At 41.0% G+C, this 144,179-nt stretch overlaps 4 protein-coding genes across 5 annotated transcripts in view; 2 read left to right on the top strand and 2 right to left on the bottom strand.

Annotated features, from left to right (window-relative positions):
• Window positions 1–5,189: 5,189 nt before the first annotated feature.
• LOC133460344 (scavenger receptor cysteine-rich domain-containing group B protein) lies at window positions 5,190–22,590 on the bottom strand. Its single transcript, XM_061740965.1, has 12 exons — window positions 22,530–22,590; window positions 19,743–19,882; window positions 18,360–18,392; window positions 16,609–16,647; window positions 15,197–15,499; window positions 15,043–15,105; window positions 11,770–12,084; window positions 11,497–11,574; window positions 8,382–8,450; window positions 7,909–8,223; window positions 6,439–6,540; window positions 5,190–6,320 (listed from the first exon to the last, which is right to left on the bottom strand). The coding sequence occupies exons 2-12, from the start codon at window positions 19,876–19,878 to the stop codon at window positions 6,004–6,006; spliced, it is 1,770 nt and encodes a 589-aa protein (XP_061596949.1). The 5' UTR covers window positions 19,879–19,882; window positions 22,530–22,590; the 3' UTR covers window positions 5,190–6,003.
• A 7,543-nt stretch (window positions 22,591–30,133) lies between these two features.
• Window positions 30,134–106,565, top strand: LOC133459820 (peripheral-type benzodiazepine receptor-associated protein 1-like). Of its 2 annotated transcripts, XM_061740122.1 has the most exons (35): window positions 30,134–30,315; window positions 35,681–36,690; window positions 41,354–41,620; window positions 61,989–62,096; window positions 62,415–62,543; window positions 63,749–63,925; window positions 64,457–64,639; window positions 71,256–71,423; window positions 76,139–76,222; window positions 76,327–76,416; window positions 76,516–76,638; window positions 76,721–76,825; window positions 77,013–77,063; window positions 78,099–78,119; window positions 79,338–79,518; window positions 80,388–80,534; window positions 80,952–81,157; window positions 84,268–84,374; window positions 84,461–84,570; window positions 85,982–86,857; window positions 87,673–87,699; window positions 87,896–88,047; window positions 88,698–89,174; window positions 90,243–90,605; window positions 92,370–92,513; window positions 92,809–93,603; window positions 94,926–95,025; window positions 98,001–98,137; window positions 98,230–98,398; window positions 99,103–99,171; window positions 99,728–99,775; window positions 100,457–100,572; window positions 100,654–100,725; window positions 101,635–101,754; window positions 102,276–106,565. In XM_061740122.1, the coding sequence occupies exons 2-35, from the start codon at window positions 35,836–35,838 to the stop codon at window positions 102,609–102,611; spliced, it is 7,113 nt and encodes a 2,370-aa protein (XP_061596106.1). In that variant the 5' UTR covers window positions 30,134–30,315; window positions 35,681–35,835; the 3' UTR covers window positions 102,612–106,565. The 2 variants fall into 2 exon arrangements, with proteins under 2 accessions (XP_061596106.1, XP_061596107.1); XM_061740123.1 differs by lacking the exons at window positions 30,134–30,315; window positions 35,681–36,690; window positions 78,099–78,119 and adding exons at window positions 40,426–40,752; window positions 77,701–77,733.
• An 8,893-nt stretch (window positions 106,566–115,458) lies between these two features.
• Window positions 115,459–118,588, bottom strand: supt4h1 (SPT4 homolog, DSIF elongation factor subunit). Its single transcript, XM_061740964.1, has 5 exons — window positions 118,413–118,588; window positions 117,166–117,272; window positions 117,023–117,078; window positions 115,830–115,883; window positions 115,459–115,711 (listed from the first exon to the last, which is right to left on the bottom strand). Exons 1-5 carry the CDS (start codon window positions 118,479–118,481, stop codon window positions 115,644–115,646), a joined length of 354 nt encoding a protein of 117 aa, XP_061596948.1. The 5' UTR covers window positions 118,482–118,588; the 3' UTR covers window positions 115,459–115,643.
• Window positions 118,589–132,090: 13,502 nt separating this feature from the next.
• LOC133459825 (E3 ubiquitin-protein ligase RNF43) overlaps window positions 132,091–144,179 on the top strand; it is a 103,746-nt gene continuing 91,657 nt past the window's right edge. Inside the window, exon 1 of the mRNA XM_061740131.1 lies at window positions 132,091–133,397. Coding sequence (XP_061596115.1) covers window positions 133,194–133,397 — 204 coding nt within the window. The 5' untranslated portion in view covers window positions 132,091–133,193. The remainder of the gene's footprint in view (window positions 133,398–144,179) is intronic.

The following is a 144,179-nucleotide window of genomic DNA, read 5'->3' as shown; positions in this document are numbered from 1 at the left end:
CCTTGAAAGGTTTTATGTAATCTGTTGGGTATTGGTGAAGCAAAAAATATCATTTTTATTTTATTGCCATTTTAATACCACTGCCATCCTGGTTCACAGCCTTGTCACTTCTCGTTTGACATCTCTGCAACTTCCTCGTCTTGGCCTTACTCACAAATCCCTCCATAAACTTCAACTGTTTCAGAAGTCAGCTGCCCACATCATCACCAGGACTTCCCCCATCTATCCCATCACTCCCATCCTGCAGCAGCTCCACTGGCTTCAAGTCAAGTTCCTGTCTGACCTGCTTCATGTTGCCATTTCCTCTCCTAACCTAAGATCCTCCATCCACTTGACTGTTCCTCTGGCTGTTCCACACCATGGGAAGCAGCTGAATGAGAGTAGCTGAAAGCTCTGCTCCCTGGCTCTGAAACTCACTACCAAATACCTTTATAATCTCAGAAACATCAATTCACTTCAGCTCTTTAAAACCACACTCAAAAACCATCTGTTTAAAACTGCTTTCTGTCTTTGCCTACAGTTGCGTTGTTTAATTTTAACTTAAGGTGCTTTATAACAAAATTTGTTTTTATTATTCTATCAGTTTCTCAAGTGATGTAATTTCATGTTGCTTGTGGTGTGTCAGTCTGGGGACTCATGAGCTATTAGGTGGGTTTCCATTAGTGGGGGTTAGAGGTACAACTTAGTAGGCTGAAACTGTGAAAGGGCTGACCTCCTCCTCGACCCCTTCAACGTTTTGTCTCCGTAACAGTGATGGACCCGGTAGGATCAATGCTTTAACAAACTACCACTCCATATCACTTGGTGGCAGTAGTGCACCAATTTTGCTGTTTGCCACCACCAAAAAAAAGAAAAGAAAAAAGACAACAAAGAAGAAGGGTAAAAAATATGGTGAATGAACCAGACAAACAAGATCAACATTGAAGTAGCTGAGATGGTTACAGTAGTTTGTTGTTTGCTGTTTGCTGTTTACGTGCACTGTAATGGTCGTCATGGATGAGAAGACAATAAATGAAAACGGATGACTTGTACTGAAGGGGGACAACAAGATAATTGAATAATGTAACCGCCTGTGAACAGCATACCCAGTCAGCGGTGAGTCACCACCTGCCCCACCCCTCTCAGCAGTTTTTCTGGGTGCTCTAAGTACATCACTCAGGCCAGGAACATGTTTTAGGCTCTTGAACATTGTCGTTATGGGGCCACCCCTGGTAATGAGGACAAGTGCCTCATTTTGGGCGGAATAAAACTCCCTGTCCACATATTGTGTGATGATGAAAAGGCTAAAACCCCAAATTAGAGAGCTTTTGTTAGTTAAAACAGATCGTAGATATCTGGGCCTGGTCTCCCTGTTCTGTTCACCAGCTTGTGTTGAATGTAGATTAATCTTAGATAGAAAATTTGATTTAAAAATGTAAAATCATAATCTGACTATAGCAAATCGTTTTGGAGTAGTTTTGTAGCCTTATTCATACAATGAAGCCTCACTGAAAAGTGTTTGGTCAGAACTACTCACTTGCCTACGAGTCTTAGGGCCAATCCCAATACACCCCCTACTCACTACCACTAGCCCTCACCCACTACTACTAGCCCTCATCCACTACCACTAGCCCTCAAAATGAAGCCACAAAGGGTAGGGCCCTTGTAATCTTCCCTAGGGATTGGAACACCGCTTACTACTTAACTGCGTGGTTTACGTTCGGGTACGTAAGCGTCTGCGTAGTTACGTTTGCACATACATCACACCATATCAGGAAGCCGAGAGCTAAAAGCTGTTTAATTTCCGCTGTAGCGCTGTTAATATGCCAATTTATTAAGTTTTAATATTTTTCAGGCATAAAAGTAATCGTTAAGATCCCCAACCTGGGCTCAGTTTATCCAAATAACGGCTGTTAAGAAATTTGTTCCGAAGTTTTCTGGGATGAGAAGAGCCGCCGGTGATTTAAGGTTCCACATTAAATTGACACAGAGCCTACGGCGTAGCCTACGGGCGAGGCGACGTGCACCGTACGGCGCGCGTCGCTGCATAACCTACGCCGTAGGCTCTGCGTTGGTGTAACGCGGAACCATAAATTAGCTTCTGGCGAGATCTGAAGATACAACGCATCAATGAGCAAGTGAGTCATTATTCACTGAGTGAATATTATGAAAGCAAAATATATATTTTTCCGCTAGAAATGTAATCAAAACGCATTTTTATGGAGAAACTAGCTCAAAATATTGATTTTATTCACTAAAAATTTGAAATGTCTGCCATGTTTTTTTGTTTGATTCAGTCTGCAAATGATGGCATAAAGCATTCTGGGAAATTTCTCTAGCCCTCGGTCAGCGAGTCAGCATCTGAAATCCCTAGCTATGAAGGGCTAGTTTCATACACCCTACCCCTCGTTATGCCCACTACCCCTACATGCAAAGAGGAATTGGGACACCACTACCCTCACGGGAACGCGCAAAATTTAGGGGTAGGGCTGAAAAGTATGGTTAGGGGGTGTTTTGGGACTGGCCCTTAGTCGTTATTGTCTTATTATTTATACCACTACATATGAAGTTTTTTGTCTCTGGCACATCTATAGTTCAAAAGCAGTACATGATTTAAGTATAATTACAACTTTATATTAGTATAGTTTAGAAAGTGATTAACAGTCTTGCTCACTGTCTTGCTGAGTCATCACTGAAGATTATTAAAAACAGACACACTGAGATGTGATCTAAGGAATATTAATATCTTCCTTTTTACATGACTATAGAAGATTGCTGCCTAATGTAGGAAAAGTATAGCAACAATAATATTATTTTATTTTTAGTTGAAATAAATTACTCTATGCTGGTTTTAGTGAATAATCCAAGTGTGGCTTGTTTTCATGCACATATGAATTGCCTGTGAAAGTCACCTGCTTTTTCCAACATATCTGTGGAAGCGGTGTGGAACAGCCTTATAACAATGATATGCTGAGTCATTTTATCACAACGCATCAAACAAGCTTCCTGGCACAGACGCTGGACGTTTCCTGAAAATGATCAATCAGCTCCAACGTCAGGAAATCCATATAGCTCTAATTGGCACACTAGATTTCAAAATGTCAATTCAAAACATCAAATCTCACTTGGACAATTGCTTATTTAAAAAAAAAAAAGGGGGGGTGGGTGGTTTCATGCTTCGTTTAAGTATGAAACCACCACTTTTCCTTAATCCCTTCATCCTTCACCCCTGCAGCCTGCCTAAGCAGGAACCGCTCACCAATAAACTGAAGGCATAGGCTAAACTGGTGTACAAACGGGCATAAGGACAGACCTTCATGACATCGCGTATTACCTAGGAACAAAAAACATCCGCATTAAACATTTTAAAAAGGCACAACTAAAGCATCATTTTGTATTTTGTATTTATTAATGATCTATTTATACCTATTAATCATTCCCCGTTGCACATTTTTACATACACATTTTAGTACACACACATTTTAGAAAACTATCAAATGTTAGGACGGCCATGAATATAATATACGGATTGATACGTTGCTCATTGTACATAAATGCGGTCATTTATTCCCTAAAAACATTTGAAGAGACCTGGACAACCTCAGTTATACCTAAAACCCCGCCAGGAGTGTGTCCAAATGTGCACACTGGCAGAACAGACAAAGAGCTTTTATGCTCTTGATGAGTCGAGTGTGAGACAGCTTTGAGCCACCATGCTCTCAGCAGGAACGGGCTCCACATTTTTTAAGTCTGCGAGTGTGGAGATTAGGATGTGGCCGCTGTACCGAATGAGTCATTCAGGTCTGAGGCTGTCTGTGACGTCGAGGCTGGATCAGAACCACCCTGTGACTGGTTATCATACTTACAACAGAAGTGCTCTATGTCGTGATTTCCTCACTAAAGCGACACCTTCTTACTCTTTTCATAACATCGTCCTAACCATTTTATACACATATTGTAAGGATTTGCAGCAGAACCCAGCAAGGGTACTAAGGGTATCTTCTCCACCAGCTAAACGAGCCAGTTTATTCATGATACTTTTGGGGGGATTTCAGGGCCATATGCATTTAGACTGGCTCCACCCCCCTCTGGTCCCAGCTGCTGCAGCTTTAAAGGGAGTCGGTGATCAGTAGGGTGAATGCAGCTGGTCCAGCGTCTGCTCATGTCCCCTGCATCGCCGTCACACAGCTGCCCCTATACTGCAAGCACAATGTAATATTGATATTATGTTAATGTTGGTAATATATTGGCTGTTTTCCCAAAGACAGCTGGCGTTGGCTCCGTCAGATCCACGTGAACCGGAATAGGAGGAAGTGGGTATATAGATGATGGCTGGTTAGATAGTAAAATACCACTTTTATCACCTTTGTCAGATCCATTAAACAATAGAGAAAGTCTTAAAACTAAACCTACACCCCTGCAATATGTATAACATTTCACTTTAAAGACGAGGACTGAAAATACCACTAAAGTAAATATATTTAAGAAAGAGTGTGCCAAGTCTTATACATGTTCCCTGTTACTGCTCCGTTGTATGCTACTTCTAAGATAGTGTAACCTAACCAGATTCAGTTTCTATTGTTTTTTGTTGTTTTAAAAAAAATGGATGAAATAGTGATTAATATTTAATTGTGAATGAAACTGCTGATCATTTTCAGTGAGTTACTGTAAACCGGCTGCCCCTGTACACCCACAGTCAGTGAATGTGCAGAGTAGGATCTGCCCTGGGTCCACTCAGTGTGGACAAATCCATAAAGCGCTACTCATATACAGCACATACAGCTGTTTTTCCTCCCAGTACAGGTATCAAACCACCAACCTTTCTCCCAAGTTAAAGATGTGCCAGTTTTTTAGAATTTAGAAGCTCCAAAAAAACAAAATTTGTTAGCATTAATTATCCGTAAGAAACTAAACAAAGCTGCATAGCGACGCTCCCATTTAGCCTGTGTGATTTTAGGAAGATCAACTAAAATGTACAGTATGCTCACAATGATGTGGACGACATGTGTGGGTTATTATGGTTTATATTATGTACAAATTACTATATCATAATATATATAAGTATATAAAAATGCTTAATTAGCAACTAAAGATATCAAATCAGTAGCTGTACAGTATGTAAATATTTACACCTGAGATGCAGTAAAATAAAAGCTAAAAAAAAAAAAGGTACATTTGAAAGAAATAACGTGATGCGTAAAAATACCTGGACGTGCACGTTAAATAAACAGTTACATTTCTTTCGGGATTAATAAAGTATCTATCTATCTATCTATCTATCTATCTATCTATCTATCTATCTAGTGTTGGATAAAACTGCTATATAAAAAGTCTAAAAAATACAATTAAAAAGTCTAAAGTTTATGAGAATAACAAATACAGATTCACTGCTTCTGTTTTTGCCACAAAAATATATACCAAAAAATAAGAACATTTATTTTGTTGCATATAAATGATTATTTGTTACATTTATTTATGGGGGTTTAAGAAAACAAAGATCACATAATATAGTTCATGTATTCACAAGACAAACTGTAATACGTTATTTGTTTCCTCGCCCAGGGTTTATATGGTTCCATTTTTCCCATTTATATTTCTATTTTCCTATGAAACAATTGTAATTTTGAAGTGTCAATTCCCCTTTCAAGATAGATTTACTATTTTGAAATAGATCATTGATGGACTTCCTTAAGTAAAATCCTTTCTTAATCATGGAAATATAAAATATACAGTAAATACTCAAACAATGGAAGACACTCACACAATTAAAAGCTTTTCTTTTCTTTGCTTGTCAATAAAAATGTGCACATTTTATCTTATGTCATATACTTATAAAGTGCTTTATAGGCATAGATAGCTATAGTATGTTTCAAATGTTGTCCCATTAGTTATTTTGCATGCTGTTTATGGTGGGGTACTCCTTCAGCAGCGGGAGAACTGTTATTTACACCATGTATACAAGTCCTGGCTTGGTGCAGCCACATCCTAACCCATGGTGGAGATAGGAGTGTGGTGCTGCTGCAATCACGACAGCGAGCAGGTGACACCGGCATCCTCAGAGTGATCGCAGTTGTGCGACTTCCAGGTTATATGGGAGCAATCCTTCAGGGAGGCCTCAGCACCGTTGCATTTGAGATTATCCAGCAGGATAGTTCCCGTCCCGGGTCCGAAGTAGGCTTCTCCCCGAGCCGTTGTGGCTTCCCCGCATCCCGCCTGGCGACATACGACCTGAGCATCAGGGAGGTCCCAGGCATCATCGCAGACCGTGCCCCATTCAGAGTTTATGTACATCTCAACTCGGCCCTCGCACTGGTGCTGCCCACCTACCAGTCTCAACATGCCTGCAAAAGAAGGAAAACAAAGATTACTGAAGACTCTGAGCCGCAGCTGCTTTTTAGACCCAGTCTGAAAGGTAAACTACTTGGGTGGTTACACAAAGCTACTAAGCTGCAGATGTACCTTCAGACAGCTGCCTGGTGGTGGTGGTGGTAGTGGCTGGTATTTTTTCTGTTACTCTGAAATCACGTCCATTGTGGATGAAAGAGAACTGGGGGTCAAAAGCTATGGGAGTCAGAGGAAAGCAGAGAAAACAGTGTGATACTCTTACGCTCTGGGCATACACAGGAAATATTAGGTCACAAAAGCATTAGCGCGGCGTGCTCCTCTAATTACTGGACAGATCAATATAGGAAGCCCATTTGTCTCGGGTTTTTATCAGGTGAAAATACAAAGACACGCTCAGATTAAACATGTAAAAAGTGTGTTTTGTAATGATAGTCGTGTAAATTGTGCCTCTTTTGCCTGGTGTCACAATTGAGCCAACAGAATTACCGTAAACAACAGATTTAAGAGCTGATTTGGAAAAACAAAAGAGTAACTGTTCTTCCGCTGATCTGAAAACAAAGGATTTACTGTATGTTAAAGGGAGTCTTTTTCTTACTTCTGATTTAGCCTTAGAGGAGAGCAGTTTGTCCTGCAGGCATTCGGTGACGCTGATGTGCCTTGACTCATCTACTTTATTATTTTATGCTCCCTGGGCTGTCTCCTCCTCAGAGATGTATAGTCATGGATTGCAACAGGACAGCTCAGCAGGGTGGGTGCAGACAGCTGGGAAGTATGAGCTCTGTGATAAGATAGATGTTCCCAGGCGCAATCAGACCCGGTAATTCTAAGAGCACTCTGAGGGAGCTCCCCGAAAGAAAGCACGCCGTCGGGGGTCAGCTCTTTCTGGCTGCAATCGTAGCACAAACAGAGACGCTGACGTGACATAATGGCCGGTCGCTGGGTTCTTACATCAGCGACCGGCCGGCTTTTCACACATTTTTTTTTCTCTTTTTTGTAGCCTGGCCAGTCACTCTAAATCATTTCCTCTGCAGTACCGTGAACTAGTGTGGCTCCTCTGAATTTGACTTTGGTTTCCAGGGGACAGTACCAACAGATGCAGAAGAAATAGTGTCTCTGGATTTATTTTACATGCGACCAATTGGTAGGGGACAACAATGCAGAAGACTAAGCACTCTTAGTAGCTCGTTCATTCCTGGATGAGTCATTGCATGAACCCTGTTGGGTTCGGTCCTGTGTGTTCTGTACCAGCGGAAATGGCTGGAAATGAAAGAGGAATAAGACCCACATCACAAGAGGGAGTTTTTACTAAGTGAATGGTACCTCCCTATATAAGGTGGACTTGTCAGGACCAGTGACTGCACTGTTACATTGCTTTAGCCTGTTCATCCTCCTCTAAAGTAGGAACTAAAGTAGACCCTTTAAAAGCAGCTCTATACACTACAATCTGTCATGGTTCTTGTGTGATGAGGATGCAATGAAAGCCTTTCAGAGTTCCTGCTATCAGGAGGTCTCAGGTTGAGAAAGTTAAAGTGTATGTGCATGTCTCCCTTGTGTAATCTGATGAACTGTCCAGTGCAACCTTACGTGCACAGATAACTCCAGCGTCCTCATGGTGGCCACAGTTGTGCTGAGCCCAGCCCAGGTGGAAGCACTGAGACAGAGCAGCTTCAGAGCCGCCACACTGCACATTGTCCAGCAGGATGGGACCAGAACCGTATCCGAAGTAGGCCTGGGTCTTGAACGCTATAGCCCGGCCACAGCCGAGCTGCTTACACACCACTTCGGCATTGGGCATGTCCCAGTCGTCGTCACACACAGTCCCCCAGTCATTTCTGTAGAACACCTCAACGCGACCCTGGCAGCTGCTGTTACCGTTCATCACGCGGACGGCCGGTTTGCCTGCACACGTAAATTAACACACAGCTGCATCTCTGGAATCTTTTCAATAAAAATGTATTTTTCAAATCAGACACGTACAGAAAAGGAACAAACAATCGCTGGACTGTTCAGCCTTGATTTTGTTCTTCTCAGGCGGAAATCAGTGCAGTATTAGTTACCTTTTGTCTGGGCGATTGTGGTAACGGTTGTTGTCGTTGGCGACTCTGTGACCAGAATTTGTTCTGTTGCTGTAAGAAAGATGAAAAGTGCATGTTTCAAGATAAACGTTATCGACCCATAAGAAGGAAATGTGTCTTAGACTTTTCACTCAAACTGAAACAAAAAAAGGCAAGAAGAACACTACAAGAGCAACACAACAACACATCTAGCCATCTGGTATTGTCGGTTATAACATCTGCAACACATGTCTTAAGACAGTAATAGATAAGTAATTTAAAAAGTTAAGAAAAATAAAAACATTAGTGTCCTTGAAAAAGTTCCTAAAGTCCTAAGACATTCTGTAGCCAGTGTCTACTTAGGATTTATCTTGTAGATTTAATGGATCACAACAGTAGAATAAAATGAGTGTTTTGTGGAATGGATTTTATTTGGTTTTGGGGGGTTTTTTTGTAAGAAAGGTTGGTTCCTAACTGAGTGAAATCACCCAAAAGAATTTAAGTGTGAATCAAATCTCGGCAAAGGAATTAATTAAAATTAAAGCTGCAAGCAGCGATGAACGGGCCCTCGCACTCACAGCCACCGCCCCCCATAAGCATATCAGAAAAGACACCACCCACGACTTCCTATGTCAAACCATTCAAAAGTTATAGCAGAAAAAAGGGACAACCAATCAGAAGAAGGGGAGGGGCTAATTCAGGCCAATGAAGGTCAAGGACTCCATACATAATCTGATGACACCACCCACGACTCTCTATGTCAAACCATTCCAAAGTTATAGCAGAAAATCGGGACAACCAATCAGAAGAAGGGGCGGGGCTAATTAAGGCCAACGAAGCTTAAGAACTCAGTACAAAGTCCCATGACACCACCCTCGACTTCCTATGTCAAACCATTCAAAAGTGATAGCCGAAAAAAGGGACAACCAATCAAAAGAAGGGGCGGGGCTTATTCAGGCCAATGAAGGTCAAGGACTCCATAAAGAATCTGATGAGACCACCCACGACTCTCTATGTCAAACCATTCCAAAGTTATAGCAGAAAATCGGGACAACCAATCAGAAGAAGGGGCGGGGCTAATTAAGGCCAACGAAGCTTAAGGACTCATTACAGAGTCCCATGACACCACCCACAACTTCCTATGTCAAACCATTCAAAAGTTATGGCAGATAAAAGTATTCTAGGGGGCGCTGTTGAGCCGTTAGGCCACGCCCATTAATGCAAACCATGAAATATCAAATTTATCGCCAGGCCTGGCTTCCATGCAAAATTTGGTGACTTTTGGAGAACTATCAAATATGGACCAATCACATGAAGGGGGGGCGCGCCTTTTGGCGTCTAGCGTCGCCACGGTAACACTTTTGAAAGAGAAAAGTAATGCGTGTAGTTGCAGGATGGAGACGCACATTTTGATGTATAACACACCTGGGTGCATGTTACGGTTCGGGCTGAATTAACTGCCGAAGGAATGGCATAAATTTCGCCAAAATGACACAATTTATTCAAAATGGCCGACATCCTGTTCAGTTTCAGCCATGGCTCAAAGAGACTTTTCTTTAAGTTGCGCCATGATACAGGTGTGTGGCGATTTTCGTGCATGTACGTCAAACCGTATTGTGGGGCTTGAGGCACAAAGTTTTCCGGGGGGCGCTGTTGAGCCATTTTGCCACGCCCATTAATGCAAACCATGATATATCAAATTTATCGCCAGGCCTGGCTTGCATGCCAAATTTGGTGCCTTTTGGGGAACTATCAAATATGGACCAATCAGATGAAGGGGGGGGTCCGCTTGTTGGCGTCTAGCGTCGCCACGGTAACACTTTTGAAAGAGAAAAGTAATGCGTGTAGTCGCAGGATGGAGACGCACATTTTGATGTATAACACATCTGGGTTCACGATACGGTTCGAGCTGAATTAACTTTCGAAGGAATGGCATAAATTTCGCCAAAATTACGCAATTAATTCAGAATGTTCATAATGGCTGACTTCCTGTTCGGTTTCGGCCATGGCGCCAAGAGACTTTTCTTTTAGTTGCGACATGATACAGGAGTGTGCCAACTTTCGTTCATGTACGTCAAACCGTATTATGGGGCTTGAGGCGCAAAGTTTTTTCTGTCTGAACCAACCAGATGAAGGGTGAGTGCGCTTTTTGGCGTCTAGCGTCGCCACGGTAACGCTTTTGAAAGAGAAAAGTAATGCGGGTGGTCGCAGGAGGGAGACGCACATTTTGATGTATAACGCACCTGGGTGCACGTTACGGTTCGGGCTGAATTAACTTTCGAAGGAATGGCATAAATTTCGCCAAAATGACGTGACTAATTCAAAATGGCCGACTTCCTGTTCGGTTTCGGGCATGACGCCAAGAGACTTTTCTTTAAGTTGTCCCATGATACAGGTGTGTACCGATTTTCGTGCATGTACGTCAAACCGTATCGTGGGGCTTGAGGCACAAAGTTTTCAAGGGGGCGCTGTTGAGCCATTTTGCCACGCCCATTAATGCAAACCATTAAATATCAAATTTTTCGCCCAGGCCTGGCTTGCGTGCAAAATTTGGTGACTTTTTGGGGACGTTTAGGGGGGCAAAAAGGCCCTCCTTTCGTCAGAAGAAATAAAGAAAAAAAAAAAATCCTACAGATACAATAGGGCCTTCGCACTGCAAGTGCTCGGGCCCTAATAACTGGTTTGAAAGAAGAAAAAAAGACCCCATCAACAACTTTGCACACTTGCAACATTCAACGCATTAACAAGTTATTTACAACTATTTCACAATTGTGAATAATTTGTCTCTTCTCTATCTGCTATTTAAAATTGAATCAAATAAGAATTAGATAAAAAAATTGGAGTCTTCTCTAAACTTCTTGTAAATAGTCCTTTTATCAACAGCCTTCATTAACAGGCTGATCATTTCTATAAAGGTGGAGAATTATAGCTTATAAAAAGACACATGAAGGCTTCTTTTTTTATGTATTTTTTAGTCTACCACACCCTGTGGCCGGGGTGGTCTGTTGAATACTTTCCTGGCCATGTTTTATGACCCGTTTAAAGTCAGGAGGGGAAATGGCTCCCCCTGTAGGTCATCTGTCAAAAGCACACATGAGATTCTAGAAACGTTTTTCACCTTTGGTGTCCATTGTTTCCCAGAATCTGAATGCTGAATGCTGAATTTCTGTCACTTCAGATGGTACAGTAGTGGATCCTAAAGAAGACATAAAAAATAAAAATAAAAGCATAATACATATGAGAACAACATTTTTTATTATCTATGTATATAAAAATGTAAAGTTTGGAGTTTAGCTTACCTAACAGCAACTCCACTGATCATCACACTTTATATTTCCACAACCACTACCATTAATCCGCAGCATTACTGATGTCAGTGAGAGCAGCGTACCTGTGCAGGTGACTCCAGCATCCTCGTGGTGGCCGCAGTTGTGCTTCCCCCAGCCCAGGCTTTTGCATTTCCCCAGCTCCTGCTCAGTGCCGCGGCAGTTGACGTTGTCCAAGAGAATCAGGCCGGTACCGTAGCCAAAATAGGAGTTGGTGTGTGCAGAGAGAGCGCCGCCACAGCCTATCTGCTGGCACACCACCATGGCATTGTTGAGGACCCAGTCATCATCGCACACCGTCCCCCAGCTTCCCTGGTAGTAGACCTCCACCCGGCCCTGGCAGGCGCTCTTCCCGTTCGCCAAGCGGATGGTGCCGTCTCCTAAACCGCGAAGGAGAGAAGGGGGATTTCTTGAAGACATCTCTGTACACTTAACATATTTTTAAGCAGTTACGTCTCATTAATATGAGTCGGGTGAGCTCAGACAATGACTGCTGTGATTCACGGTCGAGGGCTCGAAGAGACCGATACACAGAAAGAAGAAAGGGGCCGTTATGATACATGGCGAGGGCCTGGGAAAGAAAAAAGAGAAAAGTGGAAGTTCACTAAGCTCAGATGTTGTCACTTTCCTCTTCAGCCCGTACAAAAACACGGAGACAATAGACGGTCTCATGTGTCCACCAGGTGAGAGAGTCGTGAGTCTGGAAAATCTGCCTGGCAGCCACCGGGGGATTAGCTCGGTACATCAGTTTGTTGGTACCTTATTAAGCTTAGATCCAGCTCTGGATTCTCATGATCCTCTTGGAAATCAGAAAAGAAAAAAAAAAGCAACAGGGCAAACAGAACAAAAGAAAAAAACAGGGAACAAAGAGGATGGTTTGGAATTGCAGAGGCTTGTGGGGTGTGTGGTGCAGTTTCTATGAAGGTGTCAAAATGATATTGTACACTGAGCAGACAAGCCTTTGAAGTCATTTCAAAACTGAACTATATCTCCTGCATTTATACTTCTATATGAAGGAAATCTGAGGATTTTGTGAGGATCTGTGCATTCGGGAGCCCAACACAATGACAAAACAAGTCATTTGTCATGATCTAATGAGACCTGCCTCCATCTGGCACGCCACCTGCCTCCTGTGTTGGTGTGTTTCTCCTGTTTATCCTTGATCACTGCCCTGGCGAGTGCACCCTCTGTACTCTGAGCTGTAAGAAAGACATGTTTTGACTTTCTTTCAAAAGTTGGCGTGGTTTCCTAAGGTCTTCAGGAGGTGTCTGTGTCGCTACATGATCAAAACACTCAAAAAGCGCCGGCTTCCTCAACGTCTACTGAAAGCGGGCCAGTTTTACTGGGGAGAGGTGAGCGACTGAACGTTACACTCTCCCACTGCCCAAGTGCATCATGGGTGGAGATAAAGATGGGCGAGCTGGATGATTCTGCTCCGATTTGGGGTCTGTGACCAAATCTAAGTATAGGCGTGGTCTGCAGAGGTGGACAGAGTACTCGAGCCCAGTACTTGAGTAAGAGTACAAATACTACTGGTCAAAATTTACTCCGTTACAAGTAAAAGTAGCGCAGTCAAAATATTACTCGAGTAAGAGTAGAAAAGTACTTGCGTTTAAAGGTACTTAAGTATCCAAAAGTAAATGCTTTTAAATTTACTTTAAGTAAAAGTAGGAGTAAGAGTAAGAGTAAATTTCTTATTTTCCACATCAGTAAATTACTATTTTTTTTCTAAATTAATTAAAGGATCTTTTAACTCTTGTTTCTGAGAATTCGATGTTGAGTTGTTGAAAGCAGAGAGGTAGTTCTGCTTCGGCAGACACAATAAACATTTGAAAATAAATGTCTGTGGTTTTTCTGTGCCCTCGTTTTTTACTCGGTCGAACTCAAACATTGAGTTAAGATACGGCCAAGGATTTTGTGAAAGTCCCTGCTCCGAGTCCGGCTCATTATCAGACTCAGACGACTCAGCGGATTGTCTTTCTTCTCCTGACGCAGGCGTAGCCATTGTTGCGGCTCTGTCTTGACTTGTTGCGGCTCTGTCTTGACAAACGCAGGCTACTTTGGCGGTATCGTTTTGAGGAGGCTTGACGTATTTCCGCTTTACGTACATCCCAGTGGAGAGCGTGCACTGTGATAGGTCTCCTCCTTTGACAAAAACAGCTTGTGTCCAATAGGATTTTAGGGAAGAAGAAAAAAGAGCAGACCTGAAAGTAACAAGTACTTTTCAGCCTTCCTAGAAATTTACTCGAGTAAAAGTAAAAATATTTGTCTTGGAAATGTATTCAAGTAAGAGTAATAAGTACCAAAGAAATCTAATACTCAAGTAAAGTACAAATCCTCTGGATATGTACTTAAGTACAGTACTCAAGTAAATTTACTCCGTTACTGTCCACCACTGGTGGTCTGTTTCTCAAGGATATTTAAACTTGTATGTTTAATTACATGTGGGTTTTAGAACTGTGTGACACAAATGATTAAGGGACTGTTCATTGTTTGATAGTTTCACACCACGCACATGTGTGAATTTAATGACGTGACTACTGGGATTAAAGTTCACCTGGCGAAAATGTAATGATGAAAAAAATCGATCTTTAGAGATACTAATCGATTTTTAGGAATACTGTAAATATGAGAATCGATTGAGAATCGTAAAATTTATTTTTTTCAACATAGGCCTAACTGTGGAGGAAAAGCTTAACTGCTCCTTTAAAACTATTTGAACCTCACCTGGAGCATTTCTGAACTGTAGACAATTTCTTTGAGAGGTTCAAATGGAGGTGGTTTTCTTCCTTCATAAGTAGTAAAAATTGTCCCCACAAACTTTTGTTGAGGTTGTGAGTTTGAGCCTCACCTGGAGAAATTAGTATCAATTGCAGCAAAGTGTTTTACTGTGTAGAAGAATATGTGTCCAGGGATCTGAAATATTTCCATTCTTTGGAGGATAGTGTGATTACTGGAAGGCAGGTGCTGTACGGTGAACCTCCTGTCATCAAATAGTGGAGGCGGTGGTGAAGTATTGGTGAGAGGAAACCCACACAACAATGCAACCAACATTCGTTTCTGATATACAAATGGGCTGAAAAATGGGAGCCATCAGCACATTTACATCTTTTGTTGCCATGTCTATGTGGGTTTATCATGACTAGACAAACCCCAGCACATTTCTCAAGGGTTTATGAGTTATCGTTACATAAATTGAGTAGGAGCTTTAAATGAACAGGAAACATCTTTAGTGGGGCAACATGAGGACATCAGAATTATTGTGCTCCTGGGTTTCTGCTTTTGTTTAAGCTTAGTAGAGAAACTCTGCGATTACGACAAAAGCAGGGGGCACTTACGTAAGCCAGAGTTGACCTGAGATGGTGTGGTGCGTTCCTCTCTGGGCCCTTCCAAAGTTAGATCTAACAACCAAATGATAAAACAGGCATCAATTTCAGTCACTTTGTTTGTTTTTAAAATCATATTTGTGCTTTAAAAGTTTAAAAGTGTTACCTTTGCAGGTAACACCCACGTCCTCGTAGTGGTAACAGTTGTGGATGCCCCAGCCCAGGCTGTGGCACTGGCTGAGGTCCGCTTCGCTGCCTCTGCAGTCCACGTTGTCCAGCATGATGAGCCCCGCTCCCTGCCCGAACTGGGAGCTGCTGCCCACTGCCACGGCCACGCCGCATCCCAGCTGGCGGCATACCACGTTGGCATCCACCATGTCCCAGTCGTCGTCACACACTGTGCCCCATGAGTCATTGTAGTGCACCTCCACCCTGCCCTCACATCTGTCACGGCCGTTCACCAGTCGTACTTTGGAGGGGAAAACAAACTCTGTCAGCGTTTCTATCCGTCTATTGGCAGAGTTGAAACACAAATGTGTTCTCTTTCTTTTTCTGTGGCGTGAACAAGCTGCTTGCTTAAAGGTTTGCCACTTTAATGGACCACATGACCTGTAAATGCTCAGTGATGAGGGGAGAATACATTTGAGAAACATTTTTTTGTTTAGGGAAAACATGTAGACCAGGGGTCGGCAACCCAAAATGTTGAAAGAGCCATATTGGACCAAAAACACAAAAAACGAATATGTCTGGAGCCGTAAAAAATGAAAGGTCTTGTATCAGCCTTAGAATGAAGACAAATGGTGAAAGGAGAAATGTCGAAAAAAAGTCAAAATGTGGAGAAAAAAGTCAAAATTTAGAGAAAAAAGTCAAAATGTTGAGATTAATGTTGAAGTACAATCTCGAGAAAAAAGTGGAAATGTCGAGAAAAAAGTTGAAATGTTGAGAAAAAAGTCAAAATGTCGAGATTAAAAAGGAAAGGAAAAAGGAAGAAAAAAAAGTGGAAAAAAGGAAAGAAAAAAGAAAAAAGAAAAAAAACAAGAAAAGAAAAAAAAGGAAAAAAAGAGAAAAAAGAGAAAAAAAGAGAAAATAAAGACAATGAAAGAGAAAAAAGGAAGAAAAAAAGAAGAAAAAAGGAAAAAAAGAAGAAAAAAGCAAAAAAAAACAAGAAAAGAAAGAAAAAAAGGAAAAAAAGAGAAAAAAGAGAAAAGAAGGAGAAAGAAAGAGAAAAAAGGAAGAAAAAAAAGAAGCAAAAAAAAAGAAAAAAAGGAAAAAAAGGTGAAACATTTTTGAAAAAGCTCCAGGAGCCACTAGGGCGGCGCTAAAGAGCCGCATGCTGTCTAATGTAAAGACAGAAAATGGGAATAAAAAGAAAATCTTTCTTAAACTCTTCTAATCTTACATACACATGTCTCCTTGAGATGAATGCACAAAGGTGGGACGTTACATGGCAAACAGGATAATCAAAGAAATGGAGAGCAAGTTACTGGGATAGATGTTCATGTGTGGCCAGGATATGCATGTTTTTAACTGGACTTTAGAAAGCTAAAACAAGGAATCTGGATGTAATCTCACACCTACCTTGGTATTGCGTCCTCACTGGGCTTTGCATGCCATTGGCTGAAACCATGGGGAGGAGGGAACATGGGAGAGAGAAGGGAGAGAGTATGATCAAACTATTTGATGACAGGAGGTTCTTGGCCTTCCATAGTTACTGTACTCAGTATCTACTATATCTATTTTCCTGTAACATTAGACTCAGACTGAAATCACAACAGGAGGTCTGTTCAGAGTGCACCCGCTGCAGCAGAAGTACATTAGCCTGATGCTCTAATTGGGTTTTAAAGCCATGTTAGTGATATGGAATGAGGGGCGGAAGTGCCCAGCTATAATCTCCTCTAGCGCCGCCGTGAGGCTGACATTTGTGGTGAAACGTGTGAACAGTTACCGTGGTAGCAAGATTTATGAATTTCAGCACACAGGACTGGAAATGAAATATAGCTATGCTCTTTTTCTCTCTGAGCAAAGTGAAGCCAGTGAGAGTTGTGAAGTCTAAATGCTTTCTTATGGGCAATCAGGGTGCCATTCCTCAGCTGCAAAAGAGGTCGGATTGCCAAATCAAAAACTCAAAAATAAAACAAAATTTTGGTTTTTTTGTAGTTTTTTTGACCGAGTAGTCTTTTCATTAAAACCTCAGGAAAGGAAATATCAGGGTTTATTTTTTCAGAGGGCCTCATAGGTCTCAAAGCAAAGGATTTAGTTGCAAACTAAAGTGAAGACTTGGCCAATGTGAGTCTTTTGTGCTCAAATACAACAGTTAACGTTATATTTAGTGGCAGGTGGTGGGATAGTTCACTATGTTCAGTGGTTATTTACTTTCATTCATGTAATCATAGACTCAACTTCTCACTTAATTAAATACAAAAAAACAAAATCCTAATGAATTTATAGTCTCAATCAATAGTTTAGAGTCTTCTCGGTGTAATTTAACAGCTTGAAAGCACTTTAGTGACACAAATCTCAATCACTTCCACCACCTTAAATCCGCGAGCTGAAGAACGGCTAGTGGGTTACGTCTCCGAGGATAATTTTACATGCAGTCTGTGGTGTATATGTTCATGTTCCTCAAATATACTTGATGAATTATACATCAACACATGTCCTTTGGTTCCACCGTCAAAATAAATGACTTCATCAACCTCTGACCATGCTTTGTGTTGACTTATTAGCCAACACAGGCTATTTAGCCAATAAGGATAGTTAGCATACTGTATACAGTATGTTAGCATGGCCACTTTCTTAACTTACTAAAGACTTCTGAAACAGAGAATGCAAGCAGCTGTTAGTATGTCTTTTCTAACAGTTACACAGTAATAGCATACTTACTGATGGAAAGTTTTGAGGTGTAGCTTCAATCTTATTTATTTATTTATTTAAGGCAAATGGGACAAATGCATTGAAAAGTGTTTCATTGGAGCAGCTTCACAGATTATGTTTTATTTTATGGGATACACTGAGGATTCTTGTGTGCAACGTGTCCACAGACTTGGGAAAAGGAGGATGTTTTAATGCCTGAAGTCTAATATCTCAAATTACAGCAATGCACACTTTAGTGGCCTTTTTTATATCTGTTGCATCCAAAGTAGGTCAGTTCAAAGGCTCTTCCTCTTTGTTTGTGATGCTGAAACACTAAAACGCTAGAGGGGATCTAAATATATCCATTTACCATTTCACCAGCAGATTACACTTTTTCATTATACTTTATCCCAGTTGGAGAAGGAGTTGTTATTTAAGGACAAAAGAAAACTGACATGAACTTGAATGTTACTTACTGGATACAGCCCGTTTGTTTATTTTCATGTCTCCTGAAATAAGAAAAAAATGAGTAAGAATCACAATTCGGCATTTGTTGAGGATGAAAGCAAAGCTGCTGTCAGCACATTTACATAAAGTGCTTTATATGCATGTGCTGATCCAAAGAGTGGGATTGATCCGGGCTCCCCTCAGAACCACTGCAGGGCTTTTTAGCCGGCAACGAGGGCGAAACACAGGGCAGATGGTAACCTCGGACACAAAGCCCCCATCTACAGGGACTTCACCCGCGGGTACGTCTGGTTCTGACACATTATTAGTACACAGACACAATAAATCGTCTCACATTTCACATTCCAGTTCAGTTTCTGTCTCTTTATTGCTGGGGCAGATTTTTGTTGTTTTTTTTTTTCAACACAATCTTAAAATAAATGATGTCACTAATAGTGTTAAACTTACTGTATATATACAGTATATATATAATGTTAAACCCCCATTTTTAAGAGCAACTGTTGATCAAACTTATTTTTATACTTAGTAGTTTTAAAACAAAGAAATCACAGTTCATTTAATTTTATTGGATTAGATAACACACCTTTATAAGCACAATAATCAGTTTCAATTTTCACTACAAAACATTCTTGACAGAAATAATATTTTTATTTATATATATATATATATATATATATATATATATATATATATATATATATATATATATATATATATATATATATATATATATATATATATATATATATATATAATGTATATTATAGCACAACAAATACTATTTAGAAATTGTTCTTTTCATTTTTAAAACATGTAATGACAACTTACATCCTCATGAATTCCAAATGAAGATTTTGATACAAATGAGAGGATGTTTTTACAGTTTTTTTTATGCTGATTCATCCCCAGGTACTCAACAAGGTTCGAAGATAGGGTCTTAAATATATACATATATACATTATATATATATATATATATATATATATATATATATATATATATATATATATATATATATATATATATATATATATATATATATATATATATATATATACATATATATATAATGTATATTATAGCACAACAAATACTATTTAGAAATTGTTCTTTTAATTTTTAAAACATGTAATGACAACTTACATCCTCATGAATTCCAAATGAAGATTTTGATACAAATGAGAGGATGTTTTTACAGTTTTTTTTTTTTTTACAGTTTAAGTTTGTTTACTCTAAATATCTGCTGTCTCATCACTAAAGAACTGCAAGCGTTTCTAATGAATAAAAATACACCCTTTCCTGACATGTAATATAATGTCCGCATACATTGAAGTAGCTTGACTTGAATGTCACCCCCCCACACACACACGCACACACACGCTCACACTCACCGAGTCGCAACAGCAGGCCCACGGCCACCAGGAGGAGGGAACCCAGCAGGGACACCAGGAGCCAGACAGCCGGGTTCCAGCACCTGCACTCGCTCTCCACCACACGCTGGCCTCGCATGGCTGCCTGACTGGCCATCCGCCTGCAGCACACACATTCACACTCTTATCACTCTTGCCAAACTCCTACAAAAGGCTGCAGTGTAGGAAACACTTTTTCACTAATAAAAAGCAACCGATTTTTCTTTTTTTCCTTTTTTGTCCTGGGTCAGAGTAGCCTAATTATGGTATTGGATTGTTTTCTCGAAACTGAGCCTGCAGCTGTTGCTAATGCGCTGTAGTAGGGTATCGATGGTGGTTTGAGGTCAGGCCTTTGCTTGCAGAGATCACATGATGCCCATCCCTCCCAAACAGACATTAGAAAGCAGTAAAGAAGTGCTTATAGCAAGCAATGTTTTCAGTCTTTTCCAAAACATAACTACTCTTCTCAGCCAACCAACGACGGCACAAGCATAAAATGGCTCCCGTACGCAGACCTGGCGGCGGGATGAGGTCTGCCGCCCTGATCGATGGAGGAACAGAGACAAGTTTGTGAACATCAGCAGCAGCTGGGGACGGCTCGTGTAACAGGCAGAAAGCAGCACTCGTGTCATCGTTTTCACGGGGACTTTCCTTCAGACGGAGATTATCGGGATTCATTGACGATCACTCAGTAATCACAGGCAGATAGTTACTTGGACGGTCATGAAATTCCCCACATTCTTGATAGGGTGATGACAGGGTGCAGTCTGAAGATGCATTTGGAAAAGGGACATTTTAACATGTCCATGAAGTGAAAAGTAGAATTATCTAAAATGTTCTAGGAACGTTTTTATTGCTTATTTAGCTTACATTTGTTAATTTATTGAACTGCAAGTGTCTCTTTGATCATCAATTTCCATTGAACTAACATGAATCTATGTGCAAGGTCATTTTTATTTACAGTTTGTGTTTGAAGTGTTGAATTATATTTCAACAGAGGAAAACCTAGACATTTTGAAATTCCTCCCAAGGGTTCTTGTTAGAGGTATGTTTTCATTAAGGAAATGCAGCATGCGGCCTGTACTGGAGTTATTATTATCTTTGCTCATGCAGAATTCCCCCTGACCTTACACAGGAATGTGTATGAGGGGATGATGAGGGGAGAATTTGATATTGGCCCCTCGAGATAGTGGACATTCCGGGCTCAGGGGGCACAAAAAGATGTTTCTGCTTTCCGTGGTCCCCATCGTCAGGCATAAACGCTGCTTCCTGCAATCTGTCACTAGAAACCTCCAAAACGCTTAGGCACCTGATGACACTGCAGGGGCGCCTCTCAGCTCCTTGGAGAGGAGGCAAAAGGGAGAGGGTGGGGATGAGGAAGGGGATGTTTAAGAGCGTGGCCCGCTACTGTATACGTACAGATATGTTCAGCATGTGAAGGATATCTGAACATACAACCTTTGTGAGGCCAGCAGTCACAATATCTGCCCGCAGCTACAGTAACAGCTGTGCTCAGTTACTTCTCCACTTGTATTGTCTCAAAAGGTGAAGTCCACAGAGAAGTGCTTGTACCTCCAATTGGGAATTTGGGATTTTAACACCAGCGCAGTCCCCTAGAACCACGGCTGCCTCATTTGCACCCTGTACCAACAAACCACTCGAAACTCCAGGACAAATAGCTCAGTTATGAGGGAGGAAAAATAATCTAGTCCCCAATGTTATGTTTTTCAATACTCCATTCATAGTTGGATGTAGAGCAGATCCGCTGGGGAATAATGTTGCCTTTTGTGTCGGCCCTGCTTCCCCTCCCTTCTCACTTCCCTGTGCTGAGAAATAGCTGAAAGATCTCGGCCCCACAAAAATACCCTTAATGTCTGAGATAAATCAGGGAATAACACTGCCAGCGCCTTCAAAGGAGAAAACTCTGTGTCATTTGAACAGGAAAATAATGCATTTGTCAACATGTAATACAAGTGAATCCCTAATGTCACCGCTTTGATTTTTTTCTTCTTTTACAATAGAATATAAAAGAATAAAGACATCTTGGAAGTCCTGATCAGTACTCAAGACAATTTGAAGCAGTTCTATAAAGTTTTCGACCAGGGCTGATCTGAATTGTTTACAACAAAAGTGTAGACTACGAACATTTCAAACATGTCTAACTTTGCAAATGCACACTCACAAATACGCATGAACGTGCAACATGTAAAGAAATCCCTTCAGTTGCAGATGAATGGTACATTTATAGAGTTCATCATCCACTGAGTTAGTATGAAACCAAATGTTTTTGTGGTAAAAATGGTTATAATATTTAAATGGAGCATTGAAACAACGAAAAAATAAAGATTGTTTTACAAAAAAAAAACAACTTAGAAAATAATACATACCTGTTGCAAAAGTATTTAAGTCGACCCGCAGAAATAATTATAAAAAATGAATAAATAAAAATAAAATAGGTTTCCTTTCCTCAAAAAAATGTCATCAAAGCTTAAATCTCTGGCAATTTAATTCCACAAGTCACACAGAAAATGTAGCAGCTATGTGGAGAAATGGAGCCAGAAAACTCACAGTATCCAGCGCTACGTGTGTTAGGTCTTTCATCTCCTTAACCCAGCTTGACTATAAGTACCTGGCTGCAGTGACAGAGATTACGTAAAACAATAAATACCAGCGCATTGTATGATAATATTCTGACGCCATGTACCTGTCTAATGTTTAAAGGAAGCAGGAGGAGCGAGAGAGAAAACAAGAAAGACAATGAAAGCTAACCCTTTACTGGTACCCCTGCATCTCCAGTTTCAGGTGGTGCTCTCAGAAGGTGCGGTCCTGCTCATCTCTGCACAAACCTGCAGGGAGAGACAAGGCTGTGGCTTAAATTCTGTGTGCGTGTGTTTGTGTGTGTGTGTGTGTGTGTGTGTGTGTGTGTGTGTGTGTGTGTGTGTGTGTGTGTGTGTGTGTGTGTGTGTGTGTGTGTGTGTGTGTGTGTGTGTGTGTGTGTGTGTCTGTGTGTGTGTGAGAGAGTGTTTTTACACAGGACTGTCGCATATAGAGATGCTCCAGTTGAAAACTGTGAAAATATGAGCCAAAATCTGCAAAATCTTTTAGATGAAGCCTAAATGGCACCAGGTTTGCAAATTATAATTTTTATTTAGGTTTTAAATCCTACAAATTTAACCTTTTATTAACCTTTCAACTGAATTACCAGAAAAAGCCCTGGGTCTCTCTGACTGTTGCTGCAGACTCATGATAATTGGCAAATCTTACCTGAGCTGCAGAGAAATGTGTGCAACGTTCAGGGACATGGTCAGGATTTCAGGTTTTTAAAGGACCGCTTCAGAGCGCCTTTTCTGCAGTGTCACCCAAATCAGTGACAGCGGCAGGGATTCTTTCACTGCCGAGCAGCACTGGACTTGTAAAAACATAAGCTTGAACAATAAGCTTCTAACAATATCCTCAAAAACATCCTTTGTATTCAGTATGTTATCCACTGTGAAGTACAAGTCCACTGTAGATAGGGGTATTTTTATAGTTGGAAGCTAAGTAGCAACTTTGGAAATGATGGTATTCATAGTTGTACACAGCATCTAGTTTAAGCTACTAAATGTAAACCAATCGTTTACATACTAACTAGTATGTTTAAGTTATATGGATTGATTGGAAAAAAAAGCTGTAAATATAAGTATTGTTAATAATTGATATTTGACGAAACTAACGATTATTAAATAAAGTGCGACAACTGAGAAATAGTTCCGAAAAGATTCAAAAAGATCCCTCGAATCAAGTTTTAAACATAAAGCTGGAAAAAAAAGGAAGAAACAAAACATTTTGGTAAAAGACATTTCCAACAGACTCAACAATGACAAGTAGTTAAAAAATGCTCAAAATTATATAGCTTCACGTGCAAGTTTTATCTTTACCTGAGGCAAAGGCCCCTTCTTGCAATTGCCCCTCGGGGATAAATAGTTTTTCTGAATCTGAATTGAAAAGAGGTTTGCGACCCAGATTTGGGACCCGACCCACCAGTTGAGAATGAATGACAATTAATGGCCACACTTTCCGGTCGGAGTATTCCCAAGAAATAAATAAAAGTCATCAAGATAAAAGTGAATGGATATATGCATATATGCATGAAGTCCAATTCATTGTGTATGTGTGTCATCTTAAATTACTTGACCCCAATTTAATCCCCTCTTAAAGTTACAAAACAAATTTGGGACTTTTGCAGAGAACTGGCATCTCTTAGCGCCCCAGTTTATCCAGAGTCACATAACGTGGCAACAGCAGTAATAAAAAGGATAGTTTAGGTCTTTAGGGACGGCACTCATCATCTGTTCAATGAGAAGAAAAAGAAGCATCTTGAGCCTTGACGGGAAGACGGCGGCACAAAAACACGTGACGGGAAAGGACTCAGTGTTGATGCCCACAAGGTGCTGGAAATTAGTAATCATCAAGGAAGTTGAACATTTTTATCTAGGCTAAAGCCTTTTTTCTTATCACATTGTGTCTGGTGTCGGTGACGAGTCTTGTGTATTTCCAGTTAAGATATACAATGATGGGGAGATGATCAGGCTGATTATGACTGTGACTTTATGTAAACTGTGTCCACTTTTTATTGTTATCGATGGGGTTTTTTGTGGTTTCAGCCATGTAGACTTTTGAGGAAACGCGGAAACAAGTCAAGTCAAGTCAACTTTATTGTCAATTCTGACATTTGCAACACAATAGAGGATCAAAATTGTCCTCCTCAAAGGCCTTACGGTGCATCAGCTAAACAAAAAAAGACACAATGTGCAAATCTTACAGAATAAGAATATAAATATAAAGAAAAAAAAATATTTTTAAAGAAATACGGTATGTTCTGTATGTACAGTATAAGACAACATGGTGAGGGGAGGTAGAGAGTTCAGTTTCCTTACGGCATGGTGGATGAGGCTATCCCTCACTCTGCTGGTCCTGGCCCGCAGACCACAGAAAAGAATATTCAGAGATCAGCTACCTAGTTATATCGTTGTGTGTAGTTTTCAGAGGTTTAGGTTATAATGCCAGATCCCACTTATAAAGGGAGTTGGGTTGGTTTCGATGTTGACACATATACCTGGGTATGACATCCCAACACCTTTCTTGAGGACTGTTATTTGAAGTGGGTCATGAAGACAGCTCGTGCTCTGTGTCCCTCAGGTGGTGAAAACGATAACCAACGCAGACACAGTCCTGCACAAAAAACGATTTACAGTACACTTAATTCCACTATTTTGTGTAATTCCTCGTCTCCTGAATAAGCTTTAAATTAAATAACTCCTTATAAAGACATGTAGGGTCCATAACATTTTTGATTAATGCTTTTTTCTCTCTTTTTTTGAAGATTGTAGTAACAAAGGCTGTTGATATATTACATAACCTTGATGATATTATATTTACCACCAGCAGTAGGGGAATGCCAGCTAATCCTTTGGAGTCCTACATCCCACACAGCTCATGCAACATAGCATCCATACCTGACACGATGGTTCACAATAAAAAATAAGCAAATTCAGATGTTTTGGAAATAAAATACTGTAATCTGGTCATCAATCTGAGTAAAACTATTCAGAAAGATTCACTTGAGCTGTTGCTTCATTGCAAATTTAGATTCAAGGGTGACATGCAAATATAATGTGACAGAAAGGAACTGAGACACAGTGGCTCAGATTAGAAGAAGGAAATATTTAGCCCTGTTATGAGCTCTGGTGCATCTACAGAGGGACATACACAAACAATTCAGGACATATAAATAAGTGTACTTTCTATGTTGATTTATTTATTTTAATGGAGATATATATTTTTTGTTCTAAACCCTTAAAGTGACGACCAAATCAAAAATTGTGTCATAACATAATCGTGTGACTTGGTCTGGGTCTGCCGTGGGCCTTCTCCTGGTTGGACATTCCTGAAACCCCTCCCGAGACGGGCGTCCAGACGAGTCCTCAACACCTGTCACAAACCACCTCAGTTGGCTCTTCTCGACGTGGAGGAGCACGACTCTACTCCGAGTCCCTCCCAGATGTCTTAAATTCTCTCTAAGGGAGTGTCCAGACCCCCTACAGAGGAAACTAATTTAAGTCGCTTCTAACCGCGATCTTATTCTTTCAGTCACTAACCACCATAGATATAGGAACATATATCAACCGGTTGTATTGTGTTCATGATGTCTTCAGATTGATAGCTTTGTGGTTTTCTTTTGTTCAGACAAGGATCCGAGTTCTTACCTTCAAACCTTTTCTGACAGTGTCTGCAGAACTGTCAGAAAGGTTTGAAGGTAAGAACTCGGATCCTTGTCTGAACAAAAGAAAACCACAAAGCTATATATCAACCGGTGTCTTCATCACAACAGACTAGAACAGTCCTCATTACCCCAGATGCCCCCCTGATCCAGCTGTTGATCTCCCGATCCATTCTCCCTTCACTTGCTAACAAGACCATGAGATATATAAACACCACCTAGAGAAGACATTCCATCCTTTTAGGACCGGTCCTCCGCCCCTTGTCTGCTCCTACAGATTCTGTCTACAAAAGTTAAAAACTGATGGAGTCATACATTTGTTGCTTTACATACAGTAATTGTAGCCTACATGATGTGGTATAAATATTCACCCCGTACAGATGTGATGGTTGTGAAACCAAGCTTTGGAGACCAAAACGTTTTTTGAACAAGGCTGTAAAGATGTTTTTTTATTTGTTTGTTTTTTTGTTTCACATCAAAGTTGGACGTTTGAGGATCAGTGGAGACTAACTTGATTTTGGAGACAGGCTCTAGTGGCCGGTGGAGGAACTTCAGTTTTTCTTACTTCTGTAATGCTTCAAACAAGAAGTTGGAATGCTGGAGCTTAGTTGACACTGATTTTAAGAGGGACACACCCAAGATGAGGGAAGTAGCCCCGACGGGATTTATTAACTCGACCACGTGAAACCAGCTGCTTTGAAGAAAGACTTAATAATAATAATAATAATAATAATAATAATAATAATAATAATAATAATAATAATAATAATAATCATAATAATCATAATAATCATAATAATAATAATAATAGCAATGGCAATAATAGCAATAATAATAATGAAACTATATTTATATAGCACTTTTCAAAGTTGCAAAGTTCTTAACATACCAGCAGAAAATTAAATCTAGTTAACCAACTTGAAACAACAGCAAAAACAATACGATACAAAGAAATTCTAGGGGCCAAATTCTCTTCAAAGAAATTATTGTCTATGGCACTCCTGCCAACAAAGTTAAAAACTGCAAACACAAAGAGAGACAAGTTGCAAGATTTGCAAAGCTCCTGGGATCTGTGGGTTATATGGGCATGTACAGCTGAGTGTCACCAGCAAAGAAAACAACAATTTACATTTTCATCCTGAATAAACTGGCCCAGGGGCAGCATCTAAGTAGAAAACAGGACCAAATACTGAGCCTGGTGGGACGCCTCAACTGAACTGAGCAACCAGGAAGGGCAAATTATTTAGAGTGACTGAAAAAGTTCTGTTAGAGCGATATAAATGTAATTAACTGAAAGCAGATTTTTTTTAAATTCCAACCCAGAACTCCAAACGATGGAGATGGATGTTATGGTCAACAGTATCTAAGGCAGGACATAATCCGACATTCACCTTTATCTGCACTCATGTCATTTGCCACTGCTGTCTCAAAACAGATTGAAAGCTGCTGAAAATATTGTCATCCTTCATAAATGTCTGCATGCTTAAAGCTGAAAGATCCACAGGCCATGGACAAGTAAAATCTTTAAGATAATAGGACTGACTTGATGCTCTAGAACCCATCCCTTTGGCATTTAGACCACAAACATCTCATGAGGATGTTTGGAAATTGTGTCAACTTTTGGGGGGGTTACATTTTAAATTCTTTGTGGGGGAAAATTAAATTATAAACAAATAAACAGAGGCTGTCGTCCTCATGCAGGCACTTCAGGTTCATCTCCAAACTTGCAGTTCTTTGCTCCATGTTTTCCCCCTCTCCCTACCCCAGATTTCCTGTCAGACTACTTTCAATAAAAGTCACTGAAATCTTGTGGATGGAGGTGTGCACGTAGGCAGAGACTTCTTGAGGCAACATGATAGAAATAATGTTCACCTGTAAGAAGAAAACTCCAGCAGCTGCAGCTGCAGGAGCCTCCTGCAATAGACCAAACAGTCCAAGTTTCTGCTTGTTCCCAGGAGTCCGTCACACGTGAGTAGAAAGAGATGGGAATGAGAGAGGGAGCGGCCCAAGGACACCAAGATAACACCGACTGGAATGCTGAGAAACCCCTTTTTCTCTGTCTCTGTATCTTGTAATTGTCACAATAAAAAGCAAGTCATTATAGATGCTCTCAACTGCAGCACTTCCATTACTGATTATTAAAAAAGGACGAATGCACCAAAAACAACAAAACAGAGTTATGTTATTCAGATACAAATCCCACCAAGGGGTTAGACAGTCTGTGATGGATTTTGGCAACATGATCTTGAAAAGGTATGTACATACCTTTGAGGATTTATATACTTCAATATGCTTCCCTTTGCCAAATAATAAACTCTCAGTGAGAAGTTTATCAAGGACCCAGGGATGATATTAAACAACACATTCCTCTTGATTCAGTCCTCCTGGTGGTTGGCAGCATCTGAGCAGATAGTTTCAGCTCTGATTTCAAAACATTTAACATAATTTGATATATCCGCTTTCACCAACATCTATAAAAGGTTTTAAATAAGCCGAATGTCAATTAATCAAATTCATGTTTCATGTGTATAAGTTCTCCTGGCATGGTATAATTCACGCTCCTTAGAGTTGTCGTAAAATCAAGCGATTGAGGCTGAAACATTTTTTTTTAGCCAGGCTGTAAACATGTTTATTTCTGCTCTAAACTTTGACATTTTGTACATCAGTGTCCATGGAGATGCACTTGCTTTTGCAGCCAGCCTCTATCAGTCAGTCAAGGAACTGCAGTGTTTTTAGATCTGCACGAGCCTCAGTCCGGGAGTTAGACGGTTGGTGCTTGGTTCAACCCACCGCTGGGGGTTTTCTCTGTGCAGTGAGAGTGCTCCCCCTGTGCCTGGTGTGTGTTTGCTCCTGGTGCTCAGGTGTCCTCACACACTCTTAAGACACAATGCATGTTGGGTCAGCTTGTCATTTTAAACTGACCATAGGGAGGGGGATGCATGGTGGTCTGTTCAAATAAGATGAAGATGAATGGATGGATGTCACCAGCCCCTTCCTGTTGGTTTCCCTCTCTTTAGACAGACTCAATTGACTGAAAGAAAGCTGTTGAACAAATACTCTCCCTTCATTAATATGCAAAGAGTGAGATAATAAAAACATTGACAAGAACTGGGATATTGAAAACAAGTGCAAAAGAAGATGTCAGTTATAAATCCAATTCATAAGAATGATATTGAGTGATATTGAGTGACAAGAGTGATATTGAAATTAGTCATAGTTGATGTAGTATTGAGAATACAAAAAGTCAGATAAATCTTACCAAACTTTTATCGGAACATTGTTTAAAAAAAAAAAAAAAAAAAAAAAAAAAAAAAAGAAGAAGAATAGCTTTACTTGTAAAAAAAAAACAAAACTTTTATTAATATATTATTGCCTCGATAGTGATTTATTGGGGGAAATGATCCTTTAGAACTCTGGAGGAACATTTTGCAATAAATACATTTTTCTAGGTAAATCAAGAATGGTCCAATGCAATAATGTTACGCGCAACCGGTGGCAGTGCAGGTCAGGACTCCATTGACATCCTGCAGCCACTAGTGGTCATCCGCGGCCCATCACTTGACTGGAGCGTGGCTTGTAGGTTGAAAAGCCATGAATTATGGTCCCGCGTTAAATCGACGCAAAGCCTACGCCGTACCCTACGGCGTAGGGTACGGCGTAGCCTCTGCGTTGGTGGAACGCGGTACCATAAATCAGCCTAAAGCCGTACCGTTGCGTTCAAGGACTCTCGGTAGCGTTGTATTTATGTTGAACGTGAACTATCCAAACTACTACCTGTTGGCTACAGAAGACCCGCCTGGAAGTAAAACGTTTTCTTTGTGAGAAGTGAATTATACAGAAAATTATAAATAACTGTATGGATCTGTCTAACAATCTATCATCTATCACGTAAACCAAATGCAGCTGTCTCTATCACCATCTCATGTAGGCTACTCGTTTATGATTCTTTCCTTGAACAATAATGCCATTAAAATACAACCTCAATTACTTAAAAGGCATTTTTAATTATGGTTATTTAAGTGACCGTGGCGATATGAGATGTTAGGGATTAAGGATGTCCCAGGCGTCCCTGAAGGCAGCGCCGCTCCTGCCCGCAGCAGCAGGATAACGCTGGACGGAGGCTGTAAACAAACAGTCAGGCGTTTATAAAAACCTTACAGCAACCTTACCAGTCCGAGTGGAGGTGTACAATCTAGTCTGGTCTCAACCAAAGCGCCGTGGTTGAAAGAAGATACTCCCAGATTTAAAAAAAAGAAAATAAAAAAGTTAAATATAACTGTAGAATCGCAAAGAAAGGTGAGTTTCATTAATAAGACACATAAGCTACTAGTTGTGACTTAAACAAGCTCCATCATATTTGCACTGTTCATATAATTTAATAGCGTAACATGTTAGTGTGTTTGACAGCGTGCGTGTGTGTTAAAGCGGAGTTAAGCTAATTAATTAGCTTGTGTTAGCCCATCCATGTAACATGAGCCTGTTGAATAAACTAGTTTATTCATGTAAATGTTACACCAGTTTAACCATGTTTACCCATGTGTGAGGTCACACTAGTTCACCCATGTTTAGGTTACACTAGTTTACACTAGTTCACCCATGTGGTAGGTTACACTAGTTTACACTAGTTTACCCATGTGTGAGGTTACACTAGTTCACCCATGTGTGAGGTTACACTAGTTTACCCATGTGTGAGGTTACACTAGTTTACCCATGTGTGAGGTTACACTAGTTTACCCATGTGTGAGGTTACACTAGTTTACCCATGTGTAGGTTACACTAGTTTACCCATGTAAATATTACACTAGTTTACCCATGTTTACCCATGTGGTAGGTTACACTAGTTTACTCATGTAAATATTACACTAGTTTACTCATGTAAATATTACACTAGTTTACCCATGTTTACCCATGTGGTAGGTTACACTAGTTTACACTAGTTTACCCATGTGTGAGGTTACACTAGTTTACTCATGTAAATATTACACTAGTTTACCCATGTGTGTAGGTTACACTAGTTTACCCATGTGTAGGTTACACTAGTTTACTCATGTGTGAGGTTACACTAGTTTACCCATGTGTGAGGTTACACTAGTTTACTCATGTGTAGGTTACACTAGTTTACTCATGTGTAGGTTACACTAGTTTACACTAGTTTACCCATGTGTAGGTTACACTAGTTTACCCATGTGTGAGGTTACACTAGTTTACCCATGTGTAGGTTACACTAGTTTACCCATGTGTAGGTTACACTAGTTTACACTAGTTTACCCATGTGTAGGTTACACTAGTTTACTCATGTGTAGGTTACACTAGTTTACTCATGTGTAGGTTACACTAGTTTACCCATGTTTACCCATGTGGTAGGTTACACTAGTTTACCCATGTGTAGGTTACACTAGTTTACCCATGTGTAGGTTACACTAGTTTACTCATGTGTAGGTTACACTAGTTTACACTAGTTTACCCATGTGTAGGTTACACTAGTTTACTCATGTGTAGGTTACACTAGTTTACCCATGTGTAGGTTACACTAGTTTACCCATGTGTGAGGTTACACTAGTTTACCCATGTGTGAGGTTACACTAGTTTACCCATGTGTAGGTTACACTAGTTTACCCATGTGTAGGTTACACTAGTTTACCCATGTGTAGGTTACACTAGTTTACACTAGTTTACCCATGTGTAGGTTACACTAGTTTACTCATGTGTGAGGTTAAACTAGTTTACCCATGTGTGAGGTTACACTAGTTTACTCATGTGTAGGTTACACTAGTTTACACTAGTTTACCCATGTGTAGGTTACACTAGTTTACTCATGTGTAGGTTACACTAGTTTACTCATGTGTAGGTTACACTAGTTTACTCATGTGTAGGTTACACTAGTTTACACTAGTTTACTCATGTGTAGGTTACACTAGTTTACCCATGTGTGAGGTTACACTAGTTTACTCATGTGTAGGTTACACTAGTTTACACTAGTTTACTCATGTGTAGGTTACACTAGTTTACACTAGTTTACTCATGTGTAGGTTACACTAGTTTACTCATGTGTAGGTTACACTAGTTTACACTAGTTTACCCATGTGTAGGTTACACTAGTTTACTCATGTGTAGGTTACACTAGTTTACCCATGTGTAGGTTACACTAGTTTACACTAGTTTACCCTGTGTAGGTTACACTAGTTTACTCGTGTGTGAGGTTACACTAATTTACATTAGTTTACCCATGTGTAGGTTATGCTAGTTTACCCATGTGTAGGTTACACTAGTTTACCCATGTGGTAGTTTACACTAGTTTACTCATGTAAATATTACACTAGTTTACTCATGTGTGAGGTTAAACTAGTTTACTCATGTAAATGTTACACTAGTTTACTCATGTGTAGGTTACACTAGTTTACTCATGCAAATGTTACACTAGTTTACTCATGTCTGAGGTTAACCTAGTTTACCCATGTGTGAGGTTAAACTAGTTTACTGGTGTGTGAAGTGTGATGTCGATGTGTTAATGTGAAGTGGAAATTCAGCAGAACACTTGTTGCTTCTTCACGTGAATGTTCGACTTTTTCTCTAAAGATAATCCTGTTTTAAGATGACCTCATACTAATGCATGGAGGACCACAGCTGCCATGATTAAGAATTAAAAGATAAACAAATGCCTGCAGAAATGCTTGTGAAGCGTTTTCCATCATGTTTGTGCAAAGATGAGTGGTTCATAAAATGAGCTCAGCTCTAAAAAGGCTACAGAACAGAGCCAGCATTATTTATCAGTTTGTTGAATTTTTGGCTGTGATGCTGCTCCCCCAGCAGATGACTGCAGAGTGAGATTGCACTCTTCTCAATAGACTTATAGAAGATGTACAACATCTTGCTGCAGTCACTGAAGGACATAAGCTTCCTCAAGACAGCATCAATGTGCCTTGCAGTCTGGTCTGTTGTTTAGGTGAAACATAAATCCATATTTTGTTCACAATGGAAACATGCTTTTATTTCAATTTTTCAATGGCACTGCAGTCTCTCTGTTCCTTGACAGTGATTTCCAGAAGTTTTCTTGAGCCCATGCAGTGTTTTCCATGACAGTCATCTCTGTTTTTAATGCGGTGCTGCCTGAGCGCCTAAAGGTCACAGTTATTCAAAGTTAATATTCAGTAGTGTCCTGTGCACACAGGGATTTATTCAGACCCTCTGATCTTTTGATGATATTATTTAGATGATAACATAATTAAATTATTTACAGTTTTTATTCTGAAATGTTTAAAAATGTGTAGATGCAGATTTTTGCAGAGCGGATAAAGTGGTGCCTTTTTAAATATGCTCCCTTTTATAGCAAATCGTGTTATGTATCTTTGGCCGTATAGCCAATTAAGCTCCAACATATTTCTGCCATTTTTCTTAATTTTTACTTTTCCAGCCCTTTGTGGCCCCTTTTTCAACTTCTGGAGACTTTTTTTCAACATTTTTCGACTTCTGCTGGCATTTAAATTCAAAACTCAATTTCAGTATTTTTTTATTTTTTTTATTTTTTATGATCAGTAGTGAATAAAATATGGATTCAGGAAATTTGCAAATCATTGGGTTCTGTTGTTATTTACATTTAAAACGGTGGCCATTTCTGGGTATTGGAATGGTATTTCTACATTTATTTAAATCTTTATTTATTCATGCATTTATTCATTCATGCATTTCATCCTCTGCATGGAAACTTGTATGTCTAAATTGGGAATGGTCACTCGAGGAGGTATACGAGGAAGCAAGTTAGATGAATAGGTTAGTGAGACTTGTGATGTTAAAAATCAGGATTTCCACCAAAGTTTAGGTGGCTTTCTTTCCACCTGGCTGGATGACCACGGTGAAAGATTGACCTGGTACAGAACAAGTTACAATCAAAATTAAATCGGGTTGTTGGAGTACGTATGCTTCAGATGATAGCTCCACATCAAATAGCAAATATTTCTTAAGCAAAATGTATGATAGAGTCACATCAGCTATGTACCGGTCTCTTTGGGTCATGTCTTTGCTCTTTTCTTTAACTCTTACCTGGGTTTGTTTGAGTGTGCTATTGCTGCAGCGAACAGATATCCCAGAACAGAGTAGGCTTTCCTCATCATTAACATGGGGGCATTTTGAAGTGCGTCAACATGTTAATTTATTTTTGGGATGGACTTTAAAAAAATAACTGAAAATATCTTTAATATGGTACAGACAACTTTAAATTTGATGCCAATAATGGTATAACCAGAGCCAAAAAATCTGAAGTCTTTGTTTAAATCAGTCAGATTGACTGTAATGTGGAAAGTGTCAGAATAAAGAAGGCATTAAGAGCTGACAGGTGAAATAAATAGACTAACTTATGATTTAACTCAAGCTACGATGATTGACAGCACCCCTATATCTAGCTTGATTTGCTAAATCATTTATAAAGGATTTCTTTGTACTCCTCCACATTATTATTTACTCCTCTTGGCTAGAGTAAATGACATGCAAATGATCCATTATTAATTTATCTTTGGTGGAAGTTGAGCGAAATGACACGTCTCTTTTTATAGGAACACTAAGCTTAAGGCAACAAGGCGGAGGCTGACAAATTCAGTTGATGATTTTATGTCCTGATAAGAGTTATCAGTAATAGTTTGTTTAGCTGGCTCTTTGCAAGAAAAAGGCTGGTTATGTTGATTTAGCTTCTCGGTATATTCCCGTGGGAGGACCAGACAGGAGCAGCAGGAGCAGCAGCTTCAGATGAAATGTACATAAAACAAGCTGGATATAGCAACAGTGGGCTTATATGATGATATAACGGCTCTGGCAAATCTGTTTCAGGACGCTGGTTTAAGCTACACATACAAATTTTCAGAACTGAATGCATAACTACATACAGAAAATAAATGTATAAATAATTGTATTTAATGCCTAACAGATATGGACATAAATGCCAAGATATTGATTTAAAATATTTTTATTACATTTAATTTGTGTTTCTGCATATTAGAAGTGGACTGATCTGATCTAATATTTTATTATTGGCCGTTGATACTGAAGATATTAACGTGTGCGTGCGTGCGTGCGTGTGTGTGTGTGTGTGTGTGTAATGTCAATCGTGTTAATATTTATTTTCCCCAGTTGTTGCACATTCACTTGAGATATTCAGTTTCAAACATTACAGCTGGATTTATCCTGTTTGGATCTTCTTTCTCTTTTTGAGTCCGTTGCAATCTCAGAAGTCGTTCTGCACCCGAGCAATCCTGTTTGGATAAAACTTTGTTTTCAACTTATTTGAAATTTTGGAGTTTTCATGCTTTTATTACAAACATTAAGTTTGAAAACCTTCTATTATTTATGTTTTTATTTATGTATTCATGATTTTGTCAGCTGTGGTCCTCCATACTCACTAAACCACGGTTTTAATGAAACAAATGAAAAAGTATCACATCTGAACATTTGAGTGTTTTTTGTTTCTCTACTTGGGGGAAAAAAAAATCAATCCTTATTTAATTTGTGTATTCACTTTGCCTGCTGTTCTTAATCTTTTTTCTAAATCATCTCTCTAGAAGAGCAGATCTTACATGATGACTTGTGCTTTTACATGCTAGAAACATTTCATTTCTTCAAACTGAATTAATCTCTAACATTTTTCCATTTCTCTCACATCCTCCGCTGTCCCTAGTGGTCCATTGTATACCTGCATGCTGCATGTCCGCTAATCCCCCCCAATCATCACCCAACTGTGCCTCCTCTCCGTTTTGATGCATGGCCTTTCTTTAAAAACGAATGCTAGTTGCCCCCCCCCCCTCTTGCATGTTGTGCTGTAAATGAGGCACCATGACAGAATACAGGGATAACCCTCTGGCCCTGTTATCCAAGAGGTCCTGCCAGGATCAAACAGACTACGGGCGAGAGCTGCTGAGTCTACATGCTGATTTGGAAGCAGAGAGGAACCAAACTCTGTGGGCCTATGAGCAACTCTGCGTGGAGCTAAGGCGCCTACGAGAAGAAGCAGAGTGGGAACATCAGAGGGCTGTGGCGGAGCTGGCAGCCAGGCGAGGAACCTTAAAGGACAGAAACAAACGCAGATTACTTCTTGATAAACGGGTGAATATTAAAGACAGCGGACGATACAAGCAGGTTCTGCCCACAGGGGGAAAAGCTCTTAGTTTCTGCAGTGAGCAAACACAACTACTGGCGCTGTATGAGAAGATAATTGGTGAGAAGGGAACTCACAAACATGATTTTGAGTTGGACAAAGCCATCTTCCTCTGCCACCTCCTAGAGGTCTATGGAGGACTGTTGCAGGGAACTCGGAGAGCAAGATCCACCAGCTGCATGACCAAAAACCTGTTGAGGAAGCAAGCTCAAAAACCCAGCAGTGATCTCTGTCAGACATCTCCTCCCTTAACCTGCTCTAGACAGCCACTGCAGAGATCCCACAGTGTCTTCCTGTCACCCAAAAGGAGGCCCAAGCTAGATCAGTGGACGTCGCCTTTAGACTGGGACTTGCCAGCCGCTGCACCATGGACGGCCCGAGCAGTTGGAGACACCTATCAAAGCAGTTCTGTGCAAATCTGTCCCCCTCACAACGGTCCACATGCAGGTCGGGAGAATCATCTGTCCTGCTGGGCTGAGCCCTCTGGATCAGGCGAGTCGACGGCCTCCAGATGTTTGGAAAGACACATGGAGGTGAGCAGCTTCTCATTTCCTCATAAACCTCTTCACTGGTTTTTAATTTAGAAATCTAATGTGTCTAGTTGACAGTTTTTTACTGTTCAGTGCTTATATTTTGCATTTGTGAAACACGTTTTATGAATCAATACAAAATAATGCATATATTTTAATAATTTTACTTTTTATTAAATTTTTACTTTACTGAGGGAAAATCATCTGGCCGAATCAAGAACACATAAAGTTTCACCCTCTAAAGTTAACTTAACCAGGAATGTGAGAGACATGGATTCACTGTTGGTCCTGTATGATGTCATTTGTGATGATGACAACTGTTAGATGAGGCTTCTTCCCTATCTCTCTGGTCTGAAAGCCCTGACCTGCACTTGAACCATACATATCCCTCCATGGCATAAATACATGTAAGTGATGTTTAGGTTTTCACACAAGCAGTCATTGTTGCAAAACTGTAAATACTGCTGAGAGCCTGTATGCGACAGTAACTAAGTTGGGGTGACCGATCAATTACCGGTTCACATTAACTCCAATTCATTCATAGGGTTGAAAATAATACATAAAAAATATAGACACAAAAAATTGTTAACCAAGCGTTTTACAATCACATTACTATAGTAATCGAAGCAAACCTGCCAATTAGAAAATGTTTAAAAGAAAGAAACTGCACTTTTAGATTTTGTTTTGAAAATGTTTCATCTTTCACTGGAACGGCTCATTTCTGAATGAATGCTGGGACATTAGAGTTCAAATGGCACCAAAATTAGTATTTACTAACCTTAACCCTTTTTTTTTTTTAAAGCCCTAATTTTTAAATGCTACAGCATGCAAACACTTATTTAAAAGAAGTTTCTGGAAAACTTAAATTTGTCCAAATTTCTAAAATAAATTAGAAACATAACATGAAAAACAATTTAAATTTAAAATAAATACATTTGGAAAACATCCAAATACTAGTTCTTTCCATTTTTGTTACATTAGTATTGAAGTGGAATTTAAACATCCACAGAGCTGAAGGAAAAATAAACGTATACCCGGTACCTTAATTACATCAACCAAAGCTGATTGGAACCAGCAGTTTGAATACCTGGAGTCCAGCTAATGAAATGATTGAATATTTGCTTTAAAGCTACTTTGATTGCTAAAAGAGTGTTTTTCTTCTTCCTAAAGAGGCAGAACAAGTTTGATCATCTTAAATAGATGCTGTGACCTAAAGAGAGATGTTCACACCCCACATCCTAAAATGTGTGAACTGAAACAGATCTATAAAGAGATGATCCAAAGTCCTCCTGAACATTGTGCACATTTGTATTTGTCTAGCAATTAATTTAGAAAAGCAGTTGATTTGAAAGAGTAAGTATGTTTTTTCTTGCCATGGTAATTGACCAGGCTTGTCTAAATAGTTTGACACAGCTGCAGTGTTGTAATTTGTAAAGTACACGTCTGTTGTCATGGGAATATCCCAGGATGTGTGCAGGAAGTGTCTTGAAGGGTGGTTGTGTTTATGCCTCTCGTTGGAGTGGCAGAAGTAGGTCAGCGTGCTTCCATCTCTTAAATTTTGGATTGAATTTGGACAGAGGGAACTTAATAATTAATCAAAGCTTGAACGGTGTATAAATATGCTGCTTTCATGTGGTTTTCTCAGTGATACCGCAGCATCGTTCCTGGTTTCTGGCTTTACTGGGACCTCACATGTTAAAGGTCTTTAAATGTTCATGAGACTTCAAACAACAATCAAGTGGCTCATTTTATTTCCTCTTAAACTGCAGCATTGAATTTTATTTTGATAGCGGGTTAAAGGTCCCCTTAGTATAAACGGTGGTGTTATTTCTGCACATCAATTTTTCAAACCTGTGATCCCCTCTTACATTTCTACACTTGGATAATGTTTCATTTTTATGGAGATACTGTTTTGTTATAAGAGGAACAAAATAGCTCATATATCATATCTCTAAACCTACAACTATGCAGACCTGTGTCTGCATTTGTAAACTGTATTTCAGCTGACAGCTAGTGAATACTCGTGGCTTAACTTGTTAGTCAGAGGGAAGCTTGTTTCCTCCCTCATGTGGGATGTCTCTGTCAAACTCGTTTGTGTGAAGGGATGCTGATAAAACTGAGCCGTGATGGACCTGACTGCAGCTGGTTTCGGTGTGCCTGTTGTTTGATCTGCGCTGGGAAATGCTGACTAGATCAGTTTCTTTGTGTGAGCTCAGAGAAATATATATATATTTTTTATTTTGCCACATCTGAGCAGTCTGAAACATGGCAGATATATTTGCTGATCCAAGTGGACATGTGTGCAGCAGTTATCTCACATTATTTGCACTTTGACGGTTGTTTGTGCTACCAGCAGCACTTGTACCAATCAGGTATCAGAGGATAGAAAAAGAGCATGAGGCACAGAGACAGTGTTTACAGCAGGGTTGTTTTTAAGCTTCAGGGTACTAGATCCATGTTCATGTGAGCAATCTGTAATAAATAATGAATTAGTCTGCAGCTGGGAAAAGCAGTGTTGGGCAAAATAAAACAAAAGGCTTGTGTGTTGGGGAGGGTCATACATGAACTTAAGCCTGTTTCTTTCTTCTAAAACAAAATCTAACCAGGGTTTTCTAATCTTTTCTCGGCCACTATTGTCAACCGCACCGCTGACATAAAATTCAAGATTAGAAAATACTTTTCAAGAACATGTTGACCTGATGTAGAAGAGTAAAATAAAAATTGCCAAATCACAAACAATTCTGCTGATGTGTCTTTTTTTTTTTTTCTAAATAATAAGATGAGCATTCTGCTAACAATCTCTGCTGCTGTAAGTCACGGCCTCACCCCCAGGTGAGACTAAATTTGTCGAAAGTAGTAGTATTAAAACTAAAAAAAGTTTTTCTCTCCATCCTTTAGGATTGGAGGATAAGTGTCCAGACCATGGACTACTAACGTTTGCTGGCAAATGCAGTGTTGAGACCAACTATGTAAAAGAGTCTTATTTATGATCGTTTAGCCCTAAATGAAAGCCCTGCTTCTTTCTCACAATAATAACAAGAAAAAAAGAAAGAAGGTAAAGCATGTCATTAACTGCTTTTACTGTTTTATTATGTTTTGCTGTATCTATTGTAAAAAGATTGGACGCTACAGTAAGTTAGGATTTATTATCCTTAACACAGATTTAATTATGGTCCCTTTATTCTTTCCAAAAACTCTGCAGAATGTAATGATTAAGTAATTATTTAACTAGATGTCATTACCTGTATCTGAATTAATGTTTATTTTGGTCTGTATGGACACCGCTGTTCAAAGGGAGATATTCAAAGGTGAAATACCTGGAAGGACCTCTAAAAGTAAACAAGTAGACCAGATATCAACTTAATTTGTAAATTGAAAACAAATTTCAGCATCAATTATGTCTTTTCCAGGAGTAAACCTACTACTTTGCATATATTTAGTCCTAATATCTTCTGCCTGAGGTGAAATTACTCAAATATGAGTTTGATCATTGTGAGCATATGCAGTAAAATAATAGAAATGGTCAGGATGAGGTACACTTGTTCTTTTGCCTGCCTGCTGCAGCCTCCCTGTGTTGCAGTGTCTACTGCCTCTTGAACAATCAGTAGGCAGCCAACATCATTCCAGCGTCATCTCCATGGAAACGGGCTCTAGCCACTATAATGATTGGGTCCCGTCTCAAAGCCTGCCTTTTTGTGATAGGATGAGGAAAGCAGTACTCCCTGCCCCCTCCTCCCAGAGACACTCACCGTCTTACACACACGTATTTTTCTCATCGTCCTCGTTGTTCACCTTTATGGGGCTGCAAGCAAGATTGGATTAAGCAGCACTGTCAGGTCTTGCTGTATCTGGATGAAATGCTTTTTTACGAAGCCTCATCAGTGATGAGACACCCGCAGATGAGCAGTCATCATGCCACCCACATCTCAGCCTCGCTAGGAGAATGGAGACTGGAGAGGAGACCTGTTAGTTAGATAGACCGTTCTGTTATTTTTCTCCATCATACATCTCTTCTTGTTTGCATTTTCATTTGGGCCTACTTCAGCTGTTTCAACGCCACGTAGGGTAAGATATGGACCTTTGTGTCTTCCTTCTTCCGTTTATGACAAAGGAACCCTGGTGACCGAGTGACAGGGAGAGAAGGAGCTTGTTTTGGTTGGAGAAGGACTCTGATTGCCACACTATGATGAATACTAATACCATTATGCAGAAGAACGCTCTGGCGTGATGACATTCATTCAGCTGCCTTCATGATCCAAGGCTGAAAATATGCACCATCCCCATGGAACTGATTGTCCTCATTTTTGAGAAACGTCACTGCGCAGAGAGTGGAGATTCCTTACAGTTCCTCCTCCATCTCTAACTCGTAGCTGTTTTTATTTCTATACCTTCTACACATCTCTGAGACAAATTGTAACTGACAGCCATGGTGATAACAGTCCCTGGCTGTGTTTTAGACACTTCCCCTTAGCTGTGAAAAAAGCAGTGCTGCCGATGAGCTGCTGGAGAAACGGAGGACAGAGACATCCTCACTGGATTGTTGTTATCCTGCAGCAGTTGATCTGTGTCATCCTTGTCCAGCAAATGCCAGCAAGTTATGGACACTCTTGGCTGAAAGCCTCATTTGGTCACATATGTCCTCTCTGCTCTGTGTGACTTTCGACAGAGAGTGATGTATGACCTGTGCACTCGGCCTGAGCAGCCCGAATCTGCGCCAGCACACACAGAGATGGAGAACCGCAACAAGGTGGAAGCTCCTGAGCAACAGCAGCAGGAGCTCAGGGGTTCGGTGCAGGATGACAGAAAGCAACAAGGGCTCTTGGAGAAGGATGTCCCGACCACTGCTAATTTCACTGCTACGTCATTGTTAGGAAAGAGGCACCACTCACTTTACGCCAACCTCAGTTCTTTTGAAGTGGAAGGTATTCGAAAGGTAAGAGTTGAACCTTAGTTGTGTCTCTTTGGTATTGATCCTGATGACTTGACTGCATGGAAATGTTTGGGCCCCCTGAGCTCTTACTTATAGGCAGAAACCAGGGCAGTGGTATTATTTATATATATATATATATATATATATATATATATATATATATATATATATATATATATGTATATATATATATATATATATATATGTATATATGTGTGTGTGTATATGTGTGTGTATGTGTTGAAAACAAAACAAGATAAACATGTTTCTGTAGCTGCATGTTCATTCAGAGGACAAATTAGTTTTGTACCGTTGAGAATTTAATGTAATTGATGGATGCTTATGAGAAATACTACTAAATGTTTACATCCTGGACTGATCACCGCACGAAGACAGCTGAAATAATCATCTCTTTTATTTTGGTTATCTCACAGTTAAGGCTGAACAGCTAATTGAACTGAAATTGAAATCGCAGTTGAAATATTATGATTAGTAAATTGTAAAGGCTACAATTATACTTAATGCAACATGTCTGGCGAAGGCTTAAAGTGTAGCTGCTCACCATAGCAGCTACAGTCACGCCCACCAATGAGAAGTGCTGTTTTCATTGCGTAATAGTCTCAACCGGCCAATCAAAAATGGCCTAGGTCCAGACATGTGGAAGTATAACATTTACATATGATCTTCAGAGAAGTGGGTGCTGTTCAACGTGGGTGCTGTTCAACGCAAAAGCGCAGATTAAACGTCCCAAAGGAAATAGCAACGGTACTTTAGGTGTGATCAGGAAGGTGTACAGCAGAGAAGGGAGCTGTGCAAAGAGCAATCCGATCCAGCTGCCGCCACAAGAGCCAGAACCATGATCATTACCAGTGTTTAAAGATGTGGAGTTTTATCGTAGGACAACCAAACCATACCTGTGTCAGACCAGGCTGAAGACTTTCAGTTGAAGGATCTCTGGCTACAAAACACCATCCTTTCCTGTTTACACCCCCCCCAGGGCTGTAAAGCTTCAGCATGTGTGAAAGTTCATGCAGAGTGGACAGTTGAATTGAGTTTGATGGTCTGAGATTAAATCACAGTTGCAGTAGTAGATATATTTCCCAAATCCCTTTCAGTTATGTAACAAATGTCTGTTTGTTTATTTGTTTGTTTATTTGGAAAGGGATTTCAAGGAATTATTCAGTATTTGTGAACCTTCCACAAAACAGCAGTCCTTTCTTGTCGTCTGGTGCTTTGAATGTGTTTTTGCTGTGGCAGGATTTCCCCATCTACACATGATGGTAATCCGAGTGCAATATTGCATGCTGTGTTCCCCACCCCCACCTTTTTATTACCCAATCAACAAGATCACAGTTTAGCAACCCCTTCCTATTAAGCTGTCAACACACAACCTGGGAGAAGATCTGTGACCACAGCTGCTGAGTACGTGCATTAAATGTTGCATCACAAAATAATTATCGGGCCATTTCACAGTGGGGCTCAGGCCTTGTATTTGTCCGCAGGAGGCCGTCCCTCCAAGGTTCCTCTTTATGATTGGCACTGAATTGTCCTTTGTGTGTTTATCACCTGTTTTGTTCATAATTGATGAGTGTGTCAGTTGTTTGGGCTAATTTGACTGTATGCAGGATTATTAAATGGCTTGGATGTTAGAAAAAGAACAGTTATTGCATATTAGATAGTGACTGGTTTTCTGTTCATGGTTGGCTACAATCATGTAAAATACTGTCAACTCAACTCGAATGTTTTTTATGTTTGAAGAAACAATGGCAAATGATCTGCTACTTGCTAGTTCAGTATGAAGAAGTAAGTAAAAATATCTCAGATGAATAACGTATTTACTAAACAAAACTGAGCTAAACTGCAGCAGGCATCTGAACTACACCCATACAGCTTCCATAGGCATTAACAGCCAGAGTCTGCTGATTAAGGACACGCCAAGCCATAAACCGATCATCTGAAACTGCGAGCACCTGTATAAATGCAGACGTTCAAGCGTTTTGGAAGTAGAAAAATGCAAAGAAGAAAAACATCAGCCATGATTTTGGAGAAGCAGTTGTCCATCCTTCTACTATGGCAAAGAAACTGTTCATAACAGTTGACGATCTTCCTGGCTGCAGATCCACAACGTTCCATTTTAAGATCAGATTGTGAAGCTGATGAACTCTCACATTTCACAGTCCTCAGGTAGATGTTCATGACAGTACAATAAGTAAAATTGGTGACATTTCAAAGACCGCCAGGAAGAACATCTCCTCTTTAAGAAAAACGTCTTAGATGCATAAAGTTTCGATGTCCTTTGGACAGACAGAACTAAAGGAGAAGAGTGACCAAAACCAAACGCAGCATATGAGCACACGCGTCTCACAGTCAAGCACAGTGGTGGACGGAAATGATCGGGACTCATTTTGAAGCTGCAGGACCTGGGCACCTTACAATCACCGAGACAGCCTTCACAAACAAGAAGCCGCATATCTGGCAGCTGAAGCTTGAACATAATCACACACCAGATCTCAGACACATCAGTGAAAAATCAAGGTGTTGCAGTGATCCAGTTATAGTCCAACTGGGATGAAATCCTGTGGTTGAACTTTGAGAAATTACATAAAGAAATTCCTGCAGATCTCAATGAAATCACAGCAACAATGTCAAGAAAACTGGGCCAGAGTATATCCACATTGACATGAGAGACGAATATAAAACAAAACAATTAATTCAAGTTATTGATGCTAAAAATTGATTCTAAACGCTACTGAATCACTGGGCTGTACTTAATGTTTCCAGGCTTGGCTTCTGCATGTTGGCTTAGTTTTTGTTTAATACATAACACAGTCTATATTTAATTCTAGCAGCTGTTAAAATTAATATTTAACAACAGTTTCCCTGGAGTGAAGTCTTTTCTGATGTTATATTTGACTGTACAGTTTGAGACATGCTGAAAGTGTTGTTTGAAATGTCAGTGCAGAAGGGCACTTTGATCTCATTTAATCTGGTCAGTGAGGGCATTTCCGAGGGCCATGTTAGGTAACTGAAATGTAAGAGTATGTCAGTTTGTTGAAAGCTGTTGCTGTGGGGTCAGCAAGTATAGCATCTCTCGTGTCAACTTGTCTTTTTTTCCCTGCCGTGGGTAAAACAGCATCACTGATGCTCAGCAAAAAGTCTCAAGAGCTGTGTCACACTTTCCTAAGCCACGATGTAACTAATTCAGCTGGGTGAGAGACTCTAAAATGTCAGCTTGTCTAGTTCCTAAATCATTTTCATACTTGGACTAACCAACATGAATCACAGTGAGTTACGGCTGTTGTAAAATGATGGATGGCGCGTGTGGATTTAGCCCGGCCTCTCCATGTACTGGTAAATTTATGCGACAATCGGGGAAAAGGCAGCGTCCGGAGAAAATCGACTCAACACTGGAGGGGGGCAGGATGTGTTCGTGCTGGTGGCCCTGCAGGGTGGGGCTGCTCTGGCAGGACAGGCTGGCTGTCTTCAGCCACCTTTTCTTTATTATTCTTTCATTTCTTATCGGCAGATTTTCCCATTCAGGGTTATGTCACTCATTTATTCATTATTAATGATTACAGTTTGTACAAAACTCAAACAATCATAGCTGAAATTGTCTGGTGCAGAAGTATTGATTGGTTGTCCTTCATAGCGACCCACTTTTTATCATGGTACCAGTTTGTAACTACATGAACAGGATTGGATGTCTGACACTCTGAAACCAGTCCTGCTGGTCGTCACTGGCTCAAATTCACCAAAACCCTGCCAGATATGAATCATTCATGCCATTTATGGCCACTTTAGAGAACTGACTTTGATAAACTACAATTCAATTTTATTTCTATAGCGAGTTAGACCCAAAACATGTCCCCCGAGCGACATAAACAATGGCAGGTAAAAACTCCCCTGGTGGGAGAAAAACCTTAAGCCAAACAATGGCAAGGAAAAGAAACCTTGAGCAGGACCTGGACCATAAAGGGGGACCCTCCTGCTGTAGGCCAGCCGGGTAGAGCAGGAAAAGAGAGATCAGACAGAGAATGGAGAACAGAGAAAGGAGAGACTCAGACACAATGGCTAATTGGTTCACTACAGGGATGACTATATAAACAGACGTAGACAGCAGACACCGAGGCGGTCGCAGGGCGGGACTGAGGGTCAGAATGTCAACAGGCATCTACCAGACATCCACACAGACAGGTGGAAGCAAGCAGTGGGAGGGTCAGAGGGTGGGACTGGAGGTCAGCATGCAGCTCCTGAAGCTCTGGCATGCAAACATGCACATAAAGGAAAACGACGGGGCAAACCAGCACAACAAACTACAAGAACAATGGAGAACCATGATGGTGATGAGATACTTATAAGTACTTTGAGAAAGGAAACTGAGAAAGGAAAGAGAAGGAGGGGTGATGGCCACAGCTCAGTGAATCATGTTGGAGTCCCCCTGCAGCGTAAGCCTATAGCAGCATACCGGTATCTATGACAGAACTATGTTTGAGACAAACTATTTCAGTCTTGTCCTATAGCTGCAGCTGTGACTACTGGCCTGAAGCCAATCCCTATTTTAGTCCCTTAAATGGCATCAACTATGTTAGAAAGGTAAAATATTTCAAATATTTCATTTGTAATCGTATGATGTGTGCTGATATTTGAGGTTTTTCCCAGTTTAAGAGTAAAGGCAACATTGGCTATAACGTGTACAGATTATCAACCCCCTTGAGACAATTGTGGTATTGAAACATAAACAATTAAACATTAAAAACTAATTATAGCTGTTTTATCATACAACAATGAGAAAAAGAAGCATAGTTCACACTAGAGACTGTCATCATAGACTGGTGAAGGGGTTGCTCATTTATTTATTTTAACATTTATGTCTGTGTACGATCTACATGTGTTATTTGTTTTGCTGCATTGTCTGGTAATATGTGTATGTTTCATTGGCCAGCCATGCTATGTCTTGTAAATAATTGATAGGGGACCGTGAGGGTAATCTCTAGAGTGCCAGTCCCTCGTCGTTCCCCAGCTGAGACATCAGTCTGTCTGGCTGCCGTCTGGCTGAATGAGGCTCAGTCTTTGTGAAACAGAGGTCAGATGTTGCTCTGCTGTCACTGTCACTTACAGCGTAAACCCCCAGGACCGCGTATCTTACTCACACCATATCCTGTGAGGGGATTTACAAAATATAATATTGATCCATAAGATTTTATTCCACATATCGCTACACCAGAAAACAATGAACTGGAGCCGCTATTTTAATATATACGTCGTGCAGGCTGGAATATCCACATTTACATTTGGTTTACATTTTGGTTTCAGCCAGCAAACAGGTTTTCATTCGGTACCGTTTTGTAGTTGTAACCCCTCCTGCTGCTCCACATTTGAATCATAATTGTGGCAACACATATTAATATTATTATTATTACTATTATTATTATTATTATTATTATTACTATTTTGTGTATCCTCATGATACTTTCATTTGTTCTTTTTGTATATTCTATTGTGTTAAAAGGTGGGCAAGATAAGCTTTATGCTTCAAGCCCAGACCTTTTCGGTCAAAACAATCACAATGTTTACCAGGGAAAAACCTGTGTTATCTTGTTTGTTGATTTTTATGTCTGTTATTGACCGAAATAAATATTAACTAACTATTTATACTGACAATGTAAGACGTGCTTGGTTCTTTTATCTTGGGATTATTATTATTAAATACCCTAATTTATTATATCATGAAATAAATAAAAAGCTCTTTTGTGCTGAACAGCAGATATTTGAGCGTGTGAGAATGAGAGCCATTCAGATCTGCGGGGTGCAAACGAGGTGCAGTTACCTCACAGAACCAGCTGAGATCAGCCAACCTTTCTATCTTCATCACTGCTTCACATTCGTGCCAAGAAGTTGATGTTAAAACTCTTTGCCTGAGTCTTTGCGTTGCTTTTAAAGATAGGAGTAGGAATCCTACCCAGTTTCTGACTCAGACACATTCAGTGAATCTCTCCTCACTATATGCTATCTGCTGCCCAGTGCTCCCCTGGTTCTGCATGTCTTATTAAAGTTTTATTTTAAAATATCAACAGAAGTGATGCCATCCAGACATTGCTTATCCTACCTTTTTAACAGTAAATTTCAATCAGTTGTTAGACTTTTCACTTATCGTAGGAGGCATGCAAGCTTTTAATGCCCCACCAGTACCGGTACCTGTACTGTCTAGGAGATTCTATCTCTTTCTGTGTTTTTGGAGGTTGTTTTGTTTTCTTCAAGGTCAGAAGTTGAACATTTTTAGTTCCCATTTATCATTGGATGCAGCATCAGCTTTGCTGTGACAGAAGGCACCAAAATAAATTGTAAGCATGAGTAAACATTGCTTGTATAAGCAGAAGTCTCTAATGTAAGCTTCCAAAGGGTATCGGTGAAGTGTGCAGGTTATTGAGCCTGTATGTCCTCTCACATGGCATGATGCTGTTCAAAGGTTTTTACTTGTGAATCGTGTTCAGATTTAGGTTTCTGTTACGACTAATCTGAAGAGGAACACTCCATATGGGAGGTGGGGGGGCCCTCACTGGTTACTACTGACAGATCTGTTGTATCTGTAATAGTGTTTTTAATATCTTTTCATGGGTTTTATAGTCCGTTTCTCCTTTATCTCCAGAAGTTTGGGTTTGAATGCCAGGTGATGCTCTTTTTAGTTCCCTCAGACTCTTCAGAGCAGGTATTGATTGGCCAGAATGAAGGCCAGAACAATGGCGTGCAAGCCTTCCAACCTCACCCACTTGAAGGTAGCTGCAAATGCTTTCTCCTTTGTTTAGTTTTGTTAGGAGAGAAGAAAGAGGGGGGGAAAAAAGTCTTAACCATAGTATTGATCACTGCGATTGGAAATGAAGGCTTTGATGTAAAAAAAGGGGCGAGTAATTTTGAGCAATATATTCTTAGGCAGAAAAAAAAAACAGTGTATATATATATATATATATAAACATCTCATCAAAATATCCAACTGTCTTGTCAATCTCCAGAGAGATTGTTCAAGCAAAAAAGCCTCTCAGTCAAAATACGTTATAGTACGCGACACCGGGGGCCCCTGACTTTGCTTTTTCCAACATTCAACAGCCTTTACGTATATTTGACCTCTTTTGGAGCGCCCTCCTGCCTGTGACACGTCCATTTAATTTTGCCCTGCTCCCAGACGGCTGCCATGATTAAGCCGATGATTACCTGCATCCACCCTCACAACTGGAAGTGCCTTTTCCCCGGAGCATGAAAGGGAAGCTCATTTCGTTGGTCCATTGGTTGTCAGGAAAGGTCATTTTAGTCTTTCATTACTGGAGCTCCTTTAACAGATGTGCATTTTTGAGCCTTTGACCCGAAAGGTTTTTGTGTGGGGGGCGGTATTTACGTTTAGACACTCCTGCGTTGTTGTGCGTCTTGACCTCCACCTGTCATGTTTTAGACTGTGCTTACGTGTGTAAAATGTTATAGTGATCTTGTACCAGAACCTTCAAGGACCTGCTATTTTACTACCTCACAGAGATTTTCCAAGTTGTCGCCTTTTATTTAACTTCTTTTGATAGTTGCTTCTATAAAAGATGCCGCTGTCCCTAATTTAATGTTCTGAAGAACAGTGTTCTGTCAACACTTTGTGTGAAGGCCTTTTCAATCCATATTTTATAACCCCACCAACAGAAAGAGCAACGAGGATAGTTCAGTGTTGTCATTGTTTGCGGCTGACAGGTGATGTGGGTCTGGAGATTATCTCATTGTTGTAGGATGTGTTCTCCAAATATTAGTTTGGTTCTGCTGGAAATCCCCGCAGGATTCTGATCTTTGTCAGTAAATGCTTGGCAAAGAGAGACGGGCTGTGGAAAGCTGACGTGATGACAGTGACGGAGTAGGAGGGAGGATTTTTTATTTTTTTTCCCCCTCTTGTTCTTTAAAGCAACTTCAGGAATAATGACAAGTCCCTTTGGGATTGGTTAGACTGATTTTCCATTCCCATTTATGGACTTCCCTATCTGGCTGAGTGCTCTGCTGCTCATGGGGTCAAACCAGTCTGTAGCTGAACCATGTACTCTTTCTTTTTCTTTTTTGTCATCTGCTAAATGCTTACCAACAAAGACCATTGAACCTCAGTCGTGCATACCTTTTTTTTTTTTTTTTTTTTTTTTTTTTTTGGTGAAATGCGTGGATAAATGTCTCTTTGATTATACCATGTTGAGTAAGATTAAACTAACACAGATTGCAAAGTTTGTGTTTTTGAGCCTCTTTTCTAGAGGCACTTTTCAGTGATGCACTGATTGATTAGAGGAAGCTGATTTTCAGCTTTTTCTTCTTTTGTTTTTCCCTTGGTGTCTTAGTCTTATGCACATTATTATTTCTCCTTTCTAAAGGGGGTAGGGGTGTGGGCCGGGGTCTGCGTGGATATGATCAGAGAGGGTGAGAGGGCTGAGCTTTCTGATTTATTTATTTTTGTAATGGAGTTGACATTTCTAAAAAAAGAAACTTGGCCACACTTGATATGGAAATTGCTCTCTGCTCAGTGCATCTCTACCCTTTTCCCCAAAGTCACGACAAATATGGTTTCAAATTAGAAAAGTAGAGTGAAACCATTTCTTCAAATCTCCAAACATGAAGTTGCCACCGGTGTGAATGCTGGGGCTCGTGGGGTTGCTCTGCATTTGCAGTTTTCTTTGACAAGATGAAGGGGTATTTCCTTCTGAAGCTCTCTGCCTGTTGAGAGCTAGAATCAAATCCTCTTCACTTCATTGTGTCTCCCCTCGATCCGATTTCTGCTGACACTGCACCCAATGAAATACCGGTAATTAGGCGACCCTTCCTTCTGGTCCTCTTTTGCGTTTCTAAAAGGCCAGACGTTCTCTGCATGTCTGACACTTTATTAAGCTCCTGAAGGCTCTAGAGATTGTGACATTTTCCATTGTCGACTTTGAGCCATATGAGCAGCCAGGCCTATGTGGATTTTGATTACTTTGTTGCGCTTTAATGGTTTTGAAAGAAAAAGATAATCTAAAGAGCGCCCAAAGCCAGAACAGGAATAAGACTAACACCCATCGTGAACTGAGGGATGTTAAAACATGACCATACTCTGTTTTTTTTCTAACACGTGTAAACCCACAGCTGGCATTATGGGTGAATTAGCCCATTATTTTAGGAGAATTCAACTGGACTTGTTCTTGCATCAGGATTTAGATTCCAAGTCTGAACTAGAACCTTTACATCACGTGCAAAATTTCTGCAGAAAAACAAGCATCTTGTGCTCTCCATCAATGAGATGAAAAACATTGAGTTTGCATGATGGAAAAAGGGTCTGACTTGAGCTGGCTCTTTGTTCTCGTCGTATGAGAAACCCGCTAATCTGTCACTGTCAGGTGCCCCAGGAGGCGAGTTGTGATAAATACAGGAGAGGATTTTAGTGGACACTTAAGAGGGTTTCCTCATGACTTGTATATGAGTATCTGGAGGAAGCTGCCGTTGAAAACAAACCACGAACCGCTTTGTGGTTCTTTTTTTTTTTCTTTTTTTTTTTTCCAATAATGACAGCCATCCTTCACACCCAGATTGTCCTCCTACTTGAAGGTCAGTGATTTGATCAGCAGCTCTGCCACATGCCGAAACGTCCTTGGGCATGACACTGAACCCCCACATTCCCCCCTGATGTGTTAATTGTAGTGCGACTGCAGACAGAAAGTCCTTTTATACACCATATAGAGTGCATATTTATCATAAATAGTGCCGTATGAGTATTTATGCGAGTAGGTGAATAAGAGGAACCCTGTAAAACACTTTCTGGAACCTAATGAGAGAATCACTGCTTTGTTAAGCTCACTAATGGTTTTCCTTACCAGAGCAATGATTTGCATTGATGATGTAATTATAATAGATTAGGTTTTGCAAATACGATCGGTGTGTTATAATAAATCTTAGAAAGGTATCTTATACAGATATTCATTCTCTTTCCAGGCAATCATTCATATCTGCAGGTAAGTAAAACTCTGTACAGGGCTCATTGCTCCAGTCAAGGCAAATCTCCATATTTAACAGACTGTCTTCCTCATGCCACTGAATGAAACTCGGCAACAAATGTTTAAAAGTACAGGAGCCAAACGCACAAGACTGGGGGGCGGAACTCGGCAACAATTAAGTCCTTTGTGTTGAACTCAAAATGCTGCAAAGCAGGATAATCAAAGAGCAAAACCAAACTGGTAGACAACACAGGAAGTAACTGACCAACGTCAAAACAATGGAGTTGAGAGACGGACAGAAACACAACGGACTAGCAGGGGAAGGAGGAAAGACTGCACGACATAAAGACACACACACACACGAAGGCAAACTGGAGGGATGATCAGGACAGACCAAAGACCAAAATGAAAGACTTAACCCAGGATAGCCCAAAATATAAACAACAAAAAACCCTGAAACAGCAGGAGAGAAATGAAACGGAACAGAGGTTATAGATAAAAGAGCGCAGGAAAGTCAGAACGCAACTACATATCTCAAAGAAACTTTATTTTTAAAAAGATCTGTTGCAGCAGCAGCTGTGATGTAATTATTGCGTTAGATGTGACTGCATGATTACTATACAGTCTCTAAGGACTCCTGTGATGTTTTACAACAGTCACAGATTAGTCTTATACCTATTTTTAATCTTTCATTTTTAACTGCTTCTTTAGCTACGTCCAACAAAGAAATGCATTTGGAAATACACAAGTGCCTTTTTTCCTGTCTTTGTCTTTGTCTGCTTGTCGGCCTCCTCAGAGGCTTGTGGAGGGGGATTTCTCTCGTCTGCTAAAAACGCTGATGCTGGCGCTTCTGTGAAACCAGACATTTCCATACGCCTTACAAAAGCTCGCCAAACCCCAGACAAAAGAGCAATCTGGAAGTGTGTCCTTATGAATATGTAGGGATAAATCTCTTAAATTTTAATAGTCTGTTTCAGTTTTTGTTGCTTGGGTCATTAAGTCCCTCCAGAGTCTCATCTTTTCTGAGATGATCTCTTTATTGGTTTTAATTTCAGTGGAAACATTTTCTGCATTTTATTTTCTGCATTTTAGTGTTCAATATATTTACCAAAGAGGAGGAAAAAAACTTACTGAAAAGTTAAATTTAAAAGCAAATTTTTTATAGGACAAAGGAGATGACATTGAAAGCAGGGGAAGGGGGGGGTAAAGCAGAAGCATGTGGGAGTTATTTTAGTGCAAAGGCAATGTTCGCGGGACAATACTGCTAAACAAAGCCCATTAAAATGAAATGGGGAAGAAAATCCCTGTGATCTCAGTTTCATGTGCTCAGGCCCCTGCATTATTTTTTGCATTTAATATTTATTATTTTACTCTCATTAGATCTGAAGCAGATCTGCTGAAGTAACCCTCTATCTGATGAAACATACATATATATAGGCCTTATAACATTTTTAATAAACTTTACAACTATGCTGAGAGTTGGAAATGTGCATGAAATAAAATCCCTCAACATGAGAGGCATTCCAGGAAATCCCAAAGCCATTATTATCGTGGACTTTTGAGGCATATAAAGCAGCACATGATCCATATAATCAGAAGGCAATTTACATTACTCCCATTACGACGCTCCAAACTGCTCCTGGTGGTCAGACAAGCAGCATGTGTGGAATTTTGCTGGAAATTACTATGTTGGAAATGGATCACTGTGAGGAAAACAGCAAAACTTTCTATTTATAAACAACTTTTATACCTAGGATGTTGTTTTTGTGACAGATGGGTACGGTAAAGTAGTTTCCTCTCACAAGGTCAGTAACGTATGTTGTCATGGGTCCACCAGCTGTGCTGTCTGCTTGTGACGGCCGTGTTTTGCAGGCTTTGTCCTTGGACTTCTTTAATAACACTGCTTTAATGCCACAGTCACTGGCTCAACACTCATTTGGGTTTTCTTTTTCTTCCTGCTGCTCATTGAACCGACTGCAGTCGAGCCACTACATCTACTTGGCCCAATTAGTTGCTGCTAAATTTGGAGCAGCAATATCACGACCGTTGCAGTGATAGTCTGGGAACTGTCTAGGGAGGGGCTGTGTTGCAACAAAAGCTATTAAGGTTTTTTCAAAGGTTGTGCACTTTTTCACTAGGTGGTTACAGTTACCAGAAAGAAAAAAAAGTCCAGTCTGTATCTGTTAAGGTGACGGTGTAACCTGTCGAGCCTCCACCTCTTGCATGATTGAGTATTGATTCAGGGCGCGTACATGGAGAGGGGAGCAAGAGAGTGGTCGGGGGCTGAAAAGCTGTGCTGCACACGTCTTGTACAGAAAAAAAAATGTGTGTGTGTGTGTGTGTGTGTGTGTGTGTGTGTGTGTGTTATAGATAGGCTTCATCCTCCTCTGAGAAATGTCTTCATGTTATACAGGTTTTTCTAAGAGCGCAGTACTTTATTTCTAGCATCAGTCATTATAGGCGTAATGCTTAAACCCCTTACTCTTATCAGCTGGAGTTGCTAAGTAACTCTCAGAACAAAACATTTTTGATAATCATGTCTGATATGTGCTTTAATTCTTCATTTTAGGTGATTGCTTTTGTGAAATTAAGACAATTTATCTAAACTATATGATGCAATTAAATTAGAGATAATAAATGCATATTCAAAGTGTTAAGAGTCACTTATCTGGCAGTGTTTGTCAGAATTCAGGCTACTCAGTAGGATGATCCAGTGAAGCACACATGGTCTGAGTGTGTTTTTATTCTCAAGACTCCCTCCAGCACTTGCTTTTATTCAGTTATGGCAGACAAATTCAAACAGAGCGGAGAGAGATGGCTCCTGTGGGCTTGTCTATCCTGCCCAGGGCTCCGGCTCTCCTGACAGACGTTTGAGGAGACCCCTGCCCTCCTGCCACTGAGCTGCATCTGCCTTGCTTTACTGAGCCAGGTCCATGTGAAAACAGCACTGCTGCGAGAGAGAACTGGCTGAATGTTAATATGTCCGCTGCCCACGGGTAGACCCCACCACCTGCAGCCCTTTTCTGTAGCAGCGAATGAAGGAAGAGCCGCAGGAAGCCAGCATTACCTCATGCTTAGGAAAAGCCTCCGGTGTATCTTGTATGATTCTCAGGGAATAACTAATCGACATGGACGGACTCCAAGATCATTAGAATCACAATGGAGGCTGAGTTCAGTCTGGCTGGCCTTGCTCTGAGGTGAGTGACGGTACTTTAGCATCGTCTTGCTGGGAGGAAGCGGGGAGAGCATGGTAACCAGCTGAATCCTCCCAGCTGATGGCAAAATGCATCTCAAGGACACACAGGTTAATCTGTGAGCTAAACGAGTCCTCTCCAAACTTTTGAACAATGTTTACTGTACATGACTCAGTTTTCAACATACCAGGCTAAAATAGAGGCTTTTATGGTTTACCTAATTCCATTCTCCCCCGGCGATTTGGGCTGTGGTAGTTTATCCTCAGGGTAATTGTAGCTTTTCTGAGTTACTTCAGAGAAATTGGCTGGTTTCTTTTTTTTTTTTTTTTTGATGGTAGTGTTGCAGTCAGGCATGATACACTATGACATCATCAGCGTAGAAACAACAATTTTTAGATCCCTATTTATATTCAATTTTCAAAGAGAAGAGTCACAGGTTGGTTTAAAAAAAAAAAACTGACCTGGATTGAAGTAGTTCACTTCAAAATTAAGTTTAGTGATCTTTTAACAACGTAATTTAGTAATTCATCTATTTAATTAAATTGATAAGATTGTATGATTAAAAATTGGTCCATATCAGTTTTTAAATATTGCGAGCTTCAGACACTTGATGGATGAAGCTGCTGCCACAGTGAGATGGGTGGAGGTCCTTGCAACACCTTTTTTAAAGGAGAGGTTTATGGGAGATGTTATCCCTTTTTCTTTGAACACAGTTCTCGAGGTCTTAATAAAATGTCTTCGGTCAATGTGACACATAAACAGTTCCAAATGCAAAAACTGTCTCTCTTCATAGCAACTTATGTCCACATACTCCACCTCACTCTGCCTTAACCTTTCATTGGATGCACCTCTTTTGAAATTGATGATGCATTAGGAGCTACATCCATTTTACTAAACCTATAGCATTAGAGAAGTGGTAAGAGGTGCAGTTCTTCAACTGGCCACAAAGAGCTGGCTTTAAAAGCCGGTCAATCTCTACTCAACCCCATGTAGAAATGTCCATCTTTAGAGCATTTACAACCTGGTACAAGAAAGCATTTTTGGCCTCCATAGTTAAATTTCACATCCATGGATACTGTACAGGGGTTGATGTATTCTATTTTTTTCAATACCTATTCTTGTTTGTTCATCCCCTTTCCCCAAGTCTGGATTACTTACTCTGGTCATTGTCAGCTCCTGCCAGAATGACATCAGCCAAAGCTGAAAAATGGGCTTTGAATCCATTTTAAGAAAACCAGGGTTTCCATACACTATATACGCTATATACACTACCCACCTACGAGGTTCAGGACATGCAGTATGATGTGAACGGGGGGAATATAAATGACGAAACTGGATAAATCTACACTAATATGGCTTCATGATATCACAGGGGTTCACAGTGTCAAATACTGTATTTAGCATTATCATTGAGCGCACTGCATTATAAGGCGCAGAGATACCAGCAACAAATAACCTTTTTTTTTTTTACCCATATATATATATATATATATATATGAGGGGGATAAGAGCAGAGGGAGGGGGGATCTGCTGCAAATCTGAAACAAGAGAAACACAAGAAAACACAACGGGCACACAAAACTTTGAAATCTGCAAGAGAGAAAAACAAACAGAGACAGGCAGAGACAAAAACAGAAAGTATTCTAGGTCTCTAAAACTAAATCAGGACTAGGCTTCTGCAATTATCTGTCCCCGAAACTGTAGGGTGAGCATGTGGCGTTGGGGTTGGGTGAGCAATTTGACAGATTTTTGACTGCAGTGTAGCACATAAAATTGGTTTGAGGTCAGTAGGCACAACTGAATTCATACATAGGGCGCACCTGATTATAGGGCCGATTGGGGAGAAAATTTGAGGATTTTAAGTGCAAAATAAGTTTATGTTCTCATTTGACATGTTTAGGCATCTCTAAACAAAGTGAAAGGGTTATGTTTTACTGGGAGTTTTTGAGTTGGTCTTTTTAGACACTCAAATATATGCTCTCATACACAGAAAATAAATGTTCTACATAATTCCTACATTCTTCATAAGTAGGTCAATAAATGTAAGATGTTCTTCAAGCTTAATGAGTTTTTCACAATTAAAAATCCCTTAAAGATTGAGAGTTCAAGAGATGTGAGAAGACTGACCGTAATGTGAAAAATCTGACTTTATTTTATAAACGGCCCCTGAGCATTATGCTTTATTTTCCACCTCTAGCATTCTGGGTAATGCCTGCCCTAATAACTCTGGGTTTGAATCAAATGTTAATGAATTTTCATGACATTTTAATCTGAATGCTACATTACAAGATGTATCAGCCCAGCAACAGTTTGAAATTGTCACTGAAAATACATGTGGGATAAACGCTCTGTGGGGTTGTTCAGGGCCACAACTGCTAGGGGGGGGGGGGGGGGGCAGTCACATGATCAAAATGATCCCAAACTGGGGTTCAGTTCAATTTATTTAATGCACAAAAAAACTACTTAGAACCTTTTCCTTGTGAAAGCTTATTAGAATAATATATATTTTTATTTCCAGATAAAGTAAGAGATTTTCTGATAATTCATTTGTCATTCAGTTATAAGCAGTGTGTCTGAGTTGGTGTTTGTGCTTGGAGTGTTTTTGAGGCCACAAACAAAGTCTTGTTTTAGGGCCACCAAAATCCTAAGACCGGCCATGAAGCACGTACCATGAAGTGCTGCTACCGGCACCACCGGCTTTCTCCATGTGCTCCAGTATTCATCTAACAAAGAGATAAAAAGAGGCCGTCACCCTGCGGGGTAAACACATTTTCCAGCGTGTTTGGCTCTCTGCTGACAACTTGACTGCAGTTATTTCCTTCCTGTGCATGTGGTCCTGAGCAGAAAGTTCAGTGAATGGATGGATCACAAGCGCCACTTGTTTGTTTTGTAGCATTAAAAGTAGCAAATGTTTTTCTCCAAGGCATTAGTTTCTGGAGCACCAACAACATGTAAACAAATGTATTTTTTCTTTTTTCCTTTTTTTAGATGTTTTGTGTCATCTAACATCGTGTTTTCAGATTTTATAAAAGCACAGGAAAATGACAGCTGAAGAAAGACGAAAAGGACTGTTCTACCTTGGGAACTGGACGTACCGTATACAAAGTAACTTAAAACTGAGGACAGTAAGCAGTAAAAATTATGCTGGAATCAGTGATCTGAAAATACTCTTGAGAGAAAACTGCATTGAACAGTTTTCCTGTGAATTATTCTAATGATTAGGTTTATTAGGTAGTGTAAATAAAACAAGGTCATTAAATCACTGTATCAGCAGCTAATTTAGTATTTAAATTCGGTTTTAATTCACATCTGCTTATAGGAACTGCAGTGTAATTACATTTATAATTAATGTGGCCATTCACTGTTAAAATTCCTCAACACATTAGGGGTTGAAATGTTACTTTCCTCCCTGTATAGTGTGTAAAGTATCTGCATGCTCTCAGTGAGCAAATTGTGTCTCAGTCATTTGTCTGATCACATGTTCAGATATATGGTGCTGCTTCAGTAAAACTGTATTTTTATAAGATTATTATTGTTTCCATTGTTTTGTGGGTTGTTTTTTTATTGCCTGGAGACAGAATTAATTTAGTGTCTTTTTTATTTTCTTTGAGAATTAACTTTCCGCTTAGCTACAGCTACTTCTGCTGTCACTGCAGCTATTTAATTCATACTGTCAACCACTCCCTCGTCGCCTCAGGGCTCATTGGAGAACCGCTGATACCGAAGCAGTCTCTTTATCTCCATTTGATTTAAAAACCTTCCTGAGCTTTCATCTTTGTGGCTGCTTAACAGCTATTACATTCCTGATTAACGATGGTCTTCTGAATGCACTGCTCCTCTCCTCAGCTCTCTCTTCACATAGAGATACGTACAAGATAACACGCTCAATTGTGCGATACCTAATACTATAAATGTATTTATAAATTGTATGTATTTATTATTACAACTGTCAACAGCAGTCATTCAATATAGACAGACTTTCAGACATCTCAGGATATTGCTTGGGTGCCTTTTTTCCATTTTCTTATTTAATTATTAATAACCAATCATCTGCTGTTCCAGCCAGCAGCTCAGAGGTGGAGCTTTTGCTAGACAGAATTAGGACTGTGACAGATTCCCAGTTTAATATAGTATGATGCTCGGAGAGTGTGCTTATCAATAATGTATCAGTGATGTAGAAATAAAGCGGTGTAAAGGTTTATCTATTCATACATGCACGTATAAACCAAAACCGACCTGAGCTGGTTTTTTGGGTCAGTTGACTCGATGTTGAAATAAAAATTGCAGTTAAATGGTGTTCTTGTCCAATAGAAGTATAGGGGCAGGGACGTCATATGACTAGTAGGAATAGTACTGTCACTTATCCAGAAGATGCTGTTTTTTTAAACTCAGATGTGGAACCAGTCTCCTGCAGAGGCTGAGCTTTACTCCGATCTGGGACAGAGAGGTGGCATTGTTGGTAGCTTTGTGTGCTGGACTTTTCCCTGCTCAACGTCCCTGCACCTGTGAGTTTGGGAACAGACTCTGTTGTATGTACTTCATTTTCCGAATGTCAGTTCGGTGTCCAACAAGTAATGCAAACAATTCATTGACTATCAATTAATAGTCAATAAAAAGTTGCTTGATTAAATGCAATTTTCAGTTAACCGCCCTTTCCACTAGTGGTGGTGCCAGCCGAGAGGCTTAACCGCAACACAAGATTCTCGCACCAACTCCAGCAGGAGCAGCCCAGCCTACTGACATGACTGATGAAGGTCAAAACGAAGTGTAGAGTGGGACAGTTTCAAACTAATTAATGACAAAGAAGCTAAATGTTCATTATGTGGTGGAACAGATCAAAAAGTTTGCTAATGCCGCTTTTGCACTAGTATCACCTTAGCTCGGTTCTACTCGTTTTGCGCTTTTGCATTAGGGCTGAGACGGGTAGAGCCGCTCCAAGCCGATACCTTTTTCTGTAACCATTTCAGTGAGGTTCTATAGCGGGCTGAGCCGGGACTATTTCTGAGGTCACAGCCCTCCGCGCCACTGATTGGTCGGGGGGCGGGGCCGTCAGACGTTTGAATCAGGAAGCGGGAGTCAGCGCGAGGCGACTCGCTGCGATTTTATTATACAGCAAAAACGTCTGTTTGGTGATCCAACTCTGAGGTGCAGATGTTCATAAACCTGGTGGCTGTCGAGAAAAAATTAAAAAAGCGATGTAGACGGACTGTTTTTTTCTCAGCCGCTCGCGGCTCCAGCTGATTTCTCATCTGCGCCGACACAAACAAAGGTGCTGCGCAATTGAGTACTCACAGCCGCTTCACCCCACCCCCCCCCACTTCTCCCCTGGCAGTGCGAAAACACACGTGTGGAGCCGTGTAAAGCCGCGCCGAGCCGAGTCGGGCCAAGTAAGTCCTAGTGCAAAAGCGGCATAAGTCATGACCGAAATTGCATCCAGCACGGCAGATAAAGCAAGTGCATTATTTTCAAAACCTTCGATCACTGTGGGGAAGGCGATTAGTGGTGTTTCTATTATCCCTAGATTTGCCCAAAACTTAAATATTTCCTGTAATGGAAACGCCTCTAATTTGAAAAAAACGCCAAATATCTCGAAAAAACCTATTTATGCTCTCTGGAGGTGGTTTTTCAGACGTGACGATAATCCAGCTTTATTGCAAATGTGTGTAATGCAGGGGTTTTCAACCCTGGTCCTCAAGCTCTACTGTCCCTGCACCTGCTTCTAATTAATGATCGTGATCAGCTGGTCATCCAGGTCTGCACAAGTCTGTTAGTGACACAGCCGCTTGTGTCATAGTCTGCTGAAGCAGGGAAACAGCATCATTTGATGTGATGTAGTTTCTCAATCTAAACTCATCAAAATCTAGTTTTGACCTGTTTTTGGCCACATCAGTACAATGTAGTTGTGCTATAACACTGCTTAATCATCATGCATTACTGCGTTACATGCTTTGCCTCTGAATAGTCATTTAAGATCATCACCCGCTGCCTCCATCCTCTGTTAACGTTTCGCTTTTTTTGGTGAAAAAGTGTCATGGAAACACGACTTCTGCAATGATAGGAAGCAGAGGGCGTTACTGAGAGGATATGGTGTGTAGCTTTCTATTCAGAATTTCTTTGGTTAAGTTGCTAATGTTTCAAATAAGACAGATGAGCTAGTCCACGTTTACCTACATATTTTATTTAATTCCTATAAAGAATTGATCTTGTTATACTTCATGAATGCCATAGTCTGTACTGTCCCTAATGCTACGGTAAGTCATTCTTTAAGGACTACATACATTTTTAATTCAGTATATAAACTATATTTATCTTTTATTCTTTTAGGCCCTATTGAAACAGGGACATTTAATGAAAAACCGCTGCATATCACTTAATTGTTAATTGATCGACAAGGTCAATCAGCATCTCTATACCCAACCTTCTTGAAGCCCAGGTCCCGCCTTCGGACTCTAATCTTTGGATCAGAGATTCTCGTGCTCATGTTGGCTGTGATTGGTTTCCAGCTTAACCTAATTGGAGTTTTGCCATCAGACTGCCGTTACAAATACCATATTTGGTCATAAAATGAAATGGATGATGATCCAATATTGGTCTATGGACAGAAATCTCCCACAATATGACTTTGAGTCAGTTTGATTGAGGAGCTACTGATAGCAATGAGATGATGTCATATGTTGATTGAACACAATCACCTCCATTCATATCAAATCCCATTAAGCAACTAATATATCATGTCTGGCAGCCTGTGTAGCAGTGTGGAGCATCCCAGCACAGGGTGCACATGTAGATCAACAACAAACAAAATTTGCCAAAGTCAAGATAACTATTTTAATACATGAATCCTTTTATTTCTGTTTCCTTTCTGTCTTTTTTCCCCCATGATGCAGCATGACAGATGAGGTTTTTTCTTCCTCTTGTGCTGACTAGGTTTTTAGAGGCACTTAACTGAATGATTGAGTCTTATGAAGAGTTTATTCACGGCGCTGTCATCATTGTCACCATTAGACAGCTCCGTGTAAACACTGGCTGACAGCAGTTAATCATCTCTGTAATCCTGTATTTGAACATGAATATGCAGTTCTGCGAAAATGAAAGTCAGTCAGTCTTGCTGAAAACAAGGAGGCGTTATGTGATCTTTATTAAAAAATAAATAAAAACAAACAGGCCATCGATGGAAGGCTGACCATTCTCGCTGTCTTTGTTTTTCAGAATGGAACAGATTATGGATTTTTGGTGCGTCAGAACTCTGAACTTTTGCGAGCCCTTGATGAGCTGGAGAAGACTTGTGCCACGCTGAAGGAGGAGAATGGCCTGCTGGTAAGACTAAAAATAACTGAGTACCAGTGATGGAGGGCTTTGTTGAAAGTAGGCCGGGTGCACAGATACTTAACTCAAAGATGCTACAGCCATCTTTATTTCTGTTCTCAGTTTATAAAATAATAAACATGTTCCCCTTTTCTCATGTATCATCGTAATGTCAAGTGGTTGCCAAGTAGATGATTTCAAATTAGCGAGCTAGTAACTGAATCCTCTCCTGGCCACTAATAAGCTCCAATGTGTGTCCATGGAGCGTATTAATGTGTGTTAATATTTGCGGCAGACACGGCCTGCTGTTGACATTTGTGTTGTGTTTAGCGGAAGAGCAGCGCTCCAGAGACTGAGGAGAAGGTCAGGCGGTTGAGGAGGAAGAACACCGAGCTGGCCGTTCTCGCTAAGAGGCTGGAGGAGAGGGCTCGGAAGCTGCAGGAGGCCAACCTCAGAGTGGTACACCACACAAATACATATCACGCATCCTTTCATGACACACAGCTCCAAAAGTGTCTTTCCACTTCATTATGTTTGATAATGAGTTGAGAATGAAACTGCAGAATGAGATGCTTGTTGAAAAATAGCATCAGTCTTCAGAGTAATTAAATGCATAACTCTAAAGTAAATAGTCAGACTATAAATCAATAACATTTGCTAGGTGAAGTCCTCATTAGTTTAATTAATTTATGTATTTTTATTAGCAGTTTTTGTACACACCATTATTCAGTAGGTTGAAGGACCGCTTTAAGCTACGTTAACTTGAAGTAGTGGTGGCTTTTTTGTTTTTTCTTTAAATGACATCAGTCTCTCAAATCACTGTGGAAGGAAATTTGGCCAGTTCTTCTTGACAAAGAGCCTCGCCTGTTGCACGAGCCAGACTTAAACTGTCAGATCCAAACTTTGGATCGCGGTCATGCAGTCAGTACAGATGGTACTTTGACTGTTCCTACTTCTGAATAGAAACTTACTTACTCAGATAATCAGTTATGGCCTGAGTTTGTCAGATGGCAGGATCCTAACCCTAAGAATAGAGCATTTAATATGCCTTTTGTTCAGCAGAAATATTATAGCAGGGGTATTTTAAGAGAAACGGCTAAATTGTTTTTTTTTCTTTTTTTAAAAGCAGGATATGGGGATGTTGTTTTTCTAAGCTGTTTCATTAGAGAGCAAAAGTAGCTGCTAGATTCTTTAAGCAAATATGTTATAAGATGTAAGCAATAAATGGAAATGAAAAGTGGGTCAAATGGGTTTTAGATCAGGCAGTTGTTGTAACACCTCACGTCAAACAGAAAAAAACAACAGAATATGCCCTCTTGAATACCTGAATATTTGCCAAAACATCTAGATGTAGTTGCTACAGTCTCAGCATAGCTACATCAATAAACAGCCTGCATTTGATTAAAACCACTGTCCTCATTCTGATGGTATCAGTGAGGAGCAGCTCTGCTTTAAGATGCTTAAAGTAACGGTAAAGTCTTGCAGACATCAAAGAGACTTTCCTCAAGTATCACACATGGAAAACTTTAAGATCATCCTCTGGAATGGAAGCCTTATATAATAATCTGTGAACTGTTAATGCCTGCAGATTCCTTTGATATAAGAGTTATGATTTATTGAAGACTTCTGAAGCCCTTTCTGGTGGTAAATCTGTTTCTTTCAAGGTGAATTCCCCATCGCTGATGAGACCCGGTTCCTTGGACCAGTACAAAAGAGCCTTTGCCCGCCAGCGAGCGCGTGATCTCGCCCAGCATGCTGATGTGCTGCTGTCGAAGGACAAGGAGATTGCTGCTCTGCAGCGGGAGTGCAGGGACCTGGAGGCACGGCTTGGCACCACTAAGGTATTAAATAAATAAAACAATAAGTTAAAGTGAGTTCACTCAGCTTAGATTGACTTGGAAAAGGCCAATTCTAAGTTTTTAACCCCGTGCTCCATCTAAACCCCTTCAACTTCCTGCCACAGTCATAATGCAACAAGCTCGCTCTCTGCTGGACAGCGTGGGTACTGCTCATCCCACCTCCTACTTAGCCCGTATTACAACGGCTGCGTCACTGCTGATGTCTAGAAAGATGACAGTGCAGGAATAGGCCACCCTTCTCCGTGCCTGCTTTCAAGTCACTCAACAGCTGATTTTCCTGAATGTGAACATCTGTTGGATTCAGTAATAAAGTGGTTTAATAGGAGTCGTGTACATGGACGTAGTGAGAACGTGGCTGATGGATCTCATATTGGATATTTCAAACAAAAATACCAAATCACATGACTTTAAAGTTTTTATTTTGGAGGTATAGGTCCAAGTTTGAATAAATGACACTGAAATAGAAATGCAGTGGTGAATTGCTGACGTTGCTTCCATGTGTTTGCCGTGCAGGGCTCTCCCGTTGAGTCTGGCACAGTGAAGTTTGAGAACCTGCTCAGGGAGTCTCAGAAGGAGGTGCTACGGCTCCAGAGGCAGCTGTCAGTCACTTCATCCAGACAGCAGCACAACCAAAGCCCTGACCACGCTGGTACAGAGGAGTGCAGGGAAAATGCCAAAGAAAAAGGCCAAGAGAAGGTAAAGCCATTCTTGTCCTTGAAGAACAGAAATGTTTCTCTTGATCACCTTTAATGAAGCCACATGAGCTGTAAATATGCAACCTGCTCCTTCTGTTGGATCATGTAGTAAGACATAGGTTTTGGGGAAAAACAAAATGTCTAGATTTTCTCTGCAAACGTATCTGCAGGGGTTTAGTGTTGGAGTCTTGTACATGTTAAAATCCAGCTTAGCAGTGATGTAACATGAGGGACGCCAGCTGAACTCGGCCAAATTTAACAATAAAGATATGGATCTATGCTGGAGTTTTAGCAGCAGAGAACTTAAACTTAAATGCACACAAACATCATATATTTACGGTAAAAACACGTTGAACTGATTAATTAGTGGTGTGAAGAGAACCAGTAGAGATCTGAGTCGGTGTGAGTCGCTGACACCAGCTGATGATTTCTAGCACAGAACTATGAGTTTAACGAAACAAGAACCGACGTTTTAATACGGCAGCGTTTGATTAAATAAATAGCTGAACTTGAAAAGTCATTACAGCACTTGTCTCTGTTGAGCTGCATCAGGTTGATCTCTTCACCTCGTATGCCGGTGTCCTGGCAGACTAATACTGACGCTTGAGCTAATGTGGCTGCACTGAGTGAAGTCTCATCAGCTATCACACGACTTTCTACCGTCTATCCGGATCTGCCAAAACAGAAACTTCAGGCTTCACAGCCCTCTCTAAAAATGACGTTTGGTGTTACCAAAGTGTCAGTAAAGCTCCGTCTCTTCACCTGGATGAGATACTCCAGAGAAACGGTAGCTCCGTTAGGTCAGGAAAACTACTGCCTACGTGTCCCAAAAGGTACGTAATGAGCACCATGTATCATGAGCACAGTGTTAAAGCAGATGCACTCCTCTCTGCCTTGGAAAAATGATGAGTTTCTGGATTTCTGCACTTGCATCTCAGAAAATAAATTTGACAGTAAGATCAGTGACTGTTAAAAAAAAAAAGAAAAAAAAAGAAGCAAATTTCCAATAAATATTTTGTATACACACTCTGTGTGTCACACAGCCTGCAAATTCAACCTTAATCAGGCAAACCAACTCATGTCCCTACACATACATTAGGGACGTAATGTACGTTTGCTGCTAGTTTGTTGTGAAACCTACTGTATGTTTATATTGGCATTGGCGCCCGTTTGCTTTATATAATACCTCGCCGTTGGATTCAGTTCTAATCTGCCAGAAGCCATAATGAAGCGATTCCCTGTGTTTAACTTGGGGCTGATCAAAGCTACCAAAGTCATACACTCTGATCCTCTCTGCAGTTAATGCTGATCTTCTCTGCGGTCAGTGATTTCATACACCGCGTGTCTCTCTCTCTCTCTGATGCATGTTTCAAATATAAAACATACATTCATCATCTATGAAACGGGTTGCATAATGCGCTGTTGCTCCTGTTTGTAATTGTAAAATATGATGGATTCAAAGCAGTGGACCTCTGCAATCAGGGGAAATGTAATTTCCTGGTTTCCTTTTGAGAGATGGATTTTAAAGGTGCAGCTTCTGTGTAATAATATCAGTTTACATAACGTTAAAGACATACGTCTTATCGATGGGGATGGTTTTTTTTATACATTTCTCCCCTCAGACCATGAAGTGAGGTAAATTTTCTCCCCATGAAGCTCAAATGAGAATGCCGATCATGGTAATCTCTCATCTGTGGGACTCACACGCGCACACCCGAGTGGCACACGCACACCCAGAAAGGGGCCATGTTGTGTGAACTCTAATCCCCTCTAACAACAGAATGGTACAGTCCAGTAATCCGCTCTCTGTTGCTGTAGCAGCGGTGAGAGGGTTTTGGATGGTAGGTAAGACTACAGCAGCACTAAAGACTTTTCTATCTCGCCCTGCTCTGGATAACTAGCAGGCCAAGGAAAACCTTGACGTTGCCACAGACCACACAGACGGGGTAGGTCACCCTGCAAGTTTTGTTGTTCTTGTGTGTAGTTGTCAGCTGTCCGTCATGTTCTCCATGGTTAACCTCATCCGTGTCCGTCTGGTGTGAAACTGATACGGTGCAAGACTCAAAACTGGAGAACGAGTCAGTGTCATGACGAATCAGGAGTGTCGGAGGACACGCTCAAGGCAGTGGCAGTTGCATTTGTGTTTGATATTAAAATCATCATCTTTTTCTTTAGGATTATTTGTGGGTTACATGCAAAAGCATCTTAGTGTTGCAGCGTGCAGGTAAAGGGATTGTCCTCAGTCTAATAGCTGCTGTCTTTTAATATTCATTTCTGTAAATCCTGTGTAAATCCCACGCTTGTGTATGACGGACTGCTACTTTCTTATAAATCAGAAAGACAGGGCAGCATGAGGCCTAGTCAAGGGCAGCCAGTCAAAAACCCGGTTTTGTAACTGTCATATTTTACAGCATCCAGATGTAGAATTTAGATGGACCAAATTAGTGACAATAGAGCGTTTGATTGGTGGACATCGATATGCACCGCATTAAAAAGAAAATCAACGGCCAGGCCAATCCATTAAGGTGCTTTTAAAAGAAGTGATCCAGTTACCCGTTTCAGTAGTCTGCAGGGATTACACCAATGTGCTTATGGCATTCAGGGCCTGCTGAATGGGATCTGACCCTGCTTTAGTACGCATGGGCCGTGGTGTACTAGATCCTTGAGTAGACACGGACCACGTCAGTGTGAAAATGGGACCTCAGCATGTAGGGAGAAGTTAGTCCAGACCCCAGACACTGGTGGTGTCGCCTGCTGCACTCTCAACATGGAAACAGACCATAAGCATGGCTGATTATTTACTGATTGGACATTAACTTCACTTTCCTCTGTTATTTTCTGACCCCATCCCTCACTCCCAGGCAGGTCATGGAAACGTAAAAGTGCCTCACAATCTGAGATTCAGGGATTCTTTGAAGCTTTTTAAATACGAGCTGGTGATTGTTAGCATCTTAAAAAGATGCTGAATTGAGCTTTTTCAAGATTCTTTATTGTCATTGTTCATATTTCATAACAATGAAATTACAGGTGCCTCATCGCAGGTGCTGATCCTTGTATAAAGTGCAAGATAAGTAAAGAAAAAAAAATAGATTAATATAGAGTGCAAGATAAGATAAAAAAAGTATTTAATGCCCAGAAGATTTCCGTGTGATAACCAAACAAAAATACTTTCAAATACCAAGGTCCAAATAACTAAAATACCAAAGGTCTTGTTGAATTCTGTGTTTTAGGCAAAGTCAGTAATGCTCAAACCTGCAGGTAATCATGAAAGTGCAGTATATATTAGAAACTGCAGAACATTACCATTTATTGACTGATTATGTTCTCACACGTTGAATTACCATAAGCCTCTTGGATTTTGTCCCTAGAGTCTTCATTTACACGAGGAATAGTGTCGACATGATCAGCTAACGATGCTGATGATGTTTGATAGGATGCTGGATGTACGACACTCTACTTTGACCAGCTAAGACTGAAACAGTGGAACCTGTAAATATCACATTTACACCGAGATCTCTTCTGTCACAAGTTTTTTTTTGTTTTTTTTTTTCCTCCTCCTGTGATCACTCACGTGGACCACAGCAGAGCAAACTGTGTTTTTATGCTGCTCACTCTTATTCAGGGGTGTTGTTATTCATTTGTCATAAATTAAAACAGTCCGGTGAAAACTCTTACATGTGTGTAAAACGGGATGGAAACATCACTTTCAATCACTTGCAATGTCAGATGGGTTTTTGTTAAGTTTGAGTTACGTGAAGCTGTTTCTAACCATCTTTAGATGGGACTATTTACTTGCTCAGAAGTTACAAGGCTTGATATTAAACACTATCGACTCATAATTCAAATATACCACAAAGCTAACACGATAGATGCACTGTATCAATACAGTGAACAGCATCTGTGGTGCTGGATTAATGGATATTGATTGGAACCACTTATGGATGTATTAAATATGCCCTAGAAAGCAAACCCATCCAACAGTCAACAAAACACTCAGTGAGGTTTCATGCACATCTAAATCAAGCTATTGGCAACAATCTAGTTAAGGATTAAACTGGAGTTTCCGAGAAATCCAAGTATACCTGCGCGAGAAGACGATCGATTATCGAGTGAGGTGCGTTGGACTCCACGATGCTAGGTGGCGCCACACACACTTTTGCGTTGGCGTTCTTCCGGTTAGTTCTTTGCTGTTCGTCTTATTCTTCTCCTACTGTGTTGATATTGTGGCTTTCGTGGTGTCGTCACTTCAGGAAGGGGGAGTCCCGGGGCAGACGCTAGCTCGGCTAAGTGTGGGAGGTGTATACATGCTGGAATAACTCGAATTAGGAGCATTATCTGGAACTAAAAGCTCGATCTCAAGAGCTTCAGTTCGGTTCGACTACAGCCCGGCTAAGGTGTACACATTTTAAACATTTGATATCGGTCGGATTTCTGCATCCATTATCTGATTTCTGCATCCAAACATTAAAACTCCCCGACTACAAAATCTTTACTTTTTTTCAAGATTTTTCCTCCTAAAAGAGCGGCGATGTTCATGCAAATATATGTACACTTATGAGCACGATGTTGAGATGTGCTGCTCACTTCCCAATTCAGCCTCATTTCTTCAATCAGGTTCATCAAAGATGAACTTGGTTTGTTTAAGATATTTTTAATAATTGAAACCTTACATCCCAAGTAAGACTCAAATCCAAGTCTTCTGAAATGAGTTCAAGATGGCCTTGTGCACCCGAACAGCTCCTGGTCCTGACTGACTGATTGTTTTAGCCAATTTAATACCAAATATTCGGAATAGTGGACCAATAACACAAAGCAGAAAGAAATTTCAGAACTTGATTTCGCTTCTAAATTCATGAGAAGTGTGAAATTGAAAACTAAAACTGGACATTTAAAGAAAAATGTAATTCTAACCACATCCAAACCAAATCTATAAGTATTCCCTTTTAGGTCTAAGTATTTAAGGATAATATGTTGGCACATAAACCTTTAAAATGATTAGTTATAGGTTAAGCTTTGGCCCACTGCTCGCAGTCGGCGTCTCTTTTCCTCAAAACATTGTATAAATGAGGCATTATGTAATATTCCTGCCTCATGTCAGAATTATATCACATGTTGCCTGAATCCTGATTATAACTGCTTTGAACTCATCCTTTTGAGCTTTTATATTCTCTTCAGTGAGCAGTTGCTTTTTTGAAGGCATTTGAGCTGCATGAAAGAAGTGTACGAGGTGCTGATGATGAAATATTTATCAAGTGTGTTGCATGGAAATATCATCTTGTGAAAGAAAAGCAAAGCAAGCAGAATTATTTATGTTGCCAAGTAGCATATTTATTGACTAGCTCAGGTGTGCTTATTACAAAGGAGACGACAAAACGTGCTGCTGATGTGCCTCCCACCTCAGTCACAGCCGCCGGTAGCAGCAAGATCCACACACTCGCAGGACGCCAGCCCACTCCGTGTGTACGTGTGAAGTGCTACAAGCTAATTAAGAATCACTTTAGGATTGACTGGTTTAACTATGAGCAAATACAAAGATGGGAGTTTTGCCAGGTCGCAGGGATCACCTGGCATGCCTGGACCTGTGTTGTGTCGGGATCTGCAATGATCTCTAAAAGGACTCTCCAGCACAAAAATCTGCAGCGCACCCGTTAAAAGCTCTCATTCCAACGCAATGTTCTTGACCAGGAGCCAATGGAATTACTGTAGTGCCTCCTGCTAGCTTTTCGTCACCACCTCTAATACCATCTGGTCTTGTATCCAAAAGATAAACCGGAGACAGCCTTGCTTAACTTCAGAGAAGTCACTCTATCAGTGCTGGACACTCAGTGTGTTTTCAGCCCCACAAACCTTCCTAAGCCTGTTTAACGCGTGAAAAGACGACGCAATTCGTCGGTTCCTATGAATTCATATACTTTTTATATTGCCTTTTGCAGTGTTGGTACTTTGAAATTACTATTTTGCTATTTTGTGACAATCGCCCAGAGAAAAAAACGTCATTAAGCTGAAGAAACCGTGCCTGATGCCTGGAAAACGCATGCCTGTGTAAAACAAAAGGGTGTAAATGATAGATCCGCCCTCCTGCACGTGGCAAAGCACCTTTGATCCTGTTATTGGGTCATGGCCTTGGCTGCACTAGCACAGTTTTACCAGGAGTATTAGTAGGTTTGCTCTAAAATTAGATAGTGATTCCCGATTCTTAACCCTTAAGTAATATCAGCCTGTCCCCCATGTCATGTCAGGTTGCAGAATCATTGAGTTCATGAAGATGAATGTGTACCAATTATTGGCTGATATAAATGACCTGCGACACATCCAAGTCACAAAGCCCACCCTAGTAAGAGAGCCGTCTCCCTGCCAGTGTGTCCCAGTCCTGTCGGAGGCTAAAGGGATTCCCCCTGGATTATTCTTTGATTGTAGTTGGGCTACTCAGAGGACACTCGCTCTTAATCCCTCTCTCCGATAGTGGGGTTCAGTGTTGACGAATACTGTATCACATTTATACATCTGCGCTCTTGCAGGATCAGAACAGGTTTTGGAAATGCCTTTTTTAATTTGAACCTTCCAATATTACTTGTGTAAACTTAAACTGGCTGAATGTTTCCTCCTGCCCCCGTTAGGTTGTAGGAGAGACCCCGTGTGTGGCATTAGATGAAGCTCCATCCAGGTGTGAGAAGACTCCTTCAGAGGAGGAGGAGTCGTGGCTGCGAGTGACTCCCCCGCCGGGCCTTAGCCCGACCTCCTCCCACCAGGAGGAACCCACACAAGAGCAGCGCATACAGTTTCTGGTGAGAGCATGCAGGATCCTGTCATTTACAGACACGTTTATTGTTTATATTCATGTTTTTATCAGGAGTTAAAATCATATTATCAAGTGCAGCTTTCATAAGGACAGAATAATTCATTCGAGAATTTTTTTGTTTGTTTTTTTGTTTTTTTAGGGGGGGGTGGGGGATGAGGGATGGCATCCGCTGCTAGTCTGAAATGAGAAAAACACAGGGAAACGCACAACGGGCACACAAGCCTTTAAAATCTGTAATAGAGAAAACAAACAAACAGACACGAGAACAGGCAGAGACACAGACAGCAACCATTACAGGTCTCTGAGACTGAATCAAGACTAGGCTACTGCGATTATCTGCAGGATCCTGTCATTTAGAGAAACGTTTATTGTTTATTTATATATATGTTTTTATCGGTAGTTAAATCATATTATCAAATGCAGCTTTCATAAGGACAGAAGAACTCATTCGAGAAGTTTAATTAGAACCGCAACGAGACCAGGACTCTGTTTGGCAGATCTACCCTAGCAAATTTGTGTTTCCAAAAGCAGCCCTGGTGGGGTCATGGGGTGAAGGGATGTAGACTTCCTAAGCCCTCAGGGCTGAGCTCACGGCACTAAACAATTCCAATAAGTCAAGTATTCACAGCATTTTATTTCAGCCTTTCTGTCTCAATCCTCTTCGGTTTAAATGCCGATCACTAAATCAAACTATTTGTATAAGACTTTTCATACAACCTTATTGGATCAAAAATACATGTATGTAACAAAAACCTCCTACCCCCCCACTACCAATATCTTGCATCACACACACCTGGACCCTAACACCTTAACGTTCAATTGGAAACAAAAAGAAATGAGGGGAAATGTATCTTACCTGATACTGTAAGGAGCAGTAGCTCTCTCAGAGTCTTTAAAGCCAACTTGAAAAATCTGTTAAAAGTTGCTCAGCTATGTAACCATTAATTTGGGCTCTCTTCTGGGTGTGTGTATGTGGGATAAGGGATGGGTGGGTGGGGGGCGTGTCAGGGTGGGGGGATTGCACGCAGATGTGTGCAGCCATGTTGTTTTAAATTGTGTTTTAAATATCCGTGTATTTCTCTTGTTATTGTATTACTTGTTACTGTATTTTCTTATTGTGACCTGCTAAGGGACTGCAGATGTAAATTAGCTTAAAGCTATAATCTGGTACAGTGCATCAGATGGCAACATTTATGTTATAACTGTACACTGTCCCTTTTTAAATAAAATTGAATTTATTCAGTGAAGAAATACTGGAGATTGAAAAGTAAAAATAGATAAAGGGTAAATAAATGACTGACAATAACAAAAATAACAAAGCAAGGAAACACTGCAGTCATAGTAGAACTGAAATAATAAATAGACGAATAACAAACTTTCATTATTTTAATGTAAAAACTCGAATGCTGAATTAAAATCTGTAAAAATCAGTGGGAAAAAAAGTGAATCTCAGCAAAACAACCTAGAAAAACACCCAAACCCTGGACCGATGTCTAATATTTACAGGTGAATATTTACTGCTAACTCAAGAACGTCCTTATTAACTGTATGTTTGACCACAGCTTCTTTCATTTTAAATAACAAATAGAAAACATCTTAGACTGCAGTGAAAATGCAATAATAATAATAAATAATAATAATATTTTTCCCTGCCTGTGCATTTGGTCAAAATGCTCTTTTTAAAGAAAGTGATGATCCCCTCAAATATTTAGCCAAGCTCCTCGTCTCTAACATGTTCAACATTATAAAATGTATGTAAATTAGAGCAATTTCTTGTTTGTATCAGAGGGTGATAATTCAGAGGTTTGCCAAAGGTGACGAGGCATCTATATACACTCAGCAGGAATAAAATACTGCGCGTATTGTGCCAAACAGCAGGGATCTAGCTTTGCAATCCACTTTGCATTTGATGTGGAGCTAAAGCTTGACCATCAGTACAGTAAGTGAACTGACTACCACTGCGGGGTAAACTCCCATCAGATTTGTTATGTAATGCTGGGATGATCTTGTCCCTCGGATTCAGAAAAGTAGCACATCCGCCTCCCTGATTCTACACCTATCTTTCCTGCCTTCAATCCACCATATTCTCCAAGTTCATTGCTGAATTTCTTTGTCAGGATGAAAATTGAAAATTGCATCAACAAATAAAAAAATAAATAAAAAAAAACTCCAAGTATAGAGAGCTGTGATTAGAAGTTAAAGCCACGATAAGCTGCATACAGTGTACATTTTTTAAACTACCCACACATTATTAGTGACTGATTCATGTCCCTTAAGAACATTTGCACACATTTAAATTGAATTTACTGGATTTATTTAGCAATAATTCATGACAAAATGTAACCTGAAGACACTTTACATAGTGAGTAATGCTCAGGCCAGTCCGTTTATTTATTTATTTATTTATTTATTTATTTATATATATTCCAGTTTAATATCGTTAATATAATTACATTTCTAACAAGTAGTCTGACTCAGGGAAGCGATGGATTTCATCAGGAAGTTAACTGTATTTGAAGCTGTGTGCGCCTTTTAAAGGCCATGTTTAACAAAGAAACATGATCGTTATTCGATGTGTTGGAAGGACATTTAATAAATATCATAAAGCATGTCTGAGGAAGGTGAGATCCAAAACAGATTTCTAGATCAATTATAAATGTGTTATATGCAGGCTGAAGCGCAGTAGCTGAGTTAACGCTAAACTCTTGCAGCAATTGTGTGTTTTTTTTTGGGAGGTGGGGTCTTTTGTATTTTTGATTCTCTATCGTGACTGAACTCTTAGTCCATCTTGAAGTCATCATGCATCAAGCCAGAGGTTGCCTGTTGAAACTTTGCAAATGTTTGCACTGTTGGACCCTTTCAGCATTGATAAAATGCTGATGGCTCTGTCAGTGAGATGGATCACTGGGGTTGTTTCTTCAGCATAATGAAGAAATTATCCTATTTGGGAGGGGGGGGGGGGGGTCAGTCTTTGGTGTCTTTAGTCCTCAGTGTCTTGTTTTTCAAAGATCAATGCCACATATTAGACCAGGGGTGTCAAACTCATTTTACTTGGCGGGCCGGATTTGACCAATTTTTTTCTCGTGGGCCGCACGCTTGAAATAACAAAAAACGGTGCGGAAAATTTTTTTTTCTAGTTCTTTTTTTTTTTACTATTGTTATCTAATCCAATATCAGTTTAGTTAATTTTAAAGGAAATATGCACTTTGTTTACACTCTAATTATGTAAAATATATTTCTTCAGGATCTTTTCTTGAAATTTCTCGTTTTTTTTCAAATTATGTAAGATACTTTTAATATCATTTTACAAAGATAAACAGAAACAAGTATGTTTTTTTATATTTCGCGTTTTTATAGGAAATTTAATTAAAAGCAAAATCTTTCTTATTACATCCGAGAGTGTTTCTTTGTGATTTAAAGATTTTTCCAGTACAATTAAGTGTATTTATTTGTAAAAATTGGCGCGGATATTTACGCCAATGTGCCGAAAAAGTCAGCACTTTTTTTTAACTGTTTTACTTTGTCACTATCCTCGTATTCAAAACTGAAATTCTCTGAATAAATATCTTCTATCATCTTTTTTAGCAGTGATATTTTTCCTGCGAAAATATATAATAGTCGTCAGTTAATAAAAATAAACGACCGTCTACAAAGAAATAAAAATCGCCAAATGCATTCTAGAAAACTAAAAAAATTTCAAAAACTGCTCTATTTGTGGAATAACGATGGATTTGTAGAAGAAATATATTATCGGATATGCTGCGATTCATGGCAATTATTTATGCCTTCCTTTTTAATAAATTAACATTTCGTTTTTTTGCGTTGGAAACTTCTTGTGGGCCGCATGGAAATCTCTCTCGGGCCGCATGCGGCCCACGGGCCGCACATTTGACACCCCTGTATTAGACTCTTCATTTTGTCAGACCATTGTACCTGAAACATGAGGGTGCTGTTTGTCCCTCCCCAGATCTGGGCCCAGACACACTTTAGTTTTTACTCTGACATTCACCTTCAGCTGCGGGGATTTATGTACACCGATGTGTCTTTTACAAGGATGGAAGCATCTGGAAAACTTTACAACCTCATGTCATGTCATCAACACACTGATGAATTGAAAATAGGAAGAAAAAAATGGGATCACAGTGACTGAGCGGTTTAGGTAGAAATGGTATCTGAAATGTTTTTTTGACAATGTTTGGTAGCTTCTCAGTCATCATGTGACTACGCAAGAGGATGTCCTCATTTCCATGCTCGTTATTGTGCCATTCAAAGCTGCGACTGGTACACAATCCACCAAATCAGACCACAGATTGCAGTTTAATTATCTTTATTGTCTTGCTGTGTCATCACTGGTGAGAGTGCAGTATCTCTTCCAGTCGGCTGCTGGTGGTCTGCAATTAGCCAATCTGCAGCTTTCCTCCACACAGCCAGTGTGGTAATGCTTTATTCAGGTCCTGTGGTCATGCTGAAATAAGCTGATTTTTCCTATGCTGCTCCTGCATGTAAGCTGCATTTAGAATAATTAGAGGATGCTAAGCTTTGTAATACCGCAGAGCTGTTGTGACTGAGGTCAAATATGGGGGCTAAAGTCAGCGTGTTTTCTTTTTTTTTTTTGCAAAGTATGCATGATTTGAGAGTTCTGTCTAAAAAAAAAAAAAAACTAGACTTCCAAAATAATCTTTGTCATCACTGTCCGTCCAGGAACGTGAGCTGAGCAAGAAGAGAAAAGAATGTGAAAATCTCGAGCATGAAGTAAAGAAGCGACAGAAGAGATGTCTGGATTTAGTAAGCCATCATCAGCCTGCTCCACTATTTCCTTATCTTGTGCTCTTTGACAACCCGCTTCTGTTGATGGGGAATCTAAAGACTGGCTTGTGTTTATTTAACAGGAGAGCCAGCTTGAGGATGAGCGAGGCAAAAATGAGCAACTAAAGGAGGAGGCAGATCTCCTCAGGAGGAAGGCTCAGCTGCTCGACCAGGTCAGTGTCTCCTGCTTCGTCCTGGGCTCGTTCTCAGAGAGATCCAGCAGATTTAAACCAGATGGATTCAGTCTGGTTAACCCACCACTGTTTTCTCAGACTCGGGCTGACAATGAGGAGCTGAGGGAAGATCTCTCTGAAGTGACCGCTCAACGCAATTCAGTTCTCGAGGAGAACCAGAGACTCCGTGCCAAACTGGAGAACCTAGAGCAGGTCCTACAGGTACAGCAGGAAGCAAATATTTATCTTTTTATGTTCTGTTTAAATCACTTTTTTCTGATATTCTGTTTTCTTTCTGCTTCAGCATATGCGAGAGGTCGCCGAGCGAAGGCAGCAGCTGGAATTGGAGCATGAGCAGGCACTGGCTATCCTTAAGTTCAAACAGGATGAAATCAAGCGGTTACAGCGGGTAAGAAACATCCACCAGTGCTCGTGGTTGGAAGCATTTTCCTCTCTAAAAGTATGATCTCATTAAGTTGCTTTCAATGTCATACGAGCAAGTGTAGTGCTTCGTCCAGCAGGAGGCAACCTTTGGGCGTTTGTGTCGGCAGACAATCAACAATAAAGTGACTTTTTAATGTCTCTTTAATCATTAGGCTCAGTTATTCGCCAAGAGGGAACATGAAGGAGTGGTTCAGATGCTGGAGGTGAGTTTTGTAAAAACCCCGGTGACTCCTCCACAAAGCAGTAAAGCAAATAAATGTTTTTCATTGCATGAAGCATTTTATTGTGAGGGGCTCACAAGAATGTAACCACTGCTTTACTACTGTGGGATGGTGAATATATGGTAGATCTCCCTAACACCTATCAAAACGTATGGACATAATACGTTTTATTATTAAAAAAATACATTATGTTACACAGATTTAATTTCTTTACTGGCCCAAGAGGCTTTCTATTCTTACCTCAACACCTGGCAGAGAAGCTGTTGGAGAAAAAGAGTGTTTTTGAAGCCCTGTTATGTCTGGGGACGCATGAACAGATGGCTTGTCTACTGCTCTGTGACGTTCATGCTTGGTCTCAGTGCGACTACAGCACCCTTTGAATTCAAAATGAATCCAGACAGCCCGTGGCAGGTGGAATCACCATCTGCCTGACTGGCTCCTGAATCTGAATGATTATCCAAAAAAAAAAGTTTTTAATGATAATAATCATGGCAGTTCAGTGTCTGAAAAAAACTACAAAACTGTCATCATCCACACTTCATGACTGTTTTCTCTCATTTTACATGGTGTCTTCTTTGATGAGAGTGTGTTGCTTAAAGGAGTGTGTATCCTATTTTAGGAATTGGTTCAGCTTGTGTTGCGGAGGGAGCTGGTAGAGTATAGTTGCTCCTGTTTTGAAATGTCTCTTGGCTTTTCTTCTTGCTTTCCATCTGCCTTTTTAAACACGAAGCATCACAGGAGAAGGTCTCTTCCCCTCCTGAGAGCTGAGCTTCCCTGCCAGGCCAACACACAGCCTTCCTCGGCCTGTTTACAACATGCTTTGGAAATATTTGCAGGACTGTTTGTGTCGATTTAAAAGGCTGCTGTTGCCCGCCGAGGGCCAAGAGACGTTCTACTGATTCTGTCTTCAGACTGTTAACGTTTCTACTTTATTACTATCATTTGTCTTCATTTCCCGAGCATGTGTGTATGTTTGTAAATCTTTGTCCTTTTTGCTGTCTTTTTTTTGCTAACCAGAGTACACTGGACTGCATGCAGGTACTTGTTGAGCTTTAAGGCCAAATGACTTGACTTCCAGCCACCAAACCCGCCCTCGTTCATGTAGATAGACGCGCCAAACCCCAGCTGCTTTGATTGAATCCCTCTCAGTCATACACAGATTTGTGTAGGAGTACGAGTCCTTCAGTATTAATAATACATCGTTTCAGGTTACCACAGTGTGTGTTAATCAGGCCATTCACCTGAGGCAGGTAGCACATATGTGGTGTATTTAACCCCCCGCCACATTTAGCATGTTTCCTGATCTTGTTTCATGTTTGCAAGTCAGCACAGAGTCAGATGGCTGCTTTCAATATTTTTCATTTGAGGTTTCTGATTGAATTCAGTTAATGTTTTTGATAACGACCGAGCGTACGCTCGGCTTCACATAGGTGGCAGCTTGACAGGAAATGTTGCTCAGACAGTTTCAAGCCGAGGCTTTTGTCAGACCAGCCTGCCAGGAAACTCCCACCACAGCCGGAAGTGAAATCAGTCACACATAGAAACTGAGCAGATCTGCGACAAACCTCTGCAAAGTTCTGGCAAATAACCGTGCCGTTATGGCGCGGTGGCTTTGCTAAAGACAAAAGTAGCTCGGAGCTTCTCAGAAGCTGTGAAAGTTATCTGACAGATAGTTTCCTATCAAAGCAGAAAACTGTCCTCCCGCCTCTTATTCACCTCTCCTTTTCTTTCCAGCCACCTCTAATTGTCCCTCGTGTTTGCAGTTTATAACAAATGACCCGACCTTACCCTGTCATACTTTATTTCATCGTGCATCAGTGTGTGCTTGCTGTGTTGTCTTTTTAATTTTTCCATCCACCAAAACAGTATTTTTGTTGCTTTTTAAGAGAAAGAGTAAGCTTAAATGTGTTAAAAACAGAAAACATTTTCCAACACCAAATATTTTTGACAGGTTGATTTTGACTTTTCCCCTGTCAGATCCTTCACGGCTCATTTAAAGCTGATTTAAAACTCATACGCATTTGCATTTGATTTAACTCAAGTAAAGGTTGAGTTTTGATCTTTAGTGTGTACAAAAGAAATGTAAATTAAATCACCACATCATAGAACCACCACTGACATTTCCCTTTCATCACAAATTGATGAGATCCGATCTCACGCTATTGAAAGCCGGACTTCTCCCAACATCTGTTCTGCATTAAGGTTTTTCCTAATGTTTTCTGAATGTTTTCCATGTTCGCTGCCCCTCGCGTGTAGTCAAAGGTGCGTGAGCTGGAGGAGAAATGCCGCAGCCAGAGCGAACAGTTCGGCTTGCTTTCCCAAGAGTTGGAGAAGTTTCGCCTACAGGCCTCGAAGGTGGACCTGTCCAGCTCCAGCCTCCTCAACAACCCCAGCCTCTCCGTTCTGACCAACGGCGTGGGCCTGACCACCGAGCGAGGTGAGCTGCTGAGCTCTTTTACTGCAAGAAAGTATGGATCGAGGATTTTAAATGTATCTCTTTCTTTTCTGTGTGCTATTTGAATTGACCTGCATGATAGTAGCGTATTCGCTGAAATAGAAGTATACATTTTTCAAATACAAATGGTGCCAACTATCATTTAACAGCTTACCTGGCAACATTTTCTCTCTTTTTTTCTTTTAAAGGTGCCTTATTAAAGATAATCTGCACTGTTAATCGTGACAGACCGCATTTAGTTTTCATATTCTGTAAACTTTGACTGTTTGATACCGTAAACAATATTATTCATTCAATCTGATTTTGCCAAAGCAGTATGCAATAAATACCCAGATGGTGCTACTTCCAGAAAAATCCAGCATTTAACTGACGAGTCTTTCTTACTGTGGACGATGGTTGCTGCAGTCATGTGGCCAGCTTCTGTTTCTGCAGCAGCAGCATCACTTATGGTGACGACTGCTGTAGTATGTACTGAAGCAGTACATACTAGATACTCTGTTATATTTGCGGCTGCAGTGCATGGATTTGAAAAAGACCAGCCTAATGTTCTTGGAGTTGATCCCTGGCACAAAAAGCCCACTTCAGGATTGAATCCTGTTAAAAACACTCAAATCCACTTTTTAATTTTATACATAATTTCAAATTTTAGTTCAGAATTTTATTTATTGACTCTGCAGTTATCTTTTAAAGCGTAGGAAGAGTCTTTTTTGCATATCAATAATATGAACTCCACATAATCTTTTTGCGTTTCTGTGTTTTTAGTAACAGTTTCTGCATTTTCAATGAATCGTAGCTACAACTGTGTTAGATGTAACAACAGTCCAGATCTTTCAGCTCTGTCTATCCTACAGCTGTACCCAACCTCTTCCTCCGACACTCTTCGTGTGTTTTAGACTGCACTGGTGGCACATGGGACATGGTGTCTCTGGGTGAAATAGCATTCTGGAGTCTCGAGGGAGGTGACACCCTCCCCTGCCCTGAGGGTAACGATTCATTCGGTACGCTCTCCGTTACTCATAACGCCCGTTGAACACCGTCACTAAAGCACGGCATGTTCTGACCCGTCATCCCACCCGTACCGCCATCGTTACAGTCCCACACCGAGATGGAGCATGACTGTGATTCCCATGATCACGCGAGGGGCAGTGCCCATGGGATGACGTGTTAAGTGTCTGTGGAGTGTGGAACCAGATAAGCCCCTTAACAGTACGGGTGTGACACAAGTTGGTGTGACCTCCGGCATGAGACAGATGGAGACGGGATTCTTCTTCCCCCCCTCCACTGTTTTAATCATCCATGTTCAACCTCGCACCTCCTGCATGTCAACCAGCTCGCAGGTCTTGGACAGCCAGGTTAAACGGCTCCGTCGTTCACCCAGGACACAGATAGATTATTCCCTTCCCCTCTCTCCTCAGATGTGGCCAGTGCACTCCGTATGGGCTCCACCCCCCACGCTGCTGGGCTGTCCAGGGCAGAGCGCTCGCCGGTCACCAAGCATCGGGAGCTGCCCACCATCAGCGTCAGCAAGTCAGCGTCTTCCTCCATCAAGTCAGAGACCACACAGCTCACCCCCAAGTCTGACACCCACCTCAGTCCACACAAGTCCAGCCCAACACACGAGGTACTTTCTTCTTTATTTTCCTCCTCGGGAACAAAGATTGTCCCTTTTGGTATAGCTCAGACTAACTTCAAACTGGTGGCATATGTGAGTTTAAGTACAGTGTATAAACAATGTTTCCTTATGTGCAGGTAACTCCTTTGTGTTAAGATTAATCGATTGAACTGTTAATACTCGGTGACGTGCAGCTTGATTTTGGCTCATGCCAAAATCTGTGACATTTTACATAATCCAATTTGTTGGCATGATTTTTTTTTTAATTATTATTATTTTTGGGAGACAGTATATTAACACTAATTTCGACGGTGGCAGCCTTTTTCATTTTAAACTGTATGGCAACTCAAACAATCCAAAAGGTACAATCGCATATTTTTAATCAGTAATTTGATATCAAAAAAACTAAATTGATCTTGAAGCCCTTCTCCAGCTGTAATAACATTTGCTATTATTAACATCTAAGTTAGTGAAGTGAAGCTCTAGTTATAGTCTAAACATGCTCCACTCATCTTTAACTGTTCAACCGCTATTGTTCCGGACGCCGCGCTGCACTTCTTCCTTCACTGTTTTCACACCAATAACCACATCCCTTATCAAGGTCGCCAGTCAACATCCCCATTGTCTGTCTGGTTTTAACAAATCAAAAACATCTCATGCAGAATGTAGTGTATAAATCAAACATGTACTTCAGATAAATATTTAAGATCTATTGTTTGGACTTTTCTATTTCCACATCTTTAAAGAGTCTTGACTTGCATCACAAAAAGGTTGGAGCTCTTTTCCCCCTGTCACTGCTCCCCCCTCAGTTCATCAACGCTCATATTTAGTGAGATAATCCACTCTGGACGGTGGATTACGAAGGTTATACTGTAGTAGTTGCAGGTGATTATCTTTAAAAAGGTTTTCCCAGGGCGCAATAAATACACCACCTCTCCTACGGTGTTGTTTTGTTTACAGTGTTTAAATGGAAACTCTGCATCATGTATCAATCACAATAGTAAATCATGCGCAGATATTTTAATTCTATTGGGGGGGGCTTTAAAGCATAATACTTTTAAAAAAAATTTTCTCTGTTATTTTCGTGCCATTATTTCTTCTATGAATTAAATAAAAAATAAATGGGCATTACTATCCTGCCTCCACAGAAGTGGTAGAACTGGTACTGAACTGTAATGAAATCGACTCTCCAGTTTCTCCTCTTCCTTCTTCTTGATATTGCTGTCATTTGGGATTTCCCCGTAAATCACCACCGCTCTCTTCTGGAGTTCGTCGACCACCACTATGTCCGGTTGGTTAGCCATCACCAATTTATCAGTCTGGATCTGTGGAGGCTTCTCCCACCTTGACTTTGGGACGTCCCACCCATATTCGGTGCAGATGTTTCTGTACACTATAACCGCCACCTGGTTCATGTATTTGTTCCCTGCCAGCATCTTGCATTCCGCTATTATGTGCTGAATTGTTTCTGCAGCTGGGGTCTTGTTTGGTGTGGTAGACCCTGGCCTCTGTCGCTCTTGTGCTCAAGGCCGGTTCTTGTGCTGCCATGATTAGTGCCACTGTGCCTTCAGTCCAACCTTTTCCTGATGTCAGCCACTTCTTCAATCTCCCACTGGTATGTGACGTGCATGGACCTCCACATCTACTTCTGCACTGGATTTCTGGTGAGACCAGTGTGCACTTAGCAGCTTATCTTCAGTACATGTTGATGTACTCCTGGATCTTAGTGGTTTCATTATGGATGGTGGTGGTGCCAGTGGTTTTTCTCTGCAGACAAATGACACTGAAATAAGATATACGTTGTTGTTCATCTGATGGTGTATTTACCTTAAACTAAGACACACCACAAAAAAATACAAAGGGTCTTACTTTTGCAGATGACTGTAATAGAAGGAACAGTATTTATGAACAGTAATTTCTGGTGTAATTCTACATTCAGAATACTTTTACTTCTTTGGAGCTCTCAGATGGATTTTTTTCAATGAAGAAATGATTGCAGTCACTTACAGCTAAACAATTATTTTCCTTTAGAGGTATTTTGTTCAACAGGGGCTACTAAGATTTTACTCTACTAAATGGATATATGCATAGGCGGCGGGTGACTGAAATATTTGGTGAAGCTAAATACAGGGAGGAATCCTCGAAAATTTTGAGGTTTTTTTCACCCAAAACAGTTGCGTAACAATGATTTGAGCATAATTTGACCAATATAATAGCAGGATTACCGGCAGTGCAGTCTCCTCCTCCTCCCGGGTCATCGCTGCTCATATGGCCGGTTGCACCATCAGGTGAGCCGGTGTTAGACACTGGGGGGGTCGCTGACGCGGTGGCTGCAGCCAGGGCAGCGGTGCATTCGCTCTCCTCACACTCACTGTCACATTGGCAGCAGCTTCGGCAATGTTTTGTGTCTGTTTCTATTTTGGTTTAAAAAATGACCGTATATCCATCTTGATCTTGACTTGGAGCTTTTTGTTGTGTTTTGAAAGGAGCGCTGCTGGCTGTGCATTTGTAATTGGCGGACAAAAATGCGGATGTTTACAAACAACATTTGCGGTTCTGATCACCTGAGCGGTCCGCAGACCAGGGGGGTGTGACTGGCCACTTTTCATTTTTTTTAACCAAAGCCTTGCTGAATTATCACAGCATTGTCACTAGGGAGCTGAAGCAACAACACACATTCAATATTGCAGCTTTTTATTAATGTTGCGCACATATTATATCATTTTTGCAAAATACCTGGCATTGTATTTGGGGAGGCTTAGCCTTCCTTAGCCTTCATTATCCGCCACCCATGGATATATGAGTAAAACCAGATAAAAAAACTATTGAAACAGCCTTTCTGGAACTGTTTTAGCACAATTGCAACTCTCATAAGAGTTTGCTGCTTGTTGGACTTGTATTGTACAGTGAGCAGGTGAGGCTGAGCGGCTCATGACGCAGCACGGTTTCATTCAAGTAATTGAATGCAGATGTGTTGTTGGTATTTCTAATCGCTGTTTCCTGATATAACTTGTTGGAAGAGTCGTTTTTGATTCTCTGTTTTCTGTTCTTAACCTTCCTTTGAACAATACTGTGAGTTAGAGGTCAGTTCAGCAATGCGTTGCTTCTGCCGTCCTCAGGTGGACACTGCCAGTGAGGTGGAGGAGTTGGACATCGACGTGGCTCCGGCCCCTTACACAACCAGCAGGGGAGCAGCCAAGCTTCAGGTTTTTATTGCCAGATACAGGTACGTGTTAAACTTCTGCTGTAGTTGAGAGCAGCAGGTTGTTGATGTGGGAACAAACTGATCTATTAACGTTTCTATCCCAACAGCTATAATCCTTATGACGGGCCCAATGACAACCCTGAAGTGGAGCTGCCGCTCACCGCTGGCGAATACATCTATGTATATGGAGACATGGATGATGACGGTTTCTATGAAGGCAAATACGGCAGCGAATTTTAATTTACCGTATTTTCCGCACCATAAGGTGCATCGTATTATAAGTGGCCTATTTTAAAACCATCTATAGTGTAGTATAGTCTATAGTGGCTGGGGTTGAGTTACGTATCTACCTGATGGAGCTGCGCTGCACGAAATTCTACAAAATACTACAGCAAATGCAAATGCAAAAAAAAAAAAACAAGAAGAAAAGTACCATTAGTCAAACTTTATTAACAAAATAAAAACCAGCTTTTCATAAAACTCTGAATCCCTCGAAATCTTCTTCTGTGTCGGAATGGAACAGCTGGGCGAGTGCGGCATCCAATGGTCCCGGCTCCGTCTCGTCACAGTCGCCATGATGCGAGTCACACTGACTACAGTACCCAAAATCCCCCTGACTTGGGGCTGTTCGATTTTGCCCAAAAATAAAATCTCGATTTTTTTCTCTCAAAATCCGATTTTCGATTACGATTATTTTGTGAATTGACAAAAGGCAAAGAAATGATTTCAAATATGCTGTTTTTTTATTGAACATTTGCCCTGTTGGGCTTTAAGTGCAAACTTTGCTCTTATTAAACCAAAAATGAATGAATAAAGTGCAAAACTCTGTAAAATAAGTTGAAAAAAAGTTTTAAAAAATATAATAAAATATAAAGTTTTATCTCTGGAAAAAAAAAAATCAGCAAATTAGCACTTGCAAACATACAGTAAGTTATATTTCCAATTAAATAAAACAAGACATTTTCTAATTAAACTAAACTGGGTCTTTGCATGCTAAATAATAATGCAACCCATGAAGGAGGTAGAGGTGTGTAATGTCAGTCATTACATTTGCTATTCACATTTGCAAGTTTTTTGCAAGGAACACGAGCCGGTCTACCGCATCTGGCTTGAGGGATGCCCGGTGGCATGTTACAACGCCCCCTCCTACACTAAAGAGCCTCTCAGATGGGGCACTTGTCGCAGGTATTGAGAGGTATTTCCATCAATCATTAATATGGTATCAATCATTAATATGTGTGCAGACAAGGTAAAAAAAAATAAAAATTTAAAAAAAATTAAAAAAAAGTGAAAAATTGATTTTACGATTTTCACGTTTTAACATCGTTCTAATTACATAATCGCGCTTACGATTTAAAATCGATTAATCGAACAGCCCTACCCTGACTACAGTAACAGAAATTACCGTAATGATCGTATATAAGGCACTCTGCCAGTTTTTGAGATTAGTTTTTTTAGGTGCGCCTTATTCAATTCAATTTTATTTATATAGCGTCTAATTCAACAAAAGTTGTCTCTAGGCGCTTTCCAGAGACCCAGAACAACACTTATAGTGCGGAGAATACGGTATTGTGTCTGAAGCTTTATGTCATTATGGGATTTTCATTGTTTTGCTGGGCTCCTCTCAGGTGAGCTGATGGATGGACGGAGAGGGCTGGTCCCCTCTAACTTCGTGGAACGTGTATTGGACGATGACGTCATGAGCACTCTTCCTCCAGAGACGGGGGACGTGTCCCATAACTCCCTGCTAGACAGCAGCCTGCACAGTGCCAGCCACCAGCATCACCTCCACACGGGCCCCAGCGCCCCAGAAAGGACAGAGGCCTCGGCTGCCTCTGACCCCGCCTCAGCCCCACCAGACGCAGCATCGGCCCCGTCTGTCCCACCCCCCCTCACCAATGGCCTGGACTTGGATTTGGAGGAGGTGGGAGTGGACATTGTGCCTTACCCACGTAGACTCACCCTCATCAAGCAGCTCGCCAAGAGCATCATCATTGGCTGGGACCCTCCGTTGGTGCCGGCAGGGTGGGGCAACGTGTGGAGCTATAATGTGTATGTGGACCAGGAGCTGCGGCTCAACGTGCCCTTCGGCGCCCAGACCAAAGCGGTGCTGGAGCGGCTGGACGTGAACCTCAAAGCCTACAGGGTGTCGGTGCAAAGCCTGACGGAGAAGGGCATGTCCGACCAGCTCCGCTGCAGCATGCTGGTCGGCCGGGATGTCTGTGTGGCGCCCACGCAGCTGCGCGTGGAGAGGGTTACCGCCACCTCTGCCAACTTGACCTGGCTGCCCAGCAACAGTAACTATGTGCACATTGTGTCCTTGAACGATGAGGAGTGTGAGCTGGTGAAGGCTGGCTGCTACTCGCTGTGCCTCAATAACCTCCTGCCCAGCCTGCAGTACACAGCCAAAGTGGAAGGACGGCCACACCGCACCCCGTGGGAGTTGCCTCCGGAGAGACGTGAACACAGGAGCGCCACCATCCCCTTCGGCACGCTGATGGCAGGTCAGGATTTACAATTTTATCCATCAGTTCTTCTCAGAGATGCCGTTTAAATCAGTTACACACATTATTTTTTTCCAATTCAACATTTAATCCTGTCAATTAAGAATAAGTTAACATCATCCACATCAAGTATTTAGACACCTTTCTGAGTTTTCCATACCAATTATTGATTCCAATGTGAAGTTCCATGATTATACATCAGTGAGAATGTAGAGGTTAGATGTGCATTTAACTAAAACAACCAAAATCTGTCTGAGCCTGCATCATTGATCAAACGGATCAGAGAACCTGTTCAGACGGTCAGTAAGCTTTCGGTGGATATTATCACCAACGATTCTCTTCAAATGTTCAGCTCCTCATATATGACATCACCGAACTGTGTGGCAGCTCCTCTTTGAATTCCAGCTGTTTCAGTCCAAACCCAGTATCTGGTATTCAGCAGTGGTGATGCTCTGCTCATCCTGTCGTTCATCCGGAGACGCACGTTTAAGAGCTTCTCTGGGCTTTTTTTAAATAATGAGAGAACAAAATGAAATGAAATGAATTAATGAAATTGTCAGACATGCATGCTAATCAGATACTGCAACTGATGATGTCATTTAGACTTGGCTGGTCTGTACGTTAACACTGTTTTTATGCCCATAAGCTCTGCAGTAGAGTACAGGTGAAGAGGCGGCTGAATCCTGAGCTTAATTTGATGTCAGTTTGTAACATCAAGTCTAAAATAGTTTGTCGTAATATAACGTAAAGATTGTAAAATGTGATTTAAGATTAGTTTCTGTAAATAATCATCCAATCATTCAAATTTTCTTAAGTTCCATGCCCGCAGTCTGGAGATTCAGGTATATGTTTTTAACTCTCTTAATGATTCTTTAGATTAGTAGCTACTAACTCTTTATCTGTAGACCCCTGAGCCTAGTTTGATCATTATTTCTGTATTATAAATGTGAGTAAATAACCAATCATGTGTTGGTATAGAGCTGTGTGTCTGTGCGTTGGATGTCCCTGACTGTGCTGTGATGCCTCTACCTGCTGCAGGCCCCCCCGACGCTCCTCTGGACGTCCAGCTGGAGCAGGGCCCCTCACCAGGGATCGCTCTCATCAGCTGGTTGCCGGTCACCATAGATGCTGCCGGGACCTCCAACGGAGTCCGTGTTACTGGATACACTATTTATGTTGACAAGAAAAAGGCATGGATGTTTTGTTTTCATTTATATTTGTTTCAAATATTTTTATTGAACAAATAATTTTCACTTGTAACATTTTTAGACATATAATCATTTTTTGCTGTTTTTTTTTTACACAAAAAAAAGAATAGATAGCAGTAGATGAAATAAAAATAATCGTAAAAAAAAATAAATAAATAAAACACTCACAAAAAAAAGTAAGGAAAGCACAGTTGGGCTCGATTGTGTGTAAAGGAAAAAGAAAATCTACAAATCTCTGAACCGAGCTGTGAGAGTAACTCCTGAGGAAACAAAAAACGAAAAATTAAATGGAAAACAAAAAAAAACAAAAGCCAGGCACACAAAATACCCATCCATTCTCCCTCCCATATCCACCCACAGACTGCACAGGTCAATTTCCTTTAAGAAAAGAGATTAAAGGATGCCAAATCTTTTCAAACTCTGGTAGTTTGTCATTAACAGTGTATCTTATTTTTTCCAGGTGGAGTGTATCTGTCGGTTCAGTAATCCATAACTTCAATGGTTTTCATTTATATTTGTAAAATGTTTTCTGAAATGACGTAAACAGTAAATAAGTTGGCTTTAGCCCGTGCTCATTTGACGATGTTTCTGCTGTTATGGCTGTTTGATATGAGTATTTCTTGCTGTTCCAGGTGCTGGAGGTCTCTTCCCCCACAGCAGGCAGTGCCCTGATGGGCCCCTCCCAGATCCAGTCCCTCCAGGCAGCTCAGGAGCTCACCGTACGCACCATGTCCGCCCACGGGGAGTCCTGTGACTCCCTGCCAGTAAAGGTGCCCTCCAAGCTGGCTTTCATCATGGCAGGCCCAGCCGTCCCTGCCCCTCTTGTGCCACCCATGTCCTGCCCACCGGTCCCTTCGAGTCACTTGTCCCCACCACTATCCTATGGAAACGCTGCTGCCAAAGTCTCTGTGCTGTCCAGCACTTTGCCACCAGACACATATGTCCCCAGCCTTCCAGTGGAAGCTGCTGCCAACCCTCCTCATGCTCTCCACTCAGATCATCTGTCATCTGCCTCATACGTGATGGCGTGGGCCAACCCCTGTGCTGCCGCTGCCTTGGCTGCATGTGAGGCCTCCTTACCACCAACGGCCTCCACCGTTAACACCGCGGTAATCCTCACTCTTCCACCCTCATGTTGCTTCTCGTAGAATCAGAAAGTTTCTAAGTGTGCACTGAGGCTCCTCAAGAGGAGGACGCATGAGATGAACGTTACATGTGTTTGCTGATGTAACTGTGAGAAAGAAGACAACAAAAGTTGGACACGCTGCATGGGAGTATGTAAAAACAAGCAGCAGGAACACTCATCCTTAGTTACAACTCAGACAGATCTGACAACACAGATAGGACACGAAGATTTTTACTTTCGCTGTGACTTGTTTTTTCCACACTTTTTTTTCAGGTTGAATATTTAACTATAAATTCACTAAGAAAGCATAAAAGGAGGAAAGAAATATGCACTCATAACTCATGACATCAGCAATCTCTTGACTAACTTGAGTTAGTCAGTTGTCTCAGTTGTTTCTACATACATTTTAATTATTATTATTATCATATACAGCACTTTGGTCAGTAATATCTCAGTTTTGAATGTTCTGTATAAATGCATTTTACTTATTTACTTACTATTCATGAGTACAGTGGACAAAGCAACTGCTAATAAGTGTGATGGACTAGTGACCTGTCCAGGTGAACCCCTGCCTTCCACCTGTAATGAGCCGGGATAGACTCCAGCAGACCCCCATGACCCTTTATAGGATTAATTATAGGATGCAGAAACTTTTTGCACGCTATATTTGTATTTGTTCCAACTTGTTGTTTAACTTGTCTTCTTTTATATTTTTAGCCAGGGGACTGCCAATGGAAACTAGCCCTGTAGCTAAAATTGGGTGCATTTGCATTTTTAATTCTAAATGTATATGAATGTACACTGTCCCTTCCCAAATAAACTGAATTGAATTGAATTAAGTGGGTATAGAAAATGAATTAATATTAGGTCACTCTGCATTATGCCAACTGTTTGTTTGGCAAAATGCAGACAGATATATCCTAAATAACTGACTACATGTCAGCATGACTGGGTAAAGCTGGCGGGGTCAGGCTGCATGCTGAAATCCTGTGCTCTGAAACATAAGTGAACCTCATTGCATTTATATCTTTCTCATCTATCTCATCTTTAGGTGAACATGATCTCTCCCATCAACGCAGCTCCTCAGCCCGCTACAGCTGCAGCAGCTGCACAAGTGCCAGTGGTAGAGCAGCGCAGAGACACTGACAGCCCCGGATCCATACGCCCCTTCCCGTCTGTCACAGAGTTCATCGAGGACCCCAGTGCCAAGCTCGGGACCCCCGAGCGCATCCCTTCCCCTCCTAAAGCCCCGCTCACAGACCTCCTAAACCCTCAGAGCACCCACGTCCACAGACCTCCCAGCTCTTCACCGCTGGAGTCGGAGGTGGAGGAGGAGCTGGAGAATACTCGCCTGGTGTCCATCGAGGAGTTCTTAAGACCGGACCAAGAGCCAGCTTACCGAGGCCAGCAGCAGGTCAGCCATGATTTACTGATGTTCCCACATGATCGATGAATCGTAACCACAGAAGTGAAGGTCCCGTTGCAGCTAACGCTCCAGAAGTACAGGTTATATGTTAAGAAGATTTGCTTTACTCTTAATGTTGCTGATGCTTCAATTATTAACCTCAGCTTTTTAATCTTGGTCAGATTCAGCCATAGATTTGCTCTGGACTTTATACGATTGTTACATCTGTCAGATTTGAAGAGAGGGAATGAAAAAAAGAAAGGACACAAGGAAATTATCTCCAAAAGGAGCTTTTATGCAGTTACAATGTTATCATTTAAGACATTAATTTACTCTTACTTTATTTACTATTTAAAAATAATCCCTGTCTGTGAGCATGTCAGTGAACTTGGCTGCGCTTTAACACTTTACCACCCTCAACAAGATCTCAGGTTAACCCTCAGCTGAGATCCAGCGCAGATATAGCAACAGGCTGACGTAACTGACCCACAGGTAAACTGTCTGGAAACTGGAAATAACATCACATCGTCAGCATTAACCCTGCAGATTTATATGTTTCTGTGAAATTAATGTCACTTCCACCAAAATAGAACATTTATCAAATGTAATAAAAAAATAAAACTTTTTATTCTATTGAAAAAAGTGCTTGAAGTGGAGCTGACATGATGATTTCATCTCAGCCATCTGATCAAGCAGTTAAGTGGCTTGTGCTTCAATTAGCATCATTAACATATTGTAAATAAATATAAAACACTATAATTATAAAGTATACTATCAAAAACATTCTAGGATGTGAAATGTCAATTTTATATTTTGTCTTACTTATTTATTTATTTTTTTTTCTTCTTTATGTATTGTTTGTTTTCACTGAGTAAAAGATAATGTCTCATATTTTTTTGCTGATCAAAAGAAAAAAGGGTAGGCACTATAAGCTACGGCTTCAGCCTACACCTTTTCGGCAAAAGAAATGTTGATTTTTTTTTTTTTTCTCTTCCTTTTCATCTTGTTCTGTACAAGCCGAAATAAAGATTAATTCATTCATTCATTCATTCAACATGCACTGACATATTTAGGGACACTTTAAGTTACTATGACTGATTAGACATAAAAGGATGTTCCTCAGTAAGCTCCTGAAATCTCTTGCATGATATTTTGATTTAACAAAGAGTTACAAGCACAGACACGACTATAATTACTAGATAGAATTAGCATGACTAAAGGGTGAGAGGCTTCACATTTGTATGTACGCATGCCTGTTGACACAAAGTCATGATCCTGGTGGATAAACAATGTCTATGTATTTTTCAGGTGGTCTTTTATCTAGCGCAACCTCCACTTGCATCCTCTAGAGTTTTATATATATATATAATGTGTGTGTGTATGTATCTGTATACGTGTCATTTTGTTAAAGAAATGATAAACAAATGATATTCCTCATAATTATAAATAAGAACTACGACGTATTCTCATAAAGATAAGTGATGAGTAAAACCTGCAGTGCTACCTGCAATCCTACCGCCAGTGCATGTTTTTTTTCTTTTATCGCTTACATAACCCTGCTGAAACTGCAGCCAGAAATCACAAATGCTGTCTTTTTCCAAGATAAATTGTACCATGATACTCTAATGTCAGTCTAATCTTTTACTTCCACTATATTGCGGATGTACTTATTGCTTTTTTAGAACATATTCATTTTTCCTGTAACTAAATCTTAAATGTAAGAATTCACATCAAGCGTGCTGATGTGCTGATATGCTGCTGTCTGTGTTTCAGAGTTATGGCAGGGGCCCCGTGGAGCATCCCAGTGACTACAATGCAGACAACAGCCGCTCAGACCTGTCTGACATCCTGGAGGAAGAGGAGGAGGAGATGTACTCTGACCACCTTGGGGAAACACACACCAGGGGATACAACAGGGTAAAAAATACAAGATGCATTCTGACTTATGTACTTGATATGTGTCTGTGTTTGCAGCTTCTTCTTTTCAAAGATCATATGCATGTTTTAGTGGAGATATTTTGAAGCTTTGTTTCTTCTGTTGTGTTCTTGATTGTGTTTGTAATTCTTTGTTGTTTGTTTCTACCTTTCTTTTCTCTTTGCATGACCGGATTGCCTTCTGTTTTGCCTGCACATGCTTTGTTTTGTACAATGAAATACTTCACCTCACCTTTATCGATCCACATTTGGTTGTTTTGAACTGGGGCGCTTGCAGTCACGCAGGTTGGAAACACCCGACAGTGATGAGGATGTTCTTGAGAGGATCCTTAAGTTGCCTCCTCAGGTGCAGCACAACAAGCAGCTGTTCAGCATCGCCGAGGTGACGGAGGACGAGGACAGCAGTCAGGAAGAGGCTTTGGCCCACCGCAGCAGGCCTCGGCAAGGGCCCGGCCACTGCTACCCCAGAGACTCTGAGCGGCTCCATCATTCCTCCCAGCATCACCCGCATCATAGCAACCCACACTCCCACCATCACCACTACAACAGATCCGTAACCAAAGAGACCTCGCTCAGACACGAACCCTCGCAGGTCAAACCCAAGGCCCAACATAGAGTGCACTATGCCGACACTGTGGACACCGTGAGTTATCCTGAAGATGAAAATGCAAGTTTATATGAAGGCCCCAGCAGCAGACGGGTCTCAGCCCGCTGTCCTCCCAGACCGACCCCCAACAGCAAAGAAAAAGGGCTGCTCAGAGGGCTAGGGGACCGCCTTAGGAGGGAGGCCATGCTCAGGAGTCAAATGGCTGTCGCTGCCATGTCGAACCCCCAGCATGGCCCCACTCCCCCAAGATCCTACCCAATCAGCAAAACAGTACGGACTGTGAAGTCGCCCGTCGGTCATGGGATGGAGATTGACGTGGAGTACGGTACAGACATGGAGGAGCCCGGGGACTACAGCTCCGGGGAGGTGGTGATGGAGCAGATGAGCTCTGAGTGGTGGGTGGAAGGGGCTCCGGTGGAGCACGGCAGGCCTCCTCATCGCCGAGCGCTGAAAGCTGAGCCAACGGTAAACATCACTGCAGGCTCGCTGCAATGGGTGTGTTTCCCCAGCCCCCCCTCCTCTCCCCTGTAGCTGTGCGGTTTTACCCCTCTGAGTCCTTTAATGGCTAGTACATGACTCCATCATCATCACTGCAGTGGACAGACAGAGGTCGGCTCACTTTGCAAAAGTTGCACATTTCTCCCCCTTCTGCTGTTTTCAATCCTCTGTCTCACTCAGGAACGCTTCATGCCTTTTTTGAAGAAACGGCACCTTATTTTACGTCATATGCAGAACAATCGAAAAGTGGGAGATTTAGAAATAGAATAGAAAGCCTTTATTATCATTATACTTCTACAATGAAATTAGGCAGCAGCTCCGTCAAAGTGCAAAACAAATGCAAACTGTAAACAACAAAAATGAACAAAAAAAGTAAACATAAATATATATATATATACACTATAAGAAAAGAGTGAATGGGAGAATAAAAAAATGTACATGAATGGGTGGAGGAATATTGCACTTGGATGGGTGGAACAATATTGCACTGAAAGGATGGAAGAGTATTGCACATAGATAGGTAAGGAATATTGGGACATTATGGACAGGAAATGGAAATATTGCACAGTGTGAGGTAGCTTATGAGTTCAGAAAGTTCACAGCTTTGGGGAAGAAGCTGTCCCTGAGCACAGACTTGAGATTAAGGGCCAATTCCAGATATAATTGAATTTTGATTCCTGAAGCTTCATGGAATTGATTCTTTCAAAAATAAAGATTTCATGAATAATATTAAACAATTCACCTTAAAGCACAGGGTGTGATTTTAGCCGTGGCTGCACTTAATATGTAAATGTCGAATCCCAACAAAATATTCTTTCCAGTAACAGTATATATTTAGGTTATATATGGTTTCCGGTTGAGCATGTTCCCCGTAATGTACAATATTTAAATGAGGGCGTGCCCGGCGTACACGATAGTGTGGTTCCCGGGGTCCCCTGGGAACCAGAATTTCCCCAACAACTGAGTCCAAATGACGGTAATAAATATCTACGTAGGTTCTTCCAACCAAACACTCTCCATGAAGCGAGTGGATGCCTTTTGATGCATTTGCTAATAACTGCAGCAGTCTGAAATGCCTGTAGGAGGAGTGGAAGCCCTGGGGGGGATTTATATTTAAAACGTTTTGATCTTTTCTGCGGTGGGCTTCAAAGCGATTCAAACAGTGGCATCATTTAATTTAAAGAAGAAAGGAAAAGAGCGAATGCATTTACTGTTTTCCCCTCCTCCTGGGTAGTGACTGTGTTTCAGTGTTGAACATTTTCTGAAGTGTTTATCTCTGTTCTGAACAGGAGCCCGGCCAGATCCCTCCTGCTGTGGCGGGGCCGTCGTGGGGGGGCCAGGCAGAGCCTCCCTGTAAACCTGCCAGCTCTCAGGCCAGGCAGCTAAAAGGTCAGACACTTTTTCCTCTCTCGTCTTCTTCTCACCTCTCTCGTCTTCTTCTCACCCCTCTGTGTCCGTTGCGATCTCTTACTGAACTATAAGCTGCAGTGGAGCTGCGAGAGGAGACACTGACACACTTCTGGTTTCATTTGGCAAGCCTCCCCCTCTCACACCAAGGCAGTCAGATTAGCACGTTGTGCACCGAGGGGGGGGTTGAGGGAGGAGGAGGTGCTGTAGCTGCTGTAGAGAAGTAGGAGAGAGCCTGCTAAGCTGAGAACCGGCTTAACCTAAAGTGGCTTGTCATGGTAGGAGGAAGTGACAGACATTAAAATAGTAACCTCGATTAGCCAACAAAGAAACACCATTACCCACGTATATGAACCCCTTCCTTTTGTCTCTCTCTCTGCACATTTCCGTCAGTCTTCCTTTTTTTGTCTTCATGCTAAACACTGCAGATAACCTTGACCTATTAGTTATTTATAGAGAACTACGAGCTGAAAAGCATAAATGTGCACGTGCACAGATAGAGGATTGCAGCAGAGAGAGTTTCTGTCCTATCTGCTAAAAAAGGGTGAGGATGTGAAAGTACAAGTCGTCTACCCGTGACTCTTGTCACAGATGGGCTGATTCTCCCTAATGAGATAGAGAATCCTTCTCTTGAGGTCAGCTGAAAGCCTCACTACAGCTCTTCAAAGTTATCTCCGGCGGTCTTCAGTCTTCAGCGGTGGCGCCTGCAGGCACAGATGTCATGCTTGATCTCTGTTACGCTGTACAAAGTGCTGCAGACGGAAGCTGCTTTGCTTGATCTGCAGCGTATATTACATTAATGCATGTTTTTTGTTTTTTTGTTTTTTTATCATGTTGTGTTGCGGTCATGTTATATAAATGTCCTCCGGTTTAGTGTCGGGTGTTGGTCAAACACGGTTTCCTTTGTTGCTCTGCTGCAGATCATGGAAGGGTGCTTGTTTGTCAAATGGCTCACACAGCTTAGGATCAGTGGTTTAGCTTGATACTTCTTTTAAGGACAGGTGTTGTGTGATCACTGCTCGTAGCAGCGCTACAGCAACAGATCGATGGGGGGCCAAGCAGGCCAAGCCTGGCCTCTCTGACCGTGCTGTTGTAATGTTAAAGGTGGAGAAGGTGGTTACTGGTTGCACGCCAAACAAAAAGTCATTTTCTTTTTTTATTCCTACCTCCATTTTCATTGTTTGAGTAAGGCCACGTTTACACGTAGCTGGGTATTTACAAAAACGGATATTTTCCCCTCTACGTTTTCAAAAATATCCTCATTTACACGGACCAGCATGAAAACGCTGTTAACGTCATGCCAGCCAATCAGAATCCTGGAAAAAACATCAACAAATGACACGTGTAACTTCCAGTTAAGGCTGATTTATGGTTCCGCGTTACACCAACACCAAAGCCTACGATGTAGCCTCTGCGTCGATTTAACGCGGGACCATAATTCAGGCTTTACTTCCAAGACGGAACGAGTCTTTCGTTTGGAGTGACAGAGAAGTGGAGTTACTTTTAAGTGTGACTTTAGAATATAAAACAGGTAAAATACAAGAAAATACAGGTCGCACACATGACGCTGGTGAGTTTCTGGTGCATAATGTGACGTTCTGAAGCTTAAATCTCCGTTTTCCTCTGTTTAGACGCAAACATGAAAACTGAGTTTTTGAAAATCTCCACTTTGGCCGGAGTTTTCAGAAATGATCGTTTTTGGGGGCTTTGAGCTGCGTTTTCGTGTAAACGAACGGCCAAAATGCATGAAAACGTTTTTGCTTTGTGTAAACGGGGCCTAAATCCAACATCAAGTGTCTAATTAAACACATCAGCAAAAGACCAGAATGCAAATCGACCCAGAAAACTGGCCCTAGTGACCACATGCTTCAGCTACCAACACTAGTCTGTTTTTGTTTTGAAGCTCCAGAGAAAAACTCAGCAGGAACAACTTGCTGTTGGTGTTTCACCGTCATATGCCAATGAAAAACATCTTTCAAGTTATCTAGTCTCAACTCATACTCAGTCTTCCTCAGTTTCCTTGGCGACCGAGTATGCAGAACCAACTATAGGCAGATTTCCATTAGCAGAGTAGTTTGGCTTCTGTCGTTGGCTTGCTTCTCCATTACTGGAAACTACGCTGAAACAAGAATCTTTGGGCTCTTCTATGGAGCCAAACCCAGTCCATGCCTTGGGTTAGGTACTCCAGAGCAGCTCTGAAGAACTGCATGATGGGAGTTGGTGTTGAATCAGTGCAGATTGGGTTTGCTGTCGGCAGCAGATGTCGTCATTATGCTGATGTCCACTTTGACTTGGAGTTGTCTCTTCTGACATCATCACAAGCGCTCGTCTGCAGCACCAGTCACACTGAGAGTGCACGAGAGGAGTGCACGAGAGGAGTGCGCGAGAGGAGTGCGCGAGAGGAGTGCGCGAGAGGAGTGCGCGAGAGGAGTGCGCGAGAGGAGTGCGCGAGAGGAGTGCGCGAGAGGAGTGCGCGAGTGGAGTGCGCGAGAGGAGTGCGCGTGAAACAAGCAGGGTCCGGTTGATTGGCAGAGATGGAGTCCGAGGAAAATCCTTTACACTAAAGTAAATGAAAGAGTAAAAAGTAGAATAATTGGCATACTTTTTCTTAAAGTGCCCTTGTCTCCACAGATGATGGAAGGCTTTCATATTGATCCCAGAACACTTGTTTGATTATTGATTATTGGTATGTAAAAATAATTATAACCAGGAAACCATGGAAAGTTATTCTTTAAATGATCATCTTTGCCACCTTGAAGGAAAATGCATGAAAAGTGTACATTTTAGTCACTAAAACTTATTAGGATTTTTCATATTTGAAAAGCAAAATGGCAAATGTTGAGAGTTATTGTCTCTGGGCCTTTTGGATCATCCTTTATTCGTCAGTTCTCACCACAGCGCTGCTTGTTGCTACGGGGAGCAAATGTAGTATTTTTGTTGTGCGTTTGTGTCTACAGGTGAATCAGCAAAGACGAAAGCAGACAGTGATGTTCGCATCTTTGTGGCGCTCTTCCCGTATGATCCTGCCACCATGTCTCCCAATCCCGACGCTGCCGAGGAGGAGCTTCCCTTCAGCGAAGGACAAATCATTAAAGTGCGTGTTGAGCCTCAGGTGTTCCACATCCGAAAATCCAGCTTATTTCAGACTCTACTTCAGTGGCCAGGAATTCACACTCCTCTTTCCAGGTTTACGGAGATAAAGACACGGACGGGTTCTACCGAGGGGAGTCCAGCGGTCGTCTGGGATACGTGCCGTGCAACATGGTGTCGGAGATCCAGGTGGAGGATGAGGAGACGCGGCAGCAGCTACTGCTGCAGGGTTTCCTGTCCACAGCGGCTTCCATCGAGAAGATTGGTATGTGACCTCAAAGTGGACACGTCTTTGTGGGTTGTGATGTCATCACTGCAGAACGGTTGCGTTGTACTGTGTAAGTCGCGATGCTTAACCCATTAAGTCTCCGCTTTTCATGCTTAAGTGGTAAGTGAAACCATCAGCCCAATCAGTTTCAAGATAATTGTTTTAAATTCTATTAACTATTTTCTTTGGGCAATTTTTCTTGCAATTGTTTTATATTTAATTGGAGGAAATACTTTAAAATAAAAGTAAACCTTCTTCTCGTAGTGAGAAAAGTAAGAATATGAGCTACTCGCCTGTTGTGACTGCAGGAGGTAAAAACAAGAGTTCAGATTGTTGAACTTTACTCAAGTGCAGCCAAAAAGTGTAAATATGGCGCCACTTTGTGTGTTAATATGGTTTCCTTTTAAAATATAATTTAGACCTCGTTTTTGAGGTGAATGGTTGCAGGACAGCTGGTAAAATCAAGCTAACTTGTTGCTTCCTGCTGTTACCCAGCCCCGATGCTTTAACCTTTTCACTTCCACTTGCCGTCACTGCTCCTGTCTGCTGCTCACTGGTTGTCATTTTTTTAAATTGCTCTTCACTGGCTTTTCATTGTGGACTCTTGTCTGGTCTGCTTCTCTCAGAAGTTTCACCTGTGTTTCTTTCTGGTGTCATTTCCTGTATTATTATTATTTTTTGGTCTCTAAAACTCCATTAAGGCACTCGCACACATGCACAGCTTCCACGTCGCCCTGTTCCACCGCCGAAACCGAGACGATCCAAGAAAGGTGTGTCATGCTGCAGATTGCAGCTTCCCACCTCTCCTTTCTTCTCTTCTCTGGTTTGCTTGTATTTTCTTTTTTTCCTTTCAGCTAATTAAGTAATCAGATCACACAGCTTCCCAGCATTGTGGGCAAACATCATCATTATTAGTAGGTCTTGTGTAGTAGTTTCATTCTCTATATTTGAGTCCATGTTTCACACTTTCTGTCATAGGTTTGATCTTTCCACGAGTTAACCTTTTCAGGCTGTTGCTTTGACAGTTGCAGCCGTGCAACAGCTTAGCAAATATTAAAAGCCACGTACATGACTCAGTTCTGTCATTGCAAACTAATTGTAACACATTGCACACATAGCAGAAGGGTGTTGCAGGATATTCAGTCGATAAAGTCACACACAGTTCAAATTAATTACACAATCACCCAAAGTCATCTGTCCTCTCTGATCTCCACCTGTGACTGTGTGTGCTTCCAGTGTCGTGACTCTGACTTGAGACAGGGTATTTCTTGTGTCTGTCTGTAGTGATGCTTATGCTTTTCCCCCTCTCCGCCTCGTCTCTTTCAGTGGAGTCTGCAGCGCTCCAGGAGGAGAGCGTAGACTCCCCAGGTCCAGGTTTGTAACTAGCCCTTTGAATCAGTCTGCATGATGAGATGATCGTTTTGCACTGGAGGACAGCACGTGTTCACCTGTAGTTTTCTGCTCTTTATTCATCACCTTTCTGCACCTTTTTTGTGTTTGCATTGTATTCTCTCAGTTCACAACGCACAGACTTCCCTTCATCCATCTTTTCTAGGGAATGCTTGATTAAAGTTGAGATTCTGAACATTTTATTTTTGTAAAATCCTCTCAAAAGAAAGCATGTTTAAAGAAATAAGCATCTTTTGTTGGTTTGAAACAAATATAAAGAGGGAAAAACAAACTGAATGTTAAGCGGTCCATCTCTTTATCTCCTCTTTTCATTTCACAGTTCAAGTGGCTTCATTCGGTCGTTTGATCATTTCTGCTTGTTTCCATATTTGCTCACAGCTTTGAAGAGAGTTGCTCTGACTTTGCAGCGGCAGCACAGCTCAGGCTGCCGTGACTCCTTTCATGGAAATGAAAATGTAAAAAGTGTCGCTGCTAACTAGCTGTTGTTCCAGTCAGATTGGTGACATGTGTGACTGCAGCGGTGGGACTTCCTCAGTTCAGCATGACGCTGAGCGAGTCCACCACCTCACATGCTCAGAGCTGTTCGCACATGACTTTGAGTTTATCTCTGATTTATTGGTGGACACCCCTCTGGCTGACCCACAGATCCCGGCCACCCTTCCGCCCCTGCAGCTGCGGGGAAACCGGCCTCCGGGGCTCGTAAGATGATCGCCATCTTTGATTATGATCCACGAGAGAGCTCCCCCAACACAGACATAGAGGTCGGTCTCACACACGTTTCTCTCTCCATGGCGTGACCTTTCTGCCACATTTAACCCTTTTTCTGCTGTGACTCTGCTCAGGCTGAGCTGACGTTCAGCGCGGGAGACATCATACATGTGTTTGGTGACATGGACGAAGACGGTTTCTACTACGTAAGTGTCAGCGGGGTTCTGGACTGGTGGACTGTTTTTGGGACAAATAAGTGAATAAATAAAGTGAATTAAAGCAGCCATGTTGGCAGTATCTCAGAGAGCTTTGTGTTTCTGAACAGGAAATGATGCAATATTTCTTCCCCACCTCCAGTAACAACATTTAAAGTGTTTTTATGGCCCTAGAGGTGTGATGACAATATACATGATCCTTTATTAAAGAACACCATCTTCTTTCGTCTTTATATTTTGTGTTTGTCCATATTATACAGCAGCAAAATAAAATATATGAACCCCTGGAAATGAACCGATTTTCTACATTAGTTTATAGTTCATAGTCATAAAATGTGATATCTTCATCTAAGACTTAAGTCACATTAGGAGACAAACGACGAGCTTCACCTTGACAACACACGCAGTTGTAATTTATTGTTTTGTTTATCAAACACACCTCTTAAACGTTCATCCCAGACAGATTTGTAGAAAGTCTGGTGTGAAGTTCTCTCTCGTCTCTCTGTTTTGGGCTCTGACTGAACAATAATGTTTTATCAGCTCCAGCGGCGGTGTCAAACCTTTATCTGTTACGCGTGGGTTCTCCTTCACCTCACTGAGTGTTCTCCTTTGGGCCTTTGGAGTAATCGTGGCTGGACGTCGAGTACCAAACGGACTCCTTAGTTGTGATTGAGATGAAGATCTGAGCACAGATTATTTCTTTCCAAGGGTTCACATACTTTTTCTTGCCATTGTAACTGTAACAAGACAGCATTGTGACGGATATGCACTTGTGAGCAACTGAATATGTGCGCATAACAGTTATACAGCAATATGATCCAGGGTGTTGAGACGGCGACTCGCTGTAACAAATGTGCAGCTGGACTGCATTTCACCAGACTAAAGCCTGATGTCTTTCAGGGAGATCTGAACGGACACAGAGGCCTCGTGCCCTCCAACTTCCTGCAGGCCTTTCCTGATGACGCCCCGGCAGAACCGGTCTGTGCTCCGCCTGCACCAGAACCCAGGAAAGAGTCCCAGGTAGCATATTCAGCCCTCGCGTGTGTCCGTAAACGTCCTGACCTGCTTGCGTTGCAGCACGCAGGAACCAAAGACATCAAGACGTCGATTCGACTTTCTTTTATTTTCTCCATCATTTATAAGTACACTTTGGTTTTTTTTTCTGGTGTGTTTAATTGTTTCCTGTCACGTTTCTTCTGTCCCGCTGTGTCCTGCATGGCCTTTTTCAGAAGCAAAAACGATCTGTACACTTTGAGACTTGATCGTAAGTGTTTTTGGATGATCACCACTAGTGAACCCTGTTCCCCTGCTCTTTATAACCCCCCCATCTCCCTTGGCTGTACTTATAATCCCACTCCGCTCCTCTCCGTAGGGTCTTGTGCTGCTCGTGGTTTTAGTTTGTTGAACCACAGGTGTAGTGTTTCCTTCTACATGCATTCTTACCTCCTACAGTAAAGCTCTTCACATGTAGTTAAACATAATACCTGCAGTAAATGTGTCGGGTGGCTCGGGTCCGTTCTAAGATTCTTCTCCTCCTCCAGGACACTTGGACGTCCTCCACAGAGCCTCAAGGTTTTGGCCCCTCATCAGTAGAAGCAGCTTCGCACCCCCGGACTGAACCTCGTAACTCTGACAGGACGGAGCACACGGTCCTGAAACCTCCGCCGGAGCCCAAGACGAGCCCGACGTCAGACCTGACCCCCCCACCAGGTCCAACACCAGGTCCGGCTGCAGAAATCTGCTGCGCTCCTCCGGCCCCCCCTCCCTCAGACAACCCGGCACCCCCAGAGTGCTCCGTGCAAGCGAAGAAGAAGAAAGGCTTTTTCTCCAAAGGCAAGAGACTCTTCAAAAAACTGGGATCCAGTAAGAAGGACTGAGACGGGATGTCTGACTCAGAAACTCTCGTCACTCTCGTTAGAAGCACTTTTTCTGTCTGCACTCACATTGATGGTCATCAGATCTGATACCTGCCGCTTTATACATCATCGATTATACTATTGCCTTATAGTACTGCTAGACAAACTGTTACGTATGGAACAGCAACGCTCGCGTTTCACAAGAGCATGTAGAAGTGCATGTCAAAATTAACAGAAATCTACTCCGATTGCTTTCTAATCATTAACTGAACAGACGCTTGAAACATACAGTAATAATCTTCTGACGTATTGGGTTTATTTAGAAGATTCAGTGCAGAACAGACATGATCCCAAACAAGAACCAGCTCAGTAAATATTAGCTTTAGTGCTCCTGCACTGGTGCCACCTTATTTATTTAAAGCAAACAAGCAGAAGCAGCAGGCGAGATGTTCCTCTGTCACTTTTAACAATGCACTGTCCATCCTGGGTGGACGTCTGGAACTAGCCTGCTCCCCACGTCGGTTCCCGCCTTCAGGAGTACTTGTTCGGTTTGTTGTACAGAATGTTATTTATTTGTCTGTTTGTTTGCTTTATGGCGTGAAGGCATCAGGTGAAGATGTTAGTCATGTGACGACGACGTAGACGGCGACGTACAGACCGCATAAATCACTAGTTCGAGGTCATCGGTCGTAACTGATGAAGTTCGGTTAAGTGTGTGTGTGTGTGTGTGCGTCTGCGTGTGCGTGTGCGTGTGTGTGTGAGAGCTTGTTTTACTGATTTTTTGTGACGTCTGGGACCAACAGCGACTGTTGGGTCCAGTAGATTTATGGGGGCTAAAATCGGAACCTCGCAAATTTGTGTTTTGAATTTTTTGTTTTAGCATTACAATTAGAATTATCTAAAAACTACAAAGGGAAGCAGAGAATGTACTACATGAATGAACGTGTGTGTGTGTGTGTGTGTGTGTGTGTGTGTGTGTGTGTGTGTGTGTGTGTGTGTGTGTGTGGTCGGTCCACAGTCAAGACTGATATCAGATGCCTTTCTCAGACATCAACACGTGAACTCTTGATGGCCTAAATGGTGTGAGTGAGAGAACTGGTTTTTGTGCAGAAATGAGGTGCGTCTCATCAGAGGCTCAATGGGCTGCACCGTTAGCTAGCAAAGACACATCTGAAGATCATCACTATCAGTGTTTAATTATCCTCTTTTGTTGTTTTTTTGTTTGTTTCACTAAAACACTATCAAAGTAATTCCTAAATGTTTGCATCAAACAAACACAATATTCAGTATTTGATGCTTTGCTGAATTGATTAAAGTGTTATCACAGTATTGCAACAAAGTTTGACTTGGTTCAGCGGGTCAAAGATGGACAAAAGTCAGACGCTCCACTCCACTGAGACCTGATGTTTACTGCAAATAGACATATAAAAGTGTCAGTGTTCCCGGGATGCTTCCACCGGATATTCAGAACCTTGTCACTGATGTGAAAATGTAAAGAAAAAGTGTGTTTGTTTTCTCTTCTAAAGATTTTGTACCCCCTAGTTTCAATAATTAAGTGGCTTAATGTATGTAAATGGGAAATACAATACAAAGTCTTCCTTTTTTGATGATATTTCTTTGCATTTTGATAAATTGGCACCATTCAAATGTATTACTGACTATTGAGTGGCTGCACAGCTGTCCCCAGATGTCTGAAATTGCCCCACACTCACTATATACTGCCCTGCGAAGTGAATATGTAGCATGAATTGTTATGACCTGTGTAGTGCACTTGATGAATCCCAGAGTGGAGGATGAAAAGTAGTGGACGACCGAAGGTCGCCACATTAGCCAGCGGCAGTCTGTTACGTTTCATCTGAGGGACAACAGTGACGTTAACAGCAGAAAAATAATCCACGTTGTGTCTGGAAGTTTATTCTGCACTTAGACACACTGACTAGTGCACTTTGTAGTGAGCAGGGGGCGATTTTGTGTTACTAAATCAAATGTAATATTCTTTGGCAAGCACACTGTTCATTATAACACGGCTGTCGATTGTATTGTACATTTTATTTGCGGTGCACATGGACGTCCTCAGCGTTGTGCACAAAGACTGTAAGAGCACTGGCGCTCGCTCGTCTTTCACCTCGTCCTGTGAGCTCGGCTCGTGTCTCGCATCGCACTTTGAGCACTTGTAGAGAAGTCAAAGGACTCGTTGCACCTCCTGCTAAGGCGTTCGGCTGAGTCGCCACAACGTTTATATGATTTGATGATTAGATTTAAAGATGAGCAGCTCTGTCGACGTGGTGATCCTGTTTGGCGTGAATGTGGCGTGTTTGATTTTCAGGCCAGGAACGTAACTTCCTGGAACTCCAGTTTTCAGTCGTTGCACTAGTGGTTGGTGGCGCTGCTGTACTGTGATAGACTCTGCAATAAGTCATTTATATACCCTGTCTTTGTTTGCCTCCTCGTTAGGATTGTACTGAAGTTCATCTTGCAGTGTAGAAACATCGGGGCGGACGTGATCGACGGTCTTGCAAACGTGCACGTTTGTTATGAGGCTCTCTGTCCACTAACTCTGCAGCGTGGCTTCTTAAATGCTTCATAGTTTTGTGTTGCAGTTAATTTTAGCTCTACATCATTCAGTTTCTTAGCCTAATAGCACAGAAGTGGTAGTTTAGTGGTTTGTGAGAGGTTTACTGAAATGAAAATGTGGTAAAAGTGGACCAGATGTGCAGATCAGGCCTTAGCATCCAGTTGTTTTAGTCACTCGTGACACATTCAGCGCGCGGTCACTCGTTTTCATAAGATTTATCTCTGTTAAGTGTGATCCAGGGCTGTTGGGTAACTTCTCAGGTTTTCACTCATAGTTGTTGACTCCAGCTGTCAAGAAGCAGCAGAATATGCCAAACTGTTAGGTGCTTCTGCTCGTTACCGTGGCAACGAGGGACAGTTTTCCAGCAGCTTGGGGGATATTCAGCAGACTAGTCTCGGCGTTTCTTAGCTTTTTTATTTATTTATTTTTCTTTTCAGTTATCTTTTCTCCTTTTTTTTCTTTAATGGAAATGGACGTTCACGTTGGAGGCTTTATTTTATTTTAATGTCTTTAACGTCATGAATGTTTTTCCTCGTCAGCGATACATAAAGGGAGCGCGATAATGCCAAGAACAAAAGGGAAGGTGGGTCGTCTGAGACACTTTAGATGTGAAGTAGCCGGGATAGAGGCAAGACGGAGGCAGTACTGTACGTTCTCTTTTATTTATGCTCTTCTTTTTATTTAATTTCTCAAGAAAGTTGCTGAAATGTACAGCGAATATTTGTAATGACTTTGTATTTTGACGGCCTTTAATGCACAAGTAGTTCTCTCGCCGCCGCGTAGCGACTCCGGAGGCTCCTCTGTGGAGCCACTCGCACCTCGGACCGTGTAGATAGCATCTTAGCTCAGCTGATCATATTTAGCCTTACATAAAGACCTCGTTTAGTCTTAACACGTTGTTTACAGGATGTTTACCGACTGCATGCATGCCAGTCTTATACCCATGTTCAGCCTTATTTATCTCGCTGTCGCGTTTCATGGTTTGTTTGTTTTTTCTCGGTGGACTTGTCTACAATGTTTTAAGTTGTAGATCGTCGATGCAGTGAAGAGGAAGCTGTAGAAGCTCTGTATATACTGTAACGAACAGTGTCGGGACTTGTGGTATATTTTCATACTTTTATTTTTCTGTGTTTCCTTATCTGCATTCATTGTTTGAAACCAGTGTAAAATTGACCTTTTTATATAATGTATGAATGTTTTTATTACCCTTTTTGGAAGCTCATCTGTATATATTTTTGTTAATATTGTTTTTTTTTTCAGATTTTATTGTTTGTTCTTTTTGCATGTTCAAGCAGTGTCGATGGAGGACTATTACCTAAAGACGGGGTTCGCAAGAGGACTCCTTGACTTGAATTTGTGACGGTTTCTCTCAATGATGACCTTTTTACAGGAATAAAGTATGTATATTTTCACAAAAAGTTGTTATGCACGTGTTGTTCCAGGAAGGCATCGGACAAAACGAGAGTTTTTCATTGGATCTTTTATTATACACATCATGCACGCGTCGTACATCATCCGCCGCCTGCTTTCTCTCAGGAGCAGATGAAGATTATAAAACAAGGAAAGAGGAGTGAGCCCTTCTCACCGCCGCACTCAGCCCATGTGAACCGGCTTTGCGACACTCTGGGTGGCGTGCGGCCGTGTGAGACGAAGCTGCTTCCTCTTTTGTGACTTCCTGCGCGGGCCGTTGCTCTCCCTGAAGCCAACAGTACACTCATCCATAAAGTAGGAAACACTACACCGTGGCGAGGAGTTTAGTAGTGCTTTCTACTTTATGGATGACTGCACTGTACATCCACTGTTCGTCTTCTGTCCGTCCGTCCGTCCGTCTTCTGGGGTCCACTTCCCTCTTCTTCTGCACCTGCAGCTTGCAAGGGCTCATCACCAGCCCCCCCCCAACCCTTCCCCCATTGCCACAAACTCTACACTTCCTGCTTTGTCTTGAAACGTTTGCTCAAACTCGAATTTGACAAGTTTGTTCAAATGCAAGGGAAGCCTGGAAATATAGTTTCACAAAGGTAAAAAGTAAATCAGCCGAAGGACCCCCACCCTCCTCCCGCCCACGTCTGTGCTCTTTAACGCAGCTTTTGAGGCAAATATCAGAAGCAAACTGCCGGAGGAAGCGCTATCTTGAGGAAGCCATTTTGCCAGGCGTGAGTAAGCTTTTCTGTCCAAGCTGCTCAAGTAAAGTTTGTAAAACTTCGGTTTACAGATCAGAAACTACATCGAATGCAAAAACCCAGATTACATTTAAACATTAAAGCATCCAACATTAAAGAAAAAAAATAATAATCAGAAATGAACTTCGACACTTGACAAAAGGAAATACAGAAGTAATGAAATGAAAATGGTCTCTTACTCGTTTTTAAATCTTACAACAGATAATTGTAGAAATAAATAGATAAGTGTCGATTATACGTTACCTCGATCCTCTTTTTCTCCCCCCCCATCCTCTGTGCTCCAAGTGACAGTGCTCCTCCAGCTCCGCCGGTGTCTTCTGTCAGTCTAAAGACTGGTTGAAGAAGAAGTCGTCGCCGCCTTTTGAACCTTCCTCGGCCACGTGATGCAACCACAGGAAGAGGTTTTAACAGTCACAGCTGCTCGCCGCTCTTCCGTCCCCTACTTACCTTTTACAAATGTCTTTTTTTTTTTTTTTTTTTTTTCTTAATCAGGCGGCGAAGAAGACGTGATGACACAAAACTAAAAGCACTAGATTGGCTCACATTTAGTTTTAATCATATTCAAATTCTTAAGAGTTTCTCCGCACGTGTTCACTTTCCTTTTCTTCTACTTTGGAAACACCATGATGTAATTTATTCATTTCGATCACGAAACATCTTGCTGCTGCAATGTTAACGTTTTGTAATGAGCTTTAAAATGAAGTGGAAAGGCGTTGCGACACACGTGGAGTTCATCTGCAGCTGCCAGCAGGTGGACGGGGCTTATTCACAGTGGGGTCACACTTTGGTGTCACATATTTAGTTAAAAAGTAGGGTGAAGATGTTTGTTCAGAATGGTGCACAGATGAGATGCAAGACAGCAGCGAGGTGCAGTTGGTGTTTGGTGGAGCATTTCCTGTGAGAAGATGCCAGCGCTGATAATTTAACACCCCTCCACGAGAGCAGCACTATCACGGCTCCGACAGCCGGATGAGTGACACACAAAGGCCGCCGTTAACGTGCAGCTTTTTCCACATTTCATCTACATTTTTACCTGGAAAGGAGAGTTTTTGTGGCTGTGATTAGCCGTGATTGCTCGTCTTGATCACTTGAAGATGACCACAGGTTTATTAGAGTTGTGTTAAGAGGCCACATGCTCTTTATGATGCATGTCCAGGGACATTTTCACCACCGTGACTCTACTGACACGCTCTGGGATGGCTTCTTAAAAGTGAAAGGCCACAGGTTTCAATTCCCTCATATGTAAATGTCCAACTGTAACTGTTTTTTCATTATGCACACACACACACGTGGGGGTCTGTGCCAAACCATGCATGCGGCTCATGAGAGCGGAGTAATCTGCTAAAATGTTTACCGGCACTTTTCTTTTCCTTTCCTTCCCTCTGACTTTTTTCAGTTCTTGCCAACTCTTTCATATCTGCGTTACAGTTCCTGCTCCGACATTTCTCATCACCAGCAACAAATGTGAATAAATGCACAGAGAAATGCCCTGCAAGTCATAGTTATTGCAACATAAAATATATTGCCTGCATTTCAACATGGGACTTGTGCAGGTGATGTCATTTTAAATGTTCTCAACAGTTAAGTTCATCAACGGGCTTCCAGGCAAAAGGTGGAGCCCCTCCGAAATGTCCATCCTTGTTTCGGCACATTAAATAATTTTTGGACTTCTGGGTGGCATGGAAAAGCAATAAAGTTTAAAGCAGGAACTGTTTCCTGGACGTCTCACATTGGTTTCTGAGAGACTGCAAATCAAGAAGGGAGCTTACTGTAAATATTCCATCTTGTATTTTGTAACATGTTAAGTAACCGTAGATGTCCAGAAACATCCGACAGTTACCTGTTTTTACAGGAGCAGCACTTTAGCAGCTTTTTCCCGCTGGGCTTCAGATTTCCGCCTCACCGAGACGCACGCAGACGAGCTGCTGACACGCTTAGGTAGTCTGACTTCACTTGAGCTGACAGAAATGAAGAGAGAAAATGCTTTTGAGGTCGAGGGATTTGGGGGGAAAACCTTTTTCCACTAGTCCTCAGTTTTCCACAACGTCATATAAACGTCAGATAAAACTAATAAAATCTGACTGATAGAAGCACACGAGATGCACCAACGTCTGACTGGTTCTGGGTCTGTTAGTTTGTTTAACCAGAGTAACTGAAGTCGTGACCCGTTTAACCCACCGACCTCCCGAGTCCATCCCTGCATTCTGCAAACCCCCTCCCCTCTGGAGTTCACCGGGGCGCCAGCCTCCATCAGCTCAGAAGCTGCCGTCCTCCATCAGGTAGATGTGCCGCTGGGGAAGTGTACGAGGAGTAACCCATCGGCCTTCCCGAGCCCACGCTGGCTCTCCTGATAGACCTTATCTGTGCCGTCAGCCATTCAGCCATTTCCCCCTCCCTGGTTCCCCGCACACACGGCCAGAGCCGGGTGTCGGCACCACCGGGTCACCTTCCTCCCTCACGGACACCTAACTAGTGGGTCGAAGATGTTTAGGAACCGTTTAACTTCTGCTGCTACTAGAATGATGTGCACTCAAGAAAACATAAAAGGGCTCCTCACACACACACACACACACACACACACACACACACACACACACCATGATCAGGATCCGTGTATGGATTGATGGGTGATTAAAAGCCGACTGAATAGTGAACCGGGTCTGTGAAGGCTGCCATCACTTTAAAGGAAATGAAAGACTCGAATATGACGAGCAGCTCTCGCTTCTCCCTCAGCTTTCAGTCTGCCAGAGAGAGGAAGTTTTGACAGCCTCATGAAACGCCAGTTCAGACTCCGTAGTCTCAGTAGTCCCCGTGTAAAACACATCATCTCACTTCCCTTTCTCCTCGCTATCCCTAACAGACGGAGCACATCTCCAAACTGAGCTGGAGAAGCCTCCACTTCGGGGGGGGGGGTTTCTTGCTCCGGCAGAGGTCACAGAGCAGCCCGAGCCCTGCAAACCTGGAGGCAACACCTCGTTCTCTGATCTAATACTTTCCATTTAGCTCAACGACTCTTTATATCCAAATAAGGGCAAAAGCCATGGATGCACCGAAGAGGCGTGCTTGTGTGTGTGCGTGCGTGTGTGTGTGTGTGTGTGTGTGTGTGTGTGCGTGTGAGAGAAAGCAAAGGGTGTGCTACTGCGGCGTTTAACGTGCGGAGGGCGGAGTTGAAAGCCTTCCTGACAACGCCTGTGGTCGTATAAGCTGACTTCTCGGTTTTTCTCAGTTTTGTTTTTAGCTTGCAGCTCTCGTGAAATGACTTCACCCACACGTCGCCTAAAGAAGTGGGAGCTTCGGCTTTCACTTGAGGGGGAGCACACTTAGAAAAAGGCCCAGTTTGATCGTGGAACAGGAGAAAAGAGGGATTAAAGGCCAACAGTCACTTCCCCCCCTGAACTCATCAGCACATGCGCTCTTTTCAGCTCAAACCCACATGGAGGTGTACAAACCGAGACGTGTGGTTTATTTCTCATCTGGGTGACAAGTGTCCTGAAGAAAGAGGCTCAAAAAGTCTCTCTTCCGCTCACAATGGAAAAAAGAAATATTCATTCATGTCGGCATTTGAATAATAGTGACATTTCGTTTGTATAATGTTCAATTTAAATTGTAGAAGAAAAGAAAAGGAAAATAAGACAAAAAAGGCTCCAAGTAGTGAAATTGAACAAATGTTTTCTGAGCTTGACTCTAAAATTCCAGCTTCATGTTCATTTCACCACTTGGTTTCAGTTAAAAGAAGCTGTCAGTACTTGAATGAGTATTAGACATTACACATAAGTCCACCGTGTTCATTTTTTCTTTTCATGTGGCAGCTAAAAAGAAGATAAGAAAACAAGGTGGGCATCACTGAAGTTTAACATTTAAGCAGGAAGTGAAAAGGTGAAGGTCTCCGAGTCGGGGGAGCAGATAAAACACGCAAGTTACAAAAAAAAAACCACGTTAAAAACACGCTCAACGTTAATAAAATATTTAGTAATTGAGCGAAGTGTCAGCAGCCAGGCCGACACAGAGGATGCAGATCAATGGATCCAGCTCAGTTTTTGACCTCTGACCTAAATGTAGCAGCCAAAGGAGGAAAAAAGAAATCTAATTTACCAGAAACTGCTTCTTGATAGTCATTCATTAACCCTGTACTTTTTACTTCAGTATTTCTGGTTTCATCTGTGCTCCCCTGGCGACTTGTGACTTTACGATAATCTATATTTGGCAGGCAAATGTTCTACCGTTAATGTAATAACAGCCATTTAGATCAACCAAGTCTCAAAGCTTATTTTAATGTCACTGCTGTTGATCTTTGCTGTTTTGGACAGTTTTGACATAAAATATTTAAACTGAAATACTTGTTTCTGGTCCTCATTACATTTGACGGACACTGATGTAGTAGTTTTAAAGCTGTGGACATTGAGATTCTGTCTGGTGTTCCACAAGGCTCAATCTTCTTCCCACTGCACTTTAATCTAAACACTGCACTGATCAATACTGTCATAAAAGAATTGCAGCATACTTTTACCCATTTGCAGATGATACACCTTTCTATATTCATAACTTCTTTGATGTTATCAGGGTCATGGGGGTCTGCTGGAGCACATCCCAGCTGAAACTTGGCATCACTGTCTCTGAAATACAAAGAATAAGTCAGAGCCCTTGAAATGATCACAAAACCTTCATTTTGAAAGTCACATTGCCAAGGGTGAGGAGTTTGGTCTGCAGAGTAGAGTAACTGCTTCTCTGCTGCTAACTAGCCATTTAGTCAGGATTCCTCCTGAAAGTCCCTCTCAGGAGGTTCAACGGACCAGAGGCTGACCCAGAACACCCAGGAGAGGTTATATTTCTTTACAGGTCTGGGAATGGAGGGACAGTCTCCACGGCAGCATTACCCACCGTTGGTGCAGTACCCCACGCCTCCTCAGTTCACTCTAAATGCACCATACACTTGAACCATACACTTGAAAAAGTAATTTATTTGTTTGTTATTCCCCCAAGGTCTATGCTTAATCCATTTTCTGTATTTCATTGGAAGAGGAGATAATCCAACCAATCAGCAGGACTGCTCCAGCCAATGAAAACGCAAGCAGCCAGGATTAAACATCTACAGATACAACCGTGGTATGAAAATCCTTTTCAGTTGAGAATCAGGACTCTCCAACCACCAGAGGAAGTATTTCTCGTCGTTCCCACACGTGAGCCTAATTGAGCTGACGAAAATCCTTTCTCACTGTCAAACACACACTTTAGACGTTCCCAGGCCTCCGGTCAGCCACCGTGTGTCTGCAGCTGAACTTACAACCTGTTTTATCTACAGTTTGTTGTGCGTGTGGTTGTTGTGGTTTTAACTCATCTCAAATATCCCAAACCCGTGACGTTGAATAACATAAGATAAACCAAACTGCCAATTAGATTTTGCTGCCAATGTTTCTATACATTCATTGACTAAGATGCCGAATGCAGGCCTTATGTTGGTATTTTTCTGCAGTCGTGTAAATACCTCTCTAAAGGAACAGCAGGTGTAGGCAGCTCTCATTTCTCGTGAGTTGCATTTTGACGGATAAAGCAGGTTTCATTTTATCTGCTTGTTTCTGTGAAAATTATCCCTGAGAACAGATGGAGGAACCTTTTTACCACATAATCTATATTCACAGTTTGTAACACAGATGTAACTTCCTTACTAAAATAAAAGTGTTTCGTCAATTTAGGTCATTCAGTGTCATCCTCACATACCTAAAAGAAACATTGTGGCCTTTCCAGAAGAGAAAGATGAGAAACTCGGCTGGATAAAAGAAATTTTTACCTGATATCACAAGACCAATGCATCTTTTTTGTTCTACTTTGTGTTTGTCACTAAACTATAAACCTGCTACATGTGAAATCATGTTTCTTTATTTTATTTTCTCGACACCAGTGCCTAGTCAGTTGGGAGTGGTTTCTGAAACCGTGTCTTTGAAAGACCACGTTAGAGGTGTGGAAACATGAAGACAGCAGTAACTGTAGCTCTGCGTGCTCCGTTGTAGTTTTAAAACATTCTAAGCGAGTGACCTTCATCTTTCCAGAAAATATGAAATCAGACAAAGCATGAACCCTCCGGCATGAACCGTGTTATCCTCTTGAACACCATTTGATACACACAACAGGTTATGACTCTGAGGAGACGACGAGAGCTAATAAACCTGAGATCATAATCTGTCCGGCCTTTTGTGTAGTGAAACAGTAACTGCAGGTGACAGGTGCATAAATACTTTTACTGATGGAAGGACACATGCAGCGCAGGATCACGTTTCTGGAAGAGCTGAATCCTGTACCCCCTCCCTGTCTGCAGCCTCTGCTGCTGCATGAGGGCCTGGAGCTCAGTTAAAAGCGCCACCTTGTGGTCCATTTGAATAAAAACTGTCGTTTGGTGACCGGACAAGGCCTGTATTTTCTCCTCAGGGTCAACAGCATTTCCCAGCATGCATTCTTGCACAGCTACAACCCTTAAGAGGTTCCTTTTGGTGTGTTTTTAAATGTTCTCACATCACTACACATAATCTTGCTAATTCTGAAAAAAGTGAATAAGTGACTTCTGAAACTGAGAAATATATGAATATATATATATCTGTCTATCTGACTATCTCTCTCTCTCTCTCTCTCTCTCTCTCTCTCTCTCTCTATCTATCTATCTATCTATCTATCTATCTATCTATGTATGTGTTTGTATGTATGTATGTATGATCCAATAATGAAGAGCAATACTCTGAATTATGATTAAATAGATTGTAAATTCATCCTTGGCAACAACAACCTTCATCAAGGTTTTAGGACATTATTTGTATATGCGGACAAGTTTAAAACATTTAACCTGGGTTGAAGTCTGGATATGGACTTGGGCATTTAAAAACCTTGATCCTTTCTGTTTTCTGATGTAGATTTGCTGCTGCGCATCTTTTTACAAGAGCCTCTCTCCTGACAGGTTTTTCAAGCAAACCATACCTTTTCAGTTGTTTTTGTCTTTTTTAATAACTTTGCTGTCCTGGACTTCAACATTGAGCATGCCCAGTCAGCTCTCTTTGAGCAATGCCATGTGATCGTGGGATAAATTTGTGACAATATCCTCTCATGGCAAGATTAACCGCCGTCCTATAAATTTCCACTTGTGAACAATGTCTAGCTGTTAAATATTGAAATTTAAATAGTTTTGAAATGGTTTTATGACAATTTCCAGATTGATGGACAAGTTGCTCCTTTAACACCATTGTTTCTCTTCCCTGTTTTAATGTTGACAAGCCCTAGATTGCCCGGTAAACTGCTTTTGTGGAGGTCTGCATGTCCCCTGATGATAAATTCCTCAATTCCCCCTTGTGAAAGCAGAAAGGGGGTCACGTAGTATTGCCCACTTTTTTCTTCACTTAATTTTTTTTTTATAAACAGATTGCAAAGAAAAAAAATTGCATGCTGTTCATTTGAAGTTGTATTTATCTAATACAAAGATCCACAACAATCAGGTGGTTAATGTTTTTGCACACAAAAAAAATCATAATTAAAAGAGGAGGCAATAACTTAGGTATGACTAGGTAAGAGCTCAGAGGCTATTTTAAAATACTTTTTGTCCAAGGGAAATTAATTAATTCAAAGCGGATAAGTCAACAGAACTGTGACTTTAACCTGAAAGAAAGAAGTGTGTTGCAGTGTAGATGAAAAGCCTCACCACTTAATATTTAAGGGGATGGATATCAGGGGTAAAACAGCAAGACACCAAGTATCAGTAGAGAACAGTTTTGCATGCGAAGGTCACAGAAGTGAAATCCACATCTTTTCAACCCCTCCCACAGTTACCAGTGAGCAGAGCTGCATCATGTAGAGCTCTGTTGGCTGTGACGTTACTCGCTCAGCAGTGCTGAATGCTGTGTCATCCTGCAGACTGTCTCCCTTTGCTGCAGAGAAGTGAGCTATTTTTAGGTCCGTTTTCTGGGAAGCAGTCATCGTTAGCAGAGGGACAGATTCTTCACTGTCCGCAGACTTTTTACTGTCCACACACTATCAAAAATATTGGTGTAAGACGATGGAGGGCAGAGCTCCTCTGTGGTACCTGTTCCCGCCCTGACGTCAATAAATCTGCACCAAAACAGACACAATGACTAAAATGTATGAAAAAACAGGCCTTTATTTTTATCTGTTACTCAAAGAAATACAATTTCGTTCTTATTACTTGTGTTAACGTGTCTTATTACAACAATAACAAAAAAAAACATTTAACAACTCCGGGACATCACAGATGTGGCGTTGCAGCTCCAATGAGGATAATCCAATGACTAAAAACAGGAAATGGACTCATGTCTTCACTGCTGTGTCCCTGGATTTGTAGATCACTCCTCTGCTCTTCAACTCTCTCACCACACCTTTAAAAAGGAAGAAAATCACAGGTAACGTAAGCTGCAGGAAAGTTAAACAGAACACTTATCAGGAAACAGATGGCTATTTATTTTCTCAGCGGGAAGAATGCTGAATTCATCGTACCTGGAGGTAATCTGCCCGTCACAGATACTGCATATACACCTGGTTTGAAGTTGCCTGCAGGACAGTGAGAAATGAAACTTTTATCTCACAAAATAATTGAAATGAAACTTAACCGTGTGCATTTTTGCAGTTGTGAGTTGTCATTTCCTCAAGGAAAAACATTCACACACTGTTCATACAACAGTCTGCTAGTACTACAGCTGCAGGACTAACGTCAAAATAATGCATTGTGTAAATTTGAAAACACTAACTTAAAACTATAGTCCTGCCAATTCTAAAAAAAAAATATACAAAAAAAAAACAAAACACAAATTTCAGATGAAAAGAGGTTCAGATTTTAAAAGTTTAAAATTTTTCTATGGCCATTTTACGTCACATTTAGATCAGCTTTTACCACAAATGTCTAAGACAAGTAATAAAGCAAACACCTATTTTAAGGCAAGGTCTGAACAGTGTTATTTAGGGATTCTTTGATGAAATGAAATACATTTTTAGGGTGTTTTCACAGTTGTAATTATCAGTTGTCCTCACTTCTGGCTGAATTAGGTTAGAGCTTCATGAAAAGAAGCACACTGCACTAGCAGCAGGAACTTATAAATCAGATCCTTGTAGCACTGCCACATAATAAAAAAGGATTGACATTTCACTGCTGGCTGTAGTTTACTACTAGGACATTTGTATTCCCATAAATTTTGCCCTTGAATAATGTTCAGTGCCATACTATTTAAACATTTTCAATGTTATATTATAGCATTTATTTCTGTCTGCCTGGGTCATGTATTGGATGACGTATTAGCCGGTGGTAATACGACTTGCCTGTCAGATAGACCAACACGTCAAATGTAAAGTGAACCTTTAATCACTAAGCATGGGGGAGTCTGGGGAAGGTGGGTGTAACAAGGCGTCCATCAGATTACTGAACAACCTTCCAGTGAAAAGATAACGCACTGATGAGACAATTCCAAAAACTATTTTCATTGGTGTTTGCATTCAGTTAGGACTGCTTCATCTTGTGGACACATGCAATTGTGTGAATAATACACTGATATGTGTGTGTATAAATGTTAAGAGTGTTTTTCTGCAAGTTTTATTTTGTTGCCATTCTTTATTTTAGCCTGGTTGAAAATGTGACTGTAAATTCGCCAAAAGGTAAGCAAATCAAAGTTTTACTAGTCTGGTTGTTGCATCCTCACCTATTCTCTGCCATTTAGCCACCCAGCTGTCTTCAGGGCTCATCATTGCTACAACACTGTGAAAACACAGACAATGTGGGTTGGCAGCAGGGAAATCAACATTTTTAAAATAGACACAGAATCAGAGCTGTGTGTGCTTTTACCCATCAAATGAGGAACTTGTGCATTCGTAAACCATCTCTCTGTTTCCTTTCATCTGAAGGTAGGACTCGCAGTTGTCACAACCATCGTATTCAAACTGGTCAATGGTCTGAAGGAGAAGTGAAGAAAAGGGGGTGGTTCACCAGAGTTTGGTTAAAGGTTCAAAAGAAAACACACAACACACCATAGACAAAAAGTTGTTCAAATATTGAAGCTAGGAAACTGGACCACATTACACCTACATCCAGTGAGTCAAAGGATAGAGTTTAAAATCTTACTGCTGGTCTACAAAGCACTGAATGGTGTTGGACCAAAATACATGCTTGATCTGTTAGTTCCTATGAAGCTCCCAGACCCCTGAGGTTCATCTGGATCTGGTTTGTTGTGGTTCCCAAGAACCAGAACCAAGCAAGGTGAGGCAGTTCAGTTATTCTGCTCCTCACCGGTGGAACAAACTTCCTGTAGACCTGAGGTCTGCTCCAACTGTAGATCCTTTAAATCAGGCCTAAAAACATTACTGTTTACTGAAGCGTACTCTTAAGAGATAAGATAAGATAAGATAAACCTTTAATAGTCCCACAGAGGGGAAATTTGCAGTTTACAGCAGCAAAGGGGATAGTGCAAAAAACAAGAGGCATCAATAGAGAAGTAATAACACAGTAATAATAATAATAATAATAATAATAATAATAACACTATAAACAGTAAACTGGTATATACAATAATAATAATAAGAAGAAAAATAAATAATAAGAAATACTAGTATATAAAAAGATAAACAGACGGATATATACAGATGGATATTTACATAATTGCATGTTGCAGTGAATAAATGTAATAAAAAAATTTAATAAAATAAATCTTCAATTAAATACTTACCTGCTGTACTCTACTGCCCTTACTTTTTAACAACTTGTGCTTTGTATTATTTTACCTATTTTCTTGTTTATTTGTTATTTACTGTTTAATGTGTCTTGCTGCTTTTAATGTTGATGTAAAGCACTTTGAATTACCTTGTGTTGAATTGTGCTATACAGATAAACTTGCTTTGCTATGAGAGACTATAGGAGACTTGAACCACCAGCTTGTGTTTTATCATACATTAAACATTAAATAAAATTCGCCACAAAATAAATGAAATTACTTTTTTTTTATAAACTGAATTCGTGGACATAAGATTAACATTTAAGGAAGAAAAGCGCAGCAGCTTGACGTTAGCTCAGCAGCTCAGCAGCTCAGCAGCGTTTACCTTCACTAACGAACACAGCAGACACGCTCGCAGATGGCGGAGGTCTTTGGGGACCGTTTCCAGTGCCATTGTGTCCCACTTTAGAGGATAAAAACGTAAGAAAGGACCTTAAAAGACCAAAAGGTCCGTTTGTGTTTACAATATTTTCTTCTTCCAGGGGAATGACGTCGAAACGAGAAGGACCACGTGCTATGGCGTCTCTGTTAAATGCCTGAATAAAAATTTAAAATAAAAACAAAAACCCAGAGTCGGTTCATTTGTTCCTGTTTGTAAAGAAATATAATTAACAAACTCGGCCTTTATGTGACATGGATTAATTTATTTCAACCAGCTCACTGGGATTCAGTATACAATAATAAGAAATACTGAAGGTGATTATACCAGACAGGCTGGATGGTGGATGACGAGGATCGATCATTAAAAGCCTGAAACTTGAATTACATTTTCCTCCTTTGAGATCTCTGATTTCTGTTTGCACATTTTAATTAAAAATTTCTGTACACGTTTTCGAATAATTATGCTCAGTTTTATATTTCCACACTCTTACTGCTTTAAAATTACACTGAATGAACTTATCTGCTACAAGTTTGTTGCTTTTCTATGTTAGTTAATCATTGCCAGAGGTGGACAGAGTACTCGACCCCAGTACTTGAGTAAGAGTACAAATACTACTGGTCAAAATTTACTCCGTTACAAGTAAAAGTAGCTCAGTCAAAATATTACTCGAGTAAGAGTAGAAAAGTACTTGCTTTTAAAGGTACTTAAGTATCCAAAAGTAAATGCTTTTAAATTTACTTTAAGTAAAAGTAAGAGTAAGATTAAGAGTAAATTTCTTATTTTCCACATCAGTAAATTACTATATTTTTTCTAAATTAATTTAAGGATCTTTTAACTCTTGTTTCTGAGAATTAACTCCTTGAAACCAGCTGCACTGATGTGCTGCTTTTAGAACCATAATGTTATATAAAACCTGCAGAAACACCAAAAACAAATCAAATGAATGGGATCATAAGAGGACAACAGATGATGCAGAGTTTATTAACAATCACGAACTGAAACTAAATGAACCTGCACCATCCAACTAAGTCTGGATCCCCCTCAGAGACCACTGCTTTACAAAAAAAGCAGGCGTAGCCATTGTTGCGGCTATGTCTTGACTTGTTGCGGCTCTGTCTTGACAAACGCAGGCTACTTTGGCGGTATCGTTTTGAGGAGGCTTGACGTATTTCCGCTTTACGTACATCCCAGTGGAGAGCGTGCACTGTGATAGGTCTCCTCCTTTGACAAAAACAGCTTGTGTCCAATAGGATTTTAGGGAAGAAGAAAAAAGAGCAGACCTGAAAGTAACGAGTACTTTTCAGCCTTCCTAGAAATGTACTCAAGTAAAAGTAAAAATATTTGTCTCTGAAATGTATTCAAGTAAGAGTAATAAGTACCAAAGAAATCTAATACTCAAGTAAAGTACAAATCCTCTGGATATGTACTTAAGTACAGTACTCAAGTAAATTTACTCCGTTACTGTCCACCACTGATCATTGCTCTCAATTTTATTGTAAAATCATTTTTTTGTGCAAATGTTTAGTTATAATTACTTACGTTAAAGTATATTTACATAAATTCACGGAGTTCACTTTTAGTATACTTCTTTTAAACAGTAGTTTTCTGGTCTTGGCAAGGCAAGTTTATTTATATCGCACAATTCAACAACAGGGTGATTCACAATGCTTTACAAAGACGTTAAAATACATAAAAAGCATGATTTAGAGTGTAAACTAATAATAATAGTAATAATAATAATAATAATAATATGATGATGATAAATACATAAAATATAATAAAATTTACAGGATTCAAACCTGAGGGACTCTAACCCGAACAGAATTTATAAGATTTAAAATATGATTAATTAATAATTGACACCTTACAATACAAGCTACAATTTCTGAAGTCTTTGTTTATTATATTCTGTGATAAGGTATGTAAATCACACATCAACCCATTGAAAACAATGTTTACTGTATAAAGGTTAAGTTTTAAAATATAGACATATATTTACTACAATACTACACATACAGATATATATTCATGAAATATTTATTTTATTATATATTTCATAGCCATTTTTATTAAATCAAACATTTGTTCGTTTACATAATGTAGATTCAAAGATTACTTAAGAGATAACATCTGCCTAAAAACAAAAGACTGCCTCAAATATGTTGGAAATGTGGGGCCTTGATGCACTGCATGTTATTATTCCCTCAACAGACAAACCAGAGCCATTTTTGCAACATACGCACTGTAAAAATAAATATGGGCCCTGTAGCCGCTAGGGGCCCCAAACTACAAGGTCAGCCTCAAATTACAGCTTCAGTATTTTCTTTGCTGGTGTGTGTGTGTATGTGGGGGGGTGTTATATCCTTTTCTCACTACATTTTTTTATTTTCTGGCCTCAAATGGCTGTGCTAGCTCAGCTAAATTCAGTAACTTTATATGAGCTTGATCACTTTCTCTCTTATTTCCTTTAATTTTCTAAACTTTAGGTCTAAATTTTTGTCTTTTTCTTCTTATAGTGCTACACAGCAATGTTGACACTCAATGAGTGGCGCTTCTGATATTAGTTACTGTACACTATAAACAACCAATTTCTCCATGTCCCTAACCCGTGTACCACTATAGACTCTTAAATTACAGGACAGATAACCGTGTTGTCACCCATTGTTTTTTGAAGTGTGGTGTAGAAACCTCTTTTTTTCATACAGTACATCTCCATGTTTTAAATGTGTGGGACAAACAGGTCTGGGAAGCTGACTGGAACATTTGCACCTCATATCAATCAAAGGTTCAGCTCCTTAAGCTGATCCATGCTGGAGGAGCTGCAGAGCTGCTGCCAAACATTTGTAGCGTAACATCCTACTGCAAATGTTAGTGAAAACTGCATCATAAAGTTTTGTAGCATGAGAATACCTAATGAGGAAGTGATGGTGGCTACCCAAGGGCTACATCCATATATGAACCCTCCTTCCAATTAGAATGTAGGCAAAAAACATGCTTATCTCTGCTGTAAAGTTGGACATTTTAAGATGGAAGTCACAATTCAATTGGCCAGGCTCACGTTGAAGCATCAAAAGCTAAGAATCACCCAACTTTTGATGAAAACAGCAGTTCCTCCACTATGCATGGGACTCCACAAATGAGTTTGACAACGCTTGACCTCACTCCATTCAAGGTGATTGACATTGCAATGCTCAGGACAGTTTCATTACGAACATGATCATATGAAAAAAGTGACACAAATGAATGCATCGCCACAAATATTCATAAAGGGTTTGAACTCCTCCATCACACTGTAGTGTTCATAAATATGGTGCCCCCAAAAAGCTAGAAACGGGCCTGTGCCTGTAAAGATCAGTTATAGTAAGACATACTCTTCATGTTCAGACTATTACTGATACTTTATTTCATAGATTATGAGTATTAGAACTTTTGAAGAATTGGAAATGTTGCAAAACTCAAAGCTTCATTTTAAACTATATATTTCAGTGTCATCACGTGACTACAGTCCCCTACTCTCATTGAGTAACTATATTCATCAAATCAATGAGTGGATGTGATAGAATTGTCTCCAGATAAATGCAGAAAACACAGAGGTGATAATTTTTGGCCCTAAAAATAAAAGGGAAATGATCAGCGCTCACCTTGGCTCCATGTGATTGACAGCTACAAATCAAGCCAGAAATCTTGGTGTAATTATTGACTCAGACCTGAACTTTAACAGCCATCTAAAGTTTATCACTAAATCTGCCCATTACCACCTGAAAAACATTGCTAGAATTAAGGGGTTTCTGTCTAAACAAGACACGGAAAAACGTATTCATGCATTCATTTTCAGCAGGTTGGATTATTGCAATGGCATCTTTACAGGCCTTTACAAGAAATATATCAGGCAGCTGCTGCTGATCCAGAACGCTGCCGCCAGAATCCTTAAAAAACACCAGGAAACTGGACCACATTACACCGGTCATGAAATCACTACACTGGCTTCCAGTGAGTCAAAGGATAGAGTTTAAAATCTTACTGCTGGTCTACAAAGCACTACTACACTACTACAAAGCTCCCAGACCCCTGAGATTCATCTGGATCTGGTTTGTTGTGGTTCCAGAACCAGAACCAAGCAAGGTGAGGCAACGTTCAGTTATTCTGCTCCTCACCGGTGGAACAAACTTCCTGTAGACCTGAGGTCTGCTCCAACTGTAGATCCTTTAAATCAGGATAAAAACATTACTGTTTACTGAAGCGTACTCCTAAATTAAATACTTACCTGCTGTACTCTACTGCCCTTACTTTTCAACAATTTGTGCTTTTTATTATTCGACCTCTTTTGTTATCCTTTTATTTCATTTTATTTGTTATTTACTGTTTAATTGTGCTCCTTCTATGGCTGTTTTTAAATCTCATCTTAAAACTACTTTTTACTCACAAGCTTTTAACTCACTATGATTGTTTTATTTGTGTGTTTTATGTTTTACATTTTCCTGCTTTGTTTTTATTTTTTTTTCACTTGTCCAGCACGTTGGTCAACTGTTGTTGTTTTTAAAGTGCTTTATAAATAAACTTGAACTTGAAACTTGAAGATGAGATAAGTAAGACATACTCTTCATGATCAAACTATTACTCATACTTTATTTCATAGATTATGAGTAGTAAAACTTTTGAAGAGTTGGAAATGTTCATTTTAAACTCCCCCTGCTCAAAAGACAATAATTATCCAATTATTAGAAAAGAGATATTTATCTAGAGTACTTATTATATGTATAATATGTACTGTAACTAATACCAGTAAGGAGCTGATAGCCACATATTATGCAGCTATGTCACTGACCAGTACTTAGGGTCGCTAACCGTCCCTTGAAAAATGGAATCGTCCCATATTCATAAACTAAAGTACGCATCCCGTATTACTGTGAGAGTCAAAAAATAGTCATACAATGCCAATGGAAAATGGCATTGAGCTGTTGAGTTCATAAGTTATTTTTTCTGTTTTACTACAACTGTACCCTACAGTCATGGCCTTTGAGGCACAAATATGTTTAAAAGTTTTCTACAGACTTTCTGTTTGCACTTTTGTTATTGCACTAAAAATGTGTACTATTACAGAATGGATGTTCTGCTTTATTTCTATTGTTTTATATTAATTTATACAATTTTAAGTAAAGCAGGACCGGTTTAAGAAAGATACTTATTTTTTATTTTTTTTATTATTTTTTTTAATCTTTTTTATATTTAGTTCATTTTGTTATTTTGTATTAAAGTGAATTGCTGGATAATAATTTGTTTTCCATGTGTTCATGGCATTCAAAAATATGCATCTAATTCAATTCAGGTTCGAGTCAAATAGTTAAAAAATCGTCTCACTCAAAAAAAAAAGGGGCTAAAAAAATTCCCTGCCGATGAGGTGTCCCTTATTTATTTTTCAGGGAGTTGGCAACCCTAGCAAGAGTACTTGTTATATGTATAATATATATGTAACAAGTACCAGTAAGGAGCTCATATACGCAGCTATGTCACTGACCAGTACTTGATTTCATGTAAGGGCTGATTTATGGTTCCGCGTTACACCAACGCAGTCTCTATGCCGTAGGCTACGCCGTAGGCTACGCCGTGCCCACGGCGTGGGCTCTGCGTCGATTTAACGCGGAACCATAATTCAGGTTTAACTGACATTTTATTAAATAAACGTCAATAAACGGCTCCGAACGGCCAACGGCCACCATCATTCAGCTACTCCAGCATCTGTGTTGGCTGTCACTTCAAACATAGAAAAAACATCGGAAAAAAACAACCGAGTAGGCGATATCCTTTAACAGTATTGTAGTTAATTTCCAATTTATATATTTCGACTTTTACCCTGCTGATTAACTGAGCTATGCTATCTACATCAGTTAACTCAACAGTTGCTGTTTTCAGCGCTTAATGAAGGATTATTTACAGGATTTGGTGGTTAAATTAACGCAAGTGTTTTTAAAGTCAAGGTTACAAAGGTTTTTCGAGGTAAGTTTATCATTGATTTGTATAAATATTGTATCCAATGTGAAGTTTTGATATTTAAAATATTAATATAACTATAATATATAATATAACTATAAATATTTAATAATTAATAAAACCGTGATCAGCCGTTGAGGATGTAACAACTGTGGATGAAATTGTACCCTGAATGTTTGAAATTCTTGATAAATGATCTTGTGTTTCATAAGATATTAGTCACACAGCCGGGTTTTTAATATCAGTAGTTTGGAAACAGTTGTGACTTTTTCTTGGAGTTTGTTTTCTTTTTTAAACTGGCAATGCAACAAATATTACAGTTTTTTACGATTGTTTACACACTAAAATAAAAATTTCCACACAATTTGCGAAATTCTACTCCAAGGAGCAAAACATCTCCACAGATTTGCACAACATTACACACAATGTCTGCTTCACCCTTTTTGCAAAACATTACACACAGTTATTTGTAAAACTCTACACACATTTTCACACCTTAGACACTGATAAGGATTGTGAGGTTACTTTCTTGTCATTACAAAGCCCCGGATTGCCAATGACCACACTCATGAACAAATTGGATAATCACATCCACCAGGTGTGGAAGCACACATCTGCTTATTTGAAAACGCAGCACTCAGGTGTGCTATAAAAGGCAGCAGGTGAGTTTTCTTCAACAAAAATGGAAGGAGCTATAAGAAGAAGAAGAAGAAGAGTGAGAATGAGAGGGGGAGCTCAAAGAGGAGATGAAGGAGGTAGAGGAGGAGGCCCAGGTAGAGGAAGAGGAGAAGAAGGAGGTAGAGGAAGAGGAGAAGGAGGTAGAGGAGGAGGCCCAGGTAGAGGAAGAGGAGAAGAAGGAGGTAGAGGAAGAGGAGAAGGAGGTAGAGGAGGAGGCCCAGGTAGAGGAAGAGGAGAAGAAGGACTTGAAGAGTTGATATAACCTGAACAAAGAAGACGAGGACCAAATTTGACTCTTGAAATCCGTGCAACACTTATTGACCATGTCATCAACCATGGACTGACACTGATGGAAGCTGGACAAAGAGTTCAACCTAATCTCAGCAAAAATACTGTTGCATCAGTTATTCGGACATTTCGTTGAGAAAACAGGTAAGCTAACCACACTGTACATTGAAACTGAATCTTGCTATACTTATCATCAATATTGTTTACTATGACATTTGACAGTAGGCTGCATGTGTATTTTTTTAGATATATATTTTTTTTACATAGGATTGAGGGGCGAGGACACCGAGGTGGAAGGCGCCCTATGTTCACTCGTGCACAAGGCTGCCATTGTGAACATGGTTTTGACCAATAATTGTATTGTAATTGTATTGTGCCTTGCCAATGAAGACATAGCCTGTGATGTGGATGAAATCTTATGGCCTCATCCAGCCAGACGGAGAGATGATGAATAGTTACAGTATTCTTTTTGCTTTTGCAATAGTTTTTTTTTTTCAGAGTCAAAGTGTATGCACTTCATGCAGTAATTTTTATTTGTTTACGGATTGTATTTGTTTCATTGATTTCATTGTTGGTTGATTACTGTAACTGATTATGGTAAGAAATACTGTAAGTATTGAAATAAATACTGTACTTGAAATATTCAGTCTGCAGCATCAGTGTTGTGCAGTGCTTGGTAAGTTTATAGTAGGCCTATTTGTGTACATTCTCCCTATATCTCAAACTAATCATGAAGAATGTTGTGGGTTTGTCACTATTTTTTTTTACATCTAAATTATCCCTTACATAACAATGTCTGGCCAAAAATCTAGCACATGCTATTTCTTAAAATTAGTTTTTTTACAAATGTGTTTTTTATTTATCACAGCAGTGTGAAACTGGCTGCAATAGTGTCTGATCATTGAGGACTGTGTTGGTTAAATGAAAACGAATAACATTTTCACAAATATGTGTATATGTTTTGACTGAAGTGTGTATGTTTTGACTAAAGTGTGTCATTTTGCAAACAATCTAGGACTTATACAAATTGAGTGTTGTGTTTGGATAATTGCGATTATATTTTGAAAAAAAGATCCCAGTTTTCAAAATAGTGTGTAAACAATTGAAAAAAACTGTAAAGCAGTTATTGTAAAACCATTTTATTAGATATTATAAAGAATTAAAAATGTTTTGTCACATCCTGAGGCTTGGCGTCCACATACATATATATATATATATATATATGTATGTATGTATGTATGTATGTATGTATGTATGTATGTATGTATGTATGTATGTATGTATGTATGTATGTATGTACTGTATGTATGTATGTATGTATGTATGTATGTATGTATGTATGTATGTATGTATGTATGTATATATATATATATATATATATATATATATATATTAAGATTGCTGTCTGGTGGTATCATATGATAAAGATGTTATTTAAAGTTCCATATATGTGTGTATGTATAATATCGTGCTATAGCAGTCCATAGTTTGGCCACGCAAAATTCAACTTTTATGCGTAGATGTGTCTTTAGTTTTTGCTGCCCAAATACTTAAAGGGTACAATAAGGAGAGAATAATTATCACTACAATTACATTAAGAGTCCATTTGCTCTACTGCTTGGGCCCATAATTATCATGCCAATAATACGACCTTTGTTTTCAGCTCCACAGACTAAACCATGAATGTTGCTGACAATGACCTTCCTGACCTCAACACCAATACTTTTCCAGCCAAACTGTGGCGCTTAGTGAATAACCCTGCCTATGAATCCATCCGCTGGGACGCCCACGGTGAGTTTGTCATCATCGATCAGCAGCGCTTCGAGAGACAGATCCTGTCCCCCGGAACTTTCCCCTCAAACAAAAATGATGCCTTTAAGACAACCAACTTCTCCAGCTTTATCCGTCAGCTCAATCTTTATGGCTTTAAGAAAGTCCAATCAGCGGACAAAATAACATCTCAGTTTTACAACCCAAACTTTAAGCGAAACCACCCTGAACTTGTTCCGAGTCTCCGAAGGCTCACAGTGGATAACAAAGCCAAGCTTCAAGCTGGTGTGGATGTGAGCTGTCGGCTGTTGAAACGATGCAAGAGACAGGAGGAAGATGACGATGATGACAGGGAAAGAAACCTGAAAAGAAGTTGGTGATATTTCATGATTTCGTATAAGATATTATCTCAGCGATCGCAACCAACAGAAATAACCTTTACAAACCGAATCCATAGTCCTGTCGTGTCTAACAGGTTGATGTCATGCTGTGTCCACTGCACCTCCTCACCAGGTACAACTCATCCCCCCGATGGTGAAGGTCCGTCTCCTGTCTTTTCTCCAACCATAGAAATGCCGGTGCCGATAGGCGTCTTCTACAACGAAGTAGCCTCGACCTCCGGTGTCATGAATGCTCAGCAGTATCTAATGATCCATGTGAACCCTGGGAATCCAAATCTCACCCCTTTTATTCCTAGGAATGCTCAGTATTGGCATGGCTGCTCACATGCAGGTAATAAAATAATGTTTTAAAGGGGAAATTACACTAGTTGCATGGCTGTGTTTACAAAATGTGAATGATAGGACAAAAATACTTTGCTAGTGTGCATTTGTAGGTCGGGGGAGTCAGACTTTTCTGCTATTTTAAAACTGTCAGGTATTTTTACTTTTGAGTATAATTTTTAAATACTGTATACATGTCAGCAATGGAGTTTTTTTTTATTTCTTTTTCCAAACTGAAAGCTCTATGACTGCTTTCTACTACGATAAAGACACAAACTATGCCTTCACATAACTCAATTAAAAAAAACAACCAAACTCTTCTAAGTGTCAATGCAAGAAAGCAGTACCTCAAACGCTTCATATGAAAATCTAAACTCTTCTGTGATTTTTTTTTTTTGTAGTTTGTCATCGCTATCATACGGACATTGTATTACAACAGATGGGGTTGCTGCCCCTCCAAAGTTCTTATGAGGTAGGTCAAAGACATGTGTTCGTTCTGTCTTTTAACCAGTGACGACAACAAAATGACAGACTGGTTCAGTGCGAGGACTTTGTCTAAAACAAATACTTTTATTTTACTGTTTTAGGCTGAATATCCTGTAAATATGCCTAAGATCAAAAAGGAATTACTGCATAAGGAAAGCAGGGAGGTGAAAAAATTTAAAATTAACTTGGACACGATTTTCCAGATTGCAGAGGAACTGATGCCAGTTCTTCCAAACACCCGTCTGGTTAAAGTTGAGACCCCTAACAAGCCGGACCTTGGGTTGGGGCCTTCCGACAATAACGGTGAAGCTTTGCTGCATAAAAACAGCAGTAGCGCCACAGCTGCGAACCCAGTCTGTGTTGCAGCGGCTGTGTCAGGCAGTCCTGCTACTCCATCATGCAAACAGCTGCAGAATTCTGTGCTTTCAGCGCCCGAGCAAACGCCTCCGGGCGATATATTTGAGGTAAACTTTAACACCACACACATCCTGGAGTCATTTAACTTTATCTTTTATATATTTATTTTTTGTAAGAATAACTTCATAAGATGTAGATGTTCTGTCTGTGATTTGTTGTACCACATCACTTTTGCATGAGACGAGACTTAATCCCGATGGTCTGACTGTGCGCTGAGCATAGAGCAGTCAGTAAACATTGGTTTGGCAGACAGAAACATTTATCCATGATGTGTACTCTTAGGCTTTATGTGTTATATATAGCCTATCATTACATTTTTCACTTTGATCTTCCCCTGTATCTTGGTTAGGCCACCACTGATCGTGCAGAGGATGATGAGAACATAAGTGTTCTGGTTCTTGACACTGATGGGGATTCCAGTCTGGATTAAAACAGCAGGGGCACAGAAAGCACAGAGGATCTTTTGGTAAGACATGACCGTGAAGGAGCACATTTAGGCTATGTCTACTTTAGTCAGTTTTTATTTGAAAACAAAACCGTTTCAGCTCTGTGTCATAGAAGATCTCCATCCATATTACACCAACGAAAATGTGTAAAATTAGTGTTTTCTTCTGGTAATGGTCATGTTATACAGGCCTGGCAAATCAGGGAAGGGTATGTAATGACTATGTCCAAATGCATCATCATTTCCAAGTCTTTTCCATTTTGTTCAACCACATTTCTCTGCAGATTTTGGTTTACCAACTAAAATGGGTCGACAGCATATTTACAATGTTCTGTTCTTAAGGCTTGACTTCAATAGAGTCGTGTGGATGAAAGCCACAACGTAACAGAAGTTTTTTAAAATGAAAACATATTAATGTGGACATAGCCTAAGAATAAAATTATTGTCAGGAAAGAATTTTATGGTGCTTTCATAGTACAGCCGAGGACTCCACTGTCTGAGTGTCTAAAGACAGTATTGCAGACCTCAGTTTGTTTGTGCTGCTCTGTTTTACTTGATGACTCTGTAAACTTGCAGCATTTCCCTCTTGGTTTAGTTTCTTTTTGCACAGAGAAAAATCCAAGCATACCTAAATACATCATTTTAAATTGTGCCCGTGTATCATGGTTAATTGGTCAGATATGTTTGCCAGGAACAAAAATATAGATGCAAGAAAGATATTTGGTATTGTGGATTTAAGAGGACCAGTTTGGTTGTTGTCCTGGCGATTCCTAATATTCCTTGTATTGATCCCAGATGATCCAATATGAAAATGAAGCTCATCTATGATTGGAGATGAACTTTCTTGTTTGTATGGCCCTCACTTACATTACTCGTGTCTCAGTCGTGCTTGAGCGTGATTACCACTTGTACATGTAGCATTACATCATTACATGGCACACCCACATGCCACTGCATAGTCATTACGAAGCATTTTACTTACTGGAAGCGTGTGCCGTCTCAGAGAATCAGCTCAACATATGACGGCGGCTCTACTGACTGTCTTATGTTTATGATGTTTTTCAGTTTTTGGATTATGCAAGATTGTAATTTACTGTTATGGCACATAATGCGTATGTTGCTTATATGCCCTCATCCATGTACATGTACAAGTATTGCCCGTCAATTCAATTCAATTCAATATACTTTATTGTGCCACTTGGGGAAATTTGTCTTGGACTCGACAGCTGAGCCACAAATGCCTTGACAGCTACAGTGACAAAACAATAAATCACCGGGCACACCATTTCAGCAACAATTAAAATGCACACATACACTAATTGAAACATGCTAAAAATCACCATAATAAAACACAATATAAAAAATAAACAAAGGAATAAAATGAATGCATGTCCTTTGGCCTCATGGAGCATTGTTCAGGAGTTTGATGGAGGTTGGCACAAATGAGTTCTTCTGTCCAAGCGCACGTCTTCCAGCCGACCAGACAGGTATTGTGCCGTGCTTGACCACTGAATAGAGCGCTCACAATAACCAAATGAGCCAGACCTTTGGGGTCAGTTGTTGGTGGGCGTGGTGTGAGTGCACCTTTTATACAGACAAAAGACTGTAGATGTGAAAGCACTCTTAAATTCTGTTTGAAAATAATCACCAAGAGCTTTTCTGACATATGATCTCTTCCCTCATTTATTTTGTAGGTCATCGGTCTGATTGGCATGTGAATGTCAGGCAGTCTTGATTCACTCAACAATGTGTTTTTAAATTCTCTGAGGATTTTATTCTCCCATTTGTTTTTTCTTTGTTGTGTTTATTTAATCTCATATTTATGAATTTGTTTATTTCTAATTGATATTAGTGTTAAGTTTTTTCCTTCTTTTAGAAAAAAGAGATACCAGTATGGTTTTTGTTCCTTAATGATATTGAATTTCTTGTATCAATTTTAAAATACACATAGAAAGCCTTTGCCTGTCATTTTAAATGCAGTTTTATTTCAAATAATTTAGGAGTTGTAATGTTTTTAAGGAATTGTAAGTCAGTTACTCATAAACGTTCACAATATTTTAACTTGCACATGCTTGTCAGTTTATTGATTTTATTTGTGATATGTTTTAAAAGATGTTGAAACAAACTAGTATAAATATTTATTACTTGGTGGAAGTCTTTTACATGACTTCCAGGAAATGAAAACTTAATGCACTATGAATTGTTTGCTTTGAGATGTATACCAGATTATTTTTAGCAGATGTCCTTATGGGAAAACTGTTGTTTTTTTTTAATATGTGATGTTTAACTCAGTTTTGCAAAGCAACATAATTAAAATGAAACAATTTGCATCTATGTGGCTTAGTTCTTTGTAAAGCATTATAAGAGCATGCTTGTTAACTTCAGCCGCTAGGGGGAGCCACTCGCCTGTTTATCACGAGCCCTGCTGCTGTGCGGCTGCGCCAACCCCCTCATGGTGCTGCCTTCAAGTGCGACACGGAATCTGTAAATACTAAGGGATCAACATTGAAACTGACACTTATTTTTAATTTATTTTCACAATTAAGTTCTTTTACTGCATTAAGAAACGTATGTACGTTATACAGTTTTTCGTGGTTGTTCAACACTGAAGTCACCTAAGATAGAAAAACTGGGTTTTATGCAAATATTTAATCATATCTTTGTAGCATAGAGAGCAATACTAAAGTTGTAATTTAGTTTCTTTATCATAATTTACTTCCATTGCTTTTGTTTAATTTGTTTTCCTTATAAGCTTTTTTTTTTTAACTTACGTTTGAATAAAGTTTTATTTCTGTTTGCACGTGAATGCAGCAGGACGGCGAGCAGGTAGAGCGACAATGAGATCCCAGGGGAGCGACACAGAGTCCGGGAGATAAACTTTTGGGACGGTGTCATAACTCTACACTCTTTCCCTCTGCATTATCAACTTCAAACAGAGACTTCCCGGAGGCTGGAGTACCTTTACTTGGCACCTTTTCCACCGTTTTTCTCCGCAGTCGTTTATAATTTTGATAAACGATTCATTTTCCCTCGGTGTCCTCAGGAGGATCGGCTCTTATTTCCCACCGCAGCGCAGACTGAAGTCGGGGGAAGCCTTCTTTCTCCCCTTCTCTCATTCTTTATTCCAAATTGGTCGAAATGAAGACCGACTGTGAGAAACAAGTGAATGCTTGTTGACAGCAGCTCGTCGGTTATTCAGAGTCTGGTTAATTACAGAGTTATGAGTGAAGTTAGGCGGAGATCCGTTTGTTTCGGTTCATTATTATAGCGGAGAACAAATTTCAACAGTTTCTTCGAGGATCTTTTTTTTTTTCATCGGTTGTAAAAGAAGAAAAAGAAATATTGCACAACTTTTTTATCCGCAAGTATGCCTGTTATTCCTCCGGCGGCCACCTGTAGCCCAGCCTTTGAAGTTCAAGTGGTCGCTGCGGGTTTTCGGTGGATTTATCCAGAAAACGCGTCTCTGCTCCGGAGCTGCGGGAAATGTGATTGAATGTGCACCGAGAGACAGCAGATCAGCCGAGAGCCCCGAGACCGGGACCCGTCTCCGTGGAGACTTTAGTTTGATGGGAGCCATCCCTCCTGCAGCCCAGCGCGCACCGTGAAGGTGCAGGAACACTGACCACACTGGAGGACTGTCTCATCTCCGGATGCATGTCTCTAAATGTGCACAATGTGAATAACAACTGGTGCTGATTGGAGGTTTAAGGACACTCTCGAGTTTGATTAATGATGTAAGAACTCCAGCCCTTAACAGTGTGGATTGTATCTGTTTTAGTAGATTTAGACACAAGTGGGAGCTGCACCTGTAAAAAAAAAAAAAAGAAAAGAGAGATCTCTATTTTCTTTGATCTTGTCCATCCATCCACGGCGCTTGCCTGCTTTGAAGTCCAGCATGTGCGGCCGGAACCCGCCGCCACAGCCGAGGCCATGAGGGCCGGGCTCTGGCCGTGGCTGCTCATGGCGGCCCTGCAGCTGGTGCTGGGCCAGCCGGGCCTGGAGGCCGAGCGGCCGGCCCTGCGGGCCGTCATCAAGGTCAGCCTGCTCAAGCACGAGCCCACGGGGAAGCCCATCGTCCTGGAGGGGGTGTTCGTCGGGGGGAGTGCCGGCAAGGCGGAGGGGAAGCTGATGCAGGTAAGGTGGCTCCCATCCATCACCCCGTGACCCCTCATATCACACCAGATTCACTCTGGAGCCTGATGTATGGTTCCGCGTTAAATCGACGCAGACCCTACGCCGTAGGGTTACGGCGTAGGTTGCGCGTCGCCGCGTACCCTACGCCGTAGGCTCTGCGTTGGTGTAACGCGGAACCATAAATAAGCCTTGACAGGTTCACTCAGGCAGATCAGGGTTTTAACATGAGCTGAAAATCATTCACACTGAGGATTATTATCCCCTCAATATGTTAATAAGGCAAGGCAAGTTTATTTATATAGCACTATTCAACACAAGGTAATTCAAAGTGCTTTATATCGACATTAAAAGCAGCAAGACATAATTAGATAGTAAATAACAAATAAAATGAAATAAAATTATGAGAAAAGAAGGTCGTCAAATAATAAAAAGCAAAAGTTGCTGATTTAAGAGTACGCTTAAATAACAAATAAATTAAATAAAATGATAAGAAAAGAGGTAAAATAATAAAAAAGCACAAGTTGTTAAAAATAAGGGCAGTAGAGTACAGCAGATAAGTATTTATTTTAAGAGTAAGCTTCAGTAAACAGTAATGTTTTTAGGCCTGATTTAAAGGAGCTGACAGTTGGAGCAGACCTCAGGTCTACAGGAAGTTTGTTCCACCGGTGAGGAGCAGAATAACTGAACGCTGCCTCACCTTGCTTGGTTCTGGTTCTTGGGAACCACAACAAACCAGATCCAGATGAACCTCAGGGGTCTGGGAGCTTCATAGGAACTAACAGATCAACCATGTGTTTTGGTCCAAGACCATTCAGGTCTTTGTAGACCAGCAGTAAGATTTTAAACTCTCTCCTTTGACTCACTGGAAGCCAGTGTAGTGATTTCATGACCGGTGTAATGTGGTCCAGTTTCCTGGTGTTTGTAAGGACACCATTTGTCTATTTACTGTTTGCAACTATTAAAAATCTGGGTTCAGTGAGCGAAATAACCGGAGTAAAATTCCCTGTCCGGCATGTTCAAACTTGGCCAATAAAGCTGATTCTGATTCTAATTCTGATTATGATTCTGAATAATCAAAGCCTTGATACTAGAGAATCAGAATCAGAATCATGTTTATTTGGCCAAGTCAGGTCAAACAAGACAGGGAATTTGACTCTGTTATTTTGGCTCACTTTACAGTAAATAGACAAATGACAGCTCTTATTAACATACTGTATATACAATTTTTTTTTTTAAAGTGAAAGCTGCAGCAGTATGAGGTAGACATAGTTATTGAAAGGTGCATTGTTACAGCATATGATTGTGGTTATTATTATTATTGCACAGTGATGGTAGAGGTGTACCATATATTTAAAAATGAGTTCTCATTACACCAGCATGTCTTTCACCCCTCAGAAGAGTAATGTTTTTGGCCCCACATGACTTCAGCTTACACAGAATCCCCTGTCTGACAATGAAGTTAAATGATGCCAAATTACCGAGGTAATCACGAGCTATGGTTCACAATAACTTTGTGGGAGCTGAAATCACATTTGCTAATCCTCATGTGATGATATCAAAATTGCTTTAACAATCCTGAGGACCAACGTGTTACAGTTGTTTTATTTTTAATCTACCTATGTCTGATGTCTGAGGTTTTCTGGGGCAACAGCTTTGTTTCTCAGTAAGTTAATGCAGGTTATATCATTGTGTGGTCAGAGACTCTTAAATACCACAAATTATCTGGAGATTCATGTCAGCCTGTTAATATTTTGATGTTTAAAAAAAAATCCTGCAAATGGGAAGTATGTGGTCTTTTCAGTGTTCATACTTAGGATCCAGGAGTGGATTAAGGTTCCTGAGCCATAAAGCTCGGCTGTGTCAATTTATTTACCGTCTCCACAGAAACGGGGCGACAGATATGAGGTAGTGTAAGATTTGTCTCTCTTCACTCACCAGGTGCGGGAGAGTTTTTGAATAGTAAGCCAGATGGTTGAGTTTGCCATAATTGATAAGGCTTTGCGCAGCCCCGTCATGGAGAAAGCCCGGCATTAGGCACGGTGAAAAGCCAGCGCTGTTTTCCTCCCTGTTAAAAGCTGCTCCGGCTTTAGTGTGTGGGATGTTGACACCATGTCACGGATGCATATCGCAGCGCCGTGGAGATCAAAGCCACTTCCAGTTCACTGGGATTTCAGAATTTCCAGCTATGTTTAGTTGTTTTTTTCCCCCACATGGAAGACCTTGTACACTCTGAAGAGAGATGGGGCTTGATCAGGGATAAATGCAGGTTGTGTTGTGAGTGACGGTGCCACTTTAAGTCTAATAATAATAAATCTCTGCCACAGTCAGATTGGCAAGAGCCTCATGCCTTCTTTTCATCATCCTCCTCCTTCCTTGGTGCCCTTCACATGTTTGCATTCTCTGTTTTCTTGTTTCCATAAGTCTGATCATTGATTGTGGCCCGGTCTGAGACGAGGAGTTTGTGGTTTGGTTGGATTTCAGACCCTGTCTTGCAGGGCTGTTCTCACAGTGAACAGAGGTGGTGTTATGCTGCAGGATGGCCTTTGTTACAACACAGGCCTGTTCTGACAGGTCTTCCTGTGCCTCTGCAGGCATCTTTACGGTTCCGCTTTATGTCCACATCTTTCAGTGGATGAAGAGGATGAAGTTTGGGAAGTTAGCTTCTCGGACTCTCTCTGTCCTGTATTTATCTTACTTCGGACTCCAGTTTCTGTCTTAAATCCATACATATGAGTGAAATTAATTTCTAGCAAGCGTGCTTAATGGGTTTCCACAAGCCTAAACCACACTGTTGTAAGGAAACTGCTACCAAGTCAACTCAGCATTGGCTGTGGGAGGTTTTGTGGAGGTAAAATGCTGTAGTTTCCTTTTTATAAATCATCCAATCATGAGTTGATAACATTTGCTAGCTTGAGTAGGACTATTTGGTACCACTTGTAATAGAAGAAGTTCACAGTTTTTCTTTAATGTGTCCAAGTCATGGGACTCTACTTTGGTACGTCGTTCCCTCTGATCTATTAAACTGCGATCCCCCTGGAAGCGTGCCCTGTCCTCTGAATGAACGCGTTCATTGGAACACTGGCTGGGGTCTGGCCAGCTCTGTTTGGACAAATACAAGTGCTGAGGAATTTTGACTCTCTCCCTTCCAAAAAACCAAGCTCGCCGACTGGAGTAGTCCGCAAGCTCGCGCGGCGACGCTGAACTTTCCTCAGGTCTCTGTTGGGAGGAGGAGATGGAGTTTATCCTCTTAACGGGCACAAAGCCCAATTACAGGACATCATTAAAGCTGCACCTATTCCCACTATTTCCACTTAAAGCCATCTTGACTTCCTTCTCGCTTCCTCTCCTGCTTTGTGTTTTTGCGTCTTTGTTGTTTTTAATGTTGTAATGACCTGTGAGAGCTCCCTCAGAGACATCAGCTATAATTACAGCAGGACGGGCTATTGACTGAACACCAGTTAACTCTACACCACTTCACATTCTTCCGTCTTCCTCCTCAGCGTCCCAGAAGGTACTGAGTGCCTCGTCTCTCTCTCTCTCTCTCTCTCGCTCTCTCTCTCTCTCTCTCTCTCTCTCTCTCTCTCTCTCTCTCTCTCTCTCTCTCTCTCTCTCTCTCTCTCTCTCTCTCTCTCTCTCTCTCTCTCTCTCTCTCTCTCTCTCTCTCTCTCTCTCTCTCTCTCTCTGTCCGTCCGTCTCCCCGAGCCCTCACCCGTCCCGCCCCGCTATCTGCATGCCCCCTTCTCCCTCAGCTCTGAGCGCAGCCGTTTGGGAACCAGGGATGGGAGGGTGGAGGGGGCGCTGAGGGAAAACATCAAAGTGTGTCCAGTTCCGAACGTGAGCTGGGATGATTAAAAGCTGAGACTGTTTACACTGCACTTCCCATATGGGCCCTCTCCTCCCCCTCCCTCTAAATTTCCTGTCCATACTTCCTATCTCCCATGGATGAGATAACAGCCTGTCCAGGGCTCCTCAGGGCTCCTCGCTGCTTTACATTACCAGGGTTCTTCAAGTGTATAGTGACTCTCGCCTGCTTTGTTTTTTGTTTCCTTCCAGACATTCTGGATCCAGGACGTCCTGGGTTTTGTCCCATCAGCTCATTTATTACACGTCAGACCTGTATTAAAATTTCTGTAGCTGTTATGTTAAGTTTGGACGTAGACAATATATATCTAGCGATTAGGGAAAAATGTTATTAACAAGTTATTGAAATCATGATCAGGGTCTTTGAAGAATAAGGATGGACAAATTATGTCTAGCTTGTCAATAATATTTTTTAATATAAATTGGGAGAGTTTAGCATTTTTCTCAATTTGCAGTCCATAATATGAAATTATTTAAAGAATCTGGAGGAACGTAGGTGCGTTGAGAGTAAAGATGCGAATGCTTTGACCTTGTCGAATTAAAATTAACGATTACAATTAATCTATTTATTTATTTATTTTTTTCGTTTAATTTCACCAGCTGGTATTACGCCCGGACCACATTTAATGCGACACAACGTGCTGCGCCGCGCACATAAAGTTAGAAGAAAGAGACGGCGGATATGTTTGGTTTTAGTAATATCATGCTCAGGCAATGAGTCTGCAATGGCCCAGACGGGAGATACATGTAGCTCGGTGCTTAACTTTTATTTTTAATCCACTCTATATTCTTCTGGTTGTTCTCCGATATGCTCCCCTAAAGCCTGAATTATGGTTCCGCCTTAAATCAACGCAGAGCCGCCGCCGTAGCCTACGGCGTAGGCTCTGCGTTGTTGTAACGCGGAACCATAAATCAGCTTTCACCCGGTACATACATAGGTTTCTCTAAACATCTGTCCCCGCTACAGTTTTAACTAAAAGAAAATGTGCTCCAATACAGCAGGTCTCATAATTTTATGTTGAACACTGCCAAAACTTTAACTTAAAACGTAACTAGAACTTAAAATTTGCTTGACACAAATGACACTATTATGGCTGCTGCTACTACTAATAGCCTTGAAGTGCACTTTATATTATATTCCTTGTGGTACAAAAATGTCTTTTTGTTACTTTTGTATCAAATAAATATTTGATTAAGGAATACATTAAAATGTCCTTTGTATTTTATATAAGCAAAAAAAATTATGTTTGTATCTCAGATGGGGGAAAAACGCAGCTTATCAACTAATCGATGATCGATCGATAAGGTTATCAACTGTCAATTAATGAAATAATCGATAATTTGCATCCCTAGTCGACATCTCTGGCCTCGGAGGCGTTTGGGATGGGCCGGCACTTAAGGTGGAAATGTTCACTGCGTTACATGAATCCCTGCCAGGACACCTTTTTAAGCGTTGTGAGAGGAAATGGCAAACTTTTTCTGTTTGAACATTTCTCTTTAAAGCGGAAAGTTTGAAAGAGTTTGTGTTCTTACGTCTCCAAAGGAATAAAAAATAAAACAAATGTAAAAAACATGGCAGATGAACTACTTTACACTTGCTCTTCTTTAGTTTCCTCCAACTATTTACTCGGTCCTGGTTCTGGCCGGTTCTCCAGGTGATGAAACCCCCCACTCCACCCCACATTAGACACACAGATTAACCATGGTGGAGTACAGGGAAGGGTCCTGCTCTGAATCGTTCAGGGGCCTTAATTCCTATTCTCCCGGCTCATATCTGGCACGCAGAGCCCTGCAGCACTCACCGGTATGGACACCATATGAGACCTCAACATACCCACGTAGAGTCCTGTACCCCTCTGTCCCACCCGCCTCTGGGCCATGCTGGCTCTTACATAAAGATATGAGTGAAACTGCCATAAGCTCACAATTTCCCCCCCTGTTTGCCAAAGCGTCTGCTGAAAAGAACACTGACTTTTTAGTGATTAAGTGCTGTTTGTGTAAAAAGGGAGCAGCCTACAACTTGAGAGGCGCGCTGAGCACTGTTCATACAGAGATTATTTACATTCCTTTATTTAGCCAGCTAACACAGATCTGTTGTCAAGAAGTTGCTGATTCGTCTTCCATATGCTCGGCGGCTCAGCCGGCCCGCCGTTGTTTTCCCCCAGTCCTGCGTTGCCTCTGGCCTCGGCCTCCAGCGGACCCCTACGTGTGTCCAAGCAATCAGACGAGCTGCGGCCTAATGGCTTCTCCTGCGCAGGGATCTGACAACGCTGAGGCCTGAAACACAGGAAGCAGGGGCTGCTGGTGTCCTGTCCACCCTCTTCCACCAGAGATGGCCTTGCACTTGTATTCTAGGGCACGGGGAAGAAGGGAGAGGCAGGTAGGGGAAACATGGCAGACCTCTTAATCCTGCCGGGCGCCTTCTTTTTTAGTCATTAGACCCAGTCTGGAATTTCTGAATGTTATACAACACATTCTTGTCTCCCTTTCATAGCTCTCCTCATGCAAATAACCTGGAGAGGTCTCTCTTCTTCGGTGCGTGCGCTGCCAGTGTCGCTGCGTCCCTCGCGGAGCCGCCTCCTCGCGCGTTCGTAGAAACATCTCAAACTTAATTTGATGGCTTTTTTTTTTTTTCTTCTTCAAATTCTTTTTCTTTTTTTATGACCTCGGTGTGCTGAATACATCACTACTGGATTTATCATCGAACAAGCCCACAGGACAGGAGAGGGAGCAAATAGCATTACCAACCGTCACATTCAAGCAGGGGCTAGTCCTCGTGTGTGTGCGCTCACATCCACACGCTTCGGCTTCACAGTATTACGCACAGACTGAAATTAAATGTTAATGACAAAGTGTCCTGTCTGCCCACTTTCCCTTTTAGCACTTTTATTGTGTGTCTATTTGGGAAACCACCGGCACACCGAGAGGAGGAGTGAAAGCACGCAGCTCTTTTAAGCTTTTTCAAAGTGCAGCCGGACATCCATCACAGTGCAGCAGTGAGTCACTGCAAGTCTATAAAAGTTCAGCATGCATGCATTCACAGGCACTCCGTTTTTGATTGCAGCGCACCTGACACAAGGCCAGGCGGGCCAAGGGTCCCCCCCCCTCGGGATCAGCAGGGTTCAATTATGCCAGATGTCCCGGGTTTAGCAGCGAATGCCTCGGCATTCGTGCGTTCCCGGTGAGAAATGTGTCGTCGGCGACCTTTTTGGATTCGTCCCGACAGCTCAGGTCAAGTGAAGCACCTGTCTCTTTCCGGCTGAAACCGATCCACTGGGAGTACAGAGGAAAGCCTGCTGATCCATAGTGGGTGTGGGGGGGCCAAGGTGACCCGTCCCTGGGGATCAAAGCCACATTTGTGGAGGTTTACAGAGAACCGCGTTGCAGGAAATGACCATGGAGGAGAATTTATTATCCAATGAAGTTGTCTGCGTCTGCTCCTCTCAGTCAAGTTACAAACGTCTTCATTACATTTTATAAATTAAGCTCAGGCATTTTAAGCCAGATCTAGAAGGCTGCAAATTTAGTTGCTGGAGATGCAAAATATGAAGATTTTTAATGCTTGTTGCATTTCCAGACGTTCACAGCCCTCGACAGCAATTTCTGAATTACTCGCGAATCATGAACGGTTTAAGACGTGAATGTTATCAGCGAAGACACGAAACACCAGCAGCCTTAAAGGGATGAAAATAAAGCAACTGTTTCAGTCTCTGGCCACATGAAACCACACACACATTTTATCTGGTGAAGATGTCTCGCCGAGATTATCATGTCAAGATGTCCACGGACTGTTTACAGTATATCCAGAGCAAGAAGACACTTCTTCACAACCAATTTAGCTCCTTATTTCTTGATATATTTGGCAACGATGCTAAAATTACAACATAGATTATCTTTGTTGATTGGCAGAACTTGAGTGTGGACCCTCGTTTTGAAGGCTGTTGCTTCGTTTTCATGTGGCGTCTGTTGAAGTGGATGTTCTGTTCATGTCGGTCGTGACGTCACCCACAAACAGCTCGGACCGCCTGCAGAGGCAGAAGCAGACTTCTCTGCTCCCGCCGACATCAAAGGCTCAGACTGCTCGTCTTCTTCGGCTTTTCCTCCCAGCAGCGCAGCTTCAAATTCCTCCTCTTCCTCCTCTCCTCTCCAAAACCTCTCTTGCTTCTTGACAGCTCCTTCTAAAAATGTTTTAATTCACAGCATGTGCTTTGGTGTCAGGGTCAGAAATCTGACTGCATGCATTGGAAAGGCAGGAAGGGCTCAGTTTGCTGAGAGGCTGGAGGAAAAGAGTCATCACCATGCCACAGATAAATGTTGTCTGACAAACTCCCTCCCTCTCCTCCGCTCCCCGTGGCTCCTTTAGCCACTCTCTCAGACGGCTTTTTTCTTCCAAAATAAGGCTTTATGCTCGCCGCTTCGGGTAAACATGTCCTGCAAGGCCTCCCAAAGCAAAGGAAGCTCACTTGAAGTTGTTTGGATTTCTCACGACAAACTGATAATTATTTGTGCAGCGTGTTTATGAATGTGCAGGTCGATGGCGTTGAAACGCTGGATCTGCAGCGAGCACGGAGCAGAAACCCGTTTTCTACTTTTCTGCTTGAATGCTTGGCTCAACGAGCCGCAAGAGGAAGAGCTTTCACCTGTGTGACGGTCTCATTTGTGTGTGTGTGTGTGTCGGTGTGTGTGTATACAAGCATGAATGAGTCCTTGTGAGTGTGCCTACAATGTGTGTGTGTGTGTGTGTGTGTGTGTGTGCATGCACACACGGGGTTGAGTGCTCATACTGAGATCATTTACCAAACTCTATTAAGCGAGATCAAAGTGACTTAGATCTTTCAGTGCTGCATGACTACAAAAGCCATATTGTAACCTCAGATTAAGGGAGATAACGCCGCTGACAAAAAACGCTTTATGTCTCCCAGAGTCACATGGTCAATGCCAAACGGCATGTCCCATTTTTGACCTTTCTCCCCCCCTCACTTTTTCAGAAATGTTTCAGTGTTAATGATAACGGTGCCGTGAAACATGTTCAGTGAGAGCCTAATTTAATAGATTAGCAGGGACGAGTACAGCTTTCAGAAGTCACTAGGATGCAGACGCCATCGTGGGAGTTGAACAACTGAGTCTGAGACTTGCAGAAGTTGTTCTTGAACTTGTGTGATATAAGCCAGAGACCACCCATCATGCTTTTTGGTCTGTGCATAAGTGGTGTCAAGTGGTTCTGGGAGCAGCTGGCATATCTGCTCCCAGCGTAGCTAAACAAAGGCATCGCGAGCACCACTCGGTGCCAACCTGGGTGACAAATGGACTGTGGTAATTGTGACTTCTTGTCCAACTCAGTTATATGATTTGATGTAAACCAGAGGCAGGACTGAGAGAGCCAAAAGAGAGAGACTGGAAAGCCATTTCCTGTTGGACTTCTGTGTGGAGGTGAGATCATCTCAGGACGCTTACTGGCAGAAGTCTGCTGGGAGCCGCTGAACACGTCAAGCGGCGACGGCGGCGGGCCGAGCCCCAGCGGAGCTCTGCTAGCCCCCCGTTTCAGCTCCGGCAGCCCTTGTTTCAGACGTCGTTTGAGTAGCAGTATTCGAAATGAGGATGTTTGGACGTATCTGATCAGAATGAATTTTTTTTGTGATCAAATTTTTATTTTATTTTCAAAACAATTATAACACAAATAAACAATACTACAAGCAAAGGACTGCCCAGGACGGGGGAACATATAGACATATGTGTCATATAGACACATGTACTCTTATTTGTAGCAATTCAGACAGTTTGGATGCGACATTAGTCCAAAATCGACCAATGGGAGGGCAGTCCCAAAACATGTGAATAAAAGTCTGTAACGAGCACAGATTGTATATAGGGTTATTAATGACCTTGATTTGATTTGATTTGATCTTTATTCATCTTGAACAAAACAATTAAAAAAAACACACCATACATCAACAACAATAATAAAGCACAACCAGTTTTGTTCAAGAAGGGACAGGAAGAAGCAAATGCTTATCTAGTCCGGCCCCTTCTTGCAATATAAGAATATCCGATATATAAAAGAATAATAATAGCAATAACAATAATAATAACAACAATAATACATATATACAGTATATACCCTTCTTCTTGACATATAAGAGTATGTCAATATAAAAGTAATTAAAAGACAAGTGAGTCAATAATAAAAGTACCGGTAGCTAAAACGAAAGGCATCAAGCACAGTAGAGAAGAAAAAAAGTCAATGAAAAAAAAAAAAAACAATCACTATAATAAAAGTAGCTAAAAAAAGAAAGAAAAGCATCATGCACAGAAGAAAAAAAGACAATGAAAAAAAAAAAAAAAAAAAAAAAAAACCTTCATATGATGAAGTTTAACAGGGGTAAGGTATGTTCTGTGTAAAAAGTTAAAATGAATGTGCTGTTGGTCTGGGTTGCGAGATGTTTCATGAATGCTGGACCACACGTCCTCCGATACAAAATCTTAGCTTATATCAGGACAGTCTCTCTTCCCCCTCTACCGGGAGTGTAACAAGGTCTGTAACCAGCAAAAAATGATAGATCTTAGTTACCATCCCCTTATTTTTGACATGTTTAACAAACAATTCTCGAAGCAAGTGAGCAGGTAAAGAGCTTTGCCAGGGGACACCATGGACCCTGAAGGCTGCTCTCAACTGTAGATAAAAGAAAAAGGAGGAAACTGGCAGATGCATCCTTGATATCAGAAAATGAAAGTAATCCTTGGTCATTATAAATATCGTTAAGATAGTGAACACCCTCTGATCAGAATGAATGTAGAGTAATTGTAATTATTAGCATCGTAGCTTGGCCAAGTTAAAGCAGCCGTGACTGAATTAATGTGGGCGGGTTTCAGACGTTTTTTCAGGGCAAAACGATGAGGAAACAGACTTTTCAAAAGAACTTT

Source organism: Cololabis saira, chromosome 14, assembly GCF_033807715.1.
Source record: "Cololabis saira isolate AMF1-May2022 chromosome 14, fColSai1.1, whole genome shotgun sequence".
Lineage (NCBI taxonomy): Eukaryota > Metazoa > Chordata > Actinopteri > Beloniformes > Belonidae > Cololabis > Cololabis saira.
This window is presented reverse-complemented; position numbering and strand designations above follow the sequence as displayed.

Coding starts and splice junctions, on each gene's coding strand:
- LOC133460344 (XM_061740965.1), bottom strand. CDS start 19,878: ATGGCCAGTCAGGCAGCCATGCGAGGCCAGCGTGTGGTGGAGAGCGAG. Junction 15,500..16,608: donor AGTGAGGACGCAATACCAAG/GTAGGTGTGAGA, acceptor TCCCCTCCAAAG/TACGACTGGTGAACGGCCGT. Junction 12,085..15,042: donor TCAGGTCAACTCTGGCTTAC/GTAAGTGCCCCC, acceptor TTCGCGGTTTAG/GAGACGGCACCATCCGCTTG.
- supt4h1 (XM_061740964.1), bottom strand. CDS start 118,481: ATGGCACTGGAAACGGTCCCCAAAGACCTCCGCCATCTGCGAGCGTGT. Junction 117,273..118,412: donor TGCTGTGTTCGTTAGTGAAG/GTAAACGCTGCT, acceptor CTTCTCCTTCAG/ACCATTGACCAGTTTGAATA. Junction 117,079..117,165: donor ACAAGTTCCTCATTTGATGG/GTAAAAGCACAC, acceptor GTGTTTTCACAG/TGTTGTAGCAATGATGAGCC.
- LOC133459820 (XM_061740122.1), top strand. CDS start 35,836: ATGACAGAATACAGGGATAACCCTCTGGCCCTGTTATCCAAGAGGTCC. Junction 71,424..76,138: donor AGCAGCGCATACAGTTTCTG/GTGAGAGCATGC, acceptor CTGTCCGTCCAG/GAACGTGAGCTGAGCAAGAA. Junction 81,158..84,267: donor AGTCCAGCCCAACACACGAG/GTACTTTCTTCT, acceptor TGCCGTCCTCAG/GTGGACACTGCCAGTGAGGT.